This window comes from Phyllobates terribilis, unplaced genomic scaffold (assembly GCF_046119375.1).
Source record: "Phyllobates terribilis strain yellow unplaced genomic scaffold, ASM4611937v1 Scaffold_9__5_contigs__length_417890890, whole genome shotgun sequence".
NCBI lineage: Eukaryota > Metazoa > Chordata > Amphibia > Anura > Dendrobatidae > Phyllobates > Phyllobates terribilis.
The window spans coordinates 34,218,833-34,363,011 of record NW_027362769.1 but is presented as its reverse complement, the minus strand read 5'-3'; positions in this window follow the sequence as shown (position 1 = coordinate 34,363,011).

Genomic DNA, 144,179 nt, shown 5'->3' with positions numbered 1-144,179 from the left:
CACCCGGCGCACCCGGGCAAGTGCCAGGGCCCTGAGCAGGCGAGCGGGCCCACTTGTCGTCGGGCACCCCGCCGCGCTATGGGACCTGTGAGCGAAGGAGAGCGGTGTCAGCGCCCGCTCCCCCCCCGCTTGCTCAGGGCCCCGGCAGCCGGCGAAACAATACTTACCTCTCCCCGTGCCTCCGCAGCAGCTCCGGTCTCTTCCGCATCCTCTGACTGTGACGTCTCAGGTGACGTCTTTACACCGCGCTCTCTCCTGAGCTGTCACAGCGCAGAGCGGGAAGACGCCGGTGACGCTGAGGAGTCTGGAGCTGAGCAGCGGCAGCAGGTGAGAAGTGAGGTGAGTATTTGATTTTTTTTTTTATGTATGGAGACATGGGGCATTATATGGGGGGGAGTGACATCCTGCATGGGGCATCATAAGGGAGGAGGGGGAGTGACATACTGCATGGGGCATTATAAGGGGGGGTGACATCCTGCATGGGGCATTAAAAGGCGGGGTGACATCCTGCATGGGGCATTATATGGGGGGGTGACATCCTGCATGGGGCATTAAAAGGGGGGGTGACATCCTGCATGGGGCATTAAAAGGGGGGGAAGTGACATCCTGCATGGGGCATTATATGGGGGGAGTGACATCCTGCATGGGGCATTATATGGGGGGAGAAGTGACATCCTGCATGGGGCATTATAAGGGGGTGTGACATCCTGCATGGGGTATTATAAGGGGGGGTGACATAATGCATGGGGCATTATAAGGGGGTGACATCCTGCATGGGGCATTATAAGGGGGGTGTCATCCTGCATGGGGCAATATATGGGGGGAACAGCCTGCATGGGGCATTATAAGGGGGGAACAGCCTGCATGAGGCATTATGTGGGGGGGGACAGCCTGCATGGAGCATTATGTGGGGGTACAGCCTGCTTGGAGCGTTATATGGGGGCCAGTATCCTGTATGGAGCGTTATATAATGGCCAGTATTCTGTATGGAGCATTATATGGGGGCCAGTATCCTGTATGGAGCGTTATATGGGGGCCAGTATTCTGTATGGAGTGATTCACCGATTTCTGAGCTATTGTGGAATTTGCAATAGATATCTGTCATGTAATGTAAGAAGTGAAATCTTTGACATAGTACTATATATATATTTCTCTGCGGTATCTGTGCATCATTAATCGTGGCATGTGTTAAAGGGGCCCACTGAGACTCTTTTGCCCGGGGCCCACAAAAACCTGGAGCCGGCCCTGATGATACCCCTCAGTCCTTGGAGGCTGCCATGTCTTTGGCCATACGTCTGGATAGATGCCTTCGGGATAGACGGGTGCAATCTTCTTCTCCTGGGCGCTCTTGTCGGGGTTGTGTACCTTTGCCAAGGGAGCGGTCGGGGGGTGAACCAGTACTGGGGGAGGTGGAGGAACCTATGCAGTTAGGGGGTGTCTCTACATCATACATCTCCCCGGAGATTCACAAGAAAAGAGGCGCATGCTTTTTTTGTGGGAAAAAAGGACACTTTGTTGGGACCTGTCCTTCAATTTTTAAACAAAAGGAGACTCGTTTAACTCTCAGTAGTCTGGAGTTGGATAAATAACGCGCCCCCTGGGCCGTGTGTGGGGGAATACCCGGAGCCGTGTCTCTGTGTAATGTCAGGGGTTGTAGTCTCCATGGCGGCGATCTGGTCCCATGGCTCAGGGTGGTCAAACCAGTGGCGGATCTGTTTATTTGGGTTTTGTAAGGTTTAAATGTCTGACTACGCCACCCGTGGATTGCGGTCACTGAGAACCGCTGCTGCGGGGCAGACCGCTGAGGCTGATGTTGTGTGCGCAGCAGAAGGTAGTATAACTCCCTACGGGAGGAGTATAGCCTCAGGGCAGTGAGTGCAGATGGTGGGGGTGATGGTGCGCGGGAGCAACAGTAATGACTCAGAGTCCAGTGATGCAGTCCAGGGTCTTTACTGACAGTTTTACACTCCAAGCCACTTCTGCAGGTAATGGCTGCCCACGTCGTACTGTGCTCACCAGGTGAGGGACTCGGCCAACTCCCAGGTACCCTTGGGAAGCTTTTCTGGACCTCCTTCGTGTGTCCTTTCACTGGCCCGTCGTACCCCACAATTGACCATGTTTCTATCCAGCTGCCTCGGGCCTTGGCGGGCAAACGTATGTTCCGTTTCCCTGGGCCCTATATGGTGCCTTCCTAACGGGTGTAGTGAGGGGCCGTAACAAGTGCAATGCCACGGCCTCCGGTTACTAGCTGAGGGTAGTTGCTCTCCTCCACTAGATGAGGGATCCGGTTCCCTTTCTTGGCCTGACCCCCCTACTCTGGTAGCGGCGGGCGTACAGTGGTGACTGGCCGGTCCGCACCCCTGGGGTCCCTTCACTCCACTCCTGGAGCCTCCTCTGTTCCTCTCCTTTCTCTCTCTCCTCTAGGCTCAGGCCTTGAGACTTGGCCTCCCTGCGGAGCAGAGCCCGTACAGAGCCCCTGCTCCCAGGCTTCTTCTCTCTCTTCTCCCTCTTTTTTCTCCCTGACTCCAAGGTGGTGCCCACCTTATATACTCCCCTTTCAGTGCACCCTAGATCTACTCTCCCCACCCACACACTACCGGGTTCCCCCTTTCTAGGTGTTCCCTCCCCTCACTCCAGCCAGGGACAGGGGCAGTTGTGCTCACTCTTGGGAGCATTGTCGCCCTGTCCCCCGGAAATGTGGTGTAGTGCATGTGGGTGTTAGGGTCCTGAGCCACACTCCATCCTTACCTGGAAGTGAGATATCACACCTCTAGGTGAGATGCAATACCTCTGTAGCGACTGAACCTTCGGGGCGCTACATTAACAAGGGGTGCATTTTTGTCCAAACTGCAGTTCCTGCTTTGTCCTGACAGCAGAGGTGGTGCTAGAGAGCAAAACTGAAAACATTTCTGTGTTTGTTGCCAGTGGAGCCGGGGTCAGCATGGCTGATGCTGAGTTTGTGAAAACTCATGGTCTTGCTTGCTGTGCTTTAGCTTAACCTATTCCCATCTTTGCCATTGACTTGGCGCCACTTGCACAGAAAGCATTTACTCAGATTGTACATAATGTAAAACTGAGGGTGGGTCAGTTCATTGTGAAATCATCCCGTGCTATGTTTTGGAAAATCTCACTACTCCGATTGTTTTACGTATTCCCTGGCTTGTTAAACATAATCCGTTGGTGGATTGGCAAACCGGGGAGATTACTGAATGGCGAGATTACTGCCATGAGAACTGTCTGAATGTTTCTATTGCTGCTGTCTCTACGGGGATATTGCCTGCTTTTCTGTCTGGTTTTGAGGACGTTTTTTCTGAAAAGGAGTGTCAGGATTTGCCTCCTCATCGTGCTTATGACTGTCCTATTAACCTGACCCCTGGAGCTAAACTACCAAAGTCCAGACGATATAATCTTTATGGCCCTGAGAGACAAGCCATGAAGGTTTTCATTGCGGAAAGTCTGGAGAAGGGACATATCAGACCCTCATCTTCCCCCGTGGTGGCAGGGTTCTTCTTTGTGAAGAAAAAAGATGGCGGTCTACGTCCCTGTTTAGATTTCAGGGAATTAAATCAAACTACCATCCGTGATCCATACCTTCGTGTTGGAATAATACATATTAATCTGTATGTGTATTGCAACAACTACTGTGCTGTTTCATATGTTGTGCATATTGTGAGGTTGTTAACAAAGTTGTGTTCTAAAAAAAAAAAAACTCACACAGACAGGATGCCCCCTCCTTCTCTTCCTGTATTGTTGTTATATGATTTGATTTCCTCATGCTGCAGTAACAGCAGACTCCATGCTGTGCCTATGCTGGATATGAATAAACCTACATTCTGTGTTCTAAACTCTGGATGTCACGCGGATTAATCCTCTGCTAACAGGTTATGGGCCCAGATGTCCCAGATGTACCAGAGTCCCCAGAGTCACAGATCCTCAGAACACAGAGGAAAGAAAAGAAAGAAAGACAGCAAACTGAGAAGAAGCAAAGATGGCCACCAGCAGCAGCTCCATGAAATTTACAGTGCCAAGTCTCACTAACCAGAATTATCAATCCTGGAAATTCAAAGTGAAAATGCTGCTGATAAGAGAAGGTACGTGGAAATACACACAGGAGTTTAAACCTGACCCAGTGCCACAGGAGTGGACAGAGATGGATCAGAAAGCACAAAGTACCATATCACTCAGTATAGATGATGACCAGATTGTGCATGTGTGTAAATGTAATACTGCAAAGGAAATGTGGGAGCAGTTGCAAAAGGTACATGAGAGGATAAATTTAAGCAATAAGCTCTATCTCATAAGAAAGCTGTAACAGTCTAAGCTACAGAAAGGTCAGGATATGCAGGATTACATAAGAAGTGTTCTGGAAGTTGTAGAACGCCTGAGAGGCATTGGGGAAGATCTAAAGGACTTTCATGTGGCCGCATTACTGCTTAGTGGCCTTCCAGAGAGCTATGATACGCTTGTAACCGCACTAGATGCGCGTCCAGATGATGAGCTTACACTGGAGTATGTCAGGGGGAAGCTCATAGATGAATATAAGTGAAAGGCAGAAGGTGTAAACAGTAGGAAATGAAACACAGAATCTGCTTTACAGACACAAAACCTAACTGATAACAGGAAGCACATAAAAGAAACACGTGAATGTTTTGTTTGCAAGAAATCAGGACATTTGAAAGCTGACTGCAGAGTCTGGAAAGCTAGAATGAATCAGCTGAAAAAGCAAAGCAGTCATCAAAGGGTTAAAAGTGCTGTATCTGGAGAAAATGATTCTGTGAATACTGAAACTGCATTTACTGTCAGTGCAAATACATCAAAGCATGCATGGTGTATAGACTCTGGAGCAACTAGTCACATGACTAATAACAGAGACTTCTTTTCTAAGCTTGACCAAAGTAAATCAGAGAAAGTGATTATGGCTAATGGTCAGTACATGACTTCAGAAGGCATAGGAGATGGTTATATTGATTGTCAAATCTCACCAAAACAAAGCAGGAAGATCCCAGTAAAGGATGTGCTGTATGTGCCTAGTCTTGAAAGTAATCTACTATCTGTGAAGAAACTCACAAAACAAGGAAATGAAGTTACATTTAAGCATGATAGCTGCATCATCTCAAAGGAAGGTCACACACTAGCAGAGGGAAACATCACAGATGAACTTTATCAGCTGAAATGCAAAGAGTGTGTGTATACAGCGCAACAAGAAGAGCATAAAAACTGTATTCATGTGTGGCATAGGCATCTGGCACACAGAGACCGAGAAGCAATAAGAATGTTAGTCCAAAAGTAACTAGCTGAGGATATTACAATTGATCTATGTAACCAGATAATGAAGTGTACTAGCTGCATCAAATGGAAAATGTCTAGGAAAGCTTTTCCTAAGAGAATTAGTACAACAACAGAACAGCCACTAGATTTAATACACACAGATGTCTGTGGTCCAATGAGCACTCTGACTCCAGGGAAGAAGAGATATTTTCTCACATTTATTGATGATCATTCAAGATATACAGATGTCCATCTGCTTCACAGCAAGAAGGAAGTTCCAGAGAAACTTGAAATATACCTAGCTGAAGTATATAATAAATTTGGAAGAATGCCAAAGATTCTACGTGCAGATAATGGGACTGAATATACAAGTAATGAGACACAGAGCATTTTAAAGAAAAATGGAATCCTATTTCAGACCACTGTACCGTACAACCCAGAGTAAAATGGTGTCGCGGGAAGAAGGAACCGAACACTATGTGAAAGTGGAAGAAGCATGTTATTTGATGCAAATCTGCCCACAGCATATTGGGGTGAAGCAATCATGACAGCTTGCTATCTTCAGAACAGACTACCAGGTAAAGCTACAGAGAAAACTCCATTTGAGCAATGGAATAGCAGAAAGCCAAAACTACATCACATAAGAATATTCGGAAGTAAAGCATTTGTACATGTTCCCAAAGAAAAGCGAACTAAGTGGGAATCTCACGCTAAGCAAGGTATCCTGGTAGGCTACAGCGAAACCCAGAAAGGTTATAGGATTCTACACCCAGAAACAAACAAGATCACAATAAGTAGAGATGTAGTGATTGATGAGAACTTTGTATCACCCAAGTTTTGTGACATCACGCCAGTAGTCCAGCTGAAGTCACAATTACAAGACAGCAACAAGGAGGATGTAGAGGTCTGGCTGGATTCTTCAACTAATGAAGGAACAACAGAAAAATCAGGTGAATCTGAAATCAGGAGATCGTCAAGATCAAATAAAGGTATACCAGCTAAACGTCTATCCTACATTGTCAAGACACTACCTGAATCAGAGCCGCAGTCATGGGATGAAATGCAAGCACTACCTGTCCATGAAAGAACAAAGTGGATCGATGCCGCTAATGAGGAAATCAAATCGCTTCATCAACTCCAAACTTGGAAACTCACCAAGCTACCACAGGGCAAAAAGGCAATCAAGTGCAAGTGAGTCTTCAAAACCAAATATAACTCTGAAGGTAAAGTCCACAGATTCAAAGCAAGGTTGGTCGCAAAAGGATATTCTCAAAAGTATGGCGAAGATTACGATGCTACATTTGCTCCAGTCGCTAAACAGACCACGTTCAGAGCTTTGTTAGCTGTAGCTGCTGTACAAAAGATGTATGTCAGACATTTGGATATAAAAACTGCCTTTTTAAATGGTGACATTGAGGAAGACTTATACATGACTCAACCTGAAGGTTATGTAAAAAGAGGTGAAGAGAATCTTGTTTGCAAACTACAAAAATCTCTCTATGGTCTTAAGCAATCTGCAAGAGCATGGAACACCAAGATGAATAAAGTCTTGTTGGAAGAAGGATTTAAAAGAGGTCAAGCAGATCCGTGCTTATACACAAAATATACAGATGGAAAGTGGATGTATATTCTCTTATATGTGGACGACGTGATTGTTGTTCATCAAGACGACGCAGAAATTGGAAAAATGACTGAAATTCTGAATCAGCACTTTGAAACAAAAGACATTGGAAGTGTGACATATTATTTAGGAATCCAAATCCAGAGAGAGGAAGATGGAAGTTTTCTTCTAAACCAAAGTGCAAAAATTAATTTGATTCTGAATCAGTTTAAAATGTCAGAGGCCAAAGGTATATCAACCCCAATGGAACCATCCTACCTGAAGCTGGAAGGAGAAGATGACCTGTTGCCTAACAATGAGAAATATCGTCAGGCAGTGGGGGCACTTCTATACATATCAACTATGACTCGACCGGATATCACAACAACAGTTGGAATCCTTTGCAGATATGTGGAAAAACCGCGCCAAAGAGACTGGAATGCTGTTAAGAGACTTCTCCGATATTTGAAAGAAACGCAAGATGTAAATTTAAAACTATCTGCAGCAGGAGATCTAGAACTTACCGGCTATGTAGATGCGGATTGGGCTGGTGATTCGTGTGATCGTAAATCCACAAGTAGTGTTGAGCGATACCTTCCGATATCAGGAAATATCGTATCGGATTGGATCGGGCCGATACCCAAAAAGTATCGGATATCACCGATTCCGATACCGGAAACCAATGCAAGTCAATGGGACACAAATATCGGAATGAAAATAAACCCTTTCTTTCCTTGTAGGTTAATTCTACATGAAGTAAAACAACTAAGAATAATGTAGAATGACATGAAAAGCCGGCAATTCATCAGCGGCATACACCGGTACCCGACAATTTACAACAGAAAGAATAGAGCTTCACACATAGATTAGATAGATAGAAACATGTCAGTCACATATATATGAAGTACAGTGACAGTGTTGCTTACTGTACTTGTCATTTAGTGTAAAGGATTTATTAAAAAAAATATTAGTGTTTTCGTGCACCGTCTCTTTAAAAAAGCCGGCCGGCAATTCAGCAGCGGTACCCGACAATTTATAACAGAAAGAATAGAGCTTCACACATAGATTAGATAGATAGAAACATGTCAGTCACATATATATGAAGTACAGTGACAGTGTTGCTTACTGTACTTGTCATTTAGTGTAAAGGATTTATTTAAAAAAATAATAGTGTTTTCATGCACCGTCTCTTTAAGAAAGCCGGCCGGCAATTCAGCATCTGTACCCGACAATTTAGAACAGAAAGAATAGAGAATCACACATAGATTAGATAGATAGAAACATGTCAGTCACATATATATGAAGTACAGTGACAGTGTTGATTACTGTACTTGTCATTTAGTGTTAAAATAAAGGATTTATTTAAAAAAAAATTGGCGTGGGGTTCCCCTTAATTTTAGGCTCTAGCGGAGGTTAAGCAGACAGCTGGGGCAAATGTTTGCAGCCTGGGAAGGGGGTAATACCCACGGAGCTTCCCAGGCTACTAATATCAGCCCCCAGCTGAATACCTAGCCTTTACTAGCTATTAAAATGGGGGAACCCCCCCCAAAAAATAACGTGGGGTCCCCCCTAATTTAACAGCTAGCACAGGCTAGGCAGACAGCTGGGGGCTGATATTAATAGCCCAGGAAGGGTGCCATGAATATTGGCCCCCTCCCAGGCTAGAAACACCAGCCGTCAGCCGCCCCAGAAATGGCGCATCCATAGGATGCGCCAATTCTGGCACTTAGCCTCGCTCTTCCACGCTGCCCTGGTGCGGTGGCAGGGGGTAATAGGGTTGGGGTTGATGTCAGCTTATAATGCCAGCTGACATCAAGCCCAGGTTAGTAATGGAGAGGCGTCTATAAGACACCCCCATTACTAACCCCATAGTCAAAGTTAAAAGAAAACACAAACACCCAGAGTAAAGTCCTTTAATTGAAATAAAGACACAATTCTTTATTGTTCTAAATTAAACCATACTTACCATCACGCCCATTCCAGCTGAAGCCAACGATCTCCTGCAATAAAAGAAAAATAATAAAGCAACCTCATCCTTACCTTTCGATGGTTCCCAGGACAGCTCCAGCTCTGCTACATCGAGATGACAGGCTGGACCGCAGCAGAAAGCTGCCATCCAGCCTGTCATCCCGCAGACACTGAGAAGCGCAGGCATGCTTGCGCTCCTCAGTGTCTCTCTGTGACGTTGTCCAGATGAGCCGAGTTCATGTCCAATGAACTCAGCTCACCTCATGCACGTCACTGACAGCGTGGGAAAATTCTCCTGCACTCAGCGCTTCAGCGTGAGAATTCTCCCACGCTGTCAGTGACATACATGAGGTGAGGTCATGTCCAATGAACTCAGCTCACCTCATGCACGTCACTGACAGTGTGGGAAAATTCTCACGCTGAAGTGCTGAGTGCAGGAGAATTTTCCCACGCTGTCAGTGACGTACATGAGGTGAGCTGAGTTCATTGGACATGACCTCGGCTCATCTGGATGCCGTCACAGCCAGACACTGAGGAGTGGAAGTATGCCTGCGCTTCTCAGTGTCTGCGGGATGACAGGATGGATGGCAGCGTTCTGCTGCGGTCCAGCCTGTCATCTCGATGTAGCAGAGCTGAAGCTGTCGTGGGAGCCATGGAAAGGTAAGGATGATGTTGCTTTATTATTTTACTTTTATTGCAGGAGATCGTTGGCTTCAGCTGGAATGGGCGTGACGGTAAGTATGGTTTAATTTAGAACAATAAAGAATTGTGTGTTTATTTCAATTAAAGGACTTTTTTCTGGGTGTTGTGTTTTTTTAAATACTTTACTAGAAATTCATGGTGGTCATGTCTAATATTGGCGTGACCCCATGAATTTTGGGCTTAGGGCCAGCTGATAATGCCAAGCTGGCCTTAACCCCTTTATTACCCAGTGAGCCACCGCACCAGGGCCCTGGATGAGTTGGGTACAGCGCCAGAAGATGGCGCTTCAATGAACGCGCCATTTTCTGGGGCGGCTGCGGACTGCAATTTGCAGCGGGGGTGGCCCAGAAAGCTTGGGTCTCCCTGCGCTGCGGATTCCAGCCCCCAGCTGCCTAGTTGTATCTGGCTGGGCACAAAAATAGGGCGAAGCCCCACGCATTTTTTTTTTAAATTATTTCATGAAATTCATGGAATAATTAAGAAAAAAAGGGCTTCCCTATATTGTTGTGTCCAACCAGGTACAAATAGGCAGCTGGTGGTTGGGGGCAGCCCATTCCTGCCTGCTGTACCTGGCTGGACACAAATATAGTGCGAAGCCCCACGTCAATTTTTTTTTAATTATTTCATGAAATAATTTTTTTAAAAAAGGGCTTCCCTATATTGTTGTGTCCGGCCAGGTACAAATAGGCAGCTGGTGGTTGGGGGCAGCCTGTTCCTGCCTGCTGTACCTGGCTGGACACAAATATAGGGCGAAGCCCCACGTCAATTTTTTTTAAAATAAATCCTTTATTTTAACACTAAATGACATTTGAGGAGTTAATAAAGATGCAGTCCCTAAATTATTATTTATTTTTTAATTAATTTTTCCCAAAACTTTTGACGTGGGCTTCGCCATATTTTTGTATGCCAGCCAGGTACAGCATCCAGCTTCTATGAACGCGCCATTTTCCGGGGTGGCTGCGGACTGCAATTTTCAGCGGGGGGGGGGGGCAGAAAGCTTGGGCCTCCCTGCGCTGCAGATTCCATCCCCCAGCTGCCTAGTTGTACCTGGCTGGACACAAAAATAGGGAGAAGCTTCACGTATTTTTTTTTTTTAATTATTTCATGAAATTCATGAAATAATTAAGAAAAAAAGGGCTTCCCTATATTGTTGTGTCCAACCAGGTACAAATAGGCAGCTGGTGGTTGGGGGCAGCCCGTTCCTGCCTGCTGTACCTGGCTGGACACAAATATAGTGCGAAGCCCCACGTCAATTTTTTTTAAATCATTTCAGGAAATTCATGAAATAATTAAAAAAAATTGATGTGGGGCTTCGCCCTATATTTGTGCCCAGTCAGGTACAGCAGGCAGGAACGGGCTGCCCCCAACCACCAGCTGCCTATTTGTACCTAGCCGGACACAACAATATAGGGAAGCCCTTTTTTTCTTAATTATTCCATGAATTTCATGAATTTAAAAAAAAAAAACGTGGAGCTTCGCCCTATTTTTGTGTCCAGCCAGGTACAACTAGGCAGCTGGGGGCTGGAATCTGCAGCGCAGGGAGGCCCAAGCTTTCTGGGCCCCACCCGCTGCAAATTGCAGTCCGCAGCCGCCCCGGAAAATGGCGCGTTCATAGAAGCGCCATCTTCTGGCGCTGTACCCAACTCATCCAGGGCCCTGGTGCGGTGGCTCACTGGGTAATAAAGGGGTTAAGGCCAGCTTGGCATTATCAGCTGGCCCTAAGCCCGAAATTCATGGGGTCACGCCAATATTAGACATGACCACCATGAATTTCTAGTAAAGTATTTAAAAAAAACACAAACACCCAGAAAAAAGTCCTTTAATTGAAATAAACACACAATTCTTTATTGTTCTAAATTAAACCATACTTACCATCACGCCCATTCCAGCTGAAGCCAACGATCTCCTGCAATAAAAGAAAAATAATAAAGCAACCTCATCCTTACCTTTCCATGGCTCCCACGACGGCTCCAGCTCTGCTACATCGAGATGACAGGCTGGACCGCAGCAGAACGCTGCCATCCAGCCTGTCATCCCGCAGACACTGAGAAGCGCAGGCATACTTCCACTCCTCAGTGTCTGGCTGTGACGGCATCCAGATGAGCCGACAATGAACTCGGCTCACCTCATGTACGTCACTGACAGCGTGGGAGAATTCTCCTGCACTCAGCGCTTCAGCGTGAGAATTTTCCCACGCTGTCAGTGACGTGCATGAGGTGAGGTCATGTCCAATGAACTCGGCGCACCTCATGCACGTCACTGACAGCGTGGGAGAATTCTCACGCTGAAGCGCTGAGTGCAGGAGAATTTTCCCACGCTGTCAGTGACGTGCATGAGGTGAGCTGAGTTCATTGGACATGACCTCGGCTCATCTGGATGCCGTCACAGCGAGACACTGAGGAGCGCAAGCATGCCTGCGCTTCTCAGTGTCTGCGGGATGACAGGCTGGATGGCAGCGTTCTGCTGCGGTCCAGCCTGTCATCTCGATGTAGCAGAGCTGAAGCTGTCCTGGGAACCATGGAAAGGTAAGGATGAGGTTGCTTTATTATTTTACTTTTATTGCAGGAGATCGTTGGCTTCAGCTGGAATGGGCGTGACTGTAAGTATGGTTTAATTTAGAACAATAAAGAATTGTGTCTTTATTTCAATTAAAGGACTTTTTTCTGGGTGTTTGTGTTTTTTTTAAATACTTTACTAGAAATTCATGGTGGTCATGTCTAATATTGGCGTGACCCCATGAATTTCGGGCTTAGGGCCAGCTGATAATGCCAAGCTGGCCTTAACCCCTTTATTACCCAGTGAGCCACCGCACCAGGGCCCTGGATGAGTTGGGTACAGCGCCAGAAGATGGCGCTTCTATGAACGCGCCATTTTCCGGGGCGGCTGCGGACTGCAATTTGCAGCGGGTGGGGCCCAGAAAGCTTGGGTCTCCCTGCGCTGCAGATTCCAGCCCCCAGCTGCCTAGTTGTACCTGGCTGGACACAAAAATAGGGCGAAGCGGCACACATTTTTTTTTTTAATTATTTCATGAAATTCATGGAATAATTAAGAAAAAAAGGGCTTCCCTATATTGTTGTGTCCGGCTAGGTACAAATAGGCAGCTGGTGGTTGGGGGCAGCCCGTTCCTGCCTGCTGTACCTGGCTGGACACAAATATAGTGCGAAGCCCCACGTCAATTTTTTTTTAATTATTTCATGAAATAATTTTAAAAAAAAGGGCTTCCCTATATTGTTGTGTCCGGCCAGGTACAAATAGGCAGCTGGTGGTTGGGGGCAGCCCGTTCCTGCCTGCTGTACCTGACTGGACACAAATATAGGGCGAAGCCCCACATAATTTTTTTTTAATTATTTCATGAATTTCCTGAAATAATTAAAAAAAAATTGACGTGGGGCTTCACACTATATTTGTGTCCAGCCAGGTACAGCAGGCAGGAACGGGCTGCCCCCAACCACCAGCTGCCTATTTGTACCTGGCCAGACACAACAATATAGGGAAGCCCTTTTTTTCTTAATTATTCCATGAATTTCATGAAATAATTAAAAAAAACAAAACGTGGAGCTTCTCCCTATTTTTGTGTCCAGCCAGGTACAACTAGGCAGCTGGGGGATGGAATCTGCAGCGCAGGGAGGCCCAAGCTTTCTGCCCCCCCCCCGCTGAAAATTGCAGTCCGCGGCCGCCCCGGAAAATGGCGCGTTCATAGAAGCTGGATGCTGTACCTGGCTGGCATACAAAAATATGGCGAAGCCCACGTCAAAAGTTTTGGGAAAAATTTATTAAAAAATAAATAATAATTTAGGGACTGCATCTTTATTAAGTCCTCAAATGTCATTTAGTGTTAAAATAAAGGATTTATTTAAAAAAAAAATGGCGTGGGATCCCCCATAATTTTAGTCTCTAGCGGAGGTTAAGCAGACGGGTGGGGCAGATGTTTGAAGCCTGGGAAGGGGGTAAAACCCACGGAGCTTCCCAGGCTACTAATATCAGCCCCCAGCTGAATACCTAGCCTTTACTAGCTATTAAAATGGGGGACCCCCCCCAAAAAAATGACGTGGGGTCCCCCCTATTTTAATAGCTAGCAAAGGCTAGGCAGACAGCTGGGGGCTGATATTGATAGCTCAGGAAGGGTGCCATGAATATTGGCCCCCTCCCAGGCTAGAAACACCAGCCGTCAGCCGCCCCAGAAATGGCGCATCCATAGGATGCGCCAATTCTGGCACTTAGCCTCGCTCTTCCACGCTGCCCTGGTGCGGTGGCAGGGGGTAATAGTGGTGGGGTTCATGTCAGCGCCAGCTGCCATGAAGCCCAGGTTAGTAATGATGGGCGTCTATAAGACACCCCCATTACTAACCTACAAAGTGTTAAAAAGAAAAAACACACTACACCCAGAAAAAAATAATTTATTTGAAATAAAACACCATTTTATTTAATTCTTAGTTTACTAAAAAAAAATAGTTACCTGTCCACGTTCCTGCGCTGATCTCCCATGCACAGCTGTCACATCTGGAGATGGTGACAGCTGTGCATGGCTGCTGTAAGCTCACGCTGCCGGGAACACGTCCGCTCCCGGCAGCGGGAGCCACTGACTGAGGTTACCGGAGTGCATTCAGGCAGCGCAGCTCCGGAGACCTCCTTTACGGCAGTGCTGTACCGTGGGAATTTCTCACGATACAGCAGTGCCGTAAAGGAGCTAACCGGAGCAGCGCTGCCTGAACTCCGGTGAACCCTTACGGCCCCGTCATTCTAGCGGCGGCAGCGGTTCAGAGCGGTCACATTCTATGTGGCTGCTCTGACCTGGAGATCTTCGTGGGACACTCGTGGACTGCTACGGAGGGGTAAGGATAAGGTTGTGGTTTATTATTTTATATTTTATTACAGGAGATCGATGGCTTCGGGGAATTAGGTGTCTAGGTGAGTATAGGTGTAGTTTTTTATTTTTTACTTTATTTTAGGTGGCGATCGGCGGGGACAGGTAATGTATGAACTAATTTCTTTTAGGTAACCACTGGCCACCAATGACATGTATCTAACATTTATTGGGGACACAGTAGGGCAATTTATATAGCAGGATCAGTCTGATGGGAACTACTGCTCCCATCAAGCTGATCCTGCTGGCACGAGTGGACGGGGGACAGACATAGGCCGATGGGAGTAGTAGTGTCACATCGGCCTATGTCTGCCTGCACGCACAGACACCCCGCACACACACACACCCCGCACACACACACACCCCGCGCACACACACCCCGCACACACCAATCATGACGGGCTGATGGTCTGGGAGGTGAGGCTGACCTGTGCGGCCGTGGGAAAGTTCATGTGAGTTCATGCAATGCAGTCAAGCATGAACTCACATGAACCCTCTGAGGGCACCGCGGCTACTTCAAATGAACAGCTGATCGGCATCACCTGATACCTCAGCTGTTCATTTGAAATAACCGGCGGGAAAGCGCAGCACAGAACGGGAAAGCCGGCGGTGAAGTCTTTTCACTGCCGGCTTCCCCGCCCGGGTCCTTCGCTCCTTGGTGCTGCGCTCCCCGCCCGGTCCTAATTTACGATTGGGATTGGAGGTGGCGAGGGGAGCGGAGGATCGGGGTGGGAGGCTGCGGGGAAGCAGTATGGGGCTGTGTGATTGTTTAAAAGCCGGCGGCTTTTTACCGCCCGCCGGCTTTTAAACAATCAGGAGAATTCTCCCACGCTGGGATGGCATTCTGATGACAAGCTGGATCGCAGCTGAGCGCTGCCATCCAGCTTGTCATCCTTCACAGACACTGCAGAGCGCAGGCATTATGGGAACTTCCGATTCCGGTATTCGATATTATAAAAGTATCGGAATTAAGTATCGGAATTCCGATACAGTGAATATCGGCCGATACCCGATATTTCAGTATCGGAATGCTCAACACTATCCACAAGTGGATACTTGTTTAAAGTTGGAGAAAGTTCAATCTCCTGGTCTAGTAGGAAACAAGTGTCTGTTGCCTTGTCATCTACAGAAGCAGAGTATGTGTCCGCAGCCTATGCAAGCCAGGATGTTGTTTGGCTAAGACAATTGATGGACGATCTTGGCAAACCGACAACTCAGCCGACGGTGATTTATGAGGACAACCAAGGATGCATTAAACTTGCATGCAGTGAAAAGATCAGTGCTAGAACCAAGCACATTGACGTCAGACATCATCATCTACGTGATTTGATAGATCGTGGCATAATTCAGTTTGTCTATTGTGAAACTGATAAGATGGTAGCTGACATTATGACAAAGCCATTGCCACGAGCTAGGTTCCAAGAATTGAGAACCACAATGGGACTAAGAGGATAAGTAGTTGTTGAGTGGGAGTGTTGGAATAATACATATTAATCTGTATGTGTATTGCAACAACTACTGTGCTGTTTCATATGTTGTGCATATTGTGAGGTTGTTAACAAAGTTGTGTTCTAAAAAAAAAAAACTCACACAGACAGGATGCCCCCTCCTTCTCTTCCTGTATTGTTGTTATATGATTTGATTTCCTCATGCTGCAGTAACACCAGACTCCATGCTGTGCCTATGCTGGAGATGAATAAACCTACATTCTGTGTTCTAAACTCTGGATGTCACGCGGATTAATCCTCTGCTAACACTTCGTCCTCTGATTCCTGATTTGTTCAGCCACGTTGTGGGAGCTAAGGTATTCTACAAGTTGGATTTAAGGGGAGCCTACAATCTGGTTAGAATCAGAGAGGGGGGCGAATGGAAGACAGCGTTCAATACCCGGAAGGTCATTTCGAGAGTCTGGTTATGCCTTTTGGTTTGAACAATGCACCTGCGTATTCCAGCATTTCATAAGTTATATTTTTCATCATTTATTGGGGAGGTTTGTGGTGGTCTATCTGGACGATATTTTGGTTTATTTACCTGATTTTGAGAGCCATTGGGGGCATGTTAAGCAGGTGCTCCAGATATTAAGGGATAACAAACTTTATGCCAAACTAGAAAAATGTGTTTTTGCTGTTCAGGAGATGCAGTTTTTGGAGTACTTGTTGTCATCTTCAGGTTTTCAGATGGATCCGGAGAAGATCCGTGCAGTCCTTGACTGGGAACGTCCCGAGAACCTGAAGGCCCTACAACGTTTTCTGGGTTTTACTAATTTTTACAGGAAATTCATCCAAAATTACTCGATGGTAGTGAAACCCCTTACTGACATGACTAAGAAGAGATCTGATTTTTCCAACTGGTCGGAGGGTTCCCTCCAGGATTCTTCTTCCTTAAAGAATCATTTTGCCACTGCACCTATTCTCAGTCACCCCATGTTTCTCAACCCTTTATTGTGGAGGTCGATGCTTCGGATGTCGGGGTTGGGTTTGTGTTGTCTCAGGGTTCGTCCCCTGGTAAATGGCGTCCATGCTCCTTCTTTTCTAAAAAATTGTCTTCGACTGAGAGAAATTATGACATGGGTAATAGGGAACTTTTGGCGATCAAATTGGCGTTCGAGGAATGGCAACACTGGTTGGAGGGGGCTGTCCATCCTATTACTGTTATTACTGACCATAAATACCTGTCATATCTCCAGTCGGCTAAACGTCTCAACCCTAGGAAAGCCAGATGGTCCTTGTTTTTTACTAGGTTCAACTTTGTTGTCACTTTTCGGCCAAGGGTCAAAAACATCAAGGCTGATGCTTTGTCCCAGAGCTTCCCTGGTGGTCGTGACCATGAGAACCCTGCCCCGATATTACAGAAAGGGGTAGTTATTTCGGCTCTTTTTCCTGAACTGGAGGGTGAGATGCTGGAGGCTCAGGGGGACGCCACTGCCTCCTGCCCTTCAGGAAAGTTATTTGTACCACCTAATCTGCACCGTAAAGTAATCTAGGAACATCATAACTCTGTGCTTGCTGGGCATCCAGGTGGTAAGGCAACCACGGACCTCTCTTGTCGTTTTTGGTGGCCGGGGTTGCATCGGGATGTAATTGAACACGTAGCTGCTTGTAACATAGTAACATAGTTTTTAAGGTAGAAGGAAGACTACGTCCATCTAGTTCAACCCATAGCCTAACATGTTGATCAAGAGGAAGGCAAAAAAAAACCCATGTGGCAAACACTAAGCTCCACATTGGAGAAAAAAATTCCTTCCTGACTCCATACGGCAATCAAATTAGTTCCCTGGATCAATGCCCTATCAAGGAATCTAGTATATATAACCTGTAATATTATACTTTTCAAGAAAGGCATCCAGGCCCTTCTTAAATTTTAGTAGTGAATCACTCATTACAACATCATGCGGCAGAGAGTTCCATAGTCTCACTGCTCTTACAGTAAAGAATCTGCGTCTGTGATTATGATTAGTGATGAGCGAGCACTAAAATGCTCGGGTACTCGTTGCTCGGGTCGAGCAAATTGGAATACTTGGGTGCTCGACCCGAGCAACGAGCCCAATGTAAGTCTATGGGAAACTTGAGCATTTTTCAGGCGGCTCCCCCCGGCAGTCTGCAGAGGGCCTAAAAATTGCCCAAATCGATTGGGACAGTGCTCAAATGACATGGGAACAGCATGGGGAAGACCCCTGGAAGCTTCTCTGGCTCCCAGATCACTGCTGTCAGCAACGTGTTCAGAGTATTTCACCACTTTTATGGACTCACAATAAAACATACCAAAACGAAACCAAAATGGATTTTCCTGGGAAATATGTTAAGGAACATCCTTTCCAGGGTAATGACTTGTATATAAGGCAAAATAAGTAACCAAAACCAAAAATACTCCTCCACAACTTGGGCTATGTTCACACGTAGCGTTTTTGATGCGTTTTTGCACTTTTGAATTGCTTTCAGCCAAGACAAATGCATTCAGCAGGAAATGTCATTTTAACATTTTACAACCTTATTTGGCCATGTGGTGTGTGACACATCATCAGACACATGCATACAGTGCTGAAAAGACATGGGAACAGCATGGGGAAGACCCCTGGAAGCATCTCTGACTCCCAGTTCACTGGCTAAAAGTGTGCTCATCATAAGTGATCCTTGGCGCATGCGAAGATGCCTCCCGCCACGTACTTGTCATTGCAGACTTGCAACAATCACCGTCCATGTCCTTGTCCCACTGCAGCGTTCAGTTGTCCCTTCCCCATTCCTTGGAATGCAACCGCAAGTATGCAGGCAGCCACCCACCCACAGGCTGAAATACTATACTGCATAATTTTTGACAGCTGCTTGCACTTGAAATGTGGCCTTTTAGGCTTGTGGAGGCGGAAGCTTTTCACAATCTCATGCCGGCTGCGGCCGAGTGTCCATACTCGGTCCCCAGCTGCCATTATATTTCCTGGTATTGCCTCCACCTTCCACAAGCACGGGTCCCACAACATTACCCATGCCCTCCCCAGTGCACTTACTGGGAAGGACTGCCTAACCCAAACACGTGGACAGGTGAATGTGGCCAGGGACGGTACGGAGCCAGTCCACAACTTTTTTTGCTAAGAGTTGTATTTAGCTTGGTGAAAGGACTGGCATAGAGGGAAACCGTATCTACCCTGCGTGTCATTTCTCCCAGGAAGTCCTGTAATTGAGCTTGTTGCAGAAGCAATGGCAGCCCGTCCAACATCAACTCGCACTTGTCGGTGGTGCTTTGACACACACACATCTTTCTTTGCGCATTTAATTTCTTGAATACAGAGTTGGAGAATGGCCTGATCTGTAATGCGTTTTGAGAAATAACATGCATAAGCATGGCCGATCCACATTAAAAAAGCAGCCATAGAGTGTCCAGGAACCTTCCCCCACACTTTTCTTAGCCAGGGCTACTTTTCGGCAGGGTTGGACGGGCTCACCAGAGAACCGGAGACTCCTCCGACGGGCCCTGGCTTCTCTTTCAGGAGAGTTCATAGTGCCGAGTTGAGACCATGATGATGATAGAGGCCACCATATGCTTAGTTTTCTGTTACTTGGAATGCAAGTGAAAGTATGCAGCCAGTCACCCACCCACCCACTGGCCGCAACACTAAACTGACAGATTTCTGGGCAGCTCTTTGCACTTGAAATATGGCATTTTAAGCTCGTGGAGGTGGAAGCTTTTCACAACCTCATGCCGGTGGCGGCCAGGTGTCCATACTGGGTCCCCAGCCGCCACTATGTTTCCCGGTATTGCCTCTGCCTTCCACAAGCACGGGTCCCACAACATTACCCGTGCCCTCCCCAGTGCACTTACTGGGAAGGACCGCCTAACCACAAACACGTGGACAGGTGAATGTGGCCAGGGACGGTACGGAGCCAGTCCACAACTTTTTTGGCTGAGAGTTGGCTGACCAATTTTAGGAAAAATCCCACTAAGAATTTAAAGACACACAGAGCAGGGCCACAGTAACGACAAATTCCCATTAGAAAGGAGAGAGTTTCCCATAGTGTTGGCCTATGCAGTGAATGCAAGGGCTGCAAAATTTTGGAGGCACTTCAATGCCCCTTGGAAGAGACGTGGAGGAGGGCCTCATAAAAAATGCTCCAATTAGAAAGGAGCGGGCCTTCTATTCTTGTAATGCCCATGCACTAAGTGTATGGGCTGACAAACATTTACCCCTGGGGGGGTATACATGAACATACTGTATAAAAAAAAATTTTCACGGGCATCATAAACACCCTTTAAAAAAATTAGGTGGGTGTTGTGACGCGCCCCCAGGGCCGTGGGGTACTCGGCAGCCAGGCCTATGGATGCCGTTATGGCGAGGATATTACGATGGCCGGCCCGGTCCGTGACCCAGGGCGGTCAGTAAAAAGGGGATACTTCTATTTCTATTAGATTTTTGGGAATAGTGTTCGTGACGCCACCTGTGGATTGTGGCTAAAGGGTGCCGCCGCTGCGGAGCAGTCCTCTGGAGCTGGTGTTATGGCAGCAGGGATGGTGTGGCTCTCCACAGGTAAAGCTAGCTGCAGGGCAGTGTAGGTGGTGTAAGTTGCGCTGGGCGTTGTAGTGCAGGGAGAGAAAGATGGCGCAGCTTTAAATAATGGACGGAGGCAATACGTTGCAGTCATCTGAGTCTTTACTCACAGTTCTTATGATAGTTCCACCGGTGCACTGTACAGGTGTCAGCCTCCCACGTCGCGCTGCGTTCACCAGGCAGGGGTTCAGCTCTTCCTCAGGCAGATTAGGAGTACCTGACAGAACCCCACTTTCTTGTGTTCCTAGCTAGACCGTCTTCACGCTGGGTCTTTCTCCCTCCTGCCCTGCGCTACCCACTCTCAATCCTGCTTGGGTGCTCTGAAGTCCCTCCTGTACGTTGTAGCTCCCGGACCTGCTTGACCTTCACGGGGACTAGAATGCGGCTTCGGCAACTGACTATATAAGCCAGAAGCCTCCGTTTTTCCCAGCCGAGACGTAGAGTAACACGGCTGGACCAGGGGCCGGTCCCCTTCTTGCGGCCTACGATCCCTCTGTCTTCTGACAGATTCGGGGCATACGGGTGCCGTCCTGCACTCGCCGTACCCCCTAGGATCCCTTCGACTTGAACGGAGCCTACTCCTCTGCTCCCCTCCTGGGCCTTTATATCTAGGCCCCAACTTGTGGAGCAGAGCTCCTAAAGAGACTCTGCTCCCAGACTGTTCTCCTCAACTGTTCTTCTGAACAGACCTTTCCGCCACCCTAAGATGGCTTCCCTTTTTATACTTCCTACTCTGGTGCTCCTCTGAACTACTTCCTCCACCCACACCCACTACTGGTTCCCCCTACCTTTGGGTTCCCCCCATTCCAGCCAGGGACAGGGCCCAGCAGGAAACACATTGCATCTTGCCCTTCCAGCCGGCCCGGAGCAGTGTAGTGTTGGATGCAGGTATTGGGGTTCCGGGCAGCACTCCCTCCTTACCTGAGAGAAGGGTATACCACACCTCTGGGTGAGGTGCAGTACCTCTGTGGCGACTGTACCCTCAGGGGCGCCACACTCCCCCCTGGTAAAACACAGCACGTCCGCAGGCTGGAACAGAGCAAACAGGGAATATTATTGACATGCAAATTTTTAGATGCATCATATATAAGATTATAAAACTATCTTCCCTTTATGGGAGGCACATCACTTTAACGTTACCGGTTACATTTTCCAAACATTATAAAACACTTTTCATAAATGTTTTTGCAACAGGGTGTCCTTTTTATTTTCTCTTTCCGGTAACCGAGTTCAAATGTAGCAGCATGAGGGACCCGTCCGCAAACCCTCCACGTAGGCCCTGGGCATGGCTGCACGGCATAGGTGATCCTGGGGTTGGACCACGTCTTCCACCACGCCAAACGGGTTTTTCTTCTGAGGTCACTTATAAAACCAATAGGGAGCACTTTGAGAAGTGCAGAACTATTTACAAAATAAGTTTCTGGCTGTTCACAGTCCCCAGCCTGGAGTCTGTATACCCTGACGGGTAATTATGCACAACACTCACTATTAGAAAACATTATTCTGTACTTTAAACGTATGTACCCTTACGGGTGATTATATACAGTTAGTCCCAACTACTGGCCTAGTAGTGGAGTCCCCGCCTGGGGTACTTCTCGTTCTTACCTGACCCAGCGGGGTCATAAGGTATGTCCTGCGGGGGGGTCTCCTCGATTATACGGTACACTTGTAGGGTGTACCACCCACGCTCCCCGTGGTGACGTGTATAGGTGACCCTGTCACCGGGGTATAAGTTCCGGTCGGGATGGCCCTGTTCCTGCTCGGGCTCCACATCCCGCCAGTTTACGAAAATGTCCCTTGCAAAGTTAGGATCTCTGACAAAGCCCCACCCAGCCTTCAGGTCAAACTTTACCACGAGTCCTTCCTCGCGGGGGCTGGGGTGGGCTGACTCCACCTGCCGAACTTGAGCCTTTGCGGCCTTGTTTCGGGCCTCCAGACACTCGCACCGCGCCCGCCGAGCGCGCCGCTCCTTCTCCAGCTGCTGGAGCTCCCGCCTGCAGAATTCCTTCTTCTGCAGGGCTTCTGCCTGGGTCTCCCGCGGGAACCCCATCAGGTCCCCCCCCCCCGGTTGCCCCAGTTAAACTCCTCTCCGCTGGAGTAGGCAACCGGGGGTGCTGGTGTCGGGAGTAGTGGGCACGGCTGCTGGTCCTCGAACCGGGCGGACCAATCGAAGGCCGACGCGCTGTAGGTAGGAGGAGGCTCCGGGAGGGAACCGAGCAGGACGTTTCAGGCTTCAGCGCCCGGGAGTGGAGGTTCCGGGAGGGCACTAAGTGGAAAGCCCTCAGGGTCAGCGCCCGGGGATGGAGGTTCCGGGCAGAGCAGCTGCTCCAGAGAGGGCATAGCAGAATACAGGGAGTGCTGGTGAAGGAGGCCCAGGAGCAGGTCGGCGCTTGCAGCGCCCGGGACAGGGGAACTCTTCTTACCTGCTCCTGTGCTGTATATGGCCTCCTGGTGCTCCCCTGGCTCCGCCGGGGCTGGGGTGCCGCTGCTGGCATCCGGTGTTGCTCTCCGCCGTGCTGCCAACTTTTCTAGCAGCTTGCTCCTCCATTTGGTGACCGCTGCTTGCTGGGCCCGCTCCACTTGTTGGCTCAGCTCCAGGACTTCACTTTGGAGGAACTCCACGTCCTCCGGGGACAATTTACTGGATTCCCCCTCCAGGGTGAGGGGGGTCGCTTGCTGCAGCAGGCCAGAGGCGGAGGCTGGATTCTTGCTCCCGTCCATGCTGGCTGCCGGGTGCGGTCTGTCTAGACTGGTTAAGACCACACCCTGTCTCCATTCTTTCTCTCCTCCTCCTCTCCTCTTTCGGCGGCGGTCCCATAGCAATCTGCTGTCGGTCACTCCTTGTGACGGCCTCACTGCCTTGACGGACACAACTACGCAGACAGTCACTGTTGCAAGGGGTAGGGTATGTTTTTGGAGCCATTCTGGGACCTGCCCACGATGGGAGGCTCCATGTTGTTGTTTTTGATCACGCACATAATGGCGCCCGTTCTTCTGGGGCAGGCGCCACATTCATTACCATGACACAGTTGTTTAGGCACACAATACCCACTGATAACGGGCTGTTCACGTATCCTGTTCGCAACGCCAGAGCTGACGCGCCCCCAGGGCCGTGGGGTACTCGGAGTCTGGGCCTCTGTGTATACCGGTGGGGAGTATCACGGTGGCTGGCCCGGTCCATGACCCAGGGCGGTCAGTGAAAAAGAGTGGGTTATTTATAGGGGATTTGGAAAGTTTGTGACGCCACCTGTGGATTGCGGCTAAAGGGTGCTGCCGCTGCGGAGCAGTCCTCTGGATCTGATGTTATGGCAGCAGGGATGGTGTGGCTCTCCACAGGTAGAGCTTGCTCCAGGGCAGTGTAGGTAGTTTAGGTTGCGCTGGGCGTTGTAGTGCAGGGAGGGAAAGATGGCGCAGATTAAAGAATGGACGGAGGCAGTGCGGTGCAGTCATCCGAGTCTTTACTCACAGTTCTTATGATAGTTCCACCGGTGCACTGTACATTTGTCAGCCTCCCACGTCGCGCTGCATTCACCAGGCAGGGGTTCAGCTCTTCCTCAGGCAGATTAGAAGCACCTGACAGAACCCCACTTTCTTGTGTTCCTAGCTAGACCGTCTTCACGCTGGGTCTTTCTCCCTCCTGCCCTGCGCTGCCCACTCTCAATCCCGCTCGGGTGCTCTGAAGTCCCTCCTGTATGTTGGAGTTCCCGGACCTGCATGACCTTCACGGGGATTAGAATGCGGCTTCGGCAACTGACTATATAAGCCAGAAGCCTCCGGTTTTCCCAGCCGAGACGTAGAGTAACACGGCTAGACCAGGGGCCAGTCCCCTTCTTGCGGCCTACGATCCCTCTGTCTTCTGACAGATTCGGGGCGTACGGGTGCCGTCCTGCACTCACCGTACCCCCTAGGATCCCTTCGACTTGAACGGAGCCTACCCCTCTGCTCCCCTCCTGGGCCTTTATATCTAGGCCCCAACTTGTGGAGCAGAGCTCCTAAAGAGACTCTGCTCCCAGACTGTCCTCCTCAACTGTTCTTCTGAACAGACCTTTCCGCCACCCTAAGATGGCTTCCCTTTTTATACTTCCTACTCTGGAGCTCCTCTAAACTACTTCCTCCACCTACACCCACTACTGGTTCCCCTTACCTTTGGGTTCCCCCCACTCCAGCCAGGGACAGGGCTAAGCAGGAAACACATTGCATCTTGCCCTTCCAGCCAGCCTGGAGCAGTGTAGTGTTGGATGCAGGTGTTGATGTTTCGGGCAGCACTCCCTCCTTACCTGAGAGAAGGTGATACCACACCTCTGGGTGAGGTGCAGTACCTTTGTGGTGACTGAACCTCAGGGGCGCCACAGTTTCATCACGGACCACGGTCACCCTGGTGATATGGTGGTGCAGGATGAGGAGAAGGAGGAGGACAAGAGCAAATAGACAAAATCAGGAAGCGTATACCAATGTGTGGGTGTGAAAAGGTGCATGGGAACACACCTCCGAAGAAAAGACACTGGAATTGAGTTTATGTTACGCTGCTATCATTCGGTGGTGTTGAGAAGTCTGGCCCAATCCAGCCGTTGTTCATTTTTATAAGAGTCAGCCTGTCAGTATTTTCAGTTGACAAGCGGATGCGCTTATCAGTTATAATTCCACCAGTGGCACTAAAAACCTGCTCTGATAAAACGCTGGCAGCAGGGCAGGCCAGGACCTCCAAGGCATAGAGAGCCAGTTCATTCCACATATCCAGCTTGGATACCCAATAATTATAAGGCACAGAGGAATCATGGAGGACGTTGGTACGGTCGGCAAGGTACTCTCTCAGCATCTTCCCAAACTTTGCACTCCTTGTGAGAGTACCCCACGCCTCAGGGCCTGTGCGATGGGAGGGTCTGAGAAAACTCTCCCAGAACTTTGACAGTGTTCCCCTGCCTCTGCTGGATTGAAGTTGTGTCTCTCTTGCCTGTACTCCTTGGTTGTCCAACGAAGTGTGCCCTCTGCCGCCAGCGTTTTCAGATGGGAATTTTTTTAATAGTTCCGCAACAAGGGCCTTCTGGTACTGCCCCATTTTTGTAGACCTGTCCGCCTCAGGAATAAGAGATATAAAGTTCTCCTTGTAGCATGGGTCTAGAAGTGTCACCAATCAGAAATGACTGTCACCTAAAATTTTGGGAAAGCGAGGGTCATGGGAAAGGCAGCGTAACATAAACTCAGCCATGCGTGCCAGACTACTAACAGGCAAGAATTCCGTGTCCTCACCAAGAGGATGACTGACCTCCTCCTCTCTGTCCTCTGGCCATCCACGCTGAACAGACGGTATGACAGCTGTGCAGGTAGTACTGTCTATAGTGCATGAAACTAGCTCCTGTCCTTCCTCCTCCTCCTCCTCTTCCTCATTGTCACCCAATCCACGTTGGGATGAGATGAGGCTTGGCTGTGTGTAATCACCCTGTATGGTTCCTTGCTCCATCTCATCGTGCTCCGCCTGCAATGCATCCTCTTTGATTGTGAGCAGAGAGAGTTTGAGAAGACAGAGAAGTGGGATGGTGACGCTAATTATGGCGTCATCGCTGCTCACCATCTTGGTGGAGTCCTCAAAGTTTTGGAGGATGGTACATATGCTGACATCCATGTCCACTCCTGAGGTCTTATATGTGGAGTCTGAACTGAATACCGACGGCCTTGTTGATGATGGTACTCAACAACTGCCCTCTTCTGCTCACAAATCCTTCCCAACATCTGCAGTGTAGAGTTTCAACGCTTGGGGACTTCACACACCAGTCTGTGAGCCGGAAGCTGCAAATGCTGCTGAAACACTGCAAGGGCGGCGGAAGCTGTAGCTAACTTTCTAAAATGGGCACACAGGCAGCGTACTTTAACAAGCAGATCCGGCAGCTCCGGGTAGAATTTGAGAAACCGCTGAACCACGAGGTTAAGCACATGGGCCAGGCATGATACGTGTGTGAGCTCGCCTCGCCTCAGAGCCGCCACCAGGTTCCGGCCATTGTCACACACGACCATGCCTGGCTGTAGGTTCAGCGGTGTGAGCCACAGATCTGCCTGCTCTTTCAGAGCTGTCCACAACTCTTCAGCATTGTGCGATTTTTCACCTAAGCATATTAGCTTCAGCACAGCCTGTTGCCGCTTGGCCGAGGCAGTGCTGCAGTGCTTCCAGCTTGTGACTGATGTGGTCATTTCAGAGATGGAGGCTGAAGAGGAGGAGGAGGCTGAGGAGGATGAGGTGCAGGAGCTGTAGACCTTGGGGGCAACCCTGATTGACCTAGGGCCCGCAATCCTTGGCGTCAGAAGGACGTGTTCCGTCCCAAGGTCCGACTGGGTCCCGGCTTCCAGTATGTTAACCCACTGTGCCGTCAGCGAGATGTACCATCCCTGCCCACAAGCACTTGTCCTTGTGTCCGTGGTTAGGTGGACTTTACCGGTAACTGTGATGTTGAGAGCACGGCTAATGTTTTGGGACACGTGCTTGTGTAATGCGGGGACGGCACACCGGGAGAAATCCATCAGGTTGCAGAATGCTTCCGTCTCCATGAGCCAAAAAGGCAACATTTCAAGTGCAAGCAGTCGCGAAATGTGAGAATTTAGTAGTGTGGCGTTGGCTGCATATTTGCGCTTGCGTTCCAAGGACTGGGGTATGGACAACTGAACGCTGCGCTGGGACAAGGACATGGACGTGCTTCCTGATGCTGCTACTTGAGAGTGTGCAATGACAAGTGCAGGGCTGGAGGCGTCTTTTCATGCACCATGGACAGGGGATTGGCTTTCTTGCACAACAGTGGAAGAAGCAATGGTGCCACCTTCAGACACTGTTCCTGGACCCTAGGGTTTGGCCCACAAAGTCGGGTACTTTGCTGCCTTGTGTCTGATCATGCTGGTGGTGGTCAGGCTGGTCATTTTGCCTCCACTGCTGATGCTGGCCTGGCAGGTGGTGCAAATGGCCTCTTTGGGGTTATCGGCCGAGTCTTTAAAAAAACAACCAGGCTCGGGAAGACCTCACAGTTGTACTGGCAACTTCCTTCGTGCTGGTGTTACGGGGAACGGTTGCCTGCCTTCTGTCTGCGGCCACCACACTACTTCTTCCTGCTTGTTGGGGTGCTCTGCCTCCCTCCCCCTGTGTGCTACTGACCTCACTCTGCATGTCCTCCTGCCAGGTTGGATCAGTTACTATATCATCCACCACCTCGTCTTCCACTTCTGCACCCTGGTCCTCCTCCTGACTTTCTGGCAATTGTGTCTCATCATCGTCCACCTCTTGTGACACTTTCCCACCGTCGCCTTCGTGTGACCGTGGCTGCTCAAATATTTGGGCATCGCTACATGCGATCTCCTCTTGCCCCGCTTCAAGTGGACCGGGCGAGAGGCCCGAATCTATAAATGGAAAAGTGAACAGCTCTTCAGAGTGTCCAAGTGTGGGATCAGTTGTCTCTGGGTACTCGGCATGGTGCGAGGAAGGAGGATCAGGGTGAGGAATATACGGTCCAGGCTACTGAGACTTGACCATGTGGAAGACAGGGTGGTGGTGGTGGCGGCTAAGTGACTGGAAGTATTATCTGCTATCCAACCAACAATCTTTTGACACTGCTCTGGGTTCAATAGTGGTGTGAAGTGGTCCCCTAGAAATTGGGACAGGAAGGTCAGGCGAGAAGATGTGGGTGTTTGTTGTGGCACAATTTCGGCTTTCCCACGGCCTTGTCCTCGGCCTCTGCATGCACCATTACCATCACGTCCAGTTCCCCGTCCCTGTTCACGTGCCTTGCCCATTTTAAATGGAGGACAGTATCTTCCACGCTCACTACAAATGACTGAGTTTGGAGCAAACTTATATGTGATCCGTTTGATAGAGAAAACAGAGTTTTAAATACCTGGCCTGTAGGTAAGTAGTTTGAACAGCAAACTGCAGTGAATTGCTTCAATGACACACTAAAGGAAATTTTTAATGGAGGCCAGAAATAGCAGTATTTTCTGACAACGTGTTTGTGATCCGTTTGACGGAGAAAACACAGTTTTAAATAGCTGGATTTCTATAGCTCTAATATGGAAAGGCCTGGCTGTATTCTGCAGTGCCAACAAGCAAATGGCGCAGAAAAAATGGTGTTCTCTGGATTGCTTTTTAATCAAATAATGAGGATTAAGATCCAAAGAAAAGTATTCCTGGCCCCTGAGACCTGGGCCTTTGTATAGAAATATCTAACAGCAGCAGAAGACAGAATTGGAATGGAGCCTCTTGTGCTATATGCACTGCAGTCTGCTATATACACTGCCTGCCTATACACCCTGCCTGCCTGATATCTCTGCATATAGATTAGTCCTCAGAAGGACTGTTCGTTAAGATGGATATGAGTAATGTATGGTTTTTCTCCCTACTCTACCTAATACACAAGCAAATCTGTTCCTGACGCAGCAGCACCTCTCCCAAAACAAGCAAATGGCGCAGAAAACCGGTGTTCTCTGGATTGCTTTTTAAGCAAATAATGAGGATTAACATCCAAAGAAAAGTATTCCTGGTCCCTGTGACCTGGGCCTTTGTATAGAAATATCTAACAGCAGTAGAAGGCAGAATTTGAATGGAGCCTCTTGTGCTATATACACCGCCTGCCTATACACCCTGCCTGCCTGATATCTCTGCAGGTGTATTAGTCCTCAGAAGGACTGTTTGTTAAGATGGATATGTGTAATGTACGTTTTTTCTCCCTACACTACCTAATACACGATCAAATCTCTCCCTGACACAGCAGCAGCTCTCCCTACACTCTCTGATCCGGAGTGACTGTGACGAGCATGGCGGCGCCAGGTCTGATATAGACCTGATAACGCTGTGCGGCCAGCCAATCACTGTAATGCCTACAACCAACATGGCTACGGCATTACAGTGCATGGCAGGCAATCCCTGCATGTTCATTGGCTCTCTAAAGAGCGCCAAACATGCAGGGAGGGGACCAGAGTTCTAGCCCGAGCAACCCGGAAATACTCGGCGAGCGCCGAGCATCTCGAGCAGTGAGATGCTCGGGCGACCACCGAGCAGTGGCTCGCTCATCACTAATTATGATTAACCCCTTTAAAGCCCATGACGTATTAATATGTGTCTGTGCCCTGGGCTTTAAGAGCCTGACCCGTATTAATACGTCATGGCGATCGCGCGCGCACACAGGCTGTGTGGGCGCGATCGCCGCCGGGTGTCAGCTGATTGTCACAGCTGACAACATCCAGGTCACCAGACAGCAGGAAGATTTTTTGGTCATGCGCAGTGCATGACCAAACTATCTTCTCACTGTGCAGCGCTGACAGCCTGCATAGCACAGGGATGGTGCTCCATTCCTGTGCTATGCAGGCGATCAGAATAAAAAAGTGAAAGTCCCATAGTGGGACAAAGTATAAAAATAAAAAAACTGTCAGAAAATGAAAAAAAAAAAAAAAAAAATTGTAAAAATATTTAAAAAAAAATAATAATAATAATCCACCAAAAATATAAATATAATGTTCCCATCAATAAATATTATTATGAAAAAAAAACAAACAAACAATAAAAGTACACATATTTGGTATTGCCGCATCCGGAACGACCTGACCTATAAAATTGTCCCACTAGTTAACCCCTTCAGTGAACACGGTAAAAAATAAAAATAAAAAACGAAGCAAAAAACAATGCTTTATCATCATACTGCCAAACAAAAAATGGAATAACACGTGATCAAAAAGACGAATATAAATAAAAATGGTACCGCTGAAAACGTCATCTTGTCCTGCAAAAAACAAGCTGCATACATCTCCATCATCTGAAAAATCAAAAAGTTATAGCTCTCAGAATAAAGCGATGCAAAAAATATTTTTTTCTATAAAATAGCTTTTATTGTGTAAAAGCGCCAAAACATAGAAAACAATATAAATGTGGTACCGCTGTAAATGTACTGACCCGAATAATAAAGCTACCTTATAAATTTTACCACACGCGGAGAAGAATAAAAAAATGTAAAAAATTACAATTCCTGAATTGTTGGTTTTTGTTTATTCTGCCTCCTAAAAATCGGAATACAAAGCGATCAAAAAATGTCACGTGCCTAAAAATGGCACCAATAAAAACGTCAACACATCCTGCAAAAAACAAGCTGTCACATGACTCTGTCGGCCAAAATATGGAAAAATTAAAGCTCTCAAAATAAGGTGATGCAAAAACTAGATTTTACAAAAAAATGCGTCTTTTAGTGTGTGACAGCTGTCAATCATAAAAACCCGATGTGATTCTGGTATCTCTGTAGTCGCACCGACCCGAAGAATAAAGTCGTCTAATCACTTATACCACACTAGGAACGGTGTAAAAAATAAACGCTAGGGCTGGGGTTGGGGTTAGGGTTGGGGTTAGGGTTGTGCTAGGGTTAGGGTTGTTTTTTTTTTTCAAAAGTAAAAAAAAGAAAAAAAAAAGATGATGATAAGGCAACTAGTGTTGAGCGCAAGTGCTCGTTATTTGAGTTTGCATCGGGTGCATTGAGTATCGTGGGTGCTCGAGTGACATGCTCGAGTCTCCGCCCCATATGCTTCGCGGCCAAAAAAACCTTGCGGGGATTGCTTGCCATGCACGAGCGATCCCCGCATGTTTTTTTTGGGTGTCTAATAACCATGAAACATGCGAGCGGGGACTCGAGCATGTCACTCGAGCACCCTTGATACATGGTGCATACCTGAGTACCCGATGCAAACTCAAGTAGCGAGCACTTGCGCTCAAGATTAATGACAACTTATTCAATATGATGACCTAATGTTATCAAATTCTGTGTCGAACATTTTGAGCCCAGAGGTACACTATACCCCTTGATAAAATCCTTGAGGGGTGTAGTTTCCAAAATGGGGTCACTTGTGGGGGGTTTCCACTATTTAGGCACATCAGGGGCTCTCCAAACGCGACTCGATTCCAGACGATTTTGCGTTCAAAAAGTCACACAGTGCTCCTTCCCTTCTGAACTCTGCCGTGCGCCAAAACACTGTATTTTCCCCACATATGGGGTATTGGCATACTCAGGAGAAATTGCACAAAAGTTTTTGGGGTCCATTTTCTCCTCTTATTTGTGAAAATAAAAAAACTGGGCTAAAACATCATTTTTGTGGAAAAAGTTTGATTTTTTTATTTTGACGGCTCCATGTTATAAACTTCTGTAAAGGACTTGGGGGTTCAAGGTGCTCACCACACATCTAGATAAGTTCCCTGAGGGGTCTAGTTTCCAAAATGGTGTCACTTGTGGGGGGTTTCCGCTGTTTAGGCACATCAGAGGCTCCCCAAATGCAACATGACGTCCGCTAATTATTCAAGCAAATTTTACATTCAAAAAGTCAAATGGCGCTCCTTCCCTTCCGAACCCTGCCGTGCACCCAAACATGGTTTTTCTCCACATATGGGGTATCTGCTTGCCCAGGGGAAATTGCACAACAAATTTTGGGGTCCATTTTTTCCTGTTACCCCTGCGAAAATAAAAAAAATTGGGTCTAAAGTAACATTTTTGTGAAAAAAGTTAAATGTTAATTTTTTTTTTCCACATTCCAAAAACTCCTGTGAAGCACCTGAAGGGTTAATAAAGTTCTTGAATGTGGTTTTGAGCACCTTGAGGGGTGCAGTTTTTGGGTATTTTCTGTCATAAAGGCCCCTCAAAAAATGGTTTTGTAAATTTTGTTGGAAAAATGAAAAATCGCTGGTCAACTTTTAACCCTTATAGCTCCCTAATAAAAAAAAAATTTGGTTCCAAAATTGTGCTGATGTAAAATAGACATGTGGGAAATGTTATTTATTAACTATTTTGTGCGACATATCTCTCTGATTTAAAGGCATAAAAATTCAAATTTTGAAAATTTTTGCCAAATTTCCATTTTTTTCACAAATAAGCGCAAGTGATATCGAAGAAATTTTAGCACAATCATGAAGTACAATATGTCACGAAAAAACAGTCTCAGAATCAGGGGGATCCGTTGAAGCGTTCCAGAGTAATTACCTCATAAAGTGACAGTGGTCAGAATTGTAAAAATTGGCCAGGTCATTAACGTGCAAACCACCTTGGGTTGTAAAGGGGTTAAACCTTCTTTCCTCCAGACGTAGAAGATGCCCCCTTGTCCCCGTCTCAGGCCGCAGAGTAAAAGGATCAGTAGAAAAGTCTTTGTACCGTCCCCTTATATACTTGTACATAGTAATAAGATCACCCCTAAGCCTTCATTTTTCCAAACTAAATAACCCCAAGTGTAATAACCTGTCTTGGTATTGCAGACCCCCCAGTTCTCTAATAACCTTGGTCGCTCTTCTCTGCACCCGTTCTAGTTCAGCTAAGTCTTTCTTATACACCGGAGACCACAACTGTACACAGTATTCTAAGTGTGGTCGCACTAGTGACTTGTATACAGGTATAATTATGTTCTCCTCATGAGCATCTATGCCTCTTTTAATGCATCCCATTATTTTATTTGCCTTTGCAGCAGCTGCCTGACACTGGCCACCAAACTTGAGCTTGTCGTCCACCAATACACCCTGGTCTTTTTCAGTGACAGTTTTGCCCAGTGTTTTACAATTAAGCACATAATTATACATTTTGTTTCCTCTGCCCAAGTGCATTACCTTACATTTATCCCCATTAAAGCTCATTTGCCATTTATCAGCCCAAGCTTCTAGTTCACATAGATCCTCTGCAAATATTGAAATACTACTCTGTATGCACCCTACAAGGTCATTAATAAATATGTTAAAATGTAGTATTTGCCCACGTTCTAAGGTTTCGCACACCCGTCCGTCTGGTACTCTTCTTCCGCTACCTATCCCTAGCAGGCCATGGACCCACTTGTCCATGGATTTTATTACTGACCTACCGGTTTCAACAGGCAAAATGGTGGTTTTGGTAGTAGTAGATAGTAGTGTTGAGCCACCCCCGTAGTGTTCGAGTTCGGTTCGGTTCGTCGAACACCCGTGTGTTCGCCGAACTGTTCGTCGAACTGTTCGTCGAACACCTTCGAACACCGTTAAAACCAATGGCAGGCAAACAAAAACACATAGAAACACATAGAAAACACCTTCAAAGGTGTCCAAAAGCTGACAAACTGCTCAGAAGACATAACTAACACATGGAAAAGTGACAAGTACATATAGTCATGCGAAAATAAAAGAGGTGGAGGAGTAAAAGGAGGGGGAGACACAGATATAGGCATGTCATGCCCTTCTAAAATCCAAAAAGTGAGAAGCCGACACGGCCAGTCCGCTCCTGCCCGTGCCACCTCCGTGTCGCCGGGTTTGTGCCAGAGCCGCGGTGAACCCTGACGGCCAGCCCCCCTCTCCCAATACTGGTGCCTGTCCGCTGGTGGGTCGAGCGAGCCCCCCTGTGGTGGAGGCAGCTCTAAGCTTTTTAATTTAAATTGTCTCTCTAATTTGAATGAATACACTTTAAATCCATTTACAAGGATCTATTGGAGGGCAAGTCTCATGCCAGCAGCCGCGGTAATTCCAGCTCCAGTAGCGTCCACTAAAGCTGCTGCAGTTAAAAAGCTTTTATAAGGATCGAGCTCGGCTGTCCACCGCAAGGCATCCTACTGCCAGTCCCAGCCCCTATGCCTTGGGGTGCCTCCTGATGCTCTTCACTAAGTATCCCATGGTCCCGAAGCATTTCCTTTGAAAAAATTAAGTGTCTAAAGTACAGGTGGTGCAGCTTGCTTAACAGCCGGGATAATCCGCTTACTAGCAGACACTGCTACTAGGCACAAAGTATTTCCTGGGCTAGATGCAGTTAAAAATTTGTAATTAGATACTCTCGATGGATGCTGAGAAAGCATTCCATAGAGTCTCCTGGCACGCCATATATGATTCTCTTAAAAAGCTTGGGGTAGGGGTCTAGGGGACCCTTTTATAGCCAAAATCACGGCCCTGTATCGCAATACGTCACCTAGGCTGAAGATAAATGGAACTGTAGCACCCTGAGGGCTCGGTTGCTAAAGACGTATTGCACCTCACCCAGAGGTGTGATATCTCACTCTCAGGTAAGGATGGAGTGTGGATCAGGACCCGACACCTGCATGCATTACACCACATTGCCGTGGGGCAGGGCGACCAATATGCCCCTGAGATGGGCACGACAGTCCCTGTCCCTGGCTGGAGTGGGGGGAGGGAACACTGAGGAAGGGGAACCCTGTAGTGCAGGAGCAGGGAGGAAGCAGTTCCTGGGTGCATTGAGAAGGGAGTATAAAAGGTGGGCACCATCTTAGTTCAGTGCAGAGAAGTCTGAGCAGAAGTGGCAGGGAGCAGGGGCTCTGCATGAGCTCTGCTCCAGAGGCGGGCCTAGTAACAGAGGCCCAGGCCTGGAAGAGGGAGAAGGAAGGAAGAGGAGCGGAGAAGGCTCCAGGAACGTGGAATGAAGGGATCCCAGGGGTGCGGACGGGCGAGTCGCCACCGCACGCCCGAATCCACCTGCGTGGAGGGGTCAGGCCAAAGGGGGAGACCGGTCCCCGAACTAGTGGAGGCAGGAAACGACCCTCAGCTAGAAACCGGAGGCTCTGACATTTTATGTGGCGCAGCCCCTCGCTACACCCGCTAGGAAGGCACCACATAGGGTCAGGGAAACTGGCGCCAAGTTTACCAAGAGGAGGCCCGAGGCAGCCGGACAGAAGTGTTGGTAAGAAAGGCCAGACAAAGGACACACAAAGGGGGTCCTGTGAAGTGCTCCAAAGTTATCTGGGAGTTGTCTGAGCCCCTCACCTGGTGAGCACAGTACGACGTGGGCAGCCGTTACCTGCAGACGTGGTCTGGATAATAAGAACTGTGAGTAAAGGCCCTGAACTGCATCACTGACTCCGTGTCGTTACTGCTGCTGCCCTGCACCATCACCCCCATCCTCCGCTTACACTGCCCTGAGGCTATACTCCTCCCGTGGGGAGTTATGCTACGCTCTGCTGCACCCACAACACCAGCCTCAGTGGTCTGCCCTGTAGCGGCGGTTCACTCTGACCGCAATCCACGGGTGGCGTAGTCGGACATTTAAACATGAAAACCACATAAATAGTTCCGCCACTGGTTTGACCGCCCTGAGCCACGGAACTGGGTCGCCGCCACGAAGACTACAACCACCAGCATCCACCAAAAAGGGTCCGGCTCCGGGTGTCCCAAGGCCCAGGGGGTGCGTCAGAACATTTTCATCACCTTTCACAATCACCAATGGGACAAGGCAGTGATGTCCTCTGTCCCCTCTCTTATACATCCTAGTGACGGAGCACCTGCTCTCATCAATTCGCCATAACCCCAATATTAGGTGGATTGAGGTGGGAGGCACCGAGTACAAGTGCTCTCTATTTGCTGATGATGTCCTAGTATATATCACTCAATCACATATATCCATCCATGCTGTTATGGCTGAAATAGATCACTTTGTTACATGGTAAAATTTTAAAATCAATGCAGCGAAGTCTGAGGCCCTCGATGTCTCCCTCCCCAAATCCATATAGGATTCCATCCAGTCCAACTTTCCCTTTGCCTGGCCCTCACAGGGTATCAAATACTTAGGAATTCCTATTCATGGAGACCTCTCCCATCTATGTTATCTTAATTTTGGGCCCTTTATTGAACAACTCCATACAGACCACGGTTGGCAAGTTAGAACTGTAAGATTCACTACGTGAACCACTGGTGTTTTGTGGAAAAGCACATGTACACTGCGTTCCAAATTATTATACAAAAAGTGTTTAGGAGTGATAAGGGAAGAATTTGTTTGTTTGTCAGTTAAACTCATTGATGGTGATGTGTGTCAGGGCTCTTTATATCACTGTAAGCAATTGCAGACACCTGTGCTAATTAGTTTGGCAGGTGTGTCCAATGAAAGGCAAGACTACTTAAGAAGGCTCTCTCACATTATTAAGCAGCCTACATTTTCTGCCAAAATGGGAAAGAAAAAGGATGTGTCGGCTGCTGAGAAGCAACAAATTGTGGAGTGTTTAGGTCAAGGCATGACTACAATCAACATTGTGCGATGATCAGGATGAAGTGTCCTGGCAATCAAGAAGTATGTAGCTGATTCACAGTACACACGTGTGCGTGCTGATAAGGGCAAATTGAGGACTCTTTCCTACAGGCAATTACGTCAGGTTGAAAGAGCAGCGGCAAAAAAGCCTTGTCATAGCAGCAGACAAGTTTTTGAAGCTGCTTGTGCCTCCAACGTCCCCCGAACAACAAGATGCAGGGTCCTTCAGAGGTTTGCAGCTGTGCATGCGCCATCCTGTCGACCTCCTCTATCCACTTCACACAAGCAGAAACGGCTCCAGTGGGCCAAACATTACATGAAGACTGATTTCAAAACTGTTTTGTTCACGGATGAGTGCCGTGCAGCGCTCGATGGTCCAGATGGATGGAGTGGAGGATGGCTGGTTGATGGACACCCCACGCAAACACGGCTACAGCGCCAACAAGGAGGAGGTGGAGTAATGTTTTGGGCTGGAATCATGGGGAGAGAGATTGTCGGCCCCTTTAGGATCCCTGAAGGCGCTAAAGATGAACTCCATAATGTATGTGGATTTTCTCAAACAGCACTTCCTGCCATGGTTCAAGAAGAAGAACCGTGTATTTCACAGCAAGATCATTTTTCTGCATGATAATGCACCATCTCATGCTGCACATAAAACATCTGCATCTCTGGCTGATATGGGCATAAAAGGGGACAAACTTATGGTGTGACCCCCATGCTCCCCTGACCTCTACCCCATTCAGAACCTTTGGAGCATCATTAAAAGGAGTGTCTATGATGGCGGGAGGCAGTTCACATCTAAGCAACAGCTCTGGGAGGGTATTCTGTCCTCATGCAAAACAATTGAAGCAGAAACCATCCAAAACCTGACAAATTCAATGGACGAGAGAGTTCAGAAGCTCCTTTCGAACAAGGGGTCCTATGTGAAAATGTAACATCACCTAGAATAAAGTTTTGAGTTGAAAACTGTTTGATTTCAGTTTCTAACAACCTGCTAATGCTTATAATTTCAAAAATGACCATTTTTTTGGTCTTTATTAAAATGAAAAGGTTGATCGAAAAGTTTGGGGGATCTAAGAGTGTGGCAATCCAGTAGTCATGATTACTTCGAATTCTGACAATATGAGGGTCATGCTGCAGGTAGTGCAGCAAGAAGGCACTTATGTGCCTTGCGCATCTCGGAGCCCCAAAATTATTTTCCGGGCTAGATGCAGCTAAAAATTATTTTTAATTTTAAATCTGGTGAAGCTTTAGTATAGATGGCCTAATAGGATCAGTGCTGCACACTGCTACAAAGCCCAAATTATTTTCCAGTCAAGATACAGATAAACATGATTAGTAATTTTAAATCTGGTGGAGCTTATTATAGATGGCCTAATAGAATCAGTGCTGCACACTGCTACAAAGCCCAAATTATTTTCCAGCCAAGATACAGATAAACATGATTAGTAATTTGAAAGCTTAAAACGGTTGGTAGGGTGATTTTAACCAATCATCCATCTTTTACTCTCCCCAGGATGACACAGGGGTAGAAAAGTCGTTTCGGATCCATGATTTGTTCATCTTTATGAACGTGAGTCTGTCTACATTATCAGTGGAGAGCCGCGTGCGCTTATCTGTCAGCACACCACCAGCAGCGCTGAACACACGTTCAGACAGAACGCTGGCTGCGGGGCATGACAAGATCTCCAAGGCGTAAGTGGCTAGCTCCGGCCATTTATCCAGATTGGAAGCCCAAAAAGAGCAAGGGTCCAGTGACACAGTCGTGGCTTCAATGTTTACTTGGAGATACTCCTGTACCATCGTCTCTAGGCGTTGACTATGTGTCAGACTTCTTGTCTCCTGTGGCCTTGCAAAGGATGGGCTAAAAAAGTGGTGAAATGATTCCGCAAAATTGATGTTACCAGCAGATACTGTGGTTCTGTTACGGTTTGAGTGCTGAACACTTGACGGTCCCACGGTTGGCAAGTTGGAACTGTGAGATTCACTACGTGCACCACTGGTATTTTGTGGAAAAGCACATGTAAGATTCTGCAACAGTCTCTGCTGATACTCCTGCATGCGTGCATCCCTTTCTATGGCAGGAATAATTTCTGCAAATTTACTTTTGTACCGGGGATCTAACAGTGTGGCAACCCAGTAGTCAGGATTATTTCTAATTCTCACAATTCGAGGGTCATGTTGCAGGTAGTGCAGCAAGAAGGCACTCATGTGTGTTGCGCATCCAGGAGCACCAAGTCCCTGTTGTGTTGGTGGCGAGGTAACAATCATGCTTCCTTCCTCTGTCCTCTCCCCCCAACCTCGCACAACAGAAATGTGATCAAGGTCTCCCTCATCTGATGAGTCTTCCATCAGTTCGTCCTCCACTTCTTCCTGGGCTCCTGCACCTTCCTCACTAGTTTGGCTGCTACCATGCACCCTGGTAAAACCATCTCCCCCACCCTCACATGCCTGCTGCCTTGGTGCTGCCGACCGTCTGGACCTTGCAGATGTTAGCCCTTCCGCATACAACTCCTCCTCCTCTACTTCCTCCACCTCCTCTTGTGCCACCACCTGACTCCGAATTCTGTTTAACATGTGCTCCAGCATGTAAATCACCGGAATAGTCATGCTGATAATGGCATCGTCAGCACTAAACATCTTCGTCGCCATTTCAAAACTGTGCAGAAGGGTGCATAGGTCCCTGATCTGAGACCACTCCTCCAGCGTGATTTGCCCCACCTCTGAATCTCGTTGGCCCAGGCTATACGTCAGAACGTATTGCACCAGGGCTTGTCGGTGCTGCCACAGTCGCTGCAACATGTGCAGAGTTGAATTCCACCGGGTAGGCACATCGCATTTTAGCCGGTGAAGTGGCAGGCCCAACGACTTCTGTAGAGATGTAAGTCGCTGAGCTGCGGGATGCGAACGGCGGAAGTGAGCACACAGCGACCGTGCCCTCTGCAGAAGGCCATCTAGTCTGGGATAGTGGGCTAAAAATTGCTGGACAACCAGGTTCAACACGTGAGCCATACAAGGCACGTGTGTGACATTGCCCCGGCGAAGGGCCGCACCCAGGTTTGCAGCATTGTCGCACACGGCCTTCCCTGGTTTCAGGTCCAGTGGAGACAACCATTCATGAAATTGGTTCTCCAGAGCTGACCACAACTCCTCAGCTGTGTGACTCACATTTCCCAGACATTTCAATGTAAAAACCGCCTGATGACGTTGAGCCCTACTGCCAGCATAGTAAGGAGGTGTGCAGGATCCCTTCTGCGCAGTTAGAAAGCTTGTGGCATGACCAGACAGGCTTTGGGTGCAGGTGGAAGACCGAGAGGAGGTTGAGGAGGCAGAAGCAGTGGAGGAACTTTGACATAAAGAGGATTGACGCACAACTCGTGGGGACGGCAAGACTTGGACAGCAGCCCCTTGTCCTGCTGTCACCATAGTTACCCAGTGCCCAGTCAGCGACATGTAACGCCCCTGTCCATGCCTACTCGTCCAAGTGTCTGTGGTGAAATGCACCCTGTCACACACAGAGTTTCTCAAAGAAGCGGTGATGTTGTGTGCGACATGCTGGTGGAGCGCAGGCACACCTTTCTTTGAGAAGTAGTGCCGACTGGGCATCTGGTACTGGGGCACTGCGACGGACATAAGGTCTCGAAAATCCTCTGTGTCCACCAGGCGGAAAGGCAGCATTTCTGTAGCCAAGAGCTTGCAGATGGTGAAATTCAACCTCTTAGCTTTCTCATGGCTAGGAGGAAATGGTCTTTTACTTGTCCACATCTGAGGGACCGAGGGCTGGCTATTGTGCTTAGACGGGGTTGATAAGGGTGTCCCCGGCAAACTGCCGGTCTGTGAGGAAGATGCAGGCGGACATGTTAGGTTGCCTTGATCCAAAGGTGGTGCTATCGATGTCGGACAGCGCTCAACACCAGCTGGTGTTACCACCTCCAAAGAAAATGATGACCTGCCAATCACGCTGGCTGTTGCGGGTAAAGAGGTGGCAGGTCTGCGCCCCAAAACAGGTGTGACTGCTGTCCCCCCAGTCACAGAGGATGAAGAGGCCGCGGATGCACAAGATATGGCAGACGGTGATTGGACCGGCCGGCTAGGCCGCATTGTAGCACACTGAGCTTCCCACTGCAACTTATGCTTCATGTCCATGTGCCGGTTCATGCATGAAGTACTCAAACTATGTATTTTTTGGCCTCTACTTAGCTTTTGCTGACAAATGTTACAGATAACACGAGTTGGGTCATCTTTATCGATCTGAAAAAATGCCCAGGCTATGCAAGGCTTAGCACCCATGCGACCTGAAGAGCCACCACGACTTGTGGTGAGAGGCAGAGTTGTGTTTGAGGATGCAGTTGTTGACGTGCTTCCAGTACTACGTCTCTGTCCAGGAAGGCGCAACCTGACCTCGTCGTCACTAGCATCTTCCTCCACCTCCTCTGCTGACCTCATCTCTTGGCTGACTGTGGGTTGACAGTAAGTGGAATCTCCGACCTCATCATCATCACCCTGTGCGTTATCACACCCGTCGTCCTCAGAGCCAACCTGTTCCTGCCCTGACAAAAAACTAAAGTTGTCGCTCCAATCAGGTATTTGAGTCTTATCATCGTCTTCCTCATTGTCTCCACCAACAGGAGTTACAGTTTGGGAATGAGGGTCTACATTATGGTCAGAACCTTCTGCGTCTGGTCCTGGATCCGACTCATAAAGATTCTGGGCATCAGTGCAGATCATTTCCTCGTCTGGATTCACAGAAGCGCTGGAGTCGACCTCTGATTCCCAGGCTATAGTATGAGTAAACAGCTCTGCAGACTCAACCATCTGTTCTACCTCACACTCAGACGGGCAGCTGGAGATTTGGGAGCTGTGAGGAAGCAAGTGCGATTTGGGTGACACCTTTGAGGACTGGAGTATTTGTGATGTTGAAGTTGATGTGGAGGAGAGCCCACTTAAAGGAGCACTTGATATCCGTTGAAGCACCTGCTGTTTTTGTGCCTCATCTGGAATTTGTAGCGATTGGCGTGGCCGTAAGAAAGGGATCTTATCACATTGTCCGCTAAAAGAAGTAGACATTTTAGTTTGGCTGGAAGATGGTCTTTCTTCTGCACCTACCCCACGGACACAACCTTTTTTCCCCTTCCCAACACGCCTATTCCCCTTTCCACCAGCAGCAGGCCTTTTTCCACTCATTTTGGTGGTTAACTAATTCACAACTCTGGAGTTGTTTGCACAAAAAAACAATGGATGGTAACCGAGCAGAGCTGAGTGGCCAAACTGTGGTATTAGGCCAAAACTATTGGCTGGGTTAGATGCAGAAAAAAATTATTTTTAATTTGCAACCTGATGGAGGTCAGTATAGATGGACTAATAGACCAAGTCCCACACACCGCTAGAAGCCCAAATATTTTTTCAGAGCTAGATGCAGAAAATTTTTTTATTCAATTTGCAACCTGATGGAGGTCAGTATAGATGGACTAATAGACCAAGTCCCACACACTGCTAGAATCCCAAATATTTTTTCAGAGCTAGATGCAGAAAAAAATTATTTTTAATTTGCAACCTGATGGAGGTCAGTATAGATGGACTAATAGACCAAGTCCCACACACTGCTAGAAGCCCAAATATTTTTTCAGAGCTAGATGCAGAAAAAAATTATTTTTAATTTGCAACCTGATGGAGGTCAGTATAGATGGACTAATAGAACAAGTCCCACACGCTGCTAGAAGCCCAAATATTTTTTCAGAGATAAATGAAGAAAAAAATTATTTTTAATTTGCAACCTGATGGAGGTCAGTATAGATGGACTAATAGACCAAGTCCCACACACTGCTAGAAGCCCAAATATTTTTTCAGAGCTAGATGTAGAAAAAAATTATTTTTAATTTGCAACCTGATGGAGGTCAGTATAGATGAACTAATAGACCAAGTCCCACACACTGCTAGAAGCCCAAATATTTTTTCAGAGCTAGATGCAGAAAAAAATTAGTTTTAATTTGCAACCTGATGGAGGTCAGTATAGATGGACTAATAGACCAAGTCCCACACACCGCTAGAAGCCCAAATATTTTTTCAGAGCTAGATGCAGAAAAAAATTATTTTTAATTTGCAACCTGATGGAGGTCAGTATAGATGGACTAATAGACCAAGTCCCACACACTGCTAGAAGCCCAAATATTTTTTCAGAGCTAGATGCAGAAAAAAATTATTTTTAATTTGCAACCTGATGGAGGTCAGTATAGATGGACTAATAGACCAAGTCACACACACCGCTAGAAGCCCAAATATTTTTTCAGAGCTAGATGCAGAAAAAAATTATTTTTAATTTGCAACCTGATGTAGGTCAGTATAGATGGACTAATAGACCAAGTCCCACACACTGCTAGAAGCCCAAATATTTTTTCAGAGCTAGATGCAGAAAAAAATTATTTTTAATTTGCAACCTGATGGAGGTCAGTATAGATGGACTAATAGACCAAGTCCCACACACCGCTAGAAGCCCAAATATTTTTTCAGAGCTAGATGCAGAAAAAAATTATTTTTAATTTGCAACCTGATGTAGGTCAGTATAGATGGACTAATAGACCAAGTCCCACACACTGCTAGAAGCCCAAATATTTTTTCAGAGCTAGATGCAGAAAAAAATTATTTTTAATTTGCAACCTGATGGAGGTCAGTATAGATGGACTAATAGACCAAGTCCCACACACCGCTAGAAGCCCAAATATTTTTTCAGAGCTAGATGCAGAAAAAAATTATTTTTAATTTGCAACCTGATGGAGGTCAGTATAGATGGACTAATAGACCAAGTCCCACACACTGCTAGAAGCCCAAATATTTTTTCAGAGCTAGATGCAGAAAAAAAATATTTTTAATTTGCAACCTGATGGAGGTCAGTATAGATGGACTAATAGACCAAGTCCCACACACTGCTAGAAGCCCAAATATTTTTTCAGAGCTAGATGCAGAAAAAAATTATTTTTAATTTGCAACCTGATGTAGGTCAGTATAGATGGACTAATAGACCAAGTCCCACACACTGCTAGAAGCCCAAATATTTTTTCAGAGGTAGATGCAGAAAAAAATTATTTTTAATTTGCAACCTGATGGAGGTCAGTATAGATGGACTAATAGACCAAGTCCCACACACCGCTAGAAGCCCAAATATTTTTTCAGAGCTAGATGCAGAAAAAAATTATATTCAGTTTGCAACCTGATGGAGGTCAGTATAGATGGACTAATAGAATGATGCTATGCCCAAAAGATTTTACTTCACTAGGTGCAGTAAAAAAATTGGTATTCTATACACAGGTGTTATATCTTGCAACACAGATAGGCTACTCCACTGACTAACACACTCTGCAATAGGCCAAAAAGGATTAGCTTTGTTAGATTCAGCCAAATGCTGTGAAAAAAACTTGCACAGCACTGGCACAGACCTGCCTGGCAAAAACTGATAGGAACTCATGTAACCTAGTCCTGAAAAGGACTCCAATTACAATTAGTCTTTACTCCCACAACCTATCTATTTAAGAGCACAGACCTCCCTGATAAAAGTCGTAGGAAATGCTGTAACCTAGTCCTTAAAAGGACTGCAATCACAACTATTCCCTACTCCCAAGCTATCTGTATATTTGTGCGAAAATTGGCTTGAAATTAACAAGGTATAGCACACACAGCAACAGCGGTGCCGTCTAACACGCAGCTGCAGCAGTGAGAAAATGGTGGCGACGGGGAAAATGGCTTGGTCTTATAGGGCAAGGACATGTGACATACACTGCCAATCACACATGCCCTTGCTTGTGTGAAAAAAAGCACTTCGCTCCGTGTGTGCGCTGCTGATAGGCTGACAGATTGCACCTCCCCACTGCAAATGCGGGAAAGAGAAAAAAAAATGGAGATCTTCATTGTTCCTGCAGAGATCCATCCCCTGCCCCTCCCCCCGCCCCGCTGTACACTCAAACTGCGTATTAACATTAATTTTCATCATTACTGAGAAAAAATCCAGTTATGATTTTGGTGCACGAACAGTTATCGAACATAACCTCGAACAGCCGAATTTTTCTCAAATTGTTCGTGTTCGCCGAACACCGCCCAAAACAGCTCGAATTTGAGATTGGCGAACAGTTCGAGTAGAACAACGCTCATCTCTAGTAGATAGGTTCAGTAAAATGGTTAATTTTGTCACTTTACCTGCACTTCCCAATGCTAAGACACTTGTGCAGGTGTTCATAAATGAGATTGTGAAGCTTCACAGGGTTCCCTCCGATGTGGTGTCTGATCGGGGGACCCAGTTTGTTTCCAAGTTCTGGAAGGCATTCTGTTCTCGACTGGGGGTATAGCTGTCCATTTCCTCTGCCTTCCACCCTCAGTCGAATGGTCAGACTCAGCAGATCAATCAGAACTTGGAGATATACCTCAGGTGTTTCGTCTCCGAAAATCAGGAGGATAGGGCATCATCCTTACCGCTGGCAGAATTTGCCATTAATAATCATCGTCAAGAATCCACTGGCAGGTCATCGTTTTTCGGTGCATACGGTTATCATCCACAGTTTGGCACTTTCAGTGGGGGAGGAGCTTCAGGAGTTCCTGAAGAGGAATGGTTTGCTTCGTCGCTCTCCTCGGTGTGGCAGGGTGTTCTGTGTAATTTAAAGACCATGGGTGACAGGTATAAACGTATGGCTGACATAAAACGCTTGCCAGGTCCGGAACTGAATGTGAATGACCTTGTGTGGTTGTCTACAAAGAATATAAGATTGAAAGTTCCTTCTTGGAAGCTGGAACCTAGGTTTATTGGTCCCTACAAAATTACCACCGTCATTAACCCAGCAGCGTTTCGTCTTGAACTTCCTTGGGCCCTTAAGGTTCACAATGTGTTCCACAGGTCCTTACTCAAAAGGTATGTAGAACCTCTTGAGTCCTCACCTCTACCACCGCCCCCAGTAATGGTTGATGGTAATTTGGAGTTCGAAATTTCGATGATAGTAGATTCTCGTCTCCAACATAGTTCTCTGCAATACTTGGTGCACTGGAAAGGCTATGGTCCGGAGGAGAGGACGTGGGTTTCAGCATCAGAGGTGAATGCTCCCAGATTGGTTCGCTCTTTTAACACCTTTTTTCCTGAGAAACCCAATCATGAGTGTCCGGAGGCCACTTGTAGAGGGGGGGGGTATTGTCACGTGTGTCAGAGGTGACAGACAGTCGCCCTGCAGTGGTTTGCAGGAGATCTCCATGTTTGACAATGCAGACAGCTGCCTAGATTGGAGGCTGTGTTTAGGACCCAGTGACTACCTCCCTTTATTCTGGGTGTATATATACCTGGTGTGTCTAGGTGGGCGTTACCAGTTATGCTCATTTCTACTTGAAACTTGGCTGAAGCAGCATCACATCCTCTCTGGAGTCTTGAGGCCGTGTGCCCTGTTGGAGTTCTTCTAAAGCTGAGTTGTTGTTCCCCTGTGTTGTCTTCCCTTTTGTCTTTAGAGTGCTAGCGGAGGTTGACTAGTGCTCATCTCCTTCCACCCCCAGCTATAGCCTTACGCCAGGGATAGTAGGGCGAGGCACGTGATCGGCGACAGCTGCGGAGGCTGTATAGGGATGTTAGGGGGAGACAGGGTGATGCTAGTCCAGATTAGGAGGTCACCTCTTCCCCCTTTTCCTAGTGTCTGGGCTCCCTTTCCTTTTCCCCTCTGTGTTGCACTCACACCTGGCGTGACAGGTAGGTGCCCACAGTCCATTGTCACTATGTGACATTATCACTGGCCCAACCCTTTTGGATCTATTATGGATCCTGTGGCTGCTTTGGCAGGGCTGCTACAACAATTCTGTCTGGAGGTGGCAGACTTGCGCTCCGTGGCTTTACAGTGCCCATCGACTCCAGGCTTAGGACCCACGGCTCCCGGGCAACCCCTGGTGGAGCCCAAGATTGCTTTGTCATATAAGTTCTCTGGGGGTCGGGATAAGTTTGTGGTTTTCAGGGAGGCCTGCAAAAGAGACACTGCTATTTTCAGGGGGTCAGGCGTCAATAACACCTGGGGCTTAGTCTACTGAGGAACCCATGCAGTTGGGGGGGACGATTCGTTTTACAGGTCCTCCTGCAGTTCGGCACAAAGAGGGAGTGTTTTTTTTCTGTGGAAAAAAGGGTAATTTTATTAGTACTTGTCAATCTATACGTAACCGCAAACAGCCGCAAGAAAACTAAGGAGGTCAGGTTGTGGGGAGGTTAGCAACCTGGGTGTACATATTTCTTCTGTGGGTAGGTCACAATTGTTTTCACCGGCCTAGTTCCATTTTGGCAAAAGTAAAGTGGTTTTTCAGCTTTTTTGAATAGTGGGGCGGGGTTTTATCTGATTGATGCCGGTTCGTCCAGGACCAGGGTCTCAATCCTCACAAATTGTCAAGATCTATACCTATTATCGCTATTGATTCTGCACCCTTGTGCCAGGAGTATTTCACTCAGTTCATTCAAGGGATATGTTTGCAGGTGGGGGTCATGCACCTGGAATCAATTGATTGTTATGTGCTGGAGGGCTTGCTCTCTCCGGTAGTTCCTGGACTACCTTGGCTGATGTTGCAGAATCCCGTGGTGGATGGGCAGACTCAGTAGGTAGTAAGGTGGAGTGAGTACTGTCAAAGACACTCCTTGGGCACCTGTTTAGCCAGGATTGACACCCAATTCCTGCCGGAATACCTGTCTGATTTTGAGGATGTGTTCTCAGAACAGGGGTGTCAGGAACTTCCTCCTTATCGTCCTTATGATTGCGCCATTAATATAATTTCTAGGGCAAAGTTGCCTAAGAGCATGTTCTATAATATTTCAGATCCAGAGAGGCAAGCCATGAAGGACTATATCTCATAAAGTCTGGCTTAGGGTCATATTAGACCTTCCTCATCTCCCGTTGCAGCAGGGTTTTTCTATTTTAAGAAGACTGGGGGCTACGCCCCTGTCTAGATTTCCGTGAATTAAATCAAATCACAGTTCGGAATCCTTATAGTCTCCCTCTCATTCCGGACCTCTTTAACCAGAGCTAAGTGGTTTTCTAAATTGGACCTCAGGGGGCATATAATCTAATCCTTATAAAGGAGGGGGGCGAGTGGAAGAATGCTTTTTATACACCAGATGGACACTACGAAAACCTTGTTATGCCATTTGGGTTGACTAATGCTCATGCCGTCTTTCAGCATTTTGTAAATGACATGTTTTGCCGTCTGGCACGTAGATTTGTGGTTGTTAAAGGACGAGTTTACCTCCAAAAATCCCAGTTATTAATGGGGGAACTCTCCTACACCTCTATTTAGGTCCGATATTAACTATACATCAAACTTGACTATTAATAATTAATATTCACTTAGTTATGCCTTAATGTTATCTGTGCCTTATACTTTATACTAACTGAGACAAAACTGTGTATTAATAAAGAATATTTATTACACACACATAAGTCTACAGTCTATTACATACAGGTGCATCTCACTAAATTAGAATATTATCAAAAAGTTAATTTATTTCAGTTCTTCAGTACAAAAAGTGAAACTCATATTATATAGAGTCATTACAAACAGAGTGATCTATTTCAAGTGTTTATTTCAGCTAATGTTGATGATTATGGCTTACAGCCAATGAAAACACAAAAGTCATTATCTCAGTAACTTAGAATGATTAACAAAAAACACCTGCAAACATTTCCTAAGCGTTTAAAAAGGTCGCTTAGTCTGTTTCAGTAGGCTCCACAATGATTGGGAAGACTGCTGACTTGACAGATGTACATGATGGAGGAGGGGGCTTACTTACATCTGTGGGGAATAGATGTGGAGGAATTATATATAGGTATATATATATATATATATATATATATATATATATAGATATCAAACATGGGCTGAAATGCAATATATATATATTTCCATATATATATTTCTATATATATATTTCCATATACATATATATCTCTCTCTCTCTATACATATATATATATATATATATATATATATATGTGTAGAGAGAGAGAGAGATATCTCTATATATATTTATATGTACATTTTGGGGCACTTCCCTTCTACAGCGGTAGTCTATCTGGACGACATACTGATTTATTTGCCGTATCTCGAGTCACATCAGGTACATGTCAGGCAAGTCTTACAAATACTCATGGACAATAAATATATGTCAATCCAGAGATATATATGTTTTCGGTTCAGCAGATCCCTTTTCTGGGATATTTTGTATTGTCCACCGCTTTTCACATGCTTCCGGCGAAAGTCCGGGCGGTACTTGTTGGGATCGTCCTGAAAACATAAAAGCTTTGCAAAGGTTTTAAGGGTTTGCCAATTAGTAGTGTAATTTCATCAAGAATTTTTTGGTAGTGGCCAAACCACTAATGGATATGACCAGGAAAGGGCCACTCCTCTCTGGTATATATGCTCGCCACTGGCACTTGGGAGTTGCCAGTGATAGTTCTACTTCCTAGTTTGGTGGTGAAGGAAAAAGATTTTCTGGGGATTGCTGCGTGGGGTTAGTTTGCATGTTTATCCTCATCCTCTCACATTTGGTGACCCCTTCCTATACCTCCCCTGTTTCCCATTCTGTTGTTTTGTGAGTGTATGTGTATAATTGTAGTTTTCTTTTATTTCTGTTTGTTTACTCCTATCGGTCTGGTTAGTGTTATCCTATACACTTCGGCCCCTCACCTCCCAGGGTGGGGGAGGGATCAGATAAGGGTTCAGTTAGGAGCATAGCTAGGAACGAGACCTCGGCATCTCCACTATCAGGGGTAATCCAGGGAATAGGGATAGATGAAGGCGTCCCTAGTTCGAGTCCCATGTCACTACATGACAGACCAATTTAGCGCATACAATGATGTCTTAAAACAATTCATTATAGAAAACCTCGGCACACCAAAGGTTGAATTTAGTGGTTTATTATAGCAGTCCACAGCAAAATGTTTCGGTCTATTAGACCTTCATCAGTGAACTGCAGGTGAGATAAACATGAACAAACATACATCAGCTTTGTTGAACAAAAAGGAACATATACAAAAATGATAGCATAATCAGTCATAGTGTCTAAAAACAGACCATCATATAATGCTGAAGGAAAATTTAAATAACCTACCCACTTGCTGGGAATAGGGCAATAGAGCAAGGAGTATGGGGCACAGTGTCCCAAATAGGGAATCCTAAAGGAGGAAAACACATTGTGGTTCAGTGGGACAGTAGTGCAGTGTAAGGCTGCTGCTACTAGTGGTGCCTGGTTGGACTTTGCATACCTGGAGCGCTGGGCAAAGTTGAGTGAAGACGCTGGTAGCTGGCGTGGTAGTGATGAGGGGCATGGTTTATGACATAAGTGGGCGGGATAAGCAGTGACAGGTGGCCAATGAGAGAGGCTTGAAGTGTCACAGGGATCGCGTGTGTCCGGTGACGTCATCGGAAGTGACGCGAGCTGGCTCAGATGAATGGATACTTGCATCTGATAGGTCGGGGTGCGTGCATGCGCGTGTGCGTGCGTGTCACCCGGCGAAAACAGTGTGTTCCAAAGGCAGGAAGTCACAATCAGGGGCTGTCCAGTGTGTTCCACCTTGGGGGGGGAGGATACCAGTGCACCAGGGATGTGGGGAGAATGCAGGAGGGGAGCGATTGCTGGCCCTTGAGGTCATCTAGAACAGAAAGAGGCATACATTAGTATATATGGTACATCTTATAGCATGGATCAAGTACATCAATAAGGTGGACATATGTCATATTTCAAGCATAGAGAAAAGGGGATGTGTTAGATTAATAAATGAATCTATGTAGCCACAACATCTTGTCAGAGGCAGTATTCTGGACAAGTAATACCCATGAGTTAAAAAAGCTCACATGAATGAATGTAGATCATAATCCCTATTGAGCCTTCTAGGAGCCAGGGATTGCAATTCGTGGATCCAGTATGTTTCTCTTTGTTTCAACTTATGTATGCGGTCACCACCGCGACGAGGTTGCTGGATCTGTTCAATCACTTGAAAGCGTGATTGAGCAATATTGTGTCCTGCGGCAATAAAATGTTGGGGAATGGGTAAGAGTAAATTTTTGCATCTGATTGTGGATTTATGTTTGGAAATTCTATCTTTGATGGGTTGCGTTGTTTCCCCTACATAAATTAAACCACAAGAACATTTGATAAGGTATATTACATAGTTTGTGTCGCATGTGAAGAAATCCTTGATGGCGTACTTTCTGCCAGTATGGGGATGGTGGATTATGTCGCCTTTGAGGATGTTGTGGCATTGGTGGCATTGGAGGCATGGAAAGGTGCCTTTTTTGGGTGATTGTAGATATCTTTGACGTGGACCTGATTTGGTCGAGCCTATGTCTGCACGTACCAGTGAATCTTTAAGATTAGGTGCTCTCTTAAAACAAGGTAAAAAGGGATAATGGAATGCAGAAATAGTGGGATACCCTGTACGAAGGATATTCCAATATTTACGGATTGTTCTGTGTAGGATATAGGCCGAGGGATGGAATGTATGAACAAATGGAATGCGATCAGAAGTGTTGGATCGAGATTGTCTATTATCCCCCTGCTGGTCATGTAGTAATGCCCGGGGGTATCCTCTTTCTTCAAATTTGAGGGACATTTCTTGTATTCGTTGGTTACGGAGTGATTCGTCAGTAACAATGCGTTTTACTCTCTGGAATTGGGACTTCGGAATTGCGCATTTCATAGAGGATGGATGGTTACTGGAAAAATGTAATAAGGTGTTACGATCCATGGGTATCCTAAAGAGATCAGTTTTCAGAAGGCCCAAGTCATCCTTGATAAGTAAAGTGTCAAGGAAACTCATCTGTTGTGGATGAGAATCCATGGTGAAGCTTAAACTAGGCCATGCTGAATTGAGGAAACTGGAGAACTCGTTCAGGGTCTCCTGTGTGCCTCCCCAAATGCAAAAAATGTTGTCAATGTAACATTTCCAGAGGATGGAATGCCTCTGAAAAAGTGTGTTCGGATATACGATCTGGGCCTCAAAGGCGGCCATGTAACAATTTGCATATGGAGGGGCCACATGGGATCCCATAGCGGTCCCTTTGGTCTGCAAAAAGAAAGTATCTTGGAATAGGAAGTAGTTTTGTGTCAGAACAATGGTCAACAGTTCTACTGAGAGGTCTATGACTGATGGGTCTGTCTGTGAGTTCCTGAGCATATGTTCCACCATACTGATGCCCTGGTCATGGGGAATGGAGGTGTAGAGGCTTGCTACATCAACGGAAACCAAAATGGCTTCAGGGGGAACCTATTTTAGCTCTGTCAGGGTGTCAAGGAAAGTTTCTGTGTCCAATAGATAAGAGGGACTCTTCTAGGTTAAGGGTGTTAGAATTTTTTCTAAAAAAATGGAGAGTGGTGACAGAAGTGAGTCCGTGGAGGCAACTATTGGGCGGCCTGGGGGCTTGGTCAAGTTCTTGTGAATTTTGGGTAAAATATAGAATACCGGGATTATCGGATGTTTGTTAGTTAAGAACTCACACGTTTTGGTATCTATCACGCCCGCCACCAGGAATCGTTGTAAGACTGAAGTTCTGAGGGAGTGTACTTGAGATTTGGGATCTTTGGAAAGTCTACGATATGTGGATTCATCTTGCAATTGTCTCTGAATTTCTGCGACATAGTCACATTTATTCAGGACTACAATGGCCACTCCTTTGTCGGCCAGTTTTATGATCAAATCTTTATCCTCCTGTAAGCTTTGCCCAGCGCTCAACTTTGCCCAGCGCTCCAGGTATGCAAAGTCCAACCAGGCACCACTAGTAGCAGCAGCCTTACACTGCACTGCTGTCCAACTGAACCACAATGTGTTTTCCTCCTTTAGGATTCCCTATTTGGGACACTGCGCCCCCTACTCCTTGCTCTATTGCCCTATTCCCAGCAAGTGGGTAGGTTATTTAAATTTTCCTTCAGCATTATATGATGGTCTGTTTTTAGACACCATGACTGATTATGCTATAATTTTTGTGTATGTTCCTTTTTGTTCAACAAAGCTGATGTATGTTTGTTCATGTTTATCTCACCTGCAGTACACTGATGAAGGTCTTATTGACCGAAACGTTTTGCTGTGGACTGCTATAATAAACCACTAAATTCAACCTTTGGTGTGCTGAGGTTTTCTATAATTTTGCATGGTTTTGGACCCTACTCGTGCACGTTGGTCCAGTTGTGCTGCGGTTTCTACTAATATTAAAACAATTCATTATCATGGCTATGGACTACCTCTTAAATCATAACTTTTTTTCTGTTTAATAAAGAATTATTTCTCCAGATAGAGGGAGCACCGATGGGGTCTCGGTTTTCCTCATTGCTAGCAACCCTATCTGTTTCATGGTGGGAAAAACTTTTGATTTAAAATTATGCCAATCCAGTTGCATCATACTTAATCTGGTATGGCCACTATGTGGATGATATCTTAATCATATGGATGGGTGACATAGCAGCCATACGAGATTTTGTTAAATATTTAAACAACAATGAGCTGAATTTACGCTTCACAGCCACATATTACAAAACGTCCATTCAATTTTTGGATATTGAATTAAAAGGTGATCTTAATTTGGGCAATATTCACTACTCAATTTTCCATAATCCAATAATCAAGTAAGTGGCAACATGGTATTAAAAGCAGATAGTTGCCATCTGCAACATATTATCAAAGCAATACCATACAGAGAATTATTAAGAGCAAAATGCAGAGCAAAATGCATTTGCTCTGAACAAAGTTTTTTTTTGTTTTAAAAAAGCATCAATATTACAAACAGATTAAATATAGGGGATATAGGAATAATGAAATCATAGAATCATAGAATCATAGAATCATAGAATGGTAGAGTTGGAAGGGACCTCCTGGGTCATCTGGTCCAACCCCCTGCTCAAAGCAGGATTCACTAGATCATCTCAGACAGATGTCTGTCCAGCCTCTGTTTGAAGACGTCCATTGAAGGGGAACTCACCACCTCTCGTGGCAGCCTGTTCCACTCATTAATCACCCTAACTGTCAAAAAGTTTTTTCTAATATCTAATCTGTGTCTCCTCCCATTTAGTTTCATCCCATTGCTTCTAGTCTTTCCTTGTGCAAATGAGAATAAAGATGATCCTTCTACAATGTGACAGCCCTTGACATATTTGTAGACAGCTATTAAGTCTCCTCTCAGTCTTCTTTTTTGCAAGCTAAACATTCCCAAATCCTGCAACCGTTTCTCATAGGACATGGTTTGCAGACCAGTCACCATTCTGGTCGCTCTTCTCTGAACTTGCTCCAGTTTGTCTATGTCTTTTTTAAAATGTGGTGCCCAAAACTGTACACAGTATTCCAGATGAGGTCTGACCAAAGAGGAGTAAAGACCGATAATGACTTCACGTGATCTAGACTGTATGCTTCTGTTAATACATCCCAGAATTGTATTTGCCTTTTTTGCTGCTGCATCACACTGTTGACTCATGTTCAGTCTATGATCTATTAGTATACCTAAGTCTTTTTCACATGTACTGTTGCTTAGCTCTATTCCTCCCATTCTGTATATGCTTTTTTCATTTTTATTGCCCAGATGTAGTACTTTGCATTTTTCCCTGTTAAAAACCATTCTGTTGGTTGCTGCCCACTGCTCCAGTTTATTTAGGTCTTTTTGAATCCTCTCTCTCTCTTCTCTAGTATTAGCTATCCCTCCTAGCTTTGTGTCATCAGCAAATTTAATCAGTTTACCCTCAATTCCTTCATCTAAATCATTGATAAAGATGTTGAACAATACAGGTTCCAGGACGGAGCCCTGTGGTACCCCACTTGAGACATTCATCCAGCTGGATGTGAAGCCATTTACAACCACCCTTTGAGTCCGATCACTAAGCCAGTTATGAATCCACCTAACAGTTGCCTGGTCCATTGCATACTTGGTCATTTTTTTAATAAGGATGGTGTGAGATACTTTGTCAAATGCTTTGCTGAAGTCAAGATATACTATATCTACAGCATTTCCCTGATCCACCCAGTCAGTGATTCTGTCATAGAAGGAAATTAAGTTAGTCTGACATGACTTGTTAGTTACAAACCCATGCTGACTCTGGTTAATCACTTCATTCTTATCCATGTACTTACATACATGTTCTTTAATAATTTGTTCAAAGATCTTTCCTGGTATAGAAGTCAGACTCACCGGCCTATAGTTCCCTGGGTCCACCTTCTTCCCCTTTTTGAAGATAGGAACAACATTTGCTCTTCTCCAGTCTTCTGGGACTTCTCCTGTTCTCCAAGAATTTTCAAAGATTATGGAGAGTGGTTCTAAAATTTCTTCTACGATCTCCTTCAGTACTCTGGGGTGTAATTCATCTGGACCTGGAGACTTGAACTCATTTATGTTAGCTAAATATTCCCTCACAATCTTTCTGTTTACAGATAACTTGGATTCCTCTATTTCTTTAAAAGGACAGTGAAGATCAGTTGATGTTACACTTTCTTTCTGAGAGAAAACAGATGCAAAATAGGAATTAAAAAGTTCGGCCTTCTCAACATCCTCTCTTACCATTTCTCCATTTTCATCCTGTAAAAATCCTATAGCATCTTTGACTTTTCTTTTACTTTTGACATACCCCCAAAATCCTTTTTTATTGCTTTTGACATCTCTTGCAAGCCTTAATTCATTGTCAGCTTTAGCTAACCTGATACGTGCCCTACAGGATCTGCAGACTGCATTATAATCTTCTTTAGATATGCCTCCCTCTTTCCATTTAATAAACATTTCTTTCTTTCTTTTTAGCATGTGTTTAAGTTCTGTGTTCATCCATCCTGGTTTCCTTAAATGCTTCCCATTCTTCCTACTTTTCGGGATTGTTAACGATTGTGCTTTGAGAATCTCATTTTTAAAAATTTCCCATCCTTCCTGGACATTTTTGTCCTTAAGGACATCCAGCCATTGGATCCCTCCTATTCTCTTTCTGAGTCTCTTAAAATCTGCCTTTCTAAAATCTAACCTTGAAGTTTGAGTCTTCACATGTCTTCCTCCTCTAGTTATCCAAAATTCTATAATAGCATGATCGCTGCCTCCTAGGGTCCCAGACACCTTTACCTCCTCAACCATTTCCTCCCTGTTTATAAGGATTAGATCCAAAGTAGCAGATCCCCTTGTTTTCTCCCCTACCTTTTGGAAGATAAAGTTGTCAGCAAGAGAGGATAAGAATTTGCTTGACCTGTTAGCTTTACTTGAGAGAGATTCCCAACAAATGTCTGGATAGTTGAAATCTCCCATGACCACTACGTCATATTTTTTGGAGAACTTGGTCATTTGATACATAAAGAGTTCATCCATATCTTCAGCTTGCCCAGGTGGCCTGTAGTAAATGCCTACAATGGTGTCCTTTCCGTTGTTCTCTCCTTGTATTCTTACCCAAACAGTTTCCACAGAACTCCCAGTCTCTGAAGCTTCAATCTCTGTGCAGATATACGCTTTTCTAACATACAATGCAACACCTCCTCCTCGTTTATCAAGTCTGTTTTTTGCAAATCAATGATTCCCTAAAAAAAGGTTATGAATAAAAAAAAAAAGAAAATCTATTAAATTTTTAAAATATACCCAAAAAAACTGCGGATAATAAAATGCCAACTTTTAACACCCCTTATAGTTCACAATATAATGACGTAAAAAAATCATTAACAAGTACATTCCTATTCTATATCAAGACGATATTTTAAATAAAATATTAGGCGATGGATACAGAACTGTGGCTCGTGAAGGTAACACTCTAGGGAACATATCACCTAGCTTCTGTACTGAATCAGAGAAAAGCAATAATAGTTGATTATCATTAAAAGGTTTTTATAATTGTGGAAAACAATGTGGTACTTGTTCACACAGCAAAAAGAAAAAATGTTTTGCTTTACCACATGGGAATAGCTATAATATAAGAACATCTATAAATTGTGACAATGATCATAACGTATATTGTGCACATTGCACAACATGTAACATATCCTATGTTGGGTGCACTACAAGAAAATTAGAAAAAAGGATAGCTGAACATATTTATAACATAAATGAGAACAATAGTACCTATTATAGTGCGGTAAAGCATTTTTCCGAAATCCACAAAGGGAATTTAGACAGTTTTAATTTTTTGGGGATAGAGAAGTTTAATATGCAAATTGCCTCTTCAGAGAAAGAGAGGACTTGCACTCTATAACGCCACCTATTGGAAGCAGCAATCTACAAGTCACAATCAACCCTTTAACAAGTCGCGCAGTATGACTTAGGATAAAAGCCAAATCAGAATCTCAATTTGCAGACACTGTGTTTCGGGCTATTGGCCCTCGTCAGTGCAAAGTATGAGAGCTGATTTGGCTAGAGGAGAGGCTCTGGACTAAGGTCTAAGGGGTAACGTTTCTCCTTGTGGAGAAGGACATACCGGCTCTGGCACGTCAAGATAGAGGAGGATAGAGAAGGATTTCCATCGAGAAAGAGGTTGTAATTGGCAAAAAAAATATTCCTGAGGGAAATGTATTGAATCATAAAAATGAATGCTAAGCAACCAAACGGCATGAATTATTGGAACGATGCGATGTTATTGTACTAATGATTGATATCAGTATGTAACTAAATATGTTTAATCAATTTCTAAATTGACCTGTGTTTTTTTTTTTACACTTAATAAAGATGCCAGTACGGCATTAAAACGCGTAGTGGACATTAAAGAACCTTTTAATGAATATCAGAGCAAGAGGCTTCCTTCCAGCAGTGCAGCCAATTTTTAAACATGTTTTTACTGTTTTGGTAATCAATTTGTAAAGCATTATACTACATCATGGTTTCTGATAGGAAACGCAACAGAGATGCACACATGAACCAACAGAAATGCTTTTAATGAATCTGAAATCAAGGACTCTAGTTTTATAAGTGGATGTTCCTGCTTCTCTTACAAAGAATTTTTGTTTATATCTGCTGGCCAAAAGCTTTTTACAGTTCCCACATGTGACGTGAAACTACAGGGTGTAACATACCTGGCGGCGTCCTTGCATAGTGGTCCATCTCCCACTGTGCAAGAGCGCGCACTTGATCTCCTGTCCAGAATGTCTCTCTGGCTTCCCTCCATGCTGTCTGTTTGTGTCTGTTTCTGCTGCTTAAGGGCGGCGCCCGATCACTTCCTGCTTTTTGTACCTGCTGTGGGTCACACCCCTTGTGCGTCCTCAGCCTATTGCTGTCTGTCACCTGGTATATAGCTCAGCTGCTCCCATCTATCCCTGCCTGAGCATAGTGTTTCATTCAGTGTGTGCTTGCACTCTGAAGGTGCCAGGTCCCGTTCTGTGTTCTCTTGTCTGCCTATCCTGGAGGCTGTATTTCCAGGCCTGTCTGAACACGCTCCTAGCCTGTTCCTCCTGCCTTCTAGGGGCCGATTACCTAGACCCGTTCCTGTATCTTGTCTGACCTGTCTGAACACGCTCCTAGCCTGTTCCTCCTGCCTTCTAGGGGCCGATTACCTAGACCTGCTCCTGTATCTTGTCTGTCCTGTCTGAACACGCACCTTGCCTGTTCGTCCTGCCTCTCTGGGGGCCGTATTCCCAGACCCGCTCCTGTATTCCGCTGCAGTGTCGGTCTCCTCCGTACACTCAGTTCCAGTCTGAACTCTCTCCTATCCTTTACCTGTTTTGCCTCTATGTCCGTTCCCCCTCCTTTTTCTGCAGAGTCTGAACTTGTACCTAACTCCTGCTTGTTGTCTCTGTACTCCCGTTTGTGAGTTTGTGGTCCACTCGCTACTTCTCTGCTAGTACCCTGTGGGTGTCTGGCTCTGCCTTTCCCTTCCTGTCTGTTCCGTGTGAACAGAGCCCTGTCCCCCCTACTCAGCCTAGCCTGCTCTGACTCCTTTGCTCACCGCTCCGGTGGTTCTAGCCTGCTCTGACTCCTTTGCTCACCGCTCTGGCGGTTCTAGTCTGCTCTGCCTCCTTTGCTTACCGCTCCGGCGGTTCTAGCCTGCCCTGCTTCTGCCCACTGCTCCGGCAGTCCTGTCCTGCCCTGCTTCTGCCCGCTGCTCCGGCAGTCCTGTCCTGCCCTGCTTCTGCCCGCTGCTCCGGCAGTCCTGTCCTGCCCTGCTTCTGCCCGCTGCTCCGGCAGTCCTGTCCTGCCCTGCTTCTGCCCGCTGCTCCGGCAGTCCTGTCCTGCCCTGCTTCTGCCCGCTGCTCCGGCAGTCCTGTCCTGCCCTGCTTCTGCCCGCTGCTCCGGCAGTCCTGTCCTGCCCTGCTTCTGCCTGCTGCTCCGGCAGTCCTGTCCTGCCCTGCTTCTGCCCGCTGCTCCGGCAGTCCTGTCCTGCCCTGCTTGTGCTCGCTGCTCCTGCAGCCCCGTCCTGCTCTGTTCTTGCCCACCGCTTCGGGCGTTCCCTCTCTGCTGTGGTTGTCTACCGCATCTGCGGTTCTGTGACCCAGTCTGTACTGGGTCTTAACCTTTCTGTGCTCCAGCCCGTCCTTTCGGCCAGTACCTCCCTGCCTGCATACTCGTCGTGCCTGCCTATACCCTCCAGTCTGTGCGCCAGCCTAACCAGCCTGATCCAGTAATCCCTGTGTGGGTCAACCCCCGTGTCCGGAGTTTGACCTGGAGTAGCACCTGGTCCCTCTGCCCGGTTTCTCCCTGGTGCACTGGCGTCGTATGCCGTCGTGCCATCTTGGTCGGATCGGCCAGATACTTAGTCACGCCCCTCCAGGCACTCTCCGGTTCATGGTCCAGTGGAATCACTACAATCACACGCACACGCCGCTCAGCCCGGGCGTGTGCATAACAGCATGCTCAGGCCATGGTTCCCGTTGAGCCCCACGGCCTTCGCTCTCTGAGAAGTTTTCCAGCGAATACATGCATTAAAATAAATAAATAATTTTTTTTTTTTTTCCTTTAGCTGAGTTCCAGGCGAATTACGCACCCGTCCAGATGGATCTATCTGCTCTCGTTCCCGCGGATCCGCTACGTTATTATGGGGATCCTAGACAAAGTCGTGCATTTGTGGAGCAATGCATGCTACACTTCAAGTTCTACCCTCTATGTTTTCCCACCGATCGGGTTAAGGTGGCATTCATTATGTCTTACCTGGCGGGTGATGCCTTGGAATGGATCAACCCCCTATATGAAACACAGGATCCGATCCTCCTGGACCTAATGGCCTTCCTGGTGGCCTTTCTAATGGTCTTCGATGATCCTAACCCGGAGGCTCCTGCTGAAGCTTCACTTCCCAATATCCCGGAGCAGCCCCAATGGGTAATGTGTGTGGGTAGCGCAATAGTCCTCCAGCCCAATGAGACTACTGCCCACCCAGAATCCTCACAGGGTGACTACGCTTTCCGGAATACTTCTCCCAACCTCAAGAGGCAGTCCAGACGTGCTAGACGTAGAGGCAAGCCGTCACGCCAGGGTCTGTCCTCCCTGAGACCTCCTGACCCCAACCTTGAAGTCCCTACTGAAGCTTCATCTCCCTGTATCCCGGAGAAGCCCCAACGGGTAATGTGCGTGGGTAGTGCCCCAGTTCTCCTGCCCGAAGAGACTTCTGCCCATCCAGACTCCACACAGGAGAACTTCCTGCACCCGGCATCAGATGCTTCACCCACTTTAACCGGTGTGCATGTCCAAGGATGCTCCAAAGCTGTGGTTACCTCAGAGTCTGTGCACCTCTACTACCTGGCGGAGGACCCCCTGTTGCCTCCTGAATCCTCCGGGATACCACTCGATGACAAATGGAGAGAGAATTCTCTACACCCGGTACTCGATACTTTGTCCGCTTCGTCCTGTGAGCCTGACAATGGGTACCCCAAAGTGGTAGTTACCCCCGAGTCTCTACACCCCTCCGACCAGGCGGAGGACCTCCAGTTGTCTCCTGAACCCTTCGGGGTGCTACCTGGTAGCGAAAGGACAGAGACTCTCCTATACTCTGTACCTGATACCTCGCTCGCTTCGTCCAGTGAGTCCAACCTAGTGTACTCCGAAGCAGAGGTTACTCCCGAGTCTCTACACCCCTCCGACCAGGCGGAGGACCTCCAGTTGTCTCCTGAACCCTTCGGGGTGCTACCTGGTAGCGAAAGGACAGAGACTCTCCTATACTCTGTACCTGATACCTCGCTCGCTTCGTCCAGTGAGTCCAACCTAGTGTACTCTGAAGCAGTGGTTACTCCCGAGTCTCTACACTCCTCTGACCAGGCGGAGGACCTCCAGTTGTCTCCAGAACCCTTCGGGGTGCCACCTGGTGGTAAATGGACAGAGACTTTCCTATATCCTGGATCTGATACCTCGCTTGCTTCGTCCAGTGAGTCCGACCTAGTGTACTCTGAAGCAGAGGTTACCCGTGAGTCTCTACACCCCTCTGACCAGGCGGAGGACCGCCAGTTGTCTCCAGAACCCTTCGGGGTGCCACCTGGTGGAGAATGGACAGAGACTTTCCTATACTCGGTACCCGATACCTCGCCTGCTTCGTCCAGTGAGTCCGACCTAGTGTACTCTGAAGCAGATGTTTTCTCTGAGCCTCTGCACTCTTCTGACCCGGCGGAGGACCTCCAGTTGTTTCCTGAATCCTCCGGGGTACCACCAGAAAACAAAGAGACAGTGACTTTTCCTCATTATGTACCTGATAACCCGTCTATTTCTTCCTGTGAGCTTGACAAGATGTACCTCGAAGCAGAGATTACCCCCAAGTCTCTGTCCCCCTCCAACCCGGTGGAGGACTTCCAGTTGTCTCCTGTACCCTCTGGGGTGCCACCTGAAAATATGTGGAGAGAGACTTCCTTGTGTGCTGTTCCTGGTACTCCACCCGTTTCGTCTGTTGCTAAGGGTGGCTGGATGGGAGGTAGCATCCTAGCTACCCAGAGGAGACCAGTTTTTCCGGTGGACAGGGGAAGTGATCTCTTCGAAGTGAAGAATTGGCCCTCGAATTCCCTGCGGAAGATTCTGGCAGGCCTGAAGAAGAGGGGGCGTAAGGGGGGGCGTACTGTAACATACCTGGCGGCGTCCTTGCATAGTGGTCCATCTCCCACTGTGCAAGAGCGCGCACTTGATCTCCTGTCCAGAATGTCTCTCTGGCTTCCCTCCATGCTGTCTGTTTGTGTCTGTTTCTGCTGCTTAAGGGCGGCGCCCGATCACTTCCTGCTTTTTGTACCTGCTGTGGGTCACACCCCTTGTGCGTCCTCAGCCTATTGCTGTCTGTCACCTGGTATATAGCTCAGCTGCTCCCATCTATCCCTGCCTGAGCATAGTGTTTCATTCAGTGTGTGCTTGCACTCTGAAGGTGCCAGGTCCCGTTCTGTGTTCTCTTGTCTGCCTATCCTGGAGGCTGTATTTCCAGGCCTGTCTGAACACGCTCCTAGCCTGTTCCTCCTGCCTTCTAGGGGCCGATTACCTAGACCCGTTCCTGTATCTTGTCTGACCTGTCTGAACACGCTCCTAGCCTGTTCCTCCTGCCTTCTAGGGGCCGATTACCTAGACCTGCTCCTGTATCTTGTCTGTCCTGTCTGAACACGCACCTTGCCTGTTCGTCCTGCCTCTCTGGGGGCCGTATTCCCAGACCCGCTCCTGTATTCCGCTGCAGTGTCGGTCTCCTCCGTACACTCAGTTCCAGTCTGAACTCTCTCCTATCCTTTACCTGTTTTGCCTCTATGTCCGTTCCCTTCCTTTTTCTGCAGAGTCTGAACTTGTACCTAACTCCTGCTTGTTGTCTCTGTACTCCCGTTTGTGAGTTTGTGGTCCACTCGCTACTTCTCTGCTAGTACCCTGTGGGTGTCTGGCTCTGCCTTTCCCTTCCTGTCTGTTCCGTGTGAACAGAGCCCTGTCCCCCCTACTCAGCCTAGCCTGCTCTGACTCCTTTGCTCACCGCTCCGGTGGTTCTAGCCTGCTCTGACTCCTTTGCTCACCGCTCTGGCGGTTCTAGTCTGCTCTGCCTCCTTTGCTAACCGCTCCGGCGGTTCTAGCCTGCCCTGCTTCTGCCCACTGCTCCGGCAGTCCTGTCCTGCCCTGCTTCTGCCCGCTGCTCCGGCAGTCCTGTCCTGCCCTGCTTCTGCCCGCTGCTCCGGCAGTCCTGTCCTGCCCTGCTTCTGCCCGCTGCTCCGGCAGTCCTGTCCTGCCCTGCTTCTGCCCGCTGCTCCGGCAGTCCTGTCCTGCCCTGCTTCTGCCCGCTGCTCCGGCAGTCCTGTCCTGCCCTGCTTCTGCCCGCTGCTCCGGCAGTCCTGTCCTGCCCTGCTTCTGCCCGCTGCTCCGGCAGTCCTGTCCTGCCCTGCTTCTGCCCGCTGCTCCGGCAGTCCTGTCCTGCCCTGCTTCTGCCCGCTGCTCCGGCAGTCCTGTCCTGCCCTGCTTGTGCTCGCTGCTCCTGCAGCCCCGTCCTGCTCTGTTCTTGCCCACCGCTTCGGGCGTTCCCTCTCTGCTGTGGTTGTCTACCGCATCTGCGGTTCTGTGACCCAGTCTGTACTGGGTCTTAACCTTTCTGTGCTCCAGCCCGTCCTTTCGGCCAGTACCTCCCTGCCTGCATACTCGTCGTGCCTGCCTATACCCTCCAGTCTGTGCGCCAGCCTAACCAGCCTGATCCAGTAATCCCTGTGTGGGTCAACCCCCGTGTCCGGAGTTTGACCTGGAGTAGCACCTGGTCCCTCTGCCCGGTTTCTCCCTGGTGCACTGGCGTCGTATGCCGTCGTGCCATCTTGGTCGGATCGGCCAGATACTTAGTCACGCCCCTCCAGGCACTCTCCGGTTCATGGTCCAGTGGAATCACTACAATCACACGCACACGCCGCTCAGCCCGGGCGTGTGCATAACACAGGGTGGGCCATTTATATGGATACACCTAAATAAAATGGGAATGGTTGGTGATATCAACTTCCTGTTTGTGACACATTAGTATATGGGAGGGGGAAAACTTTTCCAGATGGGTGGTGACCATGGCGGCCATTTTGAAGTTGGCCATTTTGGATCGAACTTTATTTTTTTCAATGGGAAGAGGGTCATGTGACACATAAAACTTATTGAGAATTCCATAAGAAAAACAATGGTGTGCTTGGTTTTAACGTAACTTTATTCTTTCATGAGTTATTTACAAGTTTCTCTTTGTTTACAGCCATTGACATGTCACAGAGGTTAACACGTGAAGAGCGGATAGAAATTGTGTTGATGTTTGGTGGACGCAGTACCCGGGTCATTGCAGCAGATTTCAATGCAAGACACCCTACGAGACCACCTATCTCCCATGCTACAGTTAGCAAACTGCTTGCCAAATTTTGTGAAACAGGTTCAGTGTTGGATTTGCCAAAATGTGGACGCGAGAAAACTGTCACTAATGAAGAAACATCAGTGGCTGTCCTAGCTTCATTCAGCAAGAGCCCACAGCGTAACACTCGCCGCATGTCACTGGAGAGTGGCATCAGTCGAACATCCCTTTCGGCAGATATTAGCTACTCACAAATGGCACCCTTACAAAATCCAGCTGCTGCAGCATCTCAACGAGGATGACCCAGATCGGCGCACTGAATTTGCAGAATGGGCAAAACAAAAATTGGAACAGGACCCTCAGTTTACACAGAACATTATGTTCAGTGATGAGGCAAACTTTTTTGTGAATGGTGAAGTTAACAAACAAAACCACCGTTATTGGTCTGACACTAACCCACAGTGGATAGATCCCTCCAAGACTGTTGGAACACAAAAATTGATGGTATGGTGTGGTATATGGGGTACAAAGATAGTGGGGCCATTCTTCATCAATGGAAACCTCAATGTCACTGGATATTTGAAATTGCTACATGATGATGTGTTGCCCTCTTTATGCACTGAAGATGTCACGTTCCCTGAGCTTTTCCAACACGATGGTGCACCACCACATTATGGGTGTCAGGTCCGAGCATTCCTACATGAACAGTTTCCTGGAAAGTGGATTGGTCATCGTGGGCCAGTTGAATAACCACAAAGGTCTCCCGATCTGACCCCCTTAGACTTTTATCTTTTGGGTCATCTGAAGGCAATTGTCTATGCTGTGAAGATACAAGATGTGCAGCATCTAAAACAACGGATGCTGGAAGCCTGTGCTAGCATTTCTTCTGTGGTGCTGCTATCATTGCTATCTGTGTGTCAAGAGTGGGAGAAGAAGGTTGCATTGACAATCCAGCACAATGGGAAGCACTTTGAACACATTTTATAAGTGGTCATAAACTTGTAAATAACTCATGAAAGAATAAAGTTACTTTAAAACCAAGCACACCATTGTTTTTCTTATGAAATTCTCAATAAGTTTTATGTGTCACATGACCCTCTTTCCATTGAAAAAAATAAAGTTGGATCAAAAATGGCGACTTCAAAATGGCCACCATGGTCACCTCCCATCAGGAAAAGTTTTCCCCCTCCCATATACTAATGTGCCACAAACAGGAAGTTGATATCACCAACCACTCCCATTTTATTTAGGTGTATCCATATAAATGGCCCACCCTGTACAATATATTTGATGGTGGTGAGTTTTGATTTGCTTACTATTTGTGATTCTATATGTATTTACATGTTTGCATAAAAGTTCTTATTGGTATTTATTATTGATAAGCGAGCACTAAAACGCTTGGGTGCTCATTGATCGGGTCGAGAAAATCATAATGCTCGAGTGCTCAACCCGAGCAACGAGCCCAATGTAAGTCAATAGGAGACGCAAGCATTTTCCCTGCGGCCTTCTCCCCCGGAGGTCTGTAGGGGGGCTAAAAATTGGCCAAATCGATAGAAACAGTGCTCAAATGATATGGGAACAGCATGGGGAAGACCCCTGGAAGCATCTCTGATTCCCAGATTACTGCTGTGAACAATGTTGTCAGAGTATTACACCACTTTTATGGACTCACAATAAAACATACAAAAACTAAACCAAAATGGATTTTCCTGGAAAAAAATGTTAAGGAACATTCTTTCCAGGATAATGACTTGTATATAAGGCAAAATAAATAACCAAAAACAAAAATGCTCCTCCACACCTTGGGCTATGTCCACACATAGTGTTTTTTATGCTTTTTTTGCACTTTTGCATTGCTTTCAACGGTGAAAAATACATTCACCAGTAAATGTAATTTTAACATTTTACAACCTTATCTGGCCATGTGGTGTGTGAGACATGATCAGAAACATTCTGTTTTCATTTATGAAAGTCACAAAGCCTATTTTTACAAGGCCATCAGGCGCCCCTTACTGTTGTTAGAGGGCCAGCAATCAACCATCACTATTGTTAGAGGGCCATCAGTCGGCTATGCTTTGTTGTTCCCATTATTAAGGAGCGGGTGTCCTATACTGTTATTGCGTATGCAGTGACTGCAATGGCTACCAAAAATTTGGAGGCACCCCAATACCCCTTTGAAGAGACATAGAAGAGGGCCTCAGTGAAAAAAAAAATTCCCATTATAAAGGAGTGGGTCTCCTACACTGTTATTGCGTATGCAGCAAGTTCAAGGCGGGGGTTCAGCCACACTCAATCCTGCTGAGCTTTCCTGCTATGCTCCTAGCAGGTTCCAACATAGAACAACACTAATCCTTAGTGCAGGGGTTTTAAATTACCTGTGGCAAGAGCCACTGGAAAACCGGGTTGGAGGGAGGAGGCCGCCCCACTGCCTCCTGTAACCTCCTCCAAGAAATGAAGGCCCTGCCAGGTTTTACTTAATCTGCCTTAGCCAGGTAGTCTGACCAGGTCATTCCTGACCTTCATTCCTGCATTGCAGCCGCCGGTGAGTTTGTGACTGCAATGCACTCCAATGGATTTAATAGGGCTCTGTACACATTCTGAGGGATATATAACGTCCCTCGTATACGATCCCGGTCACTGCCTCACACCGCCTATGTGCTTATTATTCCCCCAAATCCCTGTCTATATGCTTAATTATCATATTTCCCCCCCTCCCCTGCACGTCATAGGGCCCTGTGACGTGCACTGTGCTCATTGACTTCCCGGGCATGCGCAAAGCGCCGCTCACATAGAGCGTGCTTTGCTTCATCCCCGCCCAGTCTCTCAGCGCACTGCGCCGCAGATTTCTATTGCGCAGGCACCGGGGAGTCACTGTCCCTTCCCGATGCGTGCGCAATAGAACCCTGCAGCGCAGTGTACGGCAGATGGGCTGGGATGAAGCAAAGCGCGCTCTATGTGAGCAGCGCTTTGAGCATGCCCAGGAAGTCAGGGAGCACAGTGCATGTCACAGGGCCTGTCACAGGACCCTGTAACATGCAGGGGTGGGGGGGGGATATGATAATTAAGCATACAGGCGGGGATTTGGGGGAATAATAAGCACATAGGCGGGGATTGCTTGGCGTTCGGGGGACGTCAAGCCTGTACAAAATAGAATTGATTAAAGCACTTTTCTCTGCAATCGAACATCTACTATGGCTATGGGCCATACAGGTATGTATAGATTTACTTTTCTATACCCTGTATGCCCATATTAGAGGTCTGATAACTCCAAAGTGGTGACAGATTCCCTTTAAGGAGTGGGTCTCCTATAGTGGTAATGACTATGCAGTGACTGCAAGCGCTACCAAAAATTTGGAGATACTCCAATATCCCTTTGAAGAGATGTAGAGGAGGTCCTCATTAAAAAAATTGTCCCCATTATTAAGGAGCGGGCTTCCCATAGTGGTAATGCCCATGCACTAAGTGCATGGGCTGAAAAATATTTACCCCTGGGGGGGGATATACATGAACATGCTGTATAACATCCAGAATGTTAGAGATAGGCCTCTAAAAATATTTCCTATGGGCATCATAAACACCCTTAAAAAAATTATGTGGGTGTTGCATGATGGTCACCCTGTTGATATGGTGGTGGAGGAAGAGGAGAAGGAGAAGGAATAGGGTGACATAAAATAGACAAATCAGGAAGCATATACCCATGTCAGGGTGTGAAGATGTGCATAGGAATAGACCACCCCCCCAAAAAAAAACACTGGATTTGACTTTATGTTCCGCTGCTATCATCTGGTGGTGTTGAGAAGTCTGGCCCAGTCCAGCCCTTGTTTATTTTGATAAGAGTCAGCCTTCAGTTGACAGGTGGATGCGCCTATCAGTTATAATACCCTCAGCGGCACTAAAGTCCCATTCTGACAAAATGCTGGCGGCAGGGCAGGCCAGGACCTCCAAGGCGTAGAGAGCCAGTTCATGCCACATGTCCAGCTATAATACCCAATAGTTATAAGGCACAGAGAAATCATGGAGGACGTTGGTCCGGTCGGCAAAGTACTTCTTCAGCATCTTCCAAAACTTTTCCCTTCTTGTCAGAGTACCCCACGAATCAAGGCCTGGGTGCTGGGAGGGGCTGAGAAATCTGTCCCAGAACTTTGACAGTGTTCCCCTGCCTCTGCTGCATCGTATCTGTGTCTCCCTCGCCTGTACTCCTTGGTTGTCCAGCAAACTGTGACCTCTGCCGCCAGCATTTTCAGATAGGAATTATTTTCAATAATTCTATTGCAAGGGTCTTTTGGTACTGCAACATTTTATTAGACTTCTCTGCCACGGGAAGGAGAGATAGAGAGTTCTCTTTGTTGTGTGGGTCTATAAGTGTGACCAACCACTAATTAATGTCACCCAAAATGTGTACAACACGATGGTCACGGGAAAGGGAACATAAAATCAGCCATGGGTGCCAGACTGCCAACAGTCAAGACTTCCCTGTCCTGACCAAGAGGACGACTGTCCATGCTCTCCTCTTCCTCATTCTCCTCCTGGTCCTCCTACTCGATCTCAATCTCCTCAGGCCATCTACGCTGAACAGATGGTATAACGGTTGTGTGGGTAGTTATAAATTGAAAGAAAAAAGACGCAGGGCAAAGAACAAGAGCCGTGCACTCACATTGTTTGAAAATATACAAAAGATCTTTAGTAAACATGTGCAGAAAACATTAAAAACATTTAAAACAACCAATATACATGCTACTTCATTATACAAAGGGTTCAGGTATGATAACCCACAAACCCTCCTAATCTTGCAGAATAGAAGACATAAATCTCATATCGCCACAGGTCATAGAAAAAATAGGGCAAAAAGACCCATCCCCCCATAAGAATAAATTTTAAGTGAGTCCTTTGCTTGAAGGAGATAAATACAAGCTGGGGAGAAAAGGTTTTACCTGCAAGCTGGAGCACCCAACGCGTGTCGCTGCTCACAAGCAGCTTCGTCAGGGGTAAGTTAGCTTATGAATTGTCTGCCTTTTATATATAACTTAATTAATATGTGACCACCAACAGCAGCAATGGCTGTTTGATTATAATCAAAGAGACCCTTAGCCCTGGATGTGGCCTGTGTTTCACCAGATGAAGCGCACTAGCCGGATATACGTGTTGTATGACGCTCTGCTGACGTCACATCTGATATCATACGCGCTCCAACCAGTAATTACGGCTGGACGCAAGCCCGATGTGGCATCAAGAATCAGGAAGATGAGAACTCATCATGCGTTCCACCATGTGAAATGCATAGACCGGAGTGAAAAATACATAATTTCCGGTTAGCGTTGTGTGGGTAGTAAAGTCTGTAGTGTAGGAAAAAAGTTCCTGTTCCTCCTCCTCCACTTCCTCCTCCTCATTATCACCCAATCCGCGCTGAGATGAGATGAGGCTGGGCTGTGTGGCATCACCCTGTATTGTTTCTTGCTTCATCTTATCGTGCTCCACCTGCAATGCCTCCTCTTTAATTGTGAGCAGCGAATGTTTCAGCAGACAGAGAAGCAGGATGCTGACGCTAATTATGGCATCATTACCGCTCGCCATCTTGATGGAGTCCTCAAAGTTTTGGAGGATGGCACAGATGTCAGACATCCATGCCCACTCATCAGCTCTTATGTGCGTAGGCTGACCTGAATACCGACGGGCGTGTTGAAGCTGGTACTTAACAACTGCCCTCTGCTGCTCACAAATCCTTCCCAACATATGCAACGTTGAGTTCCAACATGTGGCGACATCACACACCAGTCGGTCAGCTGGAAGCTTCAAACGCTGCTTAAGCAAGGTGAGGGCGGCGGAAGCTGTAGGTGACTTTCGGAAATGGACACACACGTGGCATACTTTCACAAGCAGATAAGGCAGATCCAGGTAGGTTTTGAGAAACCGCTGAACCACTAGGTTGAGCACATTGGCCAGGCATGGTACGTGTGCGAGGTTGCCTAGCTTCAGAGCCGCCACCAGGTTCCGGCCATTGTCACACACATCCATGCCTGGCTGTAGGTTCAGCGGTAACAACCACAGATCTGCATGCTCTGTTACAGCTGTCAACAACACTGCAGCGATGTGCGGTTTGTTCCCGAAGAATATTAGCTTCAGCATAGAATGTGACCGCTTGGCCGAGACAGTGTTGCAGTGCTTCCAGCTTCTGACTGATGTGGTAATTTCGGAGATGGAGGCTGAAGAGGAGGAGGAGGTGCAGTAGCTGTAGAATGTATGGTCAACCCTGATTGACCCAGGACCCGCAATCCTTTGTGTCGGGAGTTCGGTCCCAGGGTCCGACTGAGTCCTAGCATCCATTATATTAACCCAGTGTGCCGTCAGCGAGATGTATCGTCCCTGGCCACAAGCACTTGTCCATGTGTCCATGGATAGGTGGATATTCCCAGTAACTGTGTTGTTGAGGGCACGGTAATGTTCTGGGACACATGCTTCTGTAAGGCGGGGACGGCACACCAGGCGAAATAGTGGTGGCTGGGGACCGAGGATGGCTGCCACCATGAGGTTGTGGAAAGATTCCGTCTCCATGAGCCTAAAAGGCAACATTTCAAGTACAAGCATTTGAGAAGTGTGGCAGTTTAGCGCTGTCGTCTGTGGGGCGTTGGCTGCATATTTGCGCTTGCATTCAAAGGACTAGGGTAGGGACAACTGAACACTGCGCTAAAACAAGGACGTGGACGTGGTTGCTGATGGTGGTGGTTGCAAGTGTGCAACGACAGATGCAGGGTGGGAGGCATTTTCACCTACGCCATGGACAGGGGATTGGACTGCATGCACAATAGCGGAACAGGCAGTGGTGTCACCCGCAGACATTGTTTCTGGACCCTGGCGTTCGGCCCAACTAGTCAGGTGCTTTGCTGTCATGGGCCTGAGCATGCTGGTGGTGGTAAGGCTGGTAATTTTGCTACCCCTGCTGATGCTGGCATGGCAGATGTTGCAAATGGCCTTTTTGGTGTTAGAGTGGGGAAAAAAAGTATTTAGTCAGCCACCAAGTGCAAGTTCTCCCACTTAAAAAGATGAGAGAGGCCTGTAATTGACATCATAGGTAGACCTCAACTATGAGAGACAAAATGAGAAAACAAATCCTGAAAATCACATTGTCTGATTTGGAAAAAAATTGTTTTCAAATTTTGGAGGAAAATACGTATTTGGTCAATTACAAACAAGCAAGATTTCTGGCCCTCACAGACCTGTAACTTCTTCTTTAAGAGGCTCCTCTGTCCTCCACTCATTACCTGTAGTACTGGCATCTGTTTGAACATGTTATCAGTATAAAAGACACCTGTCCGCAACCTCAAACAGTCACACTCCAAACTCCACTATGGTGAAGACCAAAGAGCTCTCGAAGGACACCAGAAACAAAATTGTAGCCCTGCACCAGTCTGGGAAGACTGAATCTGCAATAGGTAAGCCACTTGCTGTGAAGAAATCAACTGTGGGAGCAATAATTAGAAAATGGAAGACATACAAGACCACTGATAATCTCCCTCGATCAGGGGCTCCACACAAGATCTCACCCTGTGGGATCAAAATGATCTCAAGAACGGTGAACAAAATCCCAGAACCACACGGGGGGGCCTAGTGAATGACCTGCAAAGAGCTGAGACCAACGTTACACAGGCTACCATCAGTGGCTATGCCACCAGGGACTCAGATCCTGCAGTGCCTGATGTGTCCTTCTGCTTAAGCCTTTACATAAACAAAGAAGGAGAACAGTTCAGCATTTATTGCAAAAAGTATTTATTAAATAGTACATAATAAAAACATAAAATAATGTTGTTGGTATTAAGTTATGTGCCACTCTCCAAAGCAAAATAATATTACAAACAGCGGGATAATTACCTGACAAGGAAGCACAGCACAGGCGGAAATGAGAGAGTAGTGAGGGTAATAACCAACAACATTATTTCATTCTCATCCGCCTCCATAGAGCAGTCAGTGGGATTATGTCATATTGTTGATCCTGTGATCTTTATCCCAGTTCACTTGCCTAAATGTATTATTATTTATAATTTAATTATCACTGTTGGCAATGTGCAATTGGATAATTTCATGGAATTGCCACAAGCATATTACAACGTATTTACCAAACCTGTAAGCACTTTACTATCTGACACTACCTCATTGTCTGAATTTCTATTGGTGTTTTTATTATGTACTATTTAATAAATACTTTTTGCAATAAATGCAGAACTGTTCTCCTCCTTTGTTTATGCTGTTTTCAGCATGTATGTGGACAGGCATCTGTAATACAGGTGGCTGCCCACTTCTTTGTATACATAGATGGCATTTTTGGTGTATTTGATTAAGCCATTACATGTCCGGGCCCGACTGAAGTTTGCTAGAGAGCATTTGGATGATCCAGAAGAGTATTGAGAGAATGTCATATGGTCAGATGAAACCAAAGTAGAACTGTTTGGTAGAAACACAACTCGTCGTGTTTGGAGGACAAAGAATGTTGAGTTGCATCCAAAGAACACCATACCTACTGTGATGCATGTGGGTGGCAACATCATGCTTTGGGGCTGTTTCTCTGCCCAGGAGACCAGGACAACTGATCCGTGTACATGAAAGAATGAATGGGGCCATGTATCGTGAGATTTTGAGTGCAAACCTCCTTCCATCAGCAAGGGCATTGAAGATGAAAGGTGGCTGGGTCTTTCAGCATGACAATGATCCCAAGCACACCACCAGGGCAATGAAGGAGTGGCTTTCAAGGTCCTGCAGTGGCCTAGCCAGTCTCCAGAACTAAACCCTATAGAAAACCTTTGGAGGGAGTTGAAAGTCTGTGTTGCCCAGCGACAGCTCGAAAACATCACTGCTCTAGAGGAGATCTGCATGGAAAAATGGGCCAACATAACCAGCAACAGTGTGTGCCAACCTTGTGAAGACTTACAGAAAACGTTTGACCTCTGTCATTGCCAACAAAGGATATATAACAAAGTATTGAGATGAACTTTTGTAATTGACCAAATACTTATTTTCCTCCAAAATTTGAAAACCATTTCTTTCCTAATCAGACAATGTGATTTTAAGGATTTGTTTTCTCATTTTCTCTCTCATAGTTGAGGTCTACCTATGATGTCAATTACAGGCCTCTCTCACCTTTTTAAGTGGGAGAACTTGCACAATTCGTGGCTGACTAAATACTTTTTCCCCCCTCTGTATCTGGACAGTCTTTAAAAAAGAGCCAGACACGGGAAGCTTTAACAGTTGGACTGGAAACTTCCCTCGTGTTGGTGTTCCTTGGAACGTTTGCCCGCCTTGTGTCTGTGGACTCCCCAGTGCTTGTTCCTGCCTGTTGTGGTGCTACACCTCCCTCATCCTCTGTGTTGCTGTCCTCACTATGCATGTCACCTTGCCAGGTTGAGTCAGTGACTTCATCGTCCACCACCTCGCCTTCCACGTATGCACCCTGGGCCTTGCTGGCAATTGTGTCTCATCATCATCATCCACCTCTTGTGACAGTAATTGCACTTTCCCACAGTCGCCTTTGTGTGACCGTTGCTACTCAAATATTTGGGCATCGCTACATGCAATCTCCTCTTGCCCCGTTTGAAGCAGGCTGTGCGAGAGGCCCAAATCTATAAATGGAAAAGTGAACAGCTCTTCAGAGTGTCCAAGTGTGGAATCACTTGTCTCCAGGCACTCGGCATAGTTGAAGGAAAGAGGATAAGGGTGAGGAATATGTGGATCAGACTCACGGCTACTGAGACTTGACCTTGTGGAAGACAGGGTGGTGGTAGTGGCAAACTGACTGGAAGCATTATCTACTATCCAACCAACAACCTTTACACACTGCTGTGGCTTCAAGAAAGGTGTTCTGTGGAAGTTGGGACAGGAAGATAGTTCGACATGATTTGAGTGTTTGTTGTGCTCCCTCAGCAGGCACAGTTTCATCTTGCCCACAGCCTCGGCCTCTGATGGTATACATTACCATCACATCCACTTCCCCGTCCCTTGCCACGCGCCTTGCCCATTTTAAATGGAGTATAATATGTGGCCAAAAATGTCACAATTATTGCGACAGTAATATCGGATCATGTCTGATGACCACGGTTTTAGGCAGTGGCCTCGTAGTATGGTATTGGTAAGTGACCAAGTGTGAATAGGTTGATCAACACACAACTGGCAGACTTTAAATGGAGTGTAATATTTGGCATGCTCACAAAAATGTCACAATTATTACAGTAGTAATATCGGATCACGTCTAACAAGTGTAACGGGTCTGGGAGGCGGAACCTCTGAGCAACTATACAAGGGGGCAGTCCTTGTAAGGAAGCGGGTGGCTCCCAGGGAAGACGGGCAGGTAGTCACGGCAAGTGACAGGGACAGTCTCTGGGTAGAAGGGCAGGTAGTCGCGGCAAGTGACAGGGACAGTCTCTGGGTAGAAGGGCAGGTAGTCACGGCAAGTGACAGGGACAGTCTCTGGGTAGAAGGACGGGTACTCACGGCAAGTGACAGGGACAGTCTCTGGGTAGAAGGACAGCAGGCAGGTGGCTGGTGAGCGCTCCCAGGTGAGCGGGCGAGAGTCTTTGGACGGGCAGGTGGTCACGGCAAGTGACGGCAGAGCCTCCAGGTAGGCTAGCAGGCAGGTAGCAGGTGAGTGCTCCCAGGTGAGCAGGCAAGAGTCTCTGGACAGGCAGGTGGTCACGGTAAGTGACGGCAGAGCCTCCAGGTAGGCTAGCAGGCAGGTAGCAGGTGAGCGCTCCCAGGTGAGCAGGCAAGAGTCTCTGGACAGGCAGGTGGTCACGGCAAGTGACGGCGGAGCCTCCAGGTAGGCTAGCAGGCAGGTAGCAGGTGAGCGCTCCCAGGTGAGCAGGCAAGAGTCTCTGGACAGGCAGGTGGTCACGGCAAGTGACGGCGGAGCCTCCAGGTAGGCTAGCAGGCAGGTAGCAGATGAGCGCTCCCAGGTGAGCGGGCAGGCTGGTCCATAGACAGACTGACAGATGTCGGAAGGCAGACCGTCGGACCACAGGCTTGCAAGCAGGTAAACGGATATCAGGCAGGTATCAAGCAGGAATCTGACAGGTGACTGGCAGGTAACTGGTAACGGGACCTGAGGGCTGAAGCAGAGTGAAGGCTTTGCAACAACATTGCTCGGGCACCTCCATTTTGGAGGAGGTGCCTTATATATGGTGAGGTCCTCCGGCCATTGGCCGGGGACTCCTTAGGACGGCGCGCACGGCCCCTTTAAGAGAGGGGGAGCGCGCGCGCGCCCTAAGCGCAGTGGCCGGGAGTTTCAATTTATAGGCCACTGGGTTGATTTGTTTGATAACTTCTAGTGGGCCGATGAACCGAGGCCCTAACTTGTAGGAAGGAATCTTGAGCCGGACATACTTGGACGAGAGCCAGACTTTATCTCCAGGACGGAATTGTGGAGGATCCAGGCGTTTTTTGTCAGCGTGTTTTTTCATCCGCTCGGACGATTGAAGGAGTGCGGATCGGGTACTCTCCCAAATGGAGGAAAATTTGCTAACGAGAGATTCCGCAGCCAGATTGTCCACCGAGGTGGAGACGGGAAATGGGATCCGAGGTAGCTGACCGAAGACTACAAAAAACGGGGATCTGGAGGAAGATTCGCTCTCGTGATTATTGTAAGAGAATTCGGCCCATGGCAGGAGATCCACCCAGTCTGAATGGTGGGCATTAACGAAGTGCCGGAGGTAACTGGTCAGGATCTGATTGATCCGCTCCACTTGACCATTGGACTGTGGGTGGTATGCGGAGGAGAAGTCCAGGGTGATGTCTAGTAGCTTACATGTGGCTCTCCAAAAGCGTGAGGTGAACTGAACCCCACGATCCGACACGATGTGGAGGGGCAGGCCATGGAGACGGAAGATGTGGCGGATAAAGTCTTTAGCCAGCTCGGGTGCAGACGGGAGGCCTGGCAGGGGAATGAAATGAGCCATTTTGGAAAAGCGGTCAGCGACCACCCAAATGACTGTACAACCGGCAGAGACAGGGAGATCTGTTATGAAGTCCATAGCTATATGCTGCCAGGGGGCAGCAGGTACTGGAAGAGGAAGGAGGCGACTGGCTGGCAGGTGTCTCGGAACCTTGTTGCGGACGCAGGACACACAGGCAGAAACAAAGTCTATTACGTCCTTGTGCAGGGTAGGCCACCAGTAGTGCCGGGTGATAAGCTGGAGGGTCTTTTTCTGACCGGCATGGCCAGCAAGCTTAGACGAGTGACCCCAGTGTAGGATCTTCTCCTGATCAGGTACCGTTACGAACGTCTTACCGAGAGGGAGACGATTTAGACTCACGGGGGCCACCTGCATTACTCTGGCGGGATCGATAATGTGTTTAGGTTCCTCCTCAAGATCAGACACCAGGAAGGATCGGGACAAGGCGTCAGTTTTGATGTTTTTGTCAGCCGGGCGAAAATGAAGAACAAAATCAAAGCGAGCAAAAAACAAGGACCACCGGGCTTGGCGCAGGTTAAGTCTCTGGGCACTCTGGAGGTAAGCCAAGTTCTTGTGGTCCGTGTAAATTATTACCGGGTGAAGAGCCCCCTCGAGCAGGTAACGCCACTCCTCCAATGCCAGCTTAATGGCCAATAATTCTCGGTCTCCTATAGAATAGTTGCGCTCGGAGGAGGAGAAGAGTTTGGAGAAGAAGCCGCAAGTTACCATTCTCCCGGAAGACGATTTTTGGGTAAGTACCGCTCCGGCCCCAGAGGAGGACGTGTCAACTTCCAGGAAGAATTGCTTGTTGCCGTCCGGGCGATGCAGCACCGGGGCGGAAGGGAAAGCCTGTTTTAAGGAAAGAAAGGCTTCCTCAGCTTCGGGCGGCCATTCTCTGGGATTAGTGCCCTTACGGGTGAGCGCAGAGATTGGCGCAGTCCAGGAAGAGAAGTGCGGTATGAAGAGGCGGTAGTAGTTGGCGAAGCCCAGGAACCACTGAATAGCCTTCAACCCCTCTGGTCGAGACCACTTCTCGATGGCAGACAGTTTCTCAGGATCCATTCGTAGGCCGGTCTGAGAAATTATGTAGCCCAAAAACGGAAGCGAGGTCTGCTCAAAGAGGCACTTCTCATATTTAGCGTAGAGGTGGTTCTGCCTGAGCCTGAGCAGAACCTGACGAACATCCCTCCGGTGTGTGGGGAGATCCGGAGAGATGACCAAGATGTCGTCCAGGTACACCACTACGCAGGAGTAGAGAAGGTCCCGGAAGATGTCATTGACCAACTCTTGAAAGACGGCGGGAGCGTTACAGAGACCGAAGGGCATTACCAGGTATTCATAGTGGCCGACCCGGGTGTTGAATGCCGTCTTCCATTCATCCCCCTGACGGATACGGACCAGGTTATACGCCCCACGGAGGTCCAGCTTGGTGAAGATTCTAGCCCCCCTCAGACGGTCAAATAATTCCGGAATGAGCGGAAGGGGGTATTTATTCTTCACCGTGATCTGGTTAAGGCCTCTATAGTCTATACAGGGACGGAGTGAGCCATCCTTCTTTTTGACGAAGAAGAAGCCTGCTCCCGCCGGGGAAGTAGATTTCCAGATGAATCCCCGGGCCAGATTCTCCTCAATATATTCTGACATGGATCGGGTCTCAGCAGCGGACAAAGGGTAAATGCGCCCACGGGGAGGAGTAGCGCCGGGCATCAGGTCGATTGGGCAGGCGTATGGTCTATGAGGGGGTAATGTCTCTGCCTCCTTTTTATTAAAGACGTCCGCATACGACCAATAAGGAGCCGGAAGACCAGGTAGATTGGCTGGAGTAGGAGAAGGACGGACAGGATGGACGGGAACTAAACAAGTCTTATGGCAGTCCTGTCCCCAGCGAAGGACTTCTCCGGTCTGCCAATCAAGCACGGGTGCATGTTTCTGAAGCCAAGGTAGGCCTAGCAATAGGGCGTGAGAAAGTCCAGGCAGAACATGAAAGAAGATGGTCTCAGAGTGCAGCATTCCCACCTGCAGGGTTATGGATTCGGTGATGAGTTGGATGGGATGTGGTAAGAGGCCCCCATCCACGGCAGCGACAGATAAGGGTACAGCTAGAGGTTTGGTGGGAATGCGGTATTTCTCTACCAGAGACTGAGAAATGAGATTTCCGGCAGCTCCAGAGTCAAGTTGGGCTAGTTCAAAATAACGGTTCTCCCCGCAGATGATAGAGACCAACAGCAACAGAGATGGAGAGGGTTTACTCTTGTCTAGGACGACCTCTCTGAGCGATCCTAGACACAGGCGTTTCGCGACCTCTCCGGGCAGGAACGGATCCGGTGCTCCTTACTGCCACAGTAGAAGCAGCTCCCCTCGGCACGGCGTAACTCTTGACGGGTTTTGACCATCTTGGTCTGGTCGACCTGCATAGGCTCGGGTGAGTGCGCCTGGGGAGTAGCAGGAGAAGGGACAGGTTTCTGAAAGGTAGGGGCTAGACGTGGAAACCTCCTCTCATGGGTGACCTCTTTGGCGCGTTCCTGGAACCGGATGTCAATCCGGGTGGCAAGAGTTATTAAGTCGTCGAGAGTGGTAGGTATGTCCCGACCGGCGAGTTCATCTTTAATACGGCCGGACACACCCTCCCAAAAGACAGACACCAGGGCATCGTTATCCCAGGCCAGCTCCGAAGCAAGGGTACGGAACCGTATGGCTTATTGGCCCACGGTGAGATTTCCTTGATGGAGACGTAGCAGAGATGATGCGGATGAGGTCTTCCGTCTGGGTTCGTCGAAGACTTTCCAGAAAGCCGTGAGAAAGGCTGGCAGGTTGGACACCAGGGGGTCTCCTCTCTCCCATAGAGGATTTAGCCAAGCCAGTGCCTCCCCCGTGAGATGGGACATGATGAAGGCTACTTTGGCCCGGTCGGAGATAAACTGGTGGGACAGGAGTTCAAAGTGCAGGGTGCACTGGTTTATGAAGCCCCGAGCTTGAGCGGGGTCGCCTCCGAAGCGAGGAGGTGCAGAAAGCCGGGGCAGGATGCCATGGTATTGGTGGGCAGCGGCGCTGCCGGGCTGCGAGTCATGACACTAGCGGTGGTTGCTGGTGGAGCAGTCAGAGTGTCCAGGCGAGAGTTGACATTCCGCAGATGACTCAGGATGGCCTCCTGTTGGGACCTCTGATGGGACAGTTCATGACATAGGTCCGAGAGCGAGGGAGCTTGGGTGCCACCGGGTTCCATGGCCCGAGCAAACTGTAACGGGTCTGGGAGGCGGAACCTCTGAGCAACTATACAAGGGGGCAGTCCTTGTAAGGAAGCGGGTGGCTCCCAGGGAAGATGGGCAGGTAGTCATGGCAAGTGACAGGGACAGTCTCTGGGTAGAAGGGCAGGTAGTCGCGGCAAGTGACAGGGACAGTCTCTGGGTAGAAGGGCAGGTAGTCACGGCAAGTGACAGGGACAGTCTCTGGGTAGAAGCACAGCAGGTAGGTGGCTGGTGAGCGCTCCCAGGTGAGTGGGCGAGAGTCTTTGGACGGGCAGGTGGTCACAGCAAGTGACGGCAGAGCCTCCAGGTAGGCTAGCAGGCAGGTAGCAGGTGAGTGCTCCCAGGTGAGCAGGCAAGAGTCTCTGGACAGGCAGGTGGTCACGGCAAGTGACGGCGGAGCCTCCAGGTAGGCTAGCAGGCAGGTAGCAGGTGAGCGCTCCCAGGTGAGCAGGCAAGAGTCTCTGGACAGGCAGGTGGTCACAGCAAGTGACGGCGGAGCCTCCAGGTAGGCTAGCAGGCAGGTAGCAGGTGAGCGCTCCCAGGTGAGCAGGCAAGAGTCTCTGGACAGGCAGGTGGTCACGGCAAGTGACGGCGGAGCCTCCAGGTAGGCTAGCAGGCAGGTAGCAGATGAGCACTCCCAGGTGAGCGGGCAGGCTGGTCCATAGACAGACTGACGGGTGTCGGAAGGCAGACCGTCGGACCGCAGGCTTGCAAGCAGGTAAACGGATATCAGGCAGGTATCAAGCAGGAATCTGACAGGTGACTGGCAGGTAACTGGTAACGGGACCTGAGGGTTGAAGCAGAGTGAAGGCTTTGCAACAACATTGCTCGGGCACCTCCATTTTGGAGGAGGTGCCTTATATATGGTGAGGTCCTCCGGCCATTGGCCGGGGACTCCTTAGGACGGCGCGCGCGGCCCCTTTAAGAGAGGGGGAGCGCGCGCGCCCTAAGCACAGTGGCCGGGAAGCAGCGCGCGCTGCCAGCAGAGCGGGAGGAGGACGCCGGGCACGGAGTGGAGAGGTGAGGGGAACAGCGTCCCTGCCTAGCAGGAGGCAGGGACGCCGACGCTACAACAAGTTTCTCTGCTTCCACAATACAGCAATGCAAATAAAATCAACCAAATCTGGCTGTATTCTGCTAACAAGCAAATGGAGCAGTTAAAATGGAGCATTATTTTGATTTGTAAGCAAATAATTAGTATTAAGAGCAAAAAAAAATATTAACCCTGATATCTAAGGCTATGGATATCTGTAACAGCAGCAGACAGAACGTGCAATGGACCCTATTCTGGTCTATACACTCTCCACAAACTCTGCCTGCTTAACTCCTGCTATCACCAGGATTAATATATGGCTTAGTCCTTAGGACTGTTAGTTCCGATGTATATAAAAATTTGCTGTTAGTTACCTAATGAATCACCAATTCTCTCCCTAGCTCAACAGCACCTCTCCCTACTCTGCCTGTCTGAAGGGTAGACTGTGATGAGCATAGGGTCACTGGGTCTGATATAGAGCCGATGACGCTATGCGGCCAGCCATTCACTGCAATGACAAAACCAACATGACTGTGGCATTTCAGTGGGTGGCAGGCAATCCCCGCATGTTTATTCACTGTCTGCTCTCGCTTGAGCATCCCGGAAGTACTCACCGAGCGCCGAGCATCTCGAACAGTGAGATGCTCGGGTGAGTACCGAGCAGTAGCGAGCATGCTAGCTCATCACTAGTATTTAAAAACCTGCTGCATTCATCCTAGTGTAGTAATTTGGCAGACACTAGAGGGTGGTTGTGAGTGTAGGTTTCTAATCTCTCTGTGTTCCTGTGCGGGCAAAGGTCAGTAGGATAATCTCCTATGGGGCTCTCTTGATGGACTCCTGGATTCTTTCATTCTTTTTTTATTCTTTACAATAAGGAAACTTTTTTTAATATAAGCCCCAAGTCATAAAATAATAGATTTTTTTATATTGTTATATTCATAAATAACTCTACAATAAATTAATAATTTATGATGATCTTGGGTTTGCATTTATTTATGTGGCTGTTGAGTTAGCAAAATGCTGCAGAACCAAACAGCCAATGAGGTCTCATCAGGAAAATCTGCAGTTGTCTCTTGAACTTGCCCTGGTTGTCTGTCCCGGATAAAGAAAATGAGAAAAGGTAATGACTATGATGAGACTGAAGTCACTGGATTTAGTTTTACTGTAATGATTTATACAGTCTGTAAAACTGGTATCTGGCCATTGTGTAAGGGTTAATCACAGTTTACTGTATTGTTGGAGATTTGTAATGTAATATATGATCTGGCCAGTAGAAGGCAGTGGAGAGGCCAGAGTTGCAGCGCAGGGGTTTGGCAGTTGGTGACTGTGGCTAGGGAAGTTCAAGGAAAGAGTGAAGCTACACATCGTTGGAAAAAGGTCTCGATAGAGAGGTGCTACTCTGATCTGTTTTTGGTGACTCTGGTACATGTTGTTCGGCTTGACATGAGCCGACTCGGTGACGACAACCAAGGACACAGCATCTTAGGTTAGGCCACGTGAGGCCTTATATCTAAGGACTTAGAGAAGCCCTGTGTTTGAGAGATCATTATTCTCTAAGAACTTCAAGTCAGCATTTCTGATTATTCGGGACTTAGCCCAGCAAGGACACTTCAGTCTTAGGACCATCTTACAACTGCATATATATGCGCATATATGAATAACTTTATGGAAGTAAAGTTAGTTAAGAGAAAAGGTCTCTTCTGTAAGAGATACTTAAAAAAATGCTCTGAGTATACGACTACTAAAGTACTGGCACAACACTGTCATTTTATGGATATACAGTATGCATAGATAGGGTTAATAGCATGTATTTTTTCTTGTATATAAATGTTAATTCTGTTAACTGTACCTGTGTATACTCTTAGTCGGTGTTATTTAGAGTAACTGCTGTCATTGTGTTTGTTATATATATGCTGTTTACCTACCATCTAGTGTTGAGCAAACATGCTCGACACTGCTCGGTACTCGCCCGAGCATCACTCTACTCGGGATGTTCGGCGAGCACCGAGCATTTCCGGGTTACTCGGGCGGGAGCTCGGGTCTCCGCCCTGCATGTTTGGCGCTCTTTACAGAGCCAATGAACATGCAGGGATTGCCAGCCAGTCACTGTAATGCCGCAGCCATGTTGTTTTTGGGCATTACAGTGATTGGCTGGCCGCACAGCGTCACCTCGAGTATTTAAAACCGGGCGCCGCCACCTTGGACACAGTCGCTCCGGATCAGACAGTGTAGGGACAGCGCTGCTGATTTAGGGAGAGATATATCCTGCAAAATAATTACTGTAGGGTCTGTAAAGGCTGCCAGATCAAACAAACAGTCCTTCTCAGGACTAATATCCATCCCAGGTATATCAGGCAGGCAGGCAGGCTGTATAGGAGACGCAGTGGTTATACCAGCAAACGCTGCATTACAGTTCTGTGTGCTGCTCCTGTTGCTGAAATTGCTGGACTTAGCTCCAAGTCCCGGGGGCCAGGAAAAATCCTTTTTTTTTATCTAAATCCTATTTTTTTTTTCCTCCTTCACAATGTGCAAATACCCATCTTATTAACCTTTTGGTGTCCCCCCCCAAAAAGAAAAAAAGTGTGCCTCTGATTTTTCAGACACAAATATATCTGTTGAAAATAGTCTGGTGTAGGCCAGAGAAATAGAAGTGTGGTTTTGCAGTTCTATGGGCCATTTGTATCTAAAAAAAACAGTTTGAGTGTGTCGCTCACTGTTCAGCCGCAAATATATATATTTAAAAAAGTCTGGTATACACCAGTAAATTATTACTGTGGTTTTGATATTCCACGGTAAAATATCTCTATTATCCTTTTTTGGCATTTTTTGCTGTATAAAAATAATAATAGTGTCTCCCTGATTTTTCAGACACAAATATATCTGTTGAAAATAGTCTGGTGTAGGCCAGAGAGACAGAAGTGTGCTTTTGCGGTTCCACAGTAAAAAATCACTATTATCCTGCTTTTTGCATTTTTTGCTGTAAAAAAAAAAATAATAGTGTCTCCCTGATTTTTCAGACACAAATATATCTGTTGAAAATAGTCTGGTGTAGGCCCGAGAAATACAAGTGTGGCTTTGCAGTTTCACGGTTCAAACCTCTGTATTATCCACTTTTGGGCCATTTGTAACTAAAAAAAACAGTTTGAGTGTGTCGCTCACTGTTCAGCCGCAAATATATATATATTTTAAAAAGCCTGGTATACACCAGTAAATTATAACTGTGGTTTTGCTGTTCCACAGTAAAAAATCTCTATTATCCTGCTTTTAGCATTTTTTGCCGTAAAAAATAAATAGTGTCTCCTGATTGTTCAGACACAAATATATCTGTTGAAAATAGTCTGGTGTAGGCCCGAGAAATACAAGTGTGGTTTTGCAGTTCCACGGTTCAAACCTCTGTATTATCCACTTTTGGGCCATTTGTATCTAAAAAAAACAGTTTGAGTGTGTCGCTCACTGTTCAGCCGCAAATATATATATATATTCAAAAAAGTCTGGTATACACCAGTAAATTATACTGTGGTTGCTGTTCCACGGTAAAACATCTCTATTATCCTGCTTTTGGCATTTTTTGCCGTAAAAAATAAATAGTGTCTCCTGATTGTTCAGACACAAATATATCTGTTGAAAATAGTCTGGTGTAGGCCCGAGAAATACAAGTGTGGCTTTGCAGTTTCACGGTTCAAACCTCTGTATTATCCACTTTTGGGCCATTTGTATCTAAAAAAAACAGTTTGAGTGTGTCGCTCACTGTTCAGCCGCAAATATCTCTATTTAAAAAAGTGTGGTATACCTCAGTAAACAATAACTGTGGTTTTGCCATCCCACGGTAAAAAATCTCTATTATTCAGGTTTTGGTAGTTTTTTCCGTAAAGAAAAACAGTAGTGTCTCCTGACTGTTGTGACACAAAAATATATCTGTTGAAAATAGTCTTGTGTAGGCTCGACATCCCAGTGTGGTTTCGCAGTTCCACGGGTCAAATCGCTGTACTATCCAGTTTTGGGCCTTTGGTATCTAAAAAAAAAGCAGTTTGAGTGTGTCGCTCACTGTTCAGCCGCAAATATCTCTATTTAAAAAAGTGTGGTATACCCCAGTAAACAATAACTGTGGTTTTGCCATCCCACGGTAAAAAATCTCTATTATTCAGGTTTTGGTAGTTTTTTCCGTAAAGAAAAACAGTAGTGTCTCCTGACTGTTGTGACACAAAAATATATCTGTTGAAAATAGTCTTGTGTAGGCGCGACATCCCAGTGTGGTTTCGCAGTTCCACGGGTCAAATCGCTGTACTATCCAGTTTTGGGCCTTTGGTATCTAAAAAAAAGCAGTTTGAGTGTGTCGCTCACTGTTCAGCCGCAAATATCTCTATTTAAAAAAGTGTGGTATACCCCAGTAAACAATAACTGTGGTTTTCCTCTTCCACGGTTCTAATCTACTCTTTATTACCCTTTTTCCATTGATAGTGCAAGTGTAAGCTATTTTACTTAACTTACAATGGGCAAGGCGCGTGGCAAGGGACGTGGAAGTGGACGTTCTGGTGATGGTTCGTGCAGAGGACGGGGGCCTTGGCCAAGGTGAAAATGTGCCACAACCAACAGCCACATCTTCTCGCTCCCACTTCTCGACCGAATTACTAGGGAAGCACAGAACAACACCAGTATTGAGAACTGATCAGTGTGAACAGGTTATTAATTGGATAGCAGACAATACTTCCAGTTACCTGGGCACCACCACCTTCGGTCTGTCTTCCACACGGTCAACTCTTAGTAGCCGTGAGTCTCGACCGCATACTCCTCCTCACCCTGATGCTCCTTCCTCCCACCATGCCGAGTGTCGTCAGATAGCAAGTGATCCCACACTTGGACACTCTGAAGAGCTGTTCACTGGTCCATTTCCATATTTTGGCCCCTCGCCTGATACGCTTGAAGTGGTGGAAGAGGAGATCCCATGTTGCGATGCCCAAATATTTGAACAGACACGGCCACAGGAAGTCGACGTTGGCAATCTGTCACAAGAGGTGGACGATGACGAGACACAATTGCCAGGAAGTGAGGAGGAGGATCGTGGTGCGCAAGTGGAAGAGGAGGAGGTGGTGGATGATCTAGTAACTGACCCAACGTGGAAGGAGGACATGCAGAGTGAGGCCAGCAGCACACAGGGGGAGGGAGGCAGAGTACCCCAACAGGCAGGAAGAAGCAGTGTGGTGGCCGCAGACAGAAGGCAGGCAACCGTTCCCCGTAACACCAACACGAGGGACGTTGCCAGTACAAGCAGTAGGTCTTCCAGAGTCTGGAATTTTTTTAAAGACTCTGCTGATAACCCCAAAAAGGCCATATGTTCCACCTGCCATGCCAGCATCAGCAGGGGTGACAAAACTACCAGCCTGACCACCACCAGCATGATCAGGCACATGGCAGCAAAGCACCCGACTTTGTGGGGCGAAACCCAGGGTCCACGACCAGTGTCAGCGGGTGTCACCACTGCTTCTTCCACTGTTGTGCGTGCAATAGAACCCCCTGTTGTGTGTGCAAGGCAATCCCCTGTCCATACTGCATGTAAAGATGCCCCCTCCTCTCAGTCTTCACTTGTTATGGCAGTTTCTCAAGAAACAGCATCAACGTCCACGTCCCACCGCAGCGTTCAATTGTCCATATCCCTGACCTTTGAACGAAAGCGGAAATTCGCAGCTAACGCCCCACAGGTCACAGTCCTAAATTCGCACATTTCACGACTGCTTGCATTGGAAATGCTGCCTTTTAGGCTGGTGGAGACGGAATCCTTCCACAATCTTATGGCGGTGGCCGTCCCTCGGTACTCGGTCCCCAGCCGACACTATTTTGCCCGGTGTGCCATCCCCGCACTACACAAGCACGTGTCCCAAAGCATCTGCTGTGCCCTCAACAACGCAGTTACTGGGAGAGTCCACCTGACAACGGACACGTGGACAAGTGCTTGTGGCCAGGGACGGTACATCTCTCTGACGGCACACTGGGTAAACATAGTGGAAGCCGGGACCCAGTCGGACCATGGGACGGAACACATCCTCCCCACACCGAGGATTGTGGGCCCTATGTCAGTCAGAGTTGCCCCCACAGTGTACAGCTCCTGCGCATCCTCCTCCTCATGTTCAGCCTCCATCTCAGATATCACCACATCAGTTACAAGCTGGAAGCATTGCAGTACTGCCTCCGCCAAGCGGCAACAGGCTGTGCTGAAACTCATAAGCTTAGGTGATAAACCTCACACTGCTTATGAGTTGTGGACAGCTGTGAAAGAGCAGGCAGATCTGTGGCTGAGACCGCTGAACCTACATCCCGGCATGGTCGTGTGTGACAATGGCCGTAACCTGGTGGCGGCTCTGAGGCGAGGTGAGATCACACACGAACCATGCCTGGCTCATGTGCTTAACCTCGTGGTTCAGCGGTTTCATAAATCGTACCCCGAGTTGCCAGATCTGCTCGTGAAAGTACGCCGCCTGTCAGCTCATTTTCCCAAGTCGGCTACAGCTTCCGCCGCCCTTGCTGTGTTGCAGCAGCGTTTGCAGCTTCCGGCACACCGACTGGTGTGTGATGTCCCCACACGTTGGAACTCTACCCTCCACATGTTGCAAAGGATTTGTGAGCAGAAGAGAGCAGTTGTGGAGTACCAGCTGCAACAAGGCCGTCAATATTCAGGTCAGACTCCACACATAAGACCTCAGGAGTGGACCTGGATGTCTGACATATGTACCATCCTGACAAACTTTGAGGAGGCCACCAAGATGGTGAGTGGCGATGACGCCATCATTAGTGTCAGCATCCCACTTGTCTGTCTTTTTCAACGCTCTCTGCAGAGAATTAAAGAGGAGGCATTGCAGCCAGAGTATGATGAGATGGATCAAGAAGCCGTAGCGGGCGGTTACACACAGCCCAGCCTCATCTCATCCCAACGTGCATTGGGGGAAAATGAGGGAGAGGAGGAGGAGGAGGAGGAAGAACAGGAGCTGCTATCATGCGTTGTAGACGGTAGTACCTGTACAAGTGTCATACCGTCGGTACAGCGTGGGTGGCCTGAGGACAGGGGGGAGGAGGAAGAGGAGGAAGAGGAGGAGGAGGAGGAGGAGGAGAGCATGGTCAGTCGTCATCTTGTCGAGGACACGGAAATCTTGCCCGTTACCAGTCTGGCACGCATGGCTGACTTTATGTTACGCTGCCTTAACCGTGACCCTCGCATTGTCAAAATGTTGGGTGACAGTCATTACTGGTTGGTGACACTTGTAGACCCCCGCTACAAGGAGAACTTTCACTCTCTTATTCCTGAGGTGGAGAGGTCTACAAAAATGGGGCAATACCAGAAGGCCCTTGCTGCAGAACTCTTAAAAAAATTCCCATCTGAACACGCTAGCGGCAGAGGTCACAGTTCGTTGCCCAACCAAGGCGTACAGGCAAGAGAGATGCAACTCCAATCCAGCAGAGGCAGGGGAACACTGTCAAAGTTCTGGGACAGTTTTCTGACACCCGCCCAGCTTACAGGCCCTGAGGCGCGGGATACTTTCACAAGGAGTGGAAAGTTTCAAAAGATGGTGAGGGAGTACCTTTCCGATCGTAGCAGCGTCCTCCGTGATTCCTCTGTGCCTTTTAATTATTGGGTATCCAAGCTGGACACTTGGAATGAACTCGCTCTGTACGCCTTGGAGGTCCTGGCCTGCCCTGCCGCTAGCGTGTTATCGGAGCGTGTTTTAGTGCCGCTGGGGGAATTATAACTGATAAGCGCACTCGCCTGTCAACTGACAATGCTGACAAGCTGACCCTTATCAAAATGAACAAGGGCTGGATTGGGCCAGACTTCTCATCACCACCAAATGACAGCAGAGTAACATAAAGTCAAATCCACTGTGTTATTTTGGGAGGTGTATTCACATGCACCGCTTCACACTCACACATGGGTATACGCTTCCTCGTTTCGGCTGTTTAATCTTCTTCTCCTTATCCTCAGCCTCCACCACCACTATACCACCAGGGTGCCAGCATTGCAAGTTCCTCCGTCCTAATTTTTGGTAGCTTTTGCTGGGAAAGCATAAGCAAATACCATGGGACACCCACTCCCCAATAATGGGACTTATGTTTGTAATATGCTGTACTGCATGGCTCTTGTAAGGGGCATTGCAAGTTGCTCCGTCCTAATTTTTGGCAGCTTTTGCTGGGAAAGCATAAGCAAATACTAAGGGACACCCACTCCCCAATAATGGGACTTATGTTTGTAATATGCTCTACTGCATGGCTCTTGTAAGGGGCATTGCAAGTTGCTCCATCCTAATTTTTGGCAGCTTTTGCTTGCAAGGCATAAGCAAATACTATGGGACACCCACTCCCCAATAATGGGACTAATGTTTGTAATATGCTGTACTGCATGTGACTCAGAGTCTTTGCAGTGCAGTTCAGGGTCTTTACTGATGATTATAAGGTAGACCCTCCCGGGAGAACTGGCTAGCATAAGAGGCCTGGTCAGTCTGTGAGCAAGCAGGAGTTCCCCTGGCCAGGTGGAGTTGTAGGCCTCCCCGTCTGTCTGCACTCTTCCTGGCTACCTTGCTGTAAGCGGGTAGAAGTAGCCCACGTCCCTGAGTGTACCGTGTAGTGCTCACCCGTATGGCTGGTGACTTGGGGCCTTCTGTTAGCCTCCGCTCCACGATGGCGGTTGCGGTCCCTTGCTTGTGACTGAGCCTCTGGGCTTCTATGGCCAGAGGACCTGAAATCCCCTGCCGGCTGGTTTCTGCTGCTGGATATATAAGTCCTCACAGCTTCGGACTCCTGTGTCCGGTTCCTATTGTCTTCTGCCAGGGCGAGCTCTGCTCAGCTTCCAGCCCCTGGTCTTTAGCTCCTAGCTCCTACAGAGCTCCTTGCTGTTACTTTCCCTTGCTCTCACTCTGACTCTGACTGTTCTCTGACTCACTCAACCCCGCCCCAGATCCAGTTTATAAGGGCAGAATTCTCCCCTCCCAGGACTGGGGCAGGAGGATGTTGCATGTTTAATGGATCCTGACCAGGAAACCTCCCACTTGCTCTCCGACGTAATATCTCTATTAATGTGGTGACCAGACCCCTGGGGTGCCACACATGGCTCTTGTAAGGGGCATTGCAGTTCCTCATAATTTTTGGAAAGCCTTCCATTCACTGCTTAGGCCAACAATGCACGGGAGACCCAGTTGCTATAAATCGAAAAAAAGGTTTAGTTAACGCCCTCTGACCTCCATGTCATTTCCAAGGGGCATTGGAGTGGCTCGAAATTTTTGGTAGGCATTGCACTCACTGTATGCCCTATAACTGTGTAGCCGAACCGCTCCTTTTGTTACAGAAACATATCCTACAAGACATATCTGGTTGACTGGCCTGATATTGATGTGAATGGTCCCTGTTCCTCCTGCTCTTTCTCCTTTGCCACCACCTCATCCATCATTTATCACCTGAAGCTTTGTTTTAACGGGAGTCATAGAACTGGGATAGTAGCAGGAAAACATCCAGCAATCCTCGGAGGAGGTAGGATATGCGCCAAAACGGGGACCACCTCAGGCCTAGCCGCTACTACATACATGCGCTTGCATTCCAAGAAAACAAAGCAGATGCTAACTTCTATCATCATCATCATGCTCCTCACCTAGGCACTCTCAACTCCCCTGATGGAGAAGCCAGGGCCCACCAGAGGAGTCTGGTTCTCTGGTGGGCTCGTCCAATGCTGTCCTAAAGCAGGCCAGGCTAAGAAAAGTGTGAGGGAAGGTGACAGGAGAAATCAGGATGGCTGGGGACCGAGTATGGACACTTGGCCACCACCTGGCGGCTGGGGACCGAGAGTGGACACCCGGCCGCCGGGCGGCTGGGGACAGAGTATGGATACCTCGCTGCCGAAGCGGCCATGAGGTAGTGGCCAGCTTCGGCCTCCTCCAAACTAAAAGGCCCAATTTCAAGTGCAAGCTAGCAGTATGGTATTGCAGCCTGGGGGTGGGTGGGTGGCAGGCTGCATACTTGCGCTTGCATTGCAAGGAATGGGGGAGGTACAATTGAACACTGCCCTGGGACAAGGACTTGCACGGGGATAGTTGCAAGTCTGCATCTTCTGATGCGGCAAGGATCACTTCTGATGGGCACACTTTTAGACAGTGACCTGGGGGTCAGAGATGCTTCCAGGGGTCTTCCCCATGCTGATCCCTTGTCTTTTCAGCACTGTATGCATGTGTCACACAGCACATGGCCAGATAAGGTTGTAAAATGTTAAAATGACATTTCCCGGTGAACGCATTTGTCACGGTTGAAAGCAATACAAAAGTGCAAAAACGCATGAAAAATGCTACTTGTGAACATAGCCCAAGGTGTGGAGGAGTATTTCTGTTTTTGGTTATTTATTTTACCTTATACACAAGTCTTTACCCTGGAAAGGATGTTCCTTAACCCCTTTCCGACCTGGTCAGTAATAGTACGCACCAGGTCGGGAAGGCCGGTTCAGCGGGGGCTCCGGCGGTGAGCCCACACTGAAGCGAGCACATGTCAGCTGATTATTGGAATCGCAATCCACCCGCGGCTGTTAACATGTTAAATCTCTGACAGTGGCATTTAACTCGCGCTTCCGGGAGTCCTAAGCCCCGCCCATCAGTGACCCCGTCACGTGATCGCGGGTCACCAATGGGTGGGCATGACAACTCAGGGTCTGCAGCAGATGCCTGTGGTTGTCATGTCTCAATTGCTATGAGCGGCACCTAGTGGTCAGCGCTCATAGCAAGTGAGCATTTCTCCTGCATACAAGCGATCTGCTCATCGCTTGTATGCAGTAGAAGCAATCAGACAACTGCTGCTTCTAGTCTCCTCTGGAGACTATAGAAGCAAGCAGAAAGTGTAAAAAAAAAGTTTTTAAAAAAATAAAAAAAATAAAAAATTTATAAAATTTAAGTCACCCCCCTTTCGCCCCATTCAAAATAAAATATATATATATATATAAAAAAAAAACCACATACACATATTTGGTATCGCCGCGTTCAGAATCGCCCGATCTATCAATATAAAAGAAGAATTAATACAATCAGTAAACGGCGTAACGAGAAAAAAAATTTAAACGCCAGAATTAAGTTTTTTTTGTCGCTACAACTTGGCAATAATATGCAATAACGGGCGATCAAAACATCGGATCTACCCCAAAATGGTATCAATAAAAACGTCAGCCCGGCACACAAAAAATAAGCCCTCACCTGGCCCCAGATCCCGAAAAATGGAGAAGCTAAGGGTCTCGGAAAATGGCATCATTTTTTTTTTGTTTTTTTAGCAAGCTTTGGAATTTTTTTTCACCACTTAAATAAAAAAGAACCTATACATGTTTGGTGTCTATGAGCTCGTAACGACCTGGAAAATAATGATGGCAGGTCAGTTTTAGCAATCTGTGAACGTCGTAAAAAAAGGACCCAAAAAACAACTGTGGAATTGCATTTTTTTTGCAGTTTCGCTGCACTTGGAATTTTTTTCCCATTTTCCAGCACACGATATGGTAAAACCAGTGATGGTGTTTAAAAGTACAAAAATAAGCCCTCATATGGCCATATTGAACGAAAATTAAAAAAGTTCTGGCTCTGGGAAGAAAGGGAGCAAAAAAGGAAAACACAAAAACAGAAAGACCCATGGTCGTTAAGGGGTTAACATATTTCACAGGAAAGCACTTTCACTTTCGTTTTTGAACGTTTTATTGTCAGCCTGTAAAAGTGGCTTAATACCTCTGACCACGTTGTTGACAGCAGTGACCTGGGGGTCAGAAATGCTTCCAGGGGCGATCCCCATGCTGTCCCCATGTCATTTGAGCACTGTCACTATCGTTTTGGGCACTTTTTAGGCTTTCTACAGACTGCCGGGGGAGCCGCCGCAAAAATGTTCAGGTCTCCCATAGACTAACATTGGGCTCGTTGCTCGGGTCGAGCACCCGAGTATCACAGTGAGCTCAGCCCGAGCTTCGAGCACCCGAGCATTTTAGTGCTCGCTCAACACTACTACCATCCTTTCCTTTGTTTTATAAACTGGTTACTAAATGTTCATGTTATATTATCTAATCTTTGTGCGTGTCTGCTGATTGCTGCTGTACCTCTCGTCAAGTGGCCGTCCCTCATCCACGTTTCAATTGCACATCATATTTAATCCCTTAGCACCATCCCATCCCAATGACCACATCCACAAATATAGTGGTACCTGAATAGATACGTCTCTGTTGAAAGTTTTGCCTTAGTTTCTAGCTCTGCATATAATGTTGTTAGCTTCGCCTATGATACATCTGACCCTAAAGACATGGACTTCTTTACTTTTGGGACTACATCCCTAAAAATAACTTGTATAAACATGTCCTTATAATTCCTAAAACTAGACATGGACAAAACTAAGCTTGTCAACTCTCACAATCAAGTTGCCTATGTACTGTACCTAAAAACGCCTAATCTGTTAAAACTGATCCTTAACATTTGAAGAACATCTTGTGACATTGAACATGGTGTCATATTATTATTATTATTTATTATTATAGCGCCATTTATTCCATGGCGCTTTACATGTGAAAAAGAGGTATACATACAAAAACAATTACAATGATCTTTGACAAAACGTGATGGCGACTGGTACAGGAGGAGCGACGACCCTGCCCGCAAGGGCTCACAATCTACAAGGGATGGGTGAGGATACAGTAGGTGAGGGTAGAGCTAGTTGTGCAGCGGTATGGTGGAGCGATGGTTACTGCCGGTTGTAGGCTTGTCGGAAGAGGTGGGTCTTCAGGTTCCTTTTGAAGGTTTCCACGGTAAGCAAGATTCTGATATGTTGGTGAAGAGAGTTCCAGAGTAGGGGGGATGCACAGGAGAAATCTTGCATGCGATTGTGGGAAGAGGAGATAAGAGGGGAGTAGAGCAGGAGATCTTGTGAGTCTTGTGAGGATCAGAGGTTGCGTGCACGTATGTACCGGGAGACTAGGTCACAGATATATGGAGGAGACAGGTTGTGGATGGCTTTGTATGCTGTGGTTAGGGTTTTGAACTGGAGTCTCTGGGCAATGGGGAGCCAGTGAAGGGATTGAAAGAGAGGAGAGGCTGAGGAATTGCGGGGGGACAGGTGGATTAGATGGGTAGCAGAGTTTTTGATAGATTGGAGGCGTGCAAGAGTGTTGGAAGGGAGGCCACAGAGCAGGAGGTTGCAGTAGTCGAGGTGGGAGATGATGAGGGTGTGCACTAGTGTTTTTGCAGATTAGTGGTTGAGGAATGTGCGGATCCGGGAAATATTTTTGAGTTGGAGTCGGCAGGAAGTGGAAAGGGCTTGGATATGTGGTTTGAAGGATAGATTAGAGTCCAGGGTTACCCCAAGGCAGCAAGCTTGCGGGACTGGGGAGAGTGTACAGCCATTGACGTTGATAGATAGGTCACATGGGGGCTATGAATAGGAAGGTGGAAAGATAATGAATTCTGTTTTATCCATGTTAAGTTTTAGAAATCTGTCAGAAAAGAAGGATAAGATAGCGGACAGACATTGTGGGTTTTTGGTTAGTAGGGAGGCAATATCGGGTCCAGAGAGGTAGATCTGTGTGTCATCAGCATAGAGGTGATACTGAAAGCCGTGGGACTCTATGAGCTGTCCAAGACCAAAGATGTAGATGAAGAAGAGCAGGGGTCCTAGAACTGAACCTTGGGGGACACCGACAGATAGGGGGCGAGATGAGGAGGTGGTGTGTGAGTGGGAGACACTGAATGTCCTGTCTGTTAGTTATGAAGATATCCAAGATAGGGCCAAGTCTGTGATGCCGACAGATGAGAGAGTCTGTAGTAAGAGAGAATGGTCCACTGTGTCAAAGGCAGATGACAGGTCTAGGAGGAGGACAGAGTAGTGTTACTTGGATTTGGCAGTTAGTAAGTCGTTGGTGACTTTAATCAGGGTAGTTTCAGTAGAATGGTGCAGTCGGAAGCCAGATTGGAGGCAGTTAAAGAGAGAGCAGGAGGAGAGGTAGGAGGACAGTTCAAAGTGGATATGTTGTTCCAGTAGTTTTGAGGCATAGGGCAGAAGTGATATGGGGCGGTGGCTTGTCAGAGAGGATGAGTCAAGGGAGGGCTTTTTGAGGATGGGTGTGATCGAGGCATGTTTGAAGCATGAGGGGAAGACACCAGTTGTTAGCGACAGATTGAAGAGGTGGGTTAGGGTTGGGATGAAGATATTGGTAAGGCTGCGGATGAGGTGGGACGGGATTGGGTCAAGTTCACAGGTGGTGAGGTGTGATTTGGAGAATAAAGAGGAAACTTGATCTTCTGTAAAGGTGAAGAAGCTGGTTTTGGAGGAGGAGGATTGAGTAGGTGTGAGGAGGGGCTGGGGTGACTTTAGGCAAAAGCTTTGTCTGATGGTGTCAATCTTCTGCTTGAAGTATGAGGCAAAGTCTTCAGCTGAGATGAGAGGAGTGGGAGGAGGTGCTGGGGGACTGAGGAGAGAATTGAAAGTGTTAAATAGCTGTTTAGGGTTGTGAGACAGGGAGGATATGAGAGATGAGAAGTATGTTTGTTGTGTTGCAGTGAGTGTGGACTTGAAGGTAGAGAGGGACTATTTGAATGCGATAAAGTGCTCATTGGAGTGGGACCTTTTCCATCCATGCTCAGCAACCTTGGAGGCCCGTCGCAGTTCGTTGGTTAGGCTGATGAGGCAGGGTTGCCTGTTGATTGTGCGAGCTTCGGTGTGTGTGAGGGGGGTGACCGAATTGTGAGCTGCAGCTGTTGTGGTGTTATATTAAGTGGCAGCAACATCTGCATCATGTAAGGAACTGATGTCTGTAAGTGGGAGGAGGGATTCAGAGAGTGAGTGTAGGTCAAGGTGTTTAAGATTTCTGCGAAGGTATGCAAGTTTGTGGAGTGGAGATTGGTGCCCTGAAGAGAAGAGGGTAGACAATGTAAGTAGGTTGTGGTCAGAATGAGGGAGGGGTGGTTAGAGAGGTTAGACAGGGAACAGAGGCGGGTGAAGATAAGGTCCACAGTGTGGCCATCTTTGTGAGTGGCTGCGGAAGACCATTGGGTAAGGCTGAATGAGGAACTGAGGAACAGAAGCTTAGAGGCAGCTGATAGGGAAGTGTCGATGGGGATGTTGAAGTCAGCCATGATGATAGTGGGATTCTCAGCGGAAAGGAAATGAAGTAGCCAGGTGGTGAAGTGGTCTAAGAAGTTGGTGGCTGGTCCTGGGGAATGGTAAATGACAGCCAGTTGGAGGTTGGAGGGGGAGTAGATGTGCATACAGTGCACCTCAAAAGAGGAGAGAGTAACGGAGGGTGGCAGTGGGATTTGGGTGAAGGAGCAGTTATCTGGCAGGAGAAAATCAACTCCTCCTCCATGCTTGCCAATGGGGGTGTGGGGTGTGGAAAAGGTGGAATCCACCGTATGAAAGTGCAGCTGGAGAGGCCATGTCAAAGGGTGTGAGTCAGGTATCAGTGATGCCGAGGAAGGAAAGCTTGCTAATGAGGAAAAGATTGTGGATGTAGGAAAGTTTGTTGCAGGCGAAGCGTGGGTTCCATAGAGCTCCTGTTAGTGGGACTGGGGGTGGTTGTAAAAAGTGAAGGATTATGAGGGTGAGAGTGAAAACAACACAAACATTGTTCACAGTGTCCAAGTATCCAGTTACCTTCAGTTCCAATTCAGGTATAATTCATATTTCTCACACTTAAGCAATATGACTCGCCCCCTGGGCCGTGGGGCACTTGAATCCGGGCAGTAGGGGAACGATGGGAGTAGTAGTGGCAACCCGGTTCTGTGGCTCAGTGTGGTCAGGCCAGTGGTAGTCCGTTATGTGCTGTTGATTATGTCCGACTACGCCACCCGTGGATTGCGGTTATTAGGAACCGCCGCTGCATGCAGACCGCTGGGGCTGATGAGGTGTGCAGCTAGGGTAGTATGACTCCCCACGGGAAGAGTGCGGCCCCAGGGCAGTATAATGGATGGTGGGAGTGATGGTGGTGAGAGTCCCAGTACCGGTAGTGCTGGAGGCGCGAAGGAGCACACAGACAACAGGTTGCAGTCCAGGGTCTTTACTAAAACAGGTAAACTGACCCATAAACAGTCCCGGCTAGGAGGGGACCTGGATGTCTGAGAGCAATTGGGAGATTGGCCCTGGTCAGGGTGAGGGTGTAGGCCTACCGTGCTTTCTGCGCTCCTTCTGGCTATCTCCTCCTTATAGGGTAACAGCCCACGTTTCCGAGCTCTCCGTGTATTCTCGCCTGTATGACCTGTGACGTGGGTTCCTTTCTGCTCCCAGCCTTGTACGGCTTTGCTGGTCCCTTCTGTTGTGGCAGGGCCTCCAGGCTTCTTAGGCCAAGGAATATACAGTCCCCTGCGGACTGGTTATCTGCTGGGGGATGTGGAATCCTCCCAGCCTCAGACACCAAAGTCTGGTAAATTAAGTCCGTTATCTGCCAAGACATGCTCTCTTCGCCTCTTGTCTCTGGCTTGTGGCTCTCCTCCTGCCACACTTCCTCTTAGGTGCAATACAACTTTCTGTCCCTGCTCTGCTCTGGGACACGTCTCAGTGCTGAGACAGGTCATCCAGTTCTCCCTAACCCTGCCCCCAGCACCAGCTTTTATAGGGGCAGCCTGCTCCCCCTACTGGCCTGAGACAGGAGGTACTGCATGCTAATGTTCCCCTGACAAGAGAACCTCCCCCTTGCTCTCAGACACAGCTTTATTACATTTTGTGGCATCCAGGCCAGGGTGACACAAATACACTTAAGGCAATGCACTGCAGACATGTCTATAGCAGACTCCTTGCTTACAATATATGTCCTACAGAAAGCATTCAGGTGTGAACCAGAGGGGAGTGGTCTGTGTTCATCTTGATCAGCTGATTAAGGCTAAGCCAGATGCAGGATGTTCAAGGGCCAAGTAAATAAGGTCATAAAGAAGAGTGGGGGTAGTAGTTGTTGTTTGAAAAACATACCATGTGTATGTAGGATCAGAGGAAGGAAGAAATCAGCATGGGAAAGATGGGTCACGTACCATGTGTATGTAGGAGCAGGGGATGGGAGAAATCAGCATGGGAAAGTTGGGTCACATACAATGTGTATATAGTAGCAGAGGAAGGGAGAAATAAGCATGGGAAAGTTGGGTCACGTACCATGTGTATGTAGGAGCAGACGAAGGAAGAAATCAGCATGTTGCTTTTATTCAATATTGTAGTTCTCCTGAGGAAGAAGTCAGTGCAACTTCAAAACATGTAAAAAAATAAATAAATAAACCACACGAACACTTATTTCTGTTTCTTGGTTTCTTGCTATCCACATCGGCATTGATGTGGAAACCTGTATGTAAAGTTTTAGGAGAAACTCAAAGCTTTCACATGTTTGCCAGTTTTGATCAAATCAGGGACTTGATCGATCGAAGACAAGAGCACACAAGCAGTTCTATCAGTGTACCAGGCTTGTCTGCTCTCAGATGCACAGTCGCAAGTCTTTACAACCACAGAGATATGAAAAGGGGGATGGCTTTACATTACCTAACGGAGAAACTATGTAAATTCGGAATAACAAGGTCATAAATCAGGGAAACTGTTGAATTCTTTGTGAACTTGCTCTACCCTGCTTTTCCTATGCCTTCTGTAACAAAGAAAACTTAACACAAAGACACCTCTATATCAGAGACAACGCCGTGTGTTATTGCTTTTATGAATAACACTTATAAAGCTAATACTAAAATACAAAATGATCATAGATATATGAATTTTCTAAATAATAAAGCAAAGTATAAATAATAACCATAACAGCATCGTGGACTACCACCCTCATTCTCACAGCAATTTATCTTACTGAGAAGGAAATGCTGAACAGGATAACACAATCTGGGCTTAATAGTTAAGAGGTAGTGCCAATAAGTGGCAGCCAGGGGCATACATGGAAATCGTAATGCCCCACAGCAAAAGTCCTAATTGGGCTCCCCCCCCACCCCCCACAAAAGAAAAAATAAAGAACAAATATTCAGTAGAGTAGGCGGGGTCACAGTGCATAGGCTCAGTCATAGAAGGACATACAATACTGTGCAAAAGTTTTAGGCAGGTATGGACAAATGCTGCAAAGTACAAATCACTGCAAAAATAGAAATGTTAATAGCTTATTTTTATCAATTAACAAAATGCAAACTGCACAATACAGAAATCTAAATCAAATCAATATTTCGTGTGACCACACTTTGACCTCAAAACAATATCAAAGCATCAATTGTTTTAGGTACACTTGCTAACAGTTATTGAAGGAACCTATCAGAGAGATTGTGCCAAACAATTTGGGTTCTTAATCATCCTGAAAAATCAATACCAGTATTTCATCATAACTAGAGATGAGCGGTGTTCGAATCGAACTGTTCGCCAATCTAAAATTCGAGCTGTTTTGGGCGGTGTTCGAGCCGTTCGACGAACCCAAACGATTTGAAAAAAATCCGGCTGTTTGAGGTTATGTTCGACTAGATGGTGGCCCGATTCTAACGCATCGGGTATTCTAGAATATGTATGCGGCCTACCGGGCGCAATTAGCAGAGCGGTGTTTAAATTTGGCGGCAATATCGGTGATTAGTCGTGGGCGGCGGCCGCGACCAATCAGCGAACCGTGTTAGTGAGGACTGGAGAGCATGTTTAAATTTTGCGCCAAAATCGCTGATTAGTCGCGACCGCGACCAATGAGCAAAGCGGTGTTTAACCCCTTACTTACCGGGGACGTATTAGTACGCATATCTGCGTACCGCCGGTTCAGTGAGGGCTCCGGCGCTGAGCCCTCACTGAACCGAGCACATGTCAGCTGATTCTTACAGCTGACATGTGCCCGCAACAGCCGCGGGTGGAATCGCGATCCACCCGCGGCTGTTAACCAGTTAAATGCTGCTGTCAATCTCCGACAGCAGCATTTAACGCGCGCTTCCGGGTAGCACGTCATAAGCCCCACCCACCGGCGACCCCGTCACGTGATCGCGGGTCGCCGATGGGCATGCATGACAACCCAGGGTCTGCAGCAGACGCCTGTGGTTGTCATGATCTTGTCGCTATGAGCGCCACCTAGTGGTCGGCGCTCATAGTACAGGACCATTTCTGCTGCATGCAGGGGATCTGCTGGTCCCCTGTATGTAGCAGAGGCGATCGGACAGTTGCTGCTTCTAGTCTCCTATGGAGACTATAGAAGCATGCAAAAAGTAAAAAAAAAAAGTTTTTAAAAATATAAAAAAAAAATAAAAAAATATAAAAGTTTAAATCACCCCCCTTTCGCCCCATTCAAAATAAAATATATAAAAAAAAAAAACACATACACATATTTGGTATCGCCGCGTTCAGAATCGCCCGATCTATCAAAATAAAAAAAGAATTATTCCGATCGGTAAACGGCGTAGCGAGAAAAAAATTCTAAACGCCAGAATTACGTTTTTTGGTCGCCGCAAAATTGCAATAAAATGCAATAACGGGCGATCAAAACATCGGATCTACCCCAAATGTTATCAATAAAAACGTCAGCCTGGCACGCAAAAAATAAGCCATCAACCAGCCCCAGATCACGAAAAATGGAGACGCTACGGGTCTTAGAAAATGGCGCTATTTTTTTATTTTTTTTTTTACCAAATTTTGGAATTTTTTTTCACCACTTAAATATAAAAGAACCTATACATGTTTGGTGTCTATGAACTCGTAATGACCTGTAGAATAAGAAGGGCAGGTCAGTTTTAGCATTCAGTGAACATGGTAAAAAAAATAAATAAAAAACAACTGGGGTATTGCACTTTTTTTGCAATTTTACCGCACTTGGAATTTTTTTCCTGTTTTCCCGTACAGGATATGATAAAACTAGTAATGGCGTTGAAAAGTACAACTCGTCCCGCAAAAAATAAGCCCTCACATGGCCATATTGACCAAAAAATAAAAACGCTATGGCTCTGGGAACAAGGGGAGCAAAAACGAAAATGCAAAAACGAAAAATGCTCCGGGGCTTAAGGGGTTAAATTTGGCGGCAATAATGCTGATTGATCGCGGCCTGCAAACGCAACCAATCAGCAGAGCGTTGTTTAAATTTGGCGCCAAAATCGCTGATTGGTCGCAGCCGGCGGCCTCGACCAATCAGCAGAGAGTTGTTGAAATGTGGCGCCAATCTCGCTGATTGGTCGCGGCTGGCGGCCGCGACCAATCAGCAGAGTGGGGTTTAAATTTGGCACCAATACTGCTGATTGGTCTCGGCTGGCAACCGCGAACAATCAGCAGAGCGGGGTTTAAATGTGGCGCCAATAATTCTGATTGGTCGCGGCCAGCGACCACGACCAATCAGCAGAGCGGCGTTTAAATTTGCCGCCCATATCGCTGATTGGTCGCGGGCGTCGAATTAGTGAGGACCGGGGAGCGGCGCTGCCTGTGCGGCTACTTCCGCTGCGAGTTGTAATTGCAGCCCTTTTGAGGGCTAGGTTACATCAGTTCCTATCACTTTTTGCCAGGCAGGTCTGTTTTAGTGCTCTGCAAGTGTTTTTCACAGCATTTGGCTAAATCTAGCTAAGCAAATCCTTTTGGGCCTCTTGCAGTGTGTGTTAGTCAGTGGAGTAGCCTATCTGTGTTGCAAGCTACACCACCTGTGTAGGCCATCTATACTAAGCTCCGCCAGCATTCAAATTACTAATAATTTTTAGCTGCATCTTGCCTGGAAAATAATTTTGGGCCTGTAGCAGTGTGTGGTACTCATTCTATTAGGCCATCTGTGATGAACCCGTAGCCGCCATCTTGGTAATGATAAATCATATCCAGGGATGGCCACACTTCAGCAGCCCCCACCCTTGGGACCTTCTGTTAAAACGTCAACTAGATAGTTTCCCCTCATCCAGGCTCCTGTAAGATAAGAAGCCCCAGGGCCTACTTAACACTTGAATGCTAGGAGCTTCAAAGACTTCGAGAGGAAACACAGCTAGCAGGGGGGGTGCTTCGTCCATCTGTAACTCTGACCATTTGTCCCATAGGACTAGTTTCTTTGTCTGTCACAAGCATGGAGGCATAAGATATAGAAACATGAATAGTACACGCATGTTGTGTGGGATGGGCCAATAAAAAAATATCACGGCGTCCCGGAGCCATTGCGCACACAAGCCTCCACGGTAGACGTTTGTACGTGCTCTGGAAGCCAAGATATAGCGCTGAGCCATTCCTGAGGACCGTATGGTATCATAATTGATATCAAAAGGTCGGTTACGGCGGCCGGAATCCATGGGAACCCCTGGGGGTATCATGAGACCATCCCAGAAGAAGTTATTGGGTTCCTTAGAATTTGGGCTTCTGATCGAAGTTAGACCTGAGGGTGGAGACTGAGCCAGCTGACCTCACCAGCAGTGGGCGGGACGGGGCAGGTAAGATAGCAGGACAGACCAGAGATCCCTCAGTCTTGACCCAAGAGTGGGGTGCTGAACATCTGAGCACCAGCTGAGGCCACCAAGGGGAGGAGCAGTTTGACCATGCGGTGGTAGGCCTCAGCCTGTAACAAAGAACCGTGCCTGCAACCGCAGAATCCTCTCCCTGCGTCACAAGAAAATCAAGAAACCGGTAACTGATATGCTGTGGTGATTCTGTGTGTTGTATTCCATTGTTGTATAGTTTAGCCTGACCTTATACCTGTGTATATTTAGTTGTATATCGTGTATCTAGTGTATTATTATAATCAATTACCTCAAGTAATTGTGGGCCTGCCTTTTATTCTGCATAACGAACGCACGTCCGTGTGAGCTCGGCTCAAGCCAAAAACGCTACCCAGGGTTGGTTCCTGACCCGATATAGGCCCATTCACGGACTGGGCGTATATCTAAAATAGGGACTGGTGGCAGCATACCAACTGGGGATTGGGGAAGGCTGGTAGTGACGGTCGGAGGTTCAGATATATATATTCCTGGCGCGGCCAAGGAAGATATATATACCGCCCTCACTACAGAGGGCCCCGATACCCAGTAGGTTACAGGACAGTCTCCCTGGCGACCGCTTATCCTAGGTGCAGTTCCTTGACTGACCTGAGGCTAAGAGGGCGCTAGCGAGTTGTGCTGTGTAGTGACGTTACGGTTTAGTGACGTTGAAGGGATAACACTCTACCGTGTTCCCTGCGCTGGTTGCAGCTACCTGGCACTACTTTCTCTAGGTGCAGTACCTTGACTGACCTGAGAGGTAAGGGGGCGCCAGAGAGCTGCACCCACCGGCCGGCTTTCATCTCATTGGGGGCAGAGCGGTGGGATTGCAGAATAATAGTGTTGTGGGACCCCTACTCCCAGGCACTAAAGACTGCCAGTGGTAACTTCCACTGCTGGAGTCTTAAGGTCAGCCCAACGTTAGACGGTCAGGCTAAAAGTATAACAAGGTGTGTGCAAACTCAGGGTTGCAGCGGTGTCGGTTACCAAGATGGCAGACGGCACCAGGAGCAAGACCCTGCAGGAGGCTAATGCTACGGTCCGTGTGGCAGGAGGGGAGGACAATGTTACGCATGGCGAGGAGGAGTCCAGCCCGGGCACCTCAGGGAGCCAGTCCCCAGTATACGGTCCCGCAGTGGGCTGCCCACCACCTACCCAGCCCAGCCTGTCCAGATCACAAGCCCTTCTACAAGCGGCTATCGCAAGTCTCCAGTCTCATGGCGATGCCGTCTACAAAACCCTCCTGGCAGCATCAGAGAAGGCAGCGGAGGAGGAGCGCAAGGCAGCGGAGGAGGAGCATGCAGAGCGGGCTGCGGAGCGTGCAGAGCGAGCTGCGGAGCGCCAGCACCAACTGGACCTGGCCCAGCGGGGGCTTCCGCTAGAGCAACCAACCCATCAGGAGACCAAGTCGTCCAAAGTCCGAGCTGAGGACTTCCCTCTACTGGAGAAGGATGGGGACCTGGACTCCTTTCTGGTGGCATTTGAAAGGACCTGTCTTCAGCACCATCTGGCCCGGGATCAGTGGGCCAGATACCTGACCCCCCGTTTGAGGGGTAAGTCCCTGGATGCCTTGGGGGACTTACCTGCCGGGGAGGTACAGGACTACGACTGCATCAAGCGGGCCCTGATCCGGCAGTACAACCTCACTCCCGAGTCGTACCGCCAGAAGTTCCGGAGCCTGCTGCGTGGCCCCAAGGACACCTGGACCGATCATATGCGAGCGCTGTTGAGAGCCGCAGAGCACTGGACCTCGGGTCTAGCGCTTACTACCCGCCAGGAGGTCCAGGAACTGTTCGTCACGGAGCAGTTCTTGTGGAACTGCCCAGAGGACCTCCGACAGTTCCTCCGTGACCGAAAACCAACAGGGGCTTCTGCTACAGCCGCCCTGGCAGACGAGTATGCCAATAACAGGGCACCTGAGCTGAAGAAGTCTGCCAGCAGCACCTGGAGAGGGGGTAAGCCCAATCATGCCCCTGTTTCCCCGGCCCCTAGAACACAAGGGGTGTATCCCCCTGTTGCCCTCTCCAGGCAAGGACCAGACGTAAGACGTTGTCATCTATGCAACAAACCAGGACACTTTAGGGCTGAGGGTCCCCAGCGCCAAAAGACCCCATCCCAGTCCCAGAGAGCGTCCAATGTTTTGTGTGTGGGAGGGGGTGGTGGTAGGTCCCTGGACAACATCCAACCCGTCACCATAGGCCGTTCTGCGGTCATCGGACTGCGGGACACTGGCGCTGAACGAACACTGGTACGGCCTGAGGTGGTGTCCCCCCAGGACTTGGTACCAGGAAAGACTCTTTCCGTCTCCGGGGTTGGAGGCGTGGAGCCGGCACTTCCCGTTGCCATGGTGTATTTGGACTGGGGTGCCGGGAGGGGGATGCGGGAGGTGGGAGTAACGCCAAATATTCCCGCAAATGTTTTATTAGGGACCGACTTGGGGCGTCTAGTATCGCAGTATGTACCCTCTGAACCCCCAAGTTTGGCCCCCCAAGAGTGTATTGATTTGTCTGCTGCTAATGCCAACCATGTTGTATGTAGTGTGCGTCCTGGTGAGGAGGAGGGAGTGAAACCTGAGGGTAACACCTGCACAGACACAACACAAACAGGGTTAGTGAGAGCAGGTGGGGAGTGTGGGGATGCCCGCAGAGGTGCTCAGCCGGCGTGCCGTGACCTCTTGTCCTCCGGTGAGGGAGGGGGCGGGCAGGATTCTGTAGAGGGAAGCTCAGGGATGGAGAGGGGGGCAGCTACCGGCAGTGTAGGGCTCCCAGGGGTATCCAGGCTGCTGAGTATAGGCCCACTGCAGGGGGAGGAACAGGCCATGGGGGGTGGGGGTGTCCCAAGAGAGGAGCCGCCAGGTAAGACCCCAGGGCAGGAGTTCCCCACATCCGAGATGTCCAAAGGCCTAGGAAGCCTACCTGATCGGGCGGCTTGGTCAGAAACAGAGGGGAAGCGGGCACTACCCACGGTCACAGCGGTCATAGCCGCTGTCACCAGGAGTGGGAGCGCCGGAGCCCAAGGAGCCTTGCAGAGGTCCGACGGCTTCCCCACTTCTGACCAAGTGTCTGCCGGGTCAGACAGCGGCCAGGTGACATGCCCGGAGGGGCTGACGGAGGATGTGGCAGTTTCGTCGATTCTGGCCACATCAAGTCAGGAATTTCAGGCTGCGTTGGAAGCAGACGACAGCCTGAAAGCTCTCAAGGAACAGGCGGCACAGCCTCCCATGGAGTCAGACTGCGAGCGTGTGGTCTGGGACCAGGGACGGCTGTACCGGGTAACGGTCCAGCAGGGTTCACCGGAGGCGTGGCCCAGGGACCGACAGTTAGTGGTACCCTATCCGTTCAGGGCGGAATTGTTGCGGATCGCACACGAGATTCCGATGGCCGGACACCTAGGGATCGCTAAAACCAAGGCCAGGATAGCTCAGCATTTCTACTGGCCTGGGATGGGAGCCGCGGTGGGTGCCTACTGCCGTTCGTGTGACACCTGTCAGAGGGTGGGGAAGGCGGGGCCGCGCCCCAAAGCCCCACTGGTAACTCTGCCAATCATCGAAGAGCCTTTCTCGAGGGTCGCTGTGGATCTTATTGGACCTCTGTCCACTCCGAGCCACTCCGGGAAATGCTTCATACTCACGGTAGTGGACTATGCCACCCGGTACCCGGAAGCGGTAGCTTTGTCGTCCATTCGGGCCGACAAGGTGGCAACCGCCTTACTGGAGATCTTCTCCAGAGTGGGTTTCCCCCAGGAAATGCTCACCGACCGAGGGACCCAGTTCATGTCGCGGCTGATGGAGTCCCTCTGTAAGCAAATGCAGGTGCAACATCTGGTGGCCAGCCCGTATCACCCACAGACTAATGGCCTGTGTGAGCGGTTCAATGGCACCTTAAAGCAGATGCTTAAGATGTTGGTCGACTCCCACGGGAGAGACTGGGAGCGTTACCTCCCACACCTCCTATTTGCTTACCGGGAGGTTCCGCAGGCCTCAACGGGGTTCTCCCCCTTTGAGCTCCTGTACGGGCGACGGGTACGGGGCCCCCTGGCTCTGGTGAAGGAAGCATGGGAAGGGGATTTGGCCACCCCCGAGGTGTCGGTCATCGAGTATGTCGTGCGCCACCGGGACAGGATGATGGCCTTGGCAAAGCTGGTGCAGGACAATATGGCCCAGGCCCAGGCCGACCAGAAGCGGTGGTACGACCAGAATGCTTGTGAGAGGACCTACCAGGTGGGTCAAAAGGTGTGGGTACTGGTCCCCGTACCACAGAACAAGCTTCAGGCAGCCTGGGAAGGTCCCTACTTCGTGCACCAGAAACTCAACGCCGTCACCTATCTGGTCACCCTGGATCACGCCCGTGGAAGGAGGAAGGCCTTCCACGTGAACATGATGAAGGCTCATCATGAGCGGGAAGCGACTGCCCACCCAGTGTGCAACCTTCCCGAGGAAGGAGAGGTAGAAACCCTCCTGGATCTGCTCACCCAAGCCAAGGCGGGTGGGTCCATCGAGGATGTGGGGGTTGGCCACCAGCTCACGGAGGACCAACGGTCCCAGCTGGGGACCACCCTGCACCCCTTCCGGGGGCTGTTCAGCAGCCTGCCCGGAAGGACTGAGATGGCTGTCCACGACGTGGACACTGGCGATCACCCGCCGATCCGGCGTTCAGCATATCGGGTCTCTTTCGAGGTGCAGGGAAACATGCGCCAAGAGATAGACGAGATGCTGAAGCTGGGGGTGATCCAGGCATCCAGCAGCGCGTGGGCCTCGCCTGTAGTCCTCGTTCCAAAAAAGGACCGAACTACACGGTTCTGCGTGGACTACCGGGGGCTCAACGCTATAACGGCCACCGATGCGTTCCCCATACCACGCATCGATGACCTGCTCGATCGGATGGCCGGGGCTAAGTACCTGACCATCATGGATCTGAGCCGGGGGTACTGGCAGATTCCTCTGACCCCCGCGGCAAGGGAACGCTCTGCCTTTATCACCCCTTTTGGACTGTACGAGTCCACAGTGATGCCATTCGGCATGAAGAATGCCCCTGCCACTTTTCAGCGGATGGTCAATACGCAGCTTGAGGGACTTGAAGGGTACGCGGCTGCGTACTTGGACGATATTGCAGTCTTCAGTCCCACTTGGGAGGATCACCTAGAGCACCTGCGGCAGGTGCTCGGTCGGATCCACCGGGCAGGCTTGACCATCAAGCCGGAAAAGTGCCAGCTGGGCATGAGTGAGGTCCTCTACCTGGGTCACCGGGTAGGCGGGGGGGTTCTGAAGCCAGAACCTGGGAAAGTGGATGCCATCGCATCCTGGCCCACTCCTAGGACCAAAAAGCAGGTGATGTCCTTCTTGGGGACCGCCGGGTACTATAGGAGGTTCGTCCCACACTATAGCACCCTGGCCAAGCCCCTGACGGACCTCACCAAGAAGAAGCTGCCCGTCGCAGTCGACTGGACAGTCGCCTGCGAGACAGCTTTCGGGGCACTCAAGGCCGCCCTAAGTAGCTCCCCTGTACTGCAAGCTGCCGACTTCGACCGGCCGTTTGTGGTACAGACCGACGCCAGTGACTTTGGCCTCGGTGCTGTGCTAAGTCAGGTCAACACGACAGGCCAGGAACATCCTGTCTTGTACCCGAGCAGGAAGCTACTGCCCCGGGAGGTGGCTTACTCCACGGTGGAAAAAGAATGCCTGGCAATTGTATGGGCCCTGCAGCATCTGCAGCCCTACTTGTACGGGAGCCATTTCACCGTGGAGACGGACCACAACCCCCTCAGCTGGTTACACACGGTCTCTGGGTCGAATGGCAGGTTGCTACGCTGGAGCCTCGCTCTCCAGCAGTACCACTTCTCCATTCGCCACAGAAGAGGCCGTGACCACGGTAACGCTGACGGGTTATCCCGGCAAGGGGAGGGTGCAGAAGGACGCACGGGGGAACACAGGAATGTGCTACCCCCTCGCGCCCTCGTATAGGGGGAGGTGTGATGAACCCGTAGCCGCCATCTTGGTAATGATAAATCATATCCAGGGATGGCCACACTTCAGCAGCCCCCACCCTTGGGACCTTCTGTTAAAACGTCAACTAGATAGTTTCCCCTCATCCAGGCTCCTGTAAGATAAGAAGCCCCAGGGCCTACTTAACACTTGAATGCTAGGAGCTTCAAAGACTTCGAGAGGAAACACAGCTAGCAGGGGGGGTGCTTCGTCCATCTGTAACTCTGACCATTTGTCCCATAGGACTAGTTTCTTTGTCTGTCACAAGCATGGAGGCATAAGATATAGAAACATGAATAGTACACGCATGTTGCGTGGGATGGGCCAATAAAAAATATCACGGCGTCCCGGAGCCATTGAGCACACAAGCCTCCGCGGTAGACGTTTGTACGTGCTCTGGAAGCCAAGATATAGCGCTGAGCCATTACTGAGGACCGTATGGTATCATAATTGATATCAAAAGGTCGGTTACGGTGGCCCGAATCCATGGGAACCCCTGGGGGTATCATGAGACCATCCCAGAAGAAGTTATTGGGTTCCTTAGAATTTGGGCTTCTGATCGAAGTTAGACCTGAGGGTGGAGACTGAGCCAGCTGACCTCACCAGCAGTGGGCGGGATGGGGCAGGTAAGATAGCAGGACAGACCAGAGATCCCTCAGTCTTGACCCAAGAGTGGGGTGCTGAACATCTGAGCACCAGCTGAGGCCACCAAGGGGAGGAGCAGTTTGACCATGCGGTGGTAGGCCTCAGCCTGTAACAAAGAACCATGCCTGCGACCGCAGAATCCTCTCCCTGCGTCACAAGAAAATCAAGAAACCGGTAACTGATATGCTGTGGTGATTCTGTGTGTTGTATTCCATTGTTGTATAGTTTAGCCTGACCTTATACCTGTGTATATTTAGTTGTATATCGTGTATCTAGTGTATTATTATAATCAATTACCTCAAGTAATTGTGGGCCTGCCTTTTATTCTGCATAACGAACGCACGTCCGTGTGAGCTCGGCTCAAGCCAAAAACGCTACCCAGGGTTGGTTCCTGACCCGATATAGGCCCATTCACGGACTGGGCGTATATCTAAAATAGGGACTGGTGGCAGCATACCAACTGGGGATTGGGGAAGGCTGGTAGTGACGGTCGGAGGTTCAGATATATATATTCCTGGCGCGGCCAAGGAAGATATATATACCGCCCTCACTACAGAGGGCCCCGATACCCAGTAGGTTACAGGACAGTCTCCCTGGCGACCGCTTATCCTAGGTGCAGTTCCTTGACTGACCTGAGGCTAAGAGGGTGCTAGCGAGTTGTGCTGTGTAGTGACGTTACGGTTTAGTGACGTTGAAGGGATAACACTCTACCGTGCTCCCTGCGCTGGTTGCAGCTACCTGGCACTACTTTCTCTAGGTGCAGTACCTTGACTGACCTGAGAGGTAAGGGGGCGCCAGAGAGCTGCACCCACCGGCCGGCTTTCATCACACCATCTATACTAAGCTCCACCAGCTTTGAAATTAATAATAATTTTTAGCTGCATCTAGCCCGGAAAATAATTTTGGGCATAGTAGCAGTGTGTGGTACTCATTGTATTAGGCCATCTATACCAAGCTCCAGCAGCTTTGAAATTAATAATAATTTTTAGCTGCATCTAGCCCGGAAAATAATTTTGGGCATAGTAGCAGTGTGTGGTACTCATTGTATTAGGCCATCTATACTAAGCTCCACCAGCTTTGAAATTAATAATAATTTTTAGCTGCATCTAGCCCGGAAAATAATTTTGGGCATAGTAGCAGTGTGTGGTACTCATTGTATTAGGCCATCTATACCAAGCTCCACCAGCTTTGAAATTAATAATAATTTTTAGCTGCATCTAGCCCGGAAAATAATTTTGGGCATAGTTGCAGTGTGTGGTACTCATTGTATTAGGCCATCTATACCAAGCTCCACCAGCTTTGAAATTAATAATAATTTTTAGCTGCATCTAGCCCGGAAAATAATGTTGGGCATAGTAGCAGTGTGTGGTACTCATTGTATTAGGCCATCTATACCAAGCTCCACCAGCTTTGAAATTAATAATAATTTTTAACTGCATCTAGCCCAGAAAATAATTTTGGGCATAGTTGCAGTGTGTAGTACTCATTGTATTAGGCCATCTATACCAAGCTCCACCAGCTTTGAAATTAATAATAATTTTTAGCTGCATCCAGCCCGGAAAATAATTTTGGGCATAGTTGCAGTGTGTGGTACTCATTGTATTAGGCCATCTATACCAAGCTCCACCAGCTTTGAAATTAATAATAATTTTTAGCTGCATCTAGCCCGGAAAATAATTTTGGGCATAGTAGCAGTGTGTGGTACTCATTGTATTAGGCCATCTATACCAAGCTCCACCAGCTTTGAAATTAATAATAATTTTTAGCTGCATCTAGCCCAGAAAATAATTTTGGGCATTGTAGCAGTGTGTGGTACTCATTGTATTAGGCCATATATACCAAGCTCCACCAGCTTTGAAATTAATAATAATTTTTAGCTGCTTCTAGCCTGGAAAATAATTTTGGGCATAGTAGCAGTGTGTGGTACTCATTGTATTAGGCCATCTATACTAAGCTCCACCAGCTTTGAAATTAATAATAATTTTTAGCTGCATCTAGCCCAGAAAATAATTTTTCTTCCCAATAGTGGTAGCAATAGAAATATGGGGCGCGCGCCTGGCTAACAAAAATATACGTTTCATAACAAAAAACACCAACCTAGCGCGCTACATTAATAAGATGGCATCATCGTCTCTCCCAGTGCTAGGCCTACTACGCCAGCTAGCATTCCTGTGCCTAAAACACAATGTATGGATCCGCGCTAGCCACGATGCTGAGGGGTCTAACGCTGTTGCTAACACTTTATCACAATTCAATTGGCAGATTTTCACAGAGCTCCTCCCCAACGCCCACCCATCGGGCAACCGTTGCCCACCCTCCCTATGGGATCTAGTGGCGAATAGTTGATGGCATTAATCAGAGCGTCAGTTGCCCCGTCGACGTGGCAAGCATACGGTAAGGAATGGGAAGAGTGGACACAACAAGCCAGATTACAAGTCACCATAGAATTTCTCCACCAGCTAATGATGAGGGGCATATCAGGGGCGTCAGCACAGTGGTGTCTGACCGGAGTAGCATTTCACTTCCAACTACTGAATTGGGGAGATGTGACAAAGAGATTCATCATCAGACAATCCATAAAAGGGTGGAAAAGGGGTCAGCCAAGTCAGGAGTGTAGACGTCCCGTCCCGTGTCACAAAAAAAGATTTCTCACATCATATCCCTAACACCATTAACATGACACTCACAATTTGAAGCAACACTACTCTCTACTGCATTTGCGATCACCTTCTTCGGGGCGCTATGCATAAACGAATTAGTCCCTCGATCCAAAATTACCACCAGTGGAGGCTTATTACACTAGGACGTAGTCATAACCAATAATGCAATACGTCTAAGCATACGCAAATCGAAAATGGTTCCAGCTGGCAGGGGCACTTGGGTACTTCTACAACCCACAAACGGTACACTGAGTCGGGTAACAATAGTAAAAACATATATAACCATCAGATCACAAAGTAATTTCTTCCTATCACACATTGATGGAACGCCATTATCAAGATACCAGTTCCAAGCTATATTTAATAAATGCCTAACATCGGCAGGGAACCACCCCAAAGATTACGGGACACACTCATTCCGCATAGGCGCGGCCACGGAAGCAGCAAGAGCAGGTCTGTCAGAAACGGAAGTTCAGAGGATAGGGAGATGGCGATCCACGTGTTTGGCGAGATACATAAGAGCAGGACTGTCAGAAACGGAAGTTCAGAGGATAGGGAGATGGCGATCCACGTGTTTGGCGAGATACATAAGACCGGACTTGTTATCCTAGCATGGTTTGTTTCTTTTACAGGTGACGCTAAGCCAACAGTGTGGGTGATAGGCCACTCGTATATATATTGGGCAGAAAAAAGGGCAAAAGTCCGCCCAGGCGGGAGGAAATTAGAGTTTCATAACACATATTTCAACTGGAGAGGTATTAGAGGCCTGCAACGGCCACAGGTACTAATGGAGGTAATCAAGGTAGGGAGAGAGGCAAGAGGTCCGGTCATCTTAGTTATACAGGCCGGGGGAAACTACCTAGGTCATCACAAGAGCGCATAACTAATGGCATTAATGAAACTGGACACTGAGCGCTTCAGAGAATTTTTCACAAAACTAACTATAGTATGGTCAGAGATTGTGCCGATAGCGGTATGGCAAGGTGTGCGAGACATCACGGCCATCGAACGGACAAGGCGGGTAATAAATATTCGTCTGGCAAAATTTAGAAGAGACAGAGGCGGTGTAGTGATACGACACCGACAACTGGAAGGAGATAAAGCAGGCCTCATATGGCCCGACGGTGTTCACTTAATGGATATTGGACTGGACATATTCCTGTCAGGACTCCAGGACGGAGTGGAACAAAAGTTAAGAGTGATGGATGGGGGTCAGAGTCCTGCATACGAGTACGCAGGATCCTCCGTGGCCTGGAAATAGAAAGGACATGTTGGAGAGTTACACTTGTTGGCCAACTTGCCAGTGTGGAGACACAGGGCATGCTGCAACAAGCTGAATTATTTTAGAAATAAAATGCCTTTCTAATGGAATGAGTATAAAGAGTTAATAAATCTGTGACCGATCCTCACCCATCCAGTTGTAAGAGTTACATTATTGTATTGTCAAGGAAAGGGGTGCGGTAGGGGGGCTGAGCGTCTGGGTTTGGTTGGGGGTCCCCACAGTCTGCCTAGGCTAGATGCAGTTAAAAATTCTTATTAGATACACAGGCGGTGTAGCTTGCTTCAGAGCTGGGCTACTATGCTGACTAGCAGACACAGAAGCTTTGGAGCAGACCTCTGAGTAAACAGCTCTTCAGACTCAACCATCTGTGTTACCCCAAGCCATAGTGTATGTAGTTTCTTATGGTTAAAAGGGGGGGGAGCAACCCAACCCACCTGGAATTGATGATGCCAACGTCACGTAAAACACAGCAAGGGGACTGCAAAAAGAGTCTCTGCTGATACTCCAGCATGCATGAATCCCTTTCTATGGCAGGAATTATTTTGGCAAATTTACTTTTGTACCGGGGATCTAAGAGTGTGGCAAACCAGTAGTCGGGATTAATTTGAATTCTGACAATCCGGGGGTCATGTTGCAGGTAGTGCAGCAAGAAGGCACTCATGTGTCTTGCGCATCCAGGAGGACCAAGTCCTTGTTGTGTTGGTAGCGAGGTAAGAATCATGCTTCTGTAGCACCCCGAGGGCTCGGCTGCTACAGGGGTATTGCACCTCAAACCAGAGGTGTAATATTCCACTCCCGGGTAAGGATGGAGTGTGGACTAGGGCTCGTTAGGCTGCATGCACCACACACACCCCATTTCCGAGGGACAGCTCAACGGTGCTCCCACAGAAGTGCAGGCACGACAGCTTCTGTCCCTGGCTGGAGTGGGGCGGGGGGAGGAAAACCCAGTGGTGTAGGAGCAGATAGGGGTGGGTCCCTGGGCATAGGTAGGAGCCCATTGGTTGCTAGTCACCTGGGCTCGGGTGTTAGAAGGAGGTATATAAGGTGGGCACCATCTTAGAGTTCAGTTCAGTCAGGAGGAGAAGAAGAGAGGAGTTCAGCCAGAGAGGGCTGACAGGGAGCTGTGGCTCAGTCTGGGCCCAGCTCCACGAGGCAGGTCTGGAGTGGAGGCCAGAAACAGCAGAGAGAGAACAAGAACAGAAAGGAAAGTAAGAAAGGAACAGGAACACAGAGAAAGGCCCAGAGACACGAGGACAGAAGGAACCCCATAGGCCCAGGAGATTGCGGGTGACGGGTTGGCAGAACAGGGTACTGGAACCCAAATTGGTGGAGGCAACAAACTCCTCAGCCAAAGACCGGAGGTTGTGACCACATCTTGGTGCGACCCCTCACTACATCCACCAGGAAAGCATACCACATAGGGTCAGGGAAACCGGAGATAGGTTTCGCCAAGAGAAGGCCCAAGGAAGCTGGACAAAGGTGGGTCACTGGTGAGGACGGCCAGAGAAGGGAAGAGAAGGGAGCCCTGTGCCACGCTCTGGAATTACCTGGGAGTTGGTCGAGCCCCTTGCCTGGTGAACGCAGCACGGCTCAGGCGGTCCTTCATGTGCACAAGTGACCTGGATGAGAACTGTGAGTAAAGCATTGGAAACTGCACCACACGTCTCTGTGTTTCATCGCCGCACCAGCACCATTAGTACTGGGACGCTCACACCATCACTCCCATCATCCACACTAGCTGCCCTGAGGCAATACTTCTCCCGTGGGGAGTTATCCCATACTCGGCTGCGCAAACAACATCAGCCTCAGTGGTCTGCAGCGCAGCGGCGGTCCCCACTGACCGCAATCCACGGGTGGTGTAGTCGGACATTTGTTATTACACTAAGACTGCCACTGAATTGATCACCCTGGGCACGGACCGGGTCAGCGCCACGGAGACTACAACCCCCAGCGATCCGGCTCCGGGTATCCTCTGCACAACACAGGCCCAGGGGGCGCGTCAACTTTTGGCGTAGTTGGCAGGATTCAAACCAACCCGCCACCAACGGGTATTGCGTGCCTGAAGAAGATTGTACATGTACCTTGAAAAGAAGTCTCCCGCCATTTCCAGAAGTTTCCCGCCGTCCGGAGTCGTTTCCCGCCATCCGGAGCCGATTCCCGCCATCAGACGCCATCTTGGACCGTTTCCCGCCATTTTCATCCATTTTTCCCGCCCTGGCAGAGCGGACGCCATTATGTGTGCACCAAAAGACAGCAGGAAGCCGCCTCCCATCGTGGGCCAGGTCCCAGAGTGGTGCCAAAGAAGGGGCCTGCCCCCAGCAACTATGAGTGCAGCAGTGGAAGTGTCCATCAACGTGGGGGGGCTGCCCCTAAGGGTGATTGTCAGCAGATGCCCCCAAGACCACCCCCCATGGGGGCGGATAGGAAAGAAAACTGTGGGGCCGGGCGCGGCCTGGATCAGTCTGGACCTACTGCACCTGGAGATGGAGGGAGCAGCGAACCCCACCAGCACCCTGGCCCGCAGCCTGCTGCAAGCTGAGCCACCCTGCAGCCTGACAGAGTAGCTGGCCCAGCTGCCTAGAGACCCGGACTGCGCGCGTGCGGCGCTGGAAGACCTGAACTGAAGGATGGTCCGGGCGCAGCGGGATGTGTTTGCCGGGTGGAGAGAGGAGTTGGCCCAGCAGCACGAAGATAGCCAGCAGAGGACCCCGCAAGGACCGAGTAGCGCGCTTGCCGCTGGGAGCGGAGAAGAGGGACCGGCGGTGGCAGACGACGCCACGGAGGAGGCCGTCAAGACCAAGGCAGGTAACGGGGACGACACCACCCCAAACCCTGAGGCCGCAAGCCTGCCCCCACCCTCCGTTGCGGGACCCGAAGCCCCGGGGACCGTACCTGAGACCACGCCTCCACCGCCACCAGCTAGGCCTCAGGCAGCAAGCACCGTCGTCACGCCCCGCGCTGTGCCCTCTGAACCCGGGCGCCGCTGCCTCACCAGCGCCCCCTGCCTTGGCGGTGTCATCCCCGGGCACGACCAACAGACGACCACAGGCCTGGTCGCAAGGCCGAGTGCCCCCGGGCGCTGTCACACGCCCGAAGCCCGTGGTGTCACCCCTGGGCGCGGACTTCTATGCGCAACATACCAGCCCGGACGGGCTGTCCTTCGAGTGGCCACCGGAGTTCGTCAACCCCCGTCTCCGGAGAGAACAGCCCTTGAGCGAGCCTCTGATCCCGGCCCCGGAGCTCGCCAAAATCGCTCCACCCCCCGCTCGAGGATGCCCAGTTTGCATGGGATCCCACCGGCGAGAGTCTCATAGGGTTCACCCAGGAGACCCGTCGCCTGGATTGCTGCCGTCAACAGCTTGCCACCTTTGAAAGGGAGCGGCGGCAGAGGTGCATCAGGGAGGAGCGACTCCAAGACCGGAGCGCGGAGCAGAAGAGGAGGGCCCGACAAGTCCCCCACGCCATCCGCGGTCCCCGAGCCACCGGGTCCGTAGCAAAGTTCCAGCTGGAGCACGGCTGGGGCTTCATCAGAGACCCGGAGGCTGACACCGACGTCTTCGTCACTAGAAGGGACGTTGAAAGCCGCCTGCCAGAGGGACATCACGGCCGTGACCTGTACCCCGGCGACGTGGTCACCTACACCCGGCACAAGGGCGCAAAGGGACTGTATGCCCTCCATGTCCACCGTCTAACAGAGGAGGAGCTGCAGTACCGCCCAGACATGGACTACCCTGAGGGCCCGGACGGGTCTGAAGGCTATGAGGAAGGAGCATCAGGAGGACACCGTTATTGAATAAACGGTAAAATTAACTGTAAATAGTTACCCGTCAGGGTATCAGAATTGTGGATGAAACTGTTTCCTGATAAAAGTTACCCCCCTACATCCCCTACCAGGCTGAGGACTGTGAGCAGCCATTCCCCCTTTCCAACCGGCCGAGGACTGGGAACGGCCAATCACTTGTAAATAGTTGCGCTTCTTAAAGCGCCCCCTACTGGTTTTATAAAAAGACTGCAACGTCTACCTCAGGATTAAATGGACTGTTGCATCTTTACCTGGTCGCAAGTTGCACAGCGGCCAGAGCTCAAGAATGTTTTACTTGAAAAAGTTTTATATTGAAAAGTTTAATTTGCTGCTAAAAGAGTTTATGGTATTTTATGTGTGTGTGAAGAAAGTCTTATAATGTTTTATAATGTTTATACCAGTAGCGTTGGAAAGAAAAGAGTACCTCCCATAAAGGGATGAGTTTTTGGTTAAATGTCTTATATGCGAATGCATTCTAAAAATTTTGTATGTCGAAAATTGTTTTATTCTTTTCCAGCCCGAGGACGTGCTGTGATTTACCAGGGGGGAATGTAGCACCCCGAGGGCTCAGCTGCTACAGGGGTATTGCACCTCAAACCAGAGGTGTGGTATTCCACTCCCGGGTAAGGATGGAGTATGGACCAGGACTCGGTAGGCTGCATGCACCACACACACCCCATTTCCGAGGGACAGCTCAACAGTGCTCCCACTAGACAGAAGTGCAGGCACGACAGCATCTGTCCCTGGCTGGAGTGGGGCGGGGGGAGGAAAACCCAGTGGTGTAGGAGCAGATAGGGGTGGGTCCCTGGGCATAGGTAGGAGCACATTGGTTGCTAGTCACCTGGGCTCACACATAGAGGGAGGTATATAAGGTGGGCACCATCTTAGGACAGTGTTCAGTTCAGAGAGGAGTTCAGCCAGAGAGGGCTGACAGGGAGCTGTGGCTCAGTCTGGGCCCAGCTCCAGAGGCAGGCCTGGAGTGGAGGCCAGAAACAGCAGAAAGAGAGAGGAGAAGGAACGGAAAGGAAAGTAAGAAAGGAATTGGAACAGAGGAGAAAGGAAGCAAGGAACACAGAGAAAGGCCCAGAGACACGAGGACAGAAGGAACCCCATATGCCCAGGAGATACAGGGTGAAGGGTTGGCAGAGCAGGGTACTGAAACCCAAATTGGTGGAGGCGACTAATCCTCAGCCAAAACCGGAGGTTGTGACCACATCTTGGTGCGACCCCTCTCTACATCCACCAGGAAAGCATACCACATAGGGTCAGGGAAACCGGAGAGAGGTTTTGCCAACAGAAGGCCCAAGGAAGCTGGACAAAGGTGGGTCACTGGTGGGGACGGCCAGAGAAAGGAAAGGAAGGGAGCCCTGTGCCACGCTCTGGAATTGCCTGGGAGTTGGTCGAACCCCTTGCCTGGTGAACGCAGCACGGCTCAGGCGGTCCTTCATGTGCACAAGTGACCTGGATGAGAACTGTGAGTAAAGCATTGGAAACTGCAACCACACGTCTCTGTGTTTCATCGCCGCATCAGCACCATTAGTACTGGGACGCTCACACCATCACTACCATCATCTACTCTAGCTGCCCTAAGGCAATACTTCTCCCGTGGGGAGTTATCCCATTCTTGGCTGCGCATATAACATCAGCCTCAGCGGTCTGCAGTGCAGCGGCGGTACCCACTGACCGCAATCCACGGGTGGCGTAGTCGGACAATTACAATACAAATAGACTGCCACTGGTTTGATCACCCTGGGCACGGACCGGGTCAGCGCCACGGAGACTACAACCCCCAGCATCCTACAACAGGCCCGGTTCCGGGTTCCCCGTGCTGCCCAGGGGGCAAGTCACAGGCACGACAGCTTCTGTCCCTGGCTGGAGTGGGAAGGGGGAGGAAAACCCAGTGGTGTAGGAGCAGATAGGGGTGGGTCTCTGGGCATAGGTAGGAGCCCATTGGTTGCTAGTCACCTGGGCTCGGGTGTTAGAAGGAGGTATATAAGGTGGGCACCATCTTAGAGTTCAGTTCAGTCAGGAGGAGAAGAAGAGAGGAGTTCAGCCAGAGAGGGCTGACAGGGAGCTGTGGCTCAGTCTGGGCCCAGCTCCACGAGGCAGGCCTGGAGTGGAGGCCAGAAACAGCAGAGAGAGAACAAGAACAGAAAGGAAAGTAAGAAAGGAACAGGAACACAGAGAAAGGCCCAGAGACACGAGGACAGAAGGAACCCCATAGGCCCAGGAGATTGCGGGTGACGGCTTGGCAGAACAGGGTACCGGAACCCAAATTGGTGGAGGCAACAAACTCCTCAGCCAAAGACCGGAGGTTGTGGCCACATCTTGGTGCGACCCCTCACTACATCCACCAGGAAAGCATACCACATACGGTCAGGGAAACCGGAGATAGGTTTCGCCAAGAGAAGGCCCGAGGAAGCTGGACAAAGGTGGGTCACTGGTGAGGACGGCCAGAGAAGGGAAGAGAAGGGAGCCCTGTGCCACGCTCTGGAATTGCCTGGGAGTTGGTCGAGCCCCTTGCCTGGTGAACGCAGCACGGCTCAGGCGGTCCTTCATGTGCACAAGTGACCTGGATGAGAACTGTGAGTAAAGCATTGGAAACTGCACCACACGTCTCTGCACCATTAGTACTGGGACGCTCACACCATCACTCCCATCATCCACACAAGCTGCCCTGAGGCAATACTTCTCCCGTGGGGAGTTATCCCATACTCGGCTGCGCAAACAACATCAGCCTCAGCGGTCTGCAGTGCAGCGACGGTCCCCACTGACCGCAATCCACGGGTGGCGTAGTCGGACATTTGTTATTACACTAAGACTGCCACTGAATTGACCACCCTGGGCACAGACCGGGTCAGCAACCCCCAGCGATCCAGCTCCGGGTATCCTCTGCACAACACAGGCCCAGGGGGCGCGCCACTTCCTTCCTCTGCCCTCTCCCCCCAACCTCGCACAACAGAAATGTGATCAAGGTCTCCCTCATCTGATGAGTCTTCCATTCCCATCGCCAGTTCTTCCTCCACTTCTTTCTCGGCTCCTGCACCTTCCTCAACAATTTGGCTGCTACCATGCGCCCTGGTTAATCCCTCTCTCCCACCCTCCCATGCCTGCCGCCTTGGTGCTGCCGACCGTCTGGACCTTGTAGATGTTATCCCTTCTGCATACGACTCCTCCTCTACTTCCTCCACCTCCTCTTGTCCCACCACCTGACTCCAAATTCTGTTTAACGTGTGCTCCAGCATGTAAATCACCGGAATAGTCATGCTGATAATGGCATCGTCAGCACTAAACATCTTCGTTGCCATTTCAAAACTGTGCAGAAGGGTGCATAGGTCCCTGATTTGAGACCACTCCTGCAGCGTGATTTGCCCCACCTCTGGATCTCGTTGGCCCAGGCTATACGTCAGAACCTATTGCACCAGGGCTTGTCGGTGCTGCCACAGTCACTGCAACATGTGCAGAGTTGAATTCCACCGTGTCGGCACATCGCATTTCAGCCGGTGAACTGGCAGGCCCAATGACTTCTGTAGAGATGTAAGTCCTTGAGCTGCGGGATGCGAACGGCGGAAGTGAGCACACAGCGACCGTGCCCTCTGCAGAAAGCCATCTAGTCCGGGATAGCAGGCTAAAAATTGCGGGACAACCAGGTTCAACACGTGAGCCATACAAGGCACGTGTGTGACATTGCCCCGGCGAAGGGCCGCACCCAGGTTTGCAGCATTGTCGCACACGGCCTTCCCTGGTTGCAGGTCCAGTGGAGACAACCATTCATGAAACTGGGTCTCCAGAGCTGACCACAACTCCTCAGCTGTGTGACTCACATTTCCCAGACATTTCAAAGTAAACATCGCCTGATGCCATTGAGCCCTGCTGCCAGCATAGTAAGGAGGTGTGCAGGATTCCTTCTGCACCGTTAAAAAGCGGGTGGCATTACCAGACAGGCTTTCGGTGCAGGTGGAGGACCGAGAGGAGGTTGAGGAGGCAGAAGCAGTGGAGGAACTTCTAGATAAAGAGGATTGACACACAACTCGTGGGGATGGCAAGACTTGGACAGCAGCCTCTTGTCCTGCTGTCACCATAGTTACCCAGTGCCCAGTCAGCGACATGCAATGCCCCTGTCCATGCCTACTCGTCCAAGTGTCTGTGGTGAAATGCACCCTGTCACACACAGAGTTTCTCAAAGAAGCGGTGATATTGTGTGCGACATGCTGGTGTAGCGCAGGCACACCTTTCTTTGAGAAGTAGTGACGACTGGGCATCTGCTACTGGGCCACTGCGACGGACATAAGGTCTCAAAAATCCTCTGTGTCCACCAGGCGGAAAGGCAGCATTTCTGTAGCCAACAGCTTGCAGATGGTGAAATTCAACCTCTTAGCTTTGTCATGGCTAGGAGGAAATGGTCTTTTACTTGTCCACATCTGAGGGACTGAGGGCTGGCTGTTGTGCTTAGACGGGGTTGAGTAGGGTGTCCCCGGCAAACTGCCGGTCTGTGAGGAAGATGCAGGCAGAAAAGTTAGGTTGCCTTGATCCAAAAGTGGTGCTCTCGATGTCAGAGAGCGCTCAACACCAGCTGGTGTTTCCACTTCCAAATGAAATGATGACCTGCCAATCACACTGGCTGTTGCGGGTAAAGAGGTGGCAAGTCTGCATCCAAAAACTTGTGTGACTGCTGTCCCCCCAGTCACAGAGGATGAAGAGGCCGAGGATGCACAAGATGGGGCAGACGGTGGTTGACCTGGCCCGCTAGTCCGCATTGTAGCACAGTGAGCTTCCCACTGCAACTTATGCTTCATATCTATGTGACGGTTCATGCATGAAGTACTCAAACTATAGATTTTTTGGCCTCTACTTAGCTTTTGGTGACAAATATTACAGATAACATGAGTTGGGTCATCCTTATCGATCTGAAAAAATGCCCAGGCTATGCAAGGCTTAGAGCCCATGCGACCTGAAGAGTCACCACGACTTGTGGTCAGAGGCAGAGTTGTGGTTGAGGATGCAGTTGTTGACGTGCTTCCAGTACTCCGTCTCTGTCCAGGAAGGCGCAACCTAACCTCGTCGTCAAAAGCATCCTCCTCCACCTCCTCTGCTGACCTCATCGACTGGCTGACTGTGGGTTGACAGTAAGTGGGATCTCCAACCTCGTCATCATCACCCTGTGTGTTCTCACACCCGTCGTCCTCAGAGCCAACCTCTTCCTGCCCTGACCGAAAAGTCAAGTTGTCGCTCCAATCAGGTATTTGAGTCTCATCATCGTCTTCATCATTGTCTCCACCAACAGGAGTTACAGTTTGGGAACGAGGGTCTACATTATGCTCAGAACCTTCTTCATCTGGTCCTGGATCCGACTCATAAAGATTCTGGGCATCAGTGCAGATCATTTCCTCATCTGGATTAACAGAAGCTCTGGAGCAGACCTCTGTTTCCCAGGCTATAGTATGAGTAAGCAGCTGTGTAGACTCAACCATCTGTGTTACCCCATACTCAGACGGGCAGCTGGAGACTTGGGAGCTGTGAGGAAGCAAGTGCGATTGGGGTGACACCTCTGAGGACTGGAGTATTTGTGATGTTGAAGTTGAGGTGGAGGAGAGCCCACTTGAAGGAGCACTTGATATCCATTGAAGCACCTGCTGTTTTTGTGTCACATCTGGAATTTGTAGCGATAGGCGTGTCCGTAAGAAAGGGATCGTATCACATTGTCCACGAAAAGAAGTAGACATCTTAGTTTGGCTGGAAGATGGTCTTTTTTCTGCAGATGTTACTCCCCCCCACCGCGGGGGGGCTCGTACCACCAGCGGACAGGCACCAGTATTGGGAGAGGGGGGCTAGCCATCAGGGTCCACCGCGGCTCTGGCACAAACCCGGCGACATGGAGGTCGCACGGGCAGGAACGGACTGGCCGTGTCGGCTTCGCACTCCAGCGTAGTCCCTCTGCCCGCTCGCGCCCGTAACTTCAAAGGGATGCGCAAGTGTCTTTTCTTCCCAGTGCTGTTCCCCGCCCAGCAGGAACGTGGGTGAGCTCAGGTCGGCCTTCCACTGTACTCCCTTACCTCCCTCGCCCTCTTTCCTTCTTCCGTTCTCCATCTAACCCTTCGGCTCTGTGGTGTCCGCTCTCCCTCCAGTTCTCTCCTTCTCACAGGTGGACTACCGCGTGTATTCACACTGTGGCGAATCTTTTGGGCCCAGGCATAAGAAGTTGTCGAGGTAATGGATAATATGTTCCCCCTTAGAAATGTCCATTACAACCCATTCGAGGAAGCAACTACTCGCCTCAAATAATGAGCAGGATCTGGACCACCCCATGGGCAAACAGCGATCTATATAGTATGCTCCTTCGCAGAAGCAGCCCAATAGGTGGACACTATTTGGAGGCACAGGTAGTAAGTAACTGGAACGCCGCATCAATGTCTGTTTTGGCCATTAGGGTGACTCTTCCCAACTTCTTGATCCGCCTGATTGCCTTGTCAAAGGATGTACAGTATATACTACTGTACTTGGTTCCGCGTCGATGTTGTCGTTTACTGACCTGCCCCTTGGATATGACAAATGGTGGATTAGTCCGAATGTATTGGGTTCCGTTTTTGGCACAACTCACAACGGGGATACCAATACGTCTTGTAAGGAAAGTGTTCTGAATGGAACCGCCATGCTACCCAAAGATATTTCTTTTTTTTAATTTTCTTGTCACGACGTCTGGGTGTTGGTAGGCTGATTTTAGATTTTTACTCCAGCCTTTCTTGATTTTAGAAGGGCATGACATGCCTATATCTGTGTCTCCCCCTCCTTTTACTCCTCCACCTCTTTTCTTTTCACAAGACTATATGTACTTGTCACTTTTCCATGTGTTAGTTGTGTCTTCTGAGCAGTTTGTCAGCTTTTAGACACCTTTGAAGGTGTTTTCTATGTGTTTCTATGTGTTTTTGTTTGCCTGCCATTGGTTTTAACGGTGTTCGACGGTGTTCGACGAACAGTTCGATGAACAGTTTGGCTAACATACCGGTGTTCGACGAACCGAACCGAACCCGAACACTACGGGGGTGGCTCAACACTAATCATAACTAAGAATGCATGCAGTGTTTGAAATGCGTTGATGATCAGTATCTTCACGCTTCTATGGATTTTAAATGTCTGAAATAAAGTGTTAATTCTCACCTATTTGGATTAAGCTGGACAAACTCTCCACCTTTTTCCAATTTCCTTCCTTTGACTCTAGAAAAGGGATGCCAGAGTTAGCAGTGTGGTATGTGGACCCTCTTCAAGTCACATTAAAGATTTCTCCAGGACTTCCACTTTAGAAAATTTAGGATAACTAGATCTTGTTGTATGTCCTCCAGTTCACCCAAGTTCGGCAGCATACAGCTAGTTATCAGATTTAATTAGCTTTCTGCTGGGAGCCATAGGCTCTATTTATACACCTTTAAGTCTGTCAGATATAAAGTATAATTACTAGTGTTGAGCGAACATGCTCGACACTGCTCGGTACTCGCCCGAGCATCAAGCTACTCGGGATGTTCGGCGAGCACTGAGCATTTCCGGGTTACTCGGGCGGGAGCTCGGGTCTCCGCCCTGCATGTTTGGCGTTCTTTACAGAGCCAATGAACATGCAGGGATTGCCAGCCAGTCACTGTAATGCTGCAGCCATGTTGGTTGTGGGCATTACAGTGATTGGCTGGCCGCACAGCGTCACCTCGAGTATTTAAAACGGGGCGCCGCCATCTTGTACACAGTCGCTCCGGATTAGACAGTGTAGGGACAGCGCTGCTGATTTAGGGAGAGATATAAACTGCGAAATAGTTAGTGTAGGGTCTGTAAAGGCTGCCAGAACAAACAAAGAGTCCTTTTCAGGACTAATATCCATCCCAGATACCAGGCAGGCAGGCTGTATAGGAGACACAGTGGTTATACCAGCAAACGCTGCATTACAGTCCTGTGTGCTCCTGTTGCTGAAATTGCTGGACTTAGCACCAGGTGTCGGGGGCCAGGAAAAATCCTTTTTTTTTTCATCTAAATCCTCCTTTTTTTTTCCTCCTTCACACTGTACAAATACCCGTCTTATTAACCTTTTGGTGTGTCCCCCCCCCCCCCCCAAAAAAAAGCGTGTCTCTGATTATTCAGACACAAATATAACTGTTGAAAATAGTCTGGTGTAGGCTACAGAAACAGAAGCGTTGTTTTGCACTTCCACGGTTCAAACCTCTGTATTTTGGGCCATTTGTATCTAAAAAAAAAAAAACAGTTTGAGTGTGTCGCTCACTGTTCAGCCGCAAATCTATATATTTAAAAAAGTCTGGTATACCCCAGTAAACAATAACTGTGGTTTTGCCATCCCACGGTAAAAAATCTCTATTATTCAGGTTTTGGTATATTTTCCGTAAAGAAAAACAGTAGTGTGTCCTGACTGTTGTGACACCAAAATATATCTGTTGAAAATAGTCTTGCGTAGGCCCGACATCCCAGTGTGGTTTCGCAGTTCCACGGGTCAAATCGCTGTACTATCCAGTTTTGTGCATTGGTATCTAAAAAAAAACAGTTTGAGTGTGTCGCTCACTGTTCAGCCGCAAATATCTCTATTTAAAAAAGTGTGGTATACCCCAGTAAACAATAACTGTGGTTTTGCCATCCCACGGTAAAAAATCTCTATTATTCAGCTTTTGGTAGTTTTTTCCGTAAAGAAAAACAGTAGTGTCTCCTGACTGTTGTGACACAAAAATATATCTGTTGAAAATAGTCTTGTGTAGGCCCAACATCCCAGTGTGGTTTCACAGTTCCACTGGTCAAATCGCTGTACTATCCAGTTTTGGGCCTTTGGTATCTAAAAAAAAAGCAGTTTGAGTGTGTCGCTCACTGTTCAGCCGCAAATATCTCTATTTAAAAAAGTGTGGTATACCCCAGTAAACAATAACAGTGGTTTTCCTCTTCCACGGTTCTAATCTACTCTTTATTACCCTTTTTCCATTGATAGTGCAAGTGTAAGCTATTTTACTTCATTTACAATGGGCAAGGCGCGTGGCAAGGGACGTGGAAGTGGACGTTCTGGTGATGGTTCGTGCAGAGGACGGGGCCGTGGCCAAGGTGAAAATGTGCCACAACCAACAGCCACATCTTCTCGCTCCCACTTCTTGACCGAATTACTAGGGAAGCACACAACAACACCAGTATTGAGAACTGATCAGTGTGAACAGGTTATTAATTGGATAGCAGATAATACTTCCAGTTACCTGGGCACCACCACCTCCGGTCTGTCTTCCACACGGTCAAATCTTAGTAGCCGTGAGTCTCGACCGCATACTCCTCCTCACCCTGATGCTCCTTCCTCCCACCATGCCGAGTGTCGTCAGACAGCAACTGATCCCACACTTGGACACTCTGAAGAGCTGTTCACTGGTACATTTCCATATTTGGGCCCCTCGCCTGATATGCTTGAAGTGGTGGAAGAGGAGATCCCATGTTGTTATGCCCAAATATTTGAACAGCCACGGCCACAGGAAGTCGACGTTGGCAATCTGTCACAAGAGGTGGACGATGACGAGACACAATTGCCAGGAAGTGAGGAGGAGGATCGTGGTGCGCAAGTGGAAGAGGAGGAGGTGGTGGATGATCTAGTAACTGACCCAACGTGGAAGGAGGACATGCAGAGTGAGGCCAGCAGCGCACAGGGGGAGGGAGGCAGAGTACCCCAACAGGCAGGAAGAAGCAGTGTGGTGGCCGCAGACAGAAGGCAGGCAACCGTTCCCCGTAACACCAACACGAGGGACGTTGCCAGTACAAGCGGTAGGTCTTCCAGAGTCTGGAATTTTTTTAAAGACTCTGCTGATAACCCCAAAAAGGCCATATGTTCCACCTGCCATGCCAGCATCAGCAAGGGTGACAAAACTACCAGCCTGACCACCACCAGCATGATCAGGCACATGGCAGCAAAGCACCCGACTTTGTGGGGCGAAACCCAGGGTCCACGACCAGTGTCAGCGGGTGTCACCACTGCTTCTTCCACTGTTGTGCGTGCAATAGAACCCCCTGTTGTGTGTGCAAGGCAATCCCTCGGTACTCGGTCCCCAGCCGACACTATTTTGCCCGGTGTGCCATCCCCGCACTACACAAGCACGTGTCCCAAAGCATCTGCCGTGCCCTCAACAACGCAGTTACTGGCAGAGTCCACCTGACAACGGACACGTGGACAAGTGCTTGTGGCCAGGGATGGTACATCTCTCTGACGGCACACTGGGTAAACATAGTGGAAGCCGGGACCCAGTCAGACCTTGGGACGGAACACATCCTCCCCACACCGAGGATTGCGGGCCCTATGTCAGTCAGAGTTGCCCCCACAGTGTACAACTCCTGCACATCCTCCTCCTCCTCCTCCTCATGTTCAGCCTCCATCTCAGATATCACCACATCAGTTACAAGCTGGAAGCATTGCAGTACTGCCTCCGCCAAGCGGTAACAGGCTGTGCTGAAACTCATAAGCTTAGGTGATAAACCTCAGACTGCTTGTGAGTTGTGGACAGCTGTGAAAGAGCAGGCAGATCTGTGGCTGAGACCGCTGAACCTACATCCCGGCATGGTCGTGTGTGACAATGGCCGTAACCTGGTGGCGGCTCTGAGGCGAGGTGAGATCACACATGCCTGGCTCATGTGCTTAACCTCGTGGTTCAGCGGTTTCTCAAATCGTACCCCGAGTTGCCAGATCTGCTCGTGAAAGTACGCTGCCTGTCAGCTCATTTTCGCAAGTCGGCTACAGCTTCCGCCGACCTTGCTGTGTTGCAGCAGCGTTTGCAGCTTCCGGCACACCGACTGGTGTGTGATGTCCCCACGCGTTGGAACTCTACCCTCCACATGTTGGAAAGGATTTGTGAGCAGAAGAGAGCAGTTGTGGAGTACCAGCTGCAACAAGGCCGTCGATATTCAGGTCAGACTCCACACATAAGACCTCAGGAGTGGACCTGGATGTCTGACATATGTACCATCCTGACAAACTTTGAGGAGTCCACCAAGATGGTGAGTGGCGATGATGCCATCATTAGTGTCAGCATCCCACTTGTCTGTCTTTTGCAACTCTCTCTGCAGAGAATTAAAGAGGAGGCATTGCAGCCAGAGTATGATGAGATGGATCAAGAAGCCGTAGCGGGTGATTACACACAGCCCAGCCTCATCTCATCCCAACGTGCATTGGGGGACAATGAGGGAGAGGAGGAGGAGGAGGAAGAACAGGAGCTGCTATCATGCGTTGTAGACGGTAGTACCTGTACAAGTGTCATACCGTCGGTTCAGCGTGGGTGGCCTGTGGACAGGGGGGAGGAGGAAGAGGAGGAGGAGGAGGAGAGCATGGTCAGTCGTCATCTTGGTGAGGACACGGAAATCTTGCCCGTTACCAGTCTGGCACGCATGGCTGACTTTATGTTACGCTGCCTTAACCGTGACCCTCGAGTTGTCAAAATGTTGGGTGACAGTCATTACTGGTTGGTGACACTCTCTTATTCCTGAGGTGGAGAGGTCTACAACAATGGGGCAATACCAGAAGGCCCTTGCTGCAGAACTCTTAAAAAAAATTCCCATCTGAACACGCTAGCGGCAGAGGTCACAGTTCGTTGCCCAACCAAGGCGTACAGGCGAGAGAGATGCAACTCCAATCCAGCAGAGGCAGGGGAACACTGTCAACGTTCTGGGACAGTTTTCTGACACCCGCCCAGCTTACAGGCCCTGAGGAGTGGGGTACTCTCACAAGGAGTGGAAAGTTTCAAAAGATGGTGAGGGAGTACCTTGCCGACCTTACCAGCGTCCTCCGTGATTCCTCTGTGCCTTTTAATTATTGGGTATCCAAGCTGGACACTTGGAATGAACTCGCTCTGTACGCCATGGAGGTCCTGGCCTGCCCTGCCACTAGCGTGTTATCGGAGCGTGTTTTTAGTGCCGCTGGGGGAATTATAACTGATAAGCGCACTCGCCTGTCAACTGACAATGCTGACAAGCTGACCCTTATCAAAATGAACAAGGGCTGGATTGGGCCAGACTTCTCATCACCACCAAATGACAGCAGAGTAACATAAAGTCAAATCCACTGTGTTATTTCGGGAGGTGTATTCACATGCACTGCTTCACACCCACACATGGGTATACGCTTCCTCGTTTCGGCTGTTTTATCTTCTTGGCTCTTGTAAGGGGCATTGCAAGTTGCTCCGTCCTAATTTTTGGCAGCTTTTGCTTGCAAGGCATAAGCAAATACTATGGGAGACCCACTCCCCAATAATGGGACTTATGTTTGTAATATGCTGTACTGCATGGCTCTTGTAAGGGGCATTGCAAGTTGCTCCGTCCTAATTTTTGGCAGCTTTTGCTTGCAAGGCATAAGCAAATACTATGGGACACCCACTCCCCAATAATGGGACTTATGTTTGTAATATGCTGTACTGCATGTGACGCGCCCCCTGGGCCATGTGTACACGTGTGTGGGATACCCGGTGCCTGGTCTCTGGGGTCTGTAGTCTCCGTGGCGGTGACCCGGTCCCCTGGCTCAGGCTGGTCAAACCAGTGGCAGTCTTTCTTAGGTTTTGAGGTTAATTGTCCGACTGCGCCACCCGTGGATTGCGGTCAGGGAGTACCACCGCTGTGAGGCAGACCGCTGAGGCTGGTGTTGTGTGCGCAGCAGAGAATGGGATAACTCCCCACGGGAGGAGTATAGCCTCAGGGCAGTGAGTGTGGATGATGGGGGTGATGGTGCACGAGCGCAGCAGGAACGACTCAGAGTCTTTGCAGTGCAGTTCAGGGTCTTTACTGATGATTATAAGGTAGACCCTTCCGGGAGTACTGGCTAGCATAAGAGGCCTGGTCAGTCTGTGAGCAAGCAGGAGTTCCCCTGGCCAGGTGGAGTTGTAGGCCTCCCCGTCTGTCTGCACTCTTCCTGGCTACCTTGCTGTAAGCGGGTAGAAGTAGCCCATGTCCCTGAGTGTACCATGTAGTGCTCACCCGTATCGCTGGTGACTTGGGGCGTTGTGTTAGCCTCCGCTCCACGACGGCGGTGCTGGTCCCTTGCTTGTGACTGAGCCTCCGGGCTTCTATGGCCCGAGGACCTGAAATCCCCTGCCGGCTGGTTTCTGCTGCTGGATATATAAGTCCTCACAGTCTCGGACTCCTGTGTCCGATTCCTATTGTCTTCTGCCAGGGCGAGCTCTGCTCAGCTTCCAGCCCCTGGTCTTTAGCTCCTAGCTCCTACAGAGCTCCTTGCTGTTACTTTCCCTTGCTCTCACTCTGACTCTGACTGTTCTCTGTTCTCTGACTCACTCAACCCCGCCCCAGATCCAGTTTATAAGGGCAAAATTCTCCCCTCCCAGGACTGGGGCAGGAGGATGTTGCATGTTTAAGGGATCCTGACCAGGAAACCTCCCACTTGCTCTCCGACCTAATATCTCTATTACTGTGGTGACCAGACCCCTGGGGTGCCACACATGGCTCTTGTAAGGGGCATTGCAGTTCCTCATAATTTTTGGAAAGCCTTCCATTCACTGCTTAGGCCAACAATGCACAGGAGACCCAGTTGCTATAAATGGAAAAAAAGGTTTAGTTAACGCCCTCTGACCTCCATGTCATTTCCAAGGGGCATTGGAGTGCCTCGAAATTTTTGGTAGGCATTGCACTTACTGTATGCCCTATAACTGTGTAGCCGAACCGCTCCTTTTGTTACAGAAACATATCCTACAAGACATATCTGGTTGACTGGCCTGATATTGATGTGAATGGTCCCTGTTCCTCCTGCTCTTTCTCCTTTGCCACTACCTCATCCATCATTTATCACCTGAAGCTTTGTTTTAATGGGAGTCATAGAACTTGGATAGTAGCAGGAAAACATCCAGCAATCCTCGGAGGAGGTAGGATATGCGCCAAAACGCTGACCACCTCAGGCCTAGCCGCTACTACATACATGCGCTTGCATTACAACAAAACAAAGCAGATGCTAACTTCTATCATTCTCATCATGCTCCTCACCTTGGCACTCTCAACTCCCCTGATGGAGAAGCCAGGGCCCACCGGAGGAGTCTGATAGTCCGGCGGGCTCGGCCAATGCTGCCCTAAAGCAGGCCAGGCTAAGAAAAGTGTGGGAAAGGTTACCAGGACAAATAGGGGTGGCTGGGGATCGAGTATGGATACCCGGCCACCCCCTGGAGGCTGGGGAGCAAGCGGGGACACCCGGCCACCAGGCGGCTGGGGACTGAGTATGGATACCAGGCCGCCGACACAGCCATGGCGTGGTGGCCAGATTCCGCCTCCACATGCCTAAAAGGCCCAATTTAAAGTGCAAGCAAGCAAGCAGTATGCTATTGCAGCCTGGGGGTGGGTGGGTGGCAGGCTGCATACTTGCGCTTGCATTGCAAGGAATGGGAGAGGTACAATTGAACACTGCCCTGGGACAAGGACTTGAATGGGGATAGTTGCAAGTCTGCAATGACAGGTGCAAGGTGGGAGGCATCTTCGCATGTACCATGAACAGGGGTTTGGCATGCACACACTACAGCGGAATAGGCTCTCCTTCCCACTAAATGCACTGGGGAGGGCACAGGTAATGTTTTGGTATATGCGCTTAATCTTATGTATAAGGCACACCAGGACAAATAGGGGCGGCTGGGGACTGAGTATGGATACCTCGCTGCCGTAGCAGCCATGAGGTAGTGGCCAGCTCCGGCCTCCTCCAAACTGAAAGGCCCCATTTCAAGTGCAAGCTAGCAGTATGGAATTCCAGTCTGGGGGTGGGTGGGTGGCAGGCTGCACACTTACACTTGCATTAAAAGAAAACATAGCAGATGCTAACTTCTGTCATCATCATCATGCTCCTCACCTTGGCACTCTCAACTCCACTGATGGAGAAGATGTCCTTAAGGACAAAAATGTCCAGGAAGGATGGGAAATTTTTAAAAATGAGATTCTCAAAGCACAATCGTTAACAATCCCGAAAAGTAGGAAGAATGGGAAGCATTTAAGGAAACCAGGATGGATGAACACAGAACTTAAACACATGCTAAAAAGAAAGGAAGAAATGTTTATTAAATGGAAAGAGGGAGGCATATCTAAAGAAGATTATAATGCAGTCTGCAGATCCTGCAGGGCACGTATCAGGTTAGCTAAAGCTGACAATGAATTAAGGCTTGCAAGAGATGTCAAAAGCAATAAAAAAGGATTTTGGGGGTATGTCAAAAGTAAAAGAAAAGTCAAAGATGCTATAGGATTTTTACAGGATGAAAATGGAGAAATGGTAAGAGAGGATGTTGAGAAGGCCGAACTTTTTAATTCCTATTTTGCATCTGTTTTCTCTCAGAAAGAAAATGTAACATCAACTGATCTTCACTGTCCTTTTAAAGGAATAGAGGAATCCAAGTTATCTGTAAACAGAAAGATTGTGAGGGAATATTTAGCTAACATAAATGAGTTCAAGTCTCCAGGTCCAGATGAATTACACCCCAGAGTACTGAAGGAGATCGTAGAAGAAATTTTAGAACCACTCTCCATAATCTTTGAAAATTCTTGGAGAACAGGAGAAGTCCCAGAAGACTGGAGAAGAGCAAATGTTGTTCCTATCTTCAAAAAGGGGAAGAAGGTGGACCCAGGGAACTATAGGCCGGTGAGTCTGACTTCTATACCAGGAAAGATCTTTGAACAAATTATTAAACAACATGTATGTAAGTATATGGATAAGAATGAAGTGATTAACCAGAGTCAGCTTGGGTTTGTAACTAACAAGTCATGTCAGACTAACTTAATTTCCTTCTATGACAGAATCACTGACTGGGTGGATCAGGGAAATGCTGTAGATATAGTATATCTTGACTTCAGCAAAGCATTTGACAAAGTATCTCACACCATCCTTATTGAAAAAATGACCAAGTATGCAATGGACCAGGCAACTGTTAGGTGGATTCATAACTGGCTTAGTGATCGGACTCAAAGGGTGGTTGTAAATGGCTTCACATCCAGCTGGATGAATGTCTCAAGTGGGGTACCACAGGGCTCCGTCCTGGGACCTGTATTGTTCAACATCTTTATCAATGATTTAGATGAAGGAATTGAGGGTAAACTGATTAAATTTGCTGATGACACAAAGCTAGGAGGGATAGCTAATACTAGAGAAGAGAGAGAGAGGATTCAAAAAGACCTAAATAAACTGGAGCAGTGGGCAGCAACCAACAGAATGGTTTTTAACAGGGAAAAATGCAAAGTACTACATCTGGGCAATAAAAATGAAAAAAGCATATACAGAATGGGAGGAATAGAGCTAAGCAACAGTACATGTGAAAAAGACTTAGGTATACTAATAGATCATAGACTGAACATGAGTCAACAGTGTGATGCAGCAGCAAAAAAGGCAAATACAATTCTGGGATGTATTAACAGAAGCATACAGTCTAGATCACGTGAAGTCATTATCGGTCTTTACTCCTCTTTGGTCAGACCTCATCTGGAATACTGTGTACAATTTTGGGCACCACATTTTAAAAAAGACATAGACAAACTGGAGCAAGTTCAGAGAAGAGCGACCAGAATGGTGACTGGTCTGCAAACCATGTCCTATGAGGAACGGTTGCAGGATTTGGGAATGTTTAGCTTGCAAAAAAGAAGACTGAGAGGAGACTTAATAGCTGTCTACAAATATGTCAAGGGCTGTCACATTGTAGAAGGATCATCTTTATTCTCATTTGCACAAGGAAAGACTAGAAGCAATGGGATGAAACTAAATGGGAGGAGACACAGATTAGATATTAGAAAAAACTTTTTGACAGTTAGGGTGATTAATGAGTGGAACAGGCTGCCACGAGAGGTGGTGAGTTCCCCTTCAATGGACGTCCTCAAACAGAGGCTGGACAGACATCTGTCTGAGATGATCTAGTGAATCCTGCTTTGAGCAGGGGGTTGGACCAGATGACCCAGGAGGTCCCTTCCAACTCTACCATTCTATGATTCTATGATTCTAAGTCAGGGCCCACCGGAGGAGTCTGGTTCTCTGGTGGGCTCGTCCAATGCTGCCTAAAGCAGGCTGGGCTAAGAAAAGTGTGTGGGGGGATATTCCAAAGAGAAATATTGGCGGCTGGGGACCGTTTATGGACACCCGGCTGCCCCCAGGCGGCTGGGGACCGAGTATGGACACCCGGCCGCCGGGCGGCTGGGGACTGAGTATGGATTCAAGGCCGCCAACACAGCCATGACGTGGTGGCCAGATTCCGCCTCCACATGCCTAAAAGGCCCAATTTCAAGTTCAAGCAAGCAAGCAGTATGGTATTGCAGCCTGGGAGTGGGTGGGTGGCAGGCTGCATGCTTGCACTTGTATTGCAAGGAATGGGGGAGGTACAATTGAACACTGCCCTGGGACTAGAACTTGCATGGGGATAGTTGCAAGTCTGCATCTTCTGATGCGGCAAGGATCACTTATGATGGGCACACTTTTAGACAGTGACCTGGGAGTCAGAGATGCTTCCAGGGGTCTTCCCCATGCTGTTCCCATGTCTTTTCAGCACTTTATGCATGTGTCACACAGCACATGGCCAGATAAGGTTGTAAAATGTTAAAATGACATTTCCCAGTGAATGCATTTGTCATAGTTGAAAGCAATACAAAAGTGCAAAAACGCATAAAAAATGCTACTTGTGAACATAGCCGAAGGTGTGGAGGAGTATTTTTGTTTCTGGTCATTTATTTTAACTTATACACAAGTCTTTTCCCTGGAAAGGATGTTCCTTAACATATTTCACAGGAAAAAAGTTTCACTTTTGTTTTTGAACGTTTTATTGTGAGCCCGTAAAAGTGGCTTAATACCTCTGACCACGTTGTTGACAGCAGTGACCTGGGGGTCAGAAATGCTTCCTGGGGCGATCCCCATGCTGTCCCCATGTCATTTGAGCACTGTTACTATCGTTTTGGGCACTTGTTAGGCTTTTAAAAGACTGTCGGGGGTGCCACCGCAAAAATGCTCGAGTCTCCCATAGACTAACATTGGGCTAGTTGCTCGGGTCGAGCACCCGAGTATCACGGCGAGCTCGGCCCGAGCTTCGAGCACCCGAGCATTTTAGTGCTCGCTCAACACTAATAATTACCCTGCTTAATTCTCCTGTAACGCTACTCTGATTCAGCCTGTTTGATTCCCATTTCTGATTTTAGCATCCTCCTGACCTTGTCCATGACTTTTGATTTTGTCCCTGACTTTTATGACGCGCCCCTGGGCCTGTGTCGCGCTGCGTTGCGCACGCGGGAGCTTACCCGGAGCCGGATCTCTTGAGGGTTGTAGTCTCGTGGCGGTGATCCGGTCCGTGCCCAGGGAGTCAGACTAAGTGGCGCTGTATATTAGCAGTAGATGTTGGATGATGGGGGTTGTGATGATGCAGAAAGAAGATTCAGAGTCAGGAGATGCAGTTCAGGGTTTTTACTTACTGGTGTTCTCTTGGTCACTCTGGCCTTGAGTGACCACCCGAGCCGTGCTGCGTCCACCAGGTCCTGGACTCGGCCAACCCCCAGGCAATTCCGGAGCGTGGTCCTGAGCTCCTTTCTGACTCTCCCTTCCTCTGGCCGTTCCCACCAGGGTTCCACTTTTGGCCGGCTCCCTCGGGTCTCTTGGTGGTCAAGCCTCCTCTGGGCTCCCTGACCCTATGCTCGGTGTGCCTTTCTAGTGGATTTGGTGAGGGTCGTGGCAGATCCTGACCACGACCTCCGGTTCCTGGCTAAGGTTGGTTTTGGCCTCTGCCAGCTTGGGATCCGGTACCCTTGTCCGCCAACCCTTCACCCTTTTGTCTTTATTCTGGGATCTTGGGGTTCCCTTCTTGTCTCCTCTCTGGGTCCTTCTTTTCTCCTCTCTCCCTCTGCAGGCTCTGCTCTGGAGCTGGGCCCAGCCGGAGCCACAGCTCCCTGTCAGCCCTCCTGGCTGAGCTCCTCTGCTCTGCTCCTCAGGCTAAACTCTGACCCTGTTCTAAGATGGTGCCCACCTTATATACTCCCTCTATGTGTGAGCTCAGGTGACCAGCACCCAATGAGCTCCTATCTTTACCCAGACTACTCCCCCTATCTGCCCCTACACTACTGGGATGTTCCACCCCCCTCCCACTCCAGCCAGGGACAGACGCTGTCGTACCTGCACATAAACTGGTGGGAGTACCGTCGTTCTGTCCCCCGGAAATGGGATGTATGTAGTGCATGCAGCCTACTAGCTCAGTTCCACACTCCATCCTTACCCGGGAGTGGAATACCACACCTCTGGCTTGAGGTGTAATACCCCTGTAGCAGCCGAATCCTCAGGGTGCTACATTCCCCCCTGGTAAATCACAGCACGTCCTCGGGCTGTAAAAGAATAAACATCCAAAAACATACAATTTTTTTCAAAACATTATAAACATATAAAACATTATAAACATTATCCTTCAATCATCCCTTTATGGGAGGTACTTCTTACTTATAATGTTACCAGCATCAAATGTTACGGACACATCATATAATAATATTAACTCTTTCAGCATAATAAAACTTTTCCTATAAAACATTTTTGACCTCTGGCCACTTGTGCAAATTGTGACCAGGTAAGTGCCACAGTCTCTGGTAGAAAACACAGTTTCCTATAAAACCAGTAGGGGGCGCCTTAGAAAGCGCAACTATATACAAGGGGAGGTATGGCCGCTCTCAGTCCTCGGCCAGTGGGGAAAAGGGATGGCTGCTCACAGTCCTCAGCCTGTGGGGAGATGGGACACACTGGAACAGTTCACACTTGTCCCAACGGGGAACATATTTAAATTAGCAGCATGGCAGATACCCTTACGGGTAACTATTTTACAGTTTCAGTTCACCTCTTAATGGTGACGATGCCCTCCTGCTCCTTCCTGAGGGTAGGCTTCAGACCCGTCCGGGTCCTCTTGACCTTCCTCACACCGCAACTCCTCTTCCGTCAGGCGATGTACATGAAGTGCATAGGGTCCTTTGGCACACTGGTGCCGGGTAAAGGTGACCTCATCACCCAGGTAAAGGTCACGACCTCTGTGTCCCTCCGGTAGGTGGGACTCGACATCTCTTCTGGTCACAAAGACGTCGCCGGGGGTGTGATGATCTCGAATGAAGCCCCAACCGTGCTGCAACTGGAATTTAATTACAGTCCCGGTGGCACGGGGACCGTGGGCTGCACGGGGGTCCCTCCTGGTCCGGCTCTTCTGTTCTGCACTTTTTATTTGCAGCCACTGCTCGCGGACCCGCCTCTCTCTTCTTTCTCGGTCAAAGGCTTCCAACTGCTGGCGGCAGCACTCTGCACGCTCCGCTGCAGCCGCCCGGGTTTCTTGAGTGAACCCGATGAGGTCTCCTCCTGCGGGGTCCCACTCAAACTGCGCCTCCTCTAACGAGAGCGGGGTCATCTTGACGGGCGCCGGAGCCGGGATCAGGGGCTCATCCAGAGGTCTTTCTTTCCGGAGTCGGGGATGGTGGAACTCCGGTGGCCACACAAAGGGCTGCCCATCCGGGCATGTGTGCTGGGCAAATAGGTCTTCACCCAGGTGTGGCGCTGTGGACGTTGAGGGCGCTGTTGTGGTGGCGGCGCCCGGGTTCACCAGGCCTTGCGACCAGGCTTGGGGCACCCTGAATGTAAAGGGCACCGTGAAGACGGCGGCGCCCGGGGTTACTTGGCCCAGCGACCAGGCCGGTGGCTCAGTGGAGGTAGAGGGCGCTGTTGGTACTGCGGCGCCCGGGGGTACTCGGCCTTGCGACCAGGCCGGTGGCGTCTCCTGCTTGGCCGCGCTCAGGGTTGAGGCGCGTGACGTCACAGGGGGCGTGGTCGCGGCTCCTGCCGCTTGAGGCCTAGCTTGGAGCGGTGACGATGCAGCAACGTGAGTGGTGAGTGGGGTCTCTGGCTCTGCGACGGGGAGTTGGGGCAGGCTTGCGACCATCGGGCACGGGATGTTGTCGTCCCCATTACCTGCTCCCTTTTCTTCAACTCCCTCCGCGGCGTCGTCTCCGGCCGTCGTCCCTCCTGCACCGTCCTCAGAGGCGGACATGCTCCTTGTTGTGGGTGGCGTGCTTCGCTGGCGGGTTCCAGCCTGCTGGGCCATCTCTCTGCTCCATGCGGCCAGTACGTCCCGCTGCACTCGGGCCATCCTCTGAGCCAAGCCCTCCAGTGCGGTCCGTGCATGCTCCCGATCTCTGGGGAGCTGCGCCAGGATCTCCACCAGGCCTTCTGGGGTTGTCGCTTGCAACAGGCTCCTGACCACTGGGTCGGTGCTGCCTGCCTCTCCCTCCATCTCCGGGTACGGCTCCTCCAGACTCCTCCAGGCTGCACCCATCTTCTCTGTTTTGTTCTGTATACGCCCATACTGAGGGCGGTCCTGGGGCAACTTGGTGATTGTCAGTTCCAGGGGCAGACCCCCCACGCTGATGGACATCTCAATCATTGCAGTCTCTGCTGGTGGGGGCGGTCTTCGTTTTTGGTGCCACTCTTGGTCCTGGCCCACGATGGGAGGTCGTCTCTTACCACCCTCTGGCACGCCCATAATGGCGTCCGCTCTGCCAGGGCGGGAAACTGTCCAAGATGGCGGGAATCGCCTCCCAGTGGCGGGAAACTCTGTGGATGGCGGGAAAAAGCTGCAGATGGCGGGCAACCGGCGTGAACTGATCCGAGATGGCGTCCGATGGCGGGGACCCTCCGGAACCGGCAGGAGACTTCTTTTTGAGGTAAATGTGAACTTTTCTTCAGGCACGCAGTACCCGGTGGTTGCGGGCACGTTATCCTGCCGACTACGCCAAAAGTTGACGCGCCCCTGGGCCTGTGTCGCGCTGCGTTGCGCACGCGGGAGCTTACCCGGAGCCGGATCTCTTGAGGGTTGTAGTCTCGTGGCGGTGATCCGGTCCGTGCCCAGGGAGTCAGACTAAGTGGCGCTGTATATTAGCAGTAGATGTTGGATGATGGGGGTTGTGATGATGCAGAAAGAAGATTCAGAGTCAGGAGATGCAGTTCAGGGTTTTTACTTACTGGTGTTCTCTTGGTCACTCTGGCCTTGAGTGACCACCCGAGCCGTGCTGCGTCCACCAGGTTCTGGACTCGGCCAACCCCCAGGCAATTCCGGAGCGTGGTCCTGAGCTCCTTTCTGACTCTCCCTTCCTCTGGCCGTTCCCACCAGGGTTCCACTTTTGGCCGGCTCCCTCGGGTCTCTTGGTGGTCAAGCCTCCTCTGGGCTCCCTGACCCTATGCTCGGTGTGCCTTTCTAGTGGATTTGGTGAGGGTCGTGGCAGATCCTGACCACGACCTCCGGTTCCTGGCTAAGGTTGGTTTTGGCCTCTGCCAGCTTGGGATCCAGTACCCTTGTCCGCCAACCCTTCACCCTTTTGTCTTTATTCTGGGATCTTGGGGTTCCCTTCTTGTCTCCTCTCTGGGTCCTTCTTTTCTCCTCTCTCCCTCTGCAGGCTCTGCTCTGGAGCTGGGCCCAGCCGGAGCCACAGCTCCCTGTCAGCCCTCCTGGCTGAGCTCCTCTGCTCTGCTCCTCAGGCTAAACTCTGACCCTGTTCTAAGATGGTGCCCACCTTATATACTCCCTCTATGTGTGAGCTCAGGTGACCAGCACCCAATGAGCTCCTATCTTTACCCAGACTACTCCCCCTATCTGCTCCTACACTACTGGGATGTTCCACCCCCCTCCCACTCCAGCCAGGGACAGACGCTGTTGTACCTGCACATAAACTGGTGGGAGTACCGTCGTTCTGTCCCCCGGAAATGGGATGTATGTAGTGCATACAGCCTACTAGCTCAGTTCCACACTCCATCCTTACCCGGGAGTGGAATACCACACCTCTGGCTTGAGGTGTAATACCCCTGTAGCAGCCGAATCCTCAGGGTGCTACATTTACATCGTGGATATAATCTGGCTTCAGGACCCTTCTCTTTGCCAGCTAGCTGCACTGGCCAGCAGTCACATAGAGGAAGTGGCCCCGCATAAATCCAGATTCCTGTATGGGGGCTAAAGTGTGAAGGGCAGGGTTTCCCTGGGACCTGCTAAACAATGGCTTGTGCAAAGTCTGTCCTTAGAAGCCATACTACAAGCTGCCAGGCTTCCACCTTCAGTACACCTTTACAGTGGTATGCAACCATTTCTTTGTGGGTATCATTGTGTAGGTGTCACAGAATATTAAAACAAGTTCTGTGATTTTGTTATATGGTAAATCAATGGAACCTTTGATAGCTTTGAGGGCGACTCACTTTTTTCTGAATATCACAAGCACCCCTGCTAGGTTACTGGTCTGGTTGTAACCAGTGGGATAACTTAGTTCAGAGTTACACCATGATTCTTAGCACTTGAATCAAACACCACCCAGATAGTGTTTAAATTTCTGCGTATACTAAGTCTTCAAGTATTCACAAGGGTGGTCATTGCAAAGTATCTTGTTCATAAAGGCCACAAAATGATTCTTAATATCAGACTTGTTTCTTAATAATCCCTGCATTGAGTAAAACTTTGATAAATCCTGCTCCAAGATGTTTAAAAGCTTGGTTCTTGCCATCCTGAATGGTAAAGGTGCAACCCAGTGGTTAGATTCTTTGGAAAATCCACTGTCTATTATTTTAACTCCTTCTCTTCTATAGATAGGGCTACTTGGTCATCATCTTACATTGTGCAGAATATTGTTCTCCCTAAGTTATCATAATAAGTGGTAGAAATAAAATAAAGTTTCTGAACGAGGTTGGCTTAAAGTGAGTCATGTGACCATTTACATGGTTTGTGACTCTTATCCAGGCATACATCGCCCACGTGTTCAGGTAATGAATTGGCCTATCTGAAGTCCAGACTTTTCACCAATAGAAAACATTTGGGCATTATGAAACAAAACGATGTATGAGAACAAAATGAAATAGCATAGAGATTAAGCTTCAGTTTAGATTTTAGAGGATCAACTGGTTATGGCTTAAACTTCTGGGTTAATGTCAGAAGTAATCTTGTCAGTAGTTTGTGGTGACTAGTGATGAGCGAGCACTATAATGCTCGGGTGGTCGTTCCTCGGGTCGAGCAAATCATAATGCTCGGGTGCTTGACCCGAGTAACAAGTCCAATGTAAGTCAATGGGAAACTCAAGCATTTTTAGGGCTGCCTAAAAAGTGATCAAATCGATATAAACAGTGCTCAAATGACATGGGAACAGCATGGGGAAGACCCCTGGAAGCATCTCTGACTCCCAGGTCACTGCTGTGAACAATGTTGTCAGAGTAATACACCACTTTTACGGACTCACAATAAAACATACAAAAACTAAGCAAAAAATGGATTTTCCTGGAAAAAATGTTAAGAAACATTCTTTCCATGGTAATGACTTATATATAAAGCAAAATAAATAACCAAAAACAAAAATGCCCCTCCACACCTTGGGCTATGTTCACACGTAGTGTTTTTGATGCGTTTTTGCACTTTTGCATATCTTTCAATAGTGAAAAATACATTCCCCAGTAAATGTAATTTTAACATTTTACTACCTTGTCTGGCCATTTGGTGTGTGAGACATGCTCAGACACATCCAGAATGAACACTCATTTCCAGCTGATAATACCATCTAGCACCTGTCCCTATTTTAAAAGCAGCTAACAACGTTATCAATAGGGAATAGATTTTTTTTTTGGGAGCATAATACAATAATCCCTGACTAGATGCCTGTAAGACGCTATCCCTACTGCTATAGGTCACCCGTACAGAAATCTCAAATAAGAGAAGTAATATTGTACAATAAAAAATAGATTTTAACCGGCCCCAAAAAGTTTTTTTTTGATCGTGGCTGCAACAAACTGTGAAGGGATGCAAGCAATCCTGCCTGCTTTCATAAATTTGTGAGTAAACATCGCCATTAAAAAATATGAATCGGTCAACAAGTGCATGGACAATATGAATCAAGTAATGCACTGTGGATGTATTTGACGACATTCATCTCCAGCTGATGATACATTGCACCTGTGCCTATTGTAAATGCAGCTAATAGCAGTATCAATAGGGAATATAATAGATTTTTTTTTTTTTTTTTTTCAGCAGTACGCAGTATAAGGCAATAATACCCTGCTGGATTGGTGTAATACGCTATCCATACTGCAATAGCTCACCCGTAAACGAATTTCAGATAAGAGATGTAATATTGTAGAATATAGAATAAATTTGAATTGGCCTTCCCATTATTAAGGAGTGGGTATCCTATACTGTTATTGCGTATATGTTACAATATAAACCATCTCTGACAAAACGCTAGCAGCCAGGACCTCCAAGGTGTAGAGAGACAGTTCATGCCACGTGTCAAGCTTGGATACTCAATAGTTGTAAGGCACAGAGGAATCACAGAGGATGCTGGTATTGTGGCCAAGGTACTCCTTCAGCATCTTCGAAACCTTTTCCCTCCTTGTCAGAGTAACCTGTGCATCAGGGCCTGGAAAGGTCTGAAAAAAACGGTCCCAGAACTTTGACAGCATACCCCTGCCTATGCTGCATCTGCTTTGTTTATCCCTTGCCTGTACTCCTTGGTTGTCCAAGAAACTGTGACCTCTGCCGCCAGCGTTGTCAGATGGGATTTTTTTTAATAATTCTTCAACAAGGGCCATCTGGTACTGCAACTCACAACATAGGAGTGGGTCTCCTATACTGTTATTGCATATGCAGCAAGTTCAACAGCTGCTAAAAAATAGGACACCCTCCAATACCACTTTTTTTAGATGTAGTGAAGGGCCTTAGTACTTTTTGTTCCCTTATTAAGGAGTGGGTCTCTTATACTATTATTGTATATGCAGCAAGTTCAAGGGCTGCCAAAAATTAGGATGCACTTCAATACCCATTTGAAGAGACATAGAGGGCCTCATTACAAAAAATGTTCCCATTATAAAGGAGTGGGTCTCTTATCCTATCATTGCGTATGCTGTGACTGCAAGGGCTGCCAATACTTAGGATGTGCTCCAATACCTCTTTGAAGAGATGTAGAGGAGGACCTCATTAAAAAAATGTTCCCATTATAAAGGAGTGGGTCTCCTATACTGTTATTGCCTATGCAGTGACTGCAAGGGCTGACAAAAATTAGGACGCACTCCAATACCCCTTTGAAGAGACATAGAGGATGGTTCCATTAAAAAAAATGTTACCATTATAAAGTAGTGGGTCTCCTATACTATTATTGCACATGCAGTGAGTGGCAGGGCTGCCAAAAATTAGGACACACTCCGATACCCCTTTGAACAGATGTAGAGGAGGGCCTCATTAAAAAAAAAATTCCCATTATTAAGGAGTGAGTCTCCTATACTAGTAATGCCCATGCACTAATTACATGGGCTGAAAAATATTTACACCTGGGGGTATACATGAACATACTGTATACATGAACATACTGTATAACCTATACAGAATGTTAGAGGTAGGCCTCTAAAAATATTTCCTACAGGCATCATAAACACCCTTAAAAAAAATGATGTGGGTGTTGCATGATGATTACCCACCATCCCGCCTCCCCCGGTTCACAGATCCCCATTTTTACTGATAAGGTTGAATGACTGCTTACCTTGCTTTGTTGACATCTACCTGCACTACACTTTCTTGCAGTAGTATATATTTGGGGGATCTGTGTTCCCAGGCTGTGGGTTGTTATTTTGGTTACATTCACTGTTCACTGTTGTTTTCTTCAAATATTTTACCTTTGTAATGTTCCTCACATGTGTATTTTATGAGTAAAAATAAAAATGTTTTTGCATACTATTATATTATACTATTATAGCATATTCCTGCTTCTCCTGTTCACTCATGATGGTAACCCTGTTGATATGGTGGTGGAGGATGAGGAGAAGGAGGAGGGTGACATAAAATAGACAAAATCATGAAGCGTATAACCATGTCTGGGTGTGAAGAGATGCATGGGAAAAGATCCCCCCAAAAAAACCACTGGATTTGACTTTATGTTCCGCTGCTATCATCCGGTGGTGTTGAGAAATATGGCCCAATCCAGCCCTTCTTCATTTTGATAATAGTCAGCCTTCAGTTGACAGGCGGATACGCCTATCAGTTATAATACCCCTGCCTCTGCTGCATCGTGTTTGTCTCCCTCGCCTGTGCTCCTTGGTTGTCCAACAAACTGTGACCTCTTCCTTCAGCATTTTCAGATGGGAAATTTTTTAATAATCCTGCAACAAGGACCTTCTAGTACTGCAACATTTTATTAGACCTCTCCCCCACAGGAAGGAGAGATAGTGTGGGTCTAGAAGTGTGACCAACCAGTAATTAGTGTTGTCCAAAATGCGTACAATGTGAGGGTCATGGGAAAGGTAGCGGAACATAAAGTCAGCCATATGTGCCAGACTGTCAACAGCCAAGACTTCTCTGTCCTGACCAAGAGGATGACTGTCTATGCTCTCCTCCTCCTCATCTTCCTCCTGTTCCTCCTTCTCGTTCTCCCTCTCTTCATGCTATCCACGCTGAACAGACGGTATGAATGTTGTGTGGATAGTACCATCTGTACTGCAGGAAACCAGCTCCTGTTCCTCCTCCTCATTATCGCACAATCTGCGTTGAGATGAGATGAGGCTGAGTTGTGTAGCACCACACTGTATAGTTCCTTGCTCCATCTCAACGTGCTCCGCCTGCAATGCCTCCTCTTTAATTGTGAACAGCGAGCGTTTCAGTAGACAGAAACACATGGAAGAATGCACATCTTCGTGGAGTCCTCAAAGTTTTGGAAGACATCCATGCGCCCTAATCAGCTCATATGTGCGGAGGCTGACCTGAATAATGACGAGTGTGTTGAAGCTGGTACTCAACAACTGCCATCTGCTGCTCACAAATATTTCCCAACATATGCAATGTTGAGTTCCAATGCGTGGTGACATTGCACACCAGTCGGTAAACTGGAAGCTGCAAATGCTGCTGAAGCACTTTGAGGGCGGTGGAAGCTGTAGCTGACTTTCTGAAATGGGCACACACATGGCGTACTTTCACAAGCTGCTCAGGCAGATCCGGGTAGGTTTTGAGAAACTGCTGAACCACTAGGTTGAGCACATAGGCCATTCATGGTACGTGTGGGAGGTTGCCAAGCCTTAGAGCCGCCACCAGGTTCCGGCCATTGTCACACACGACCATGCCTGATTGTAGGTTCAGCGTTGAGAGCCACAGAACTGCCTGCTCTGTTTCAGCTTTCAACAACTCTGCAGAGGTGTGAGGTTTGTCACCTAAGCATATTCGCTTCAGCACTGCCTGTTGCCGCTTGCCCGAGGCAGTGCTGCAGTGCTTCCAGCTTCCGACTGATGAGGTCATTTCGGAGATGGAGGCTGAAGAGGAGGAGGAGGAGTGCAGGAGCTGTAGCATGTGGGGGCAACCCTGATTGGCCCAGGGCCGGCAATCATCGGCATCAGGAGGATGTGTTCCGTCCCAGGGTCTGACTGGGTCCTGACTTCCACAATATTAACCCAGTGTGCTGTTAGTGAGATGTACCGTCAACTGGCCATAAGCACTTATCCATATGTCCGTGGTTAGGTGGATGTTCCAAGTAATTGTGCTGGTGAGGGCACGGGTAATGTTGCGGGACACGTGCTTGTGTAAGGAGGGGTTGGCACACCGTGAGAATTAGTGGTTGCGGAAAGCTTCCGTCTCCATAAGCCTAAAAGGCAATATTTCCAGTGCAAGCAGTCAAGAAATATGGCAGTTTAGTATTGTGGACTGTGAGTGGTTGGCTGTGTATTT